The following is a 119,726-nucleotide window of genomic DNA, read 5'->3' as shown; positions in this document are numbered from 1 at the left end:
TTCGTCAGTGCATTCAGAAAGTATTCAGACATTTTAGCAAATGTAGTAAAAATAAAACATTTAAATATCACATTTACATAAGTACTCAGACCCTTTACTCAGTACTGTGTTGAAGCACCTTTTCATCAATGATCTCTCTGTTCTCTGCTCCATTCATCTTTTCCTCAATCCTGACTAGTCTCCCAGTCCCTGCCGCTGAAAAATAACCCCACAGCATGATGCTGCCACCACCATGTTTCACTGTAAGGATGGTGCGAGGTTTCCTCAAGATGTGATGCTTGGCATTCAGGCCAAAGAGTTCAATCTTGGTTTCATCAGACCAGATAATCTTGTTTCTCATGGTCCAAGTCCTTTAGGTGCCTTTTGGCACCTGGGCTGTCATGTGCCTTTTACTGAGGAGTGGCTACCGTCTGGCTACTCTACCATAAATGTCTGATTGGTGGAGTGCTGCAGAGATGGTTGTCCTTCTGGAAAGTTTCTCCCATCTCCACAGAGGAACTCTGGAGCTCTGTCAGAGTGACCATCTGGTCAGAGTGGTCAGAGTGACCAGAGTGACCATCTCCCTGACCAAGGCCCTTCTCCCTCGAATGCTCAGTTTGGCCGGGCGCCCAGCTCGAGGACAAGTCTTGTTGGTTCCAAACTTCTTCCATTTAACAATGATGGAGGCCACTGTGTTCTTGGTGACCTTCAATGCTGCAGAAATGTTTTGTACCATTCCCCAGATCTGTGTCTCGACACAATCCTGTCTCGGAGTTCTACAGACAATTCCTTTGACCTCATGGCTTGGTTTTTGCTCTAACATGCACTGTCAACTATGGGACCTTATATAGACAGGTGTGTGCCCTTCCAAATCATGTCCAATCAATTGAATTTACCACAGGTGGACTCCAATCAAGTTGTAGAAACATATCAAGGATGATCAATGGAAACAGGATGCACCTATTTAATCGATTTCACAATAAGGCTGCAACAACAAAATGTGGAAAAAAGTCAAGGGGTCTGAATACTTTCCGAATTCACTGTATCTACTCTTCTGTTACCTTACCTGCTATTGTCTGCAGGAGCACGGTCCTGAAGCTGTTTCTCTCACCTTACACTGGCTAACTCACCCTCCTGTGGTGTCAGATGTCAGAGCTATCAGACTATCCACATGACCTCACTGCAGTATATTAAGAATAACTACACTACCATTCAAAAGTTTGGGGTCACTTAGAAATGTCCTTGTTTTTGAAAGAAAAGCAAGTTTTTTGTCCATTAAAATAACATAAAATTGATCAGAAATACAGTGTAGACATTGTTAATGTTGTGAATGACTACTGTAGCTGGAAACTGCAGATTTTTTATGGAATATCTACATAGGCATACAGAGGCCTATTATCAGCAACCATCACTCCTGTGTTCCAATGGCACGTTGTGTTAGCTAATCCAAGTTTATAATTTTAAAAGGCTAATTGATCATTAGAAAACCCTTTTGCAATAATGTTAGCACAGCTGAAAACTGTTGTTCTGATTATAGAAGCAATAAAACTGGCCTTCTTTAGACTAGTTGAGTGTCTGGAGCATCCACATTTGTGAGTTCGATTACAGGCTCAAAATGGCCAGAAACATAGGACTTTCTTCTGAAACTCGTCAGTCTATTCTAGTTCTGAGAAATGAAGGCTATTCCATGTGAGAAATTGCCAAGAAATTGAAGCTCTCGTACAACGCTGTGTACTACTCCCTTCACAGAACAGTGCAAACTGGCCCTAACCAGAATAGAAAGAGGAGTGGGAGGCCGGTGCACAACTGAGCAAGAGGACAAATACATTAGAGTGTCTAGTTTGAGAAACAGACGCCTCACAAGTCCTCAACTGGCAGCTTCATTAAATAGTACCCGCAAAACACCAGTCTCAACGTCAACAGTGAAGAGGCGACTCCGGGATGCTCGCATGGAATGGCCTTCACGTTTGTAAGGGAATGTTGATCAGATACATTTTTCCAAGTATAAATGTAAAGCATATTCTGCACGTCACATTTACGACAGCAGAACTCTGTCTGATGCCATTATAACATGGAAATACACCACCTCTAAACAGACAATGCATGGTCATTTATGGTATTGTTCAAGAGTGCCAATGAACTAATAATAGGACCCCTCAAGGCCAATGGAGTTGGGTTTGCAGCAACAGGCCTTTTAGTGTTAGGCTAACAAATAACTGCTCAGAGGAGGGATATGGACAGCTGGGAATGAGTTGGCTAAAAGTGTCATTGAGTAGCCAGGAATGGAATGTTCACCCCCTCAACAGAGCTCAGTGAAGGATCTTTGTTGGTGCAAAGGTTGAATGTTTAAATGTAGAATAACTTGAATAACATAGGGTCACAGGAGTTAACGAGTTCATTAAAAAAAGAGCAGACAGCTTCAGAGATCAAACTGTAGCTAGTAAACCTAACACCTGTTTTATGAACAAGATGCCCCCTATCATTCATATGTTCCTGAACATACATGACTTGCTGCACTGTGACATGCCACAGCCACAAATACAAACAGAATAGCAAAGAATGGCCTAATCATTGTTGAAACAAACATACAGCTCATTACTTACTACATAGCTAGCTGGATCTGGTTTCTTAGGTTTCAGGATGGATCATGTGGCAGCAAAGTTGAACCTGTAGGTCAAAAATATAGTTATTGCTTTATGATAATAATTTAATATATGATCACAAGCAGGTTCTCTAGAGGCGGTCCCTGAGCACAATTTCTTCCAGTAACTAGCTAGCTATCAAATATATAACCCAGACACTGCAGTCTCACTAGCTGATGAAACTCAACTGCACGATTGAAGATGGAGTTGAGTGGCGACTCGTGTGGGCGAACATCACATAAAATGAAGTTTTTATAAAACACTGTGGATTTCAGTACCAAAATAATAGCCCAAATTTACACATGATATGGTCCTTTTAAAAAAAAAATTTACTTCACCCAGTTGGACTAGCTAGCTAGTCTCAATAAATAGCTACTACAGCAGTTCTATTATGTTTTAAGTAAAACAAATAGGTATTAGGTAAACAATAGATAAGTAAAGAAATACTTGTTCCGCCCAAAGAAAACTACAACGCAAACTTGCTCAAGTAGCTAACTAACTGACTCAGAGATCTCAGTTTTTATTTTTCCTGGTTTTAGATTATTATTATTTTTCACTCTCAATATGACAATTGTTCATAGAGAAACAATGAAATTGTATGTTCTGAGTCCATGTTCATGCTTAAATCACATCAGAAGACCATTTTTTTAAGTTCTGGACATAAACGTACACATTTTGATTTTTGAGTCTAATTCCCCCTTAATTGTGCGTCTGTTGTCTATCAACAATGACAAGACACCTGGGTCTGACAACTTGGATGAAAAATAACTGAGGATGATAGCGGACGATATTGCTACTAATATTTGCAATCTCTTCAATCTAAGTTTACGGAAAAGTGTGTGCCCTCAGGCCTGGAAGGAAGCAAAAGTAATTTGGCTACCCAAGAATAGTAAAGCACCCTTTATTGGCTCAAATAGCCAACCAATCAGCCTGTTACCAAGCCTTAGTAAACTTTTGGAAAAAATGGTGTTTGACCAGATACATTGCTAATTTACAGTAAATAAATTTACAACAGACTTTCAGCACGCTTATAGGGAAGGGTATTCAACATGCACAGCACTTACACAAATGACTGATGATTGGCTGAGATAAATTGATAATAAAACGTGGGAGCTGTTTTGTAGACTTCAGTGCGGCTTTTGACATTATTGATCATAGTCAGCTGCTGGACAAAACATATATGTTATTACTACACACCCCCTGCTATATTGTGGATAAAGAGTTACCTGTCTAACAGAACACAGAGGGTGTTCTGTAATGGTAGCCTCTCCAACATAATCCAGGTAGAATCAGGCATTCCCCAGGGAAGCTGTCTAGGCCCCTTACTTTTTTCAATCTTTACTAATGACCTTAGTAAAGCCTGTGTGTAAAGCCCATGTGTCTATGTATGCATATGACTCAACAATACACATCAGCTACTAGAGTGAGTGAAATTACAGCAACCCTTAACAAAGAGCTGCAGTCAGTTTTAGAATGGGTGGCAATAAATAAATTTGTCCTAAATAATGACCATGAGAAACAAGATTATCTGGTCTGATGAAACCAAGATTGAACTCTTTGGCCTGAATGCCAAGCATCACATCTTGAGGAAACCTCGCACCATCCTTTGGGACAAATCATTCACTAAACCCTAAACCTCAACTAAATCTTGTAATAAATAATGTGGGAATTGAGCAAGTTGAGTAGACTAAACTGCTTGGAGTAACCCGGGATTGTAAACTGTTATGGTCCAAACAAATTGATGCAACAGTAGCTAAGATGGGAAGAGGTCTGTCCATAAAGAAGCACTGCTCTGCCTTCTTAACAACAATATCAAGAAGGCAGGTCCTACAGGCCCTAGTTTTGTCGCACCTGGACTACAGCCCAGTCGTGTGGTCAGGTGCCACAAAGAGGGACTTGGGAAAATTACAACTGGCCCAGAACAGGGCAGCATGGCTGGCCTTTAAATATACATGTAGAACTAACATAAATAATATGCATGTCATTCTCTCATGGCTCAAAGTGGAGGAGAGATTGACTTCCTCACTACTTGTTTTTGTAGGAAGTATTGACATGTTGAATCCCCTGAGCTGTCTGTTTAAACTACTAGTAAACAGCTCAGACACCCATGCATACCCCACAAGACAGGGAGGTGCACAGTAATGCTTAGAGCCATGGCTACAAGTAACTCACGCAAGCAGTCAAATCAGATTTAAAAAATGGATAAAAATACACCTCATGGAACAGCGAGGATTGTACAGTCGTGGCCAAAGGTTTTGAGAATGACACAAATATGAATTTTCACAAAGTCTGCTGCCTCAGTTTGTGTGATGGCAATTTGCATATACTCCAGAATGTTATGAAGAGTGATCAGATGAATTGCAATTAATTGAAAAGTCCCTCTTTGCCATGCAAATGAACTGGAAAAACATTTCTACTGCATTTCAGCCCTGCCACAAAAGGACCAGCTGACATCATGTCAGTGATTCTCTCGTTAACACAGGTGTGAGTGTTGACGAGGACACGGCTGGAGATCACTCTGTCATGCTGATTGAGTTTGAATAACAGACTGGAAGCTTCAAAAGGAGGGTGGTGCTTGGAATCATTGTTCTTCCTCTGTCAACCATGGTTACCTGCAAGGAAACACGTGCCGTCATAATTGCTTTGTACAAAAAGGGCTTCACAGGCAAGGATATTGCTGCCAGTAAGATTGCACCTAAATCAACCATTTATCGGATCATCAAGAACTTCAAGGAGAGCGGTTCAATTGTTGTGAAGAAGGCTTCAGGGCACCCAAGAAAGTCCAGCAAGCGCCAGGACCGTCTCCTAAAGTTGATTCAGCTGCGGGATCGGGGCACCACCAGTACAGAGCTTGCTCAGGAATGGCAGCAGGCAGGTGTGAGTGCATCTGCAGGCAGGTGTGAGTGCATCTGCACGCACAGTAAGGCGAAGACTTTTGGAGGATGGCCTGGTGTCAAGAAGAGCAGCAAAGAAGCCACTTCTCTCCAGGAAAAACATCAGGGACAGACTGATATTCTGCAAAAGGTACAGGGATTGGACTGCTGAGGACTGGGGTAAAGTCATTTTCTCTGATGAATCCACTTTCCGATTGTTTGGGGCATCCGGAAAAAAGCTTGTCCGGAGAAGACAAGGTGAGCGCTACCATCAGTCCTGTGTCATGCCAACAGTAAAGCATCCAGAGACCATTCATGTGTGGGGTTGCTTCTCAGCCAAGGGAGTGGCTCACTCACAATTTTGCCTAAGAACACAGCCATGAATAAAGAATGGTACCAACACATCCTCCGAGAGCAACTTCTCCCAACCATCCAGGAACAGTTTGGTGACAAACAATGCCTTTTCCAGCATGATGGAGCACCTTGCCATAAGGCAAAAGTGATAACTAAGTGGCTCGGGGAACAAAACATCGATATTTTGGATCCATGGCCAGGAAACTCCCCAGACCTTAATCCCATTGAGAACTTGTGGTCAATCCTCAAGAGGCGGGTGGACAAACAAAAACCTACAAATTCTGACAAACTCCAAGCATTGATTATGCAAGAATGGGCTGCCATCAGTCAGGATGTGGCCCAGAAGTTAATTGACAGCATACCAGGGCGGATTGCAGAGGTCTTGAAAAAGAAGGATCAACACTGCAAATATTGACTCTTTGCATCAACTTCATGTAATTGTCAACAAAAGCCTTTAACACTTATGAAATGCTTGTAATTATACTTCAGTATTCCATAGTAACATCTGACAAAAATATCTAAAGACACTGAAGCAGCAAACTTTGTGGAAATTAATATTTGTGTCATTCTCAAAACTTTTGGCCACGACTGTACACACATGTACACCTGGATAGTGTGCTGTAGTAGAGTAGTGGCCGGAGGGCCTCACACTTAATGTATAGTGATATATGTTTTTAAAATGTATTTTAATATTTACACATTTTATTATAATGTACTGTATATTACTGCTTTCATTTTTGCTGGACCCCAGGAAGAGCAGCTGCTGCCTTGGCAGCACCTAATGGGGATCCATAATAAATACAAATACAATGTGCTGGTTTAGTGATAGTTCTGTACTGCTGCTAGATATACTAGATATTTATTATATACTTCTGCCAGGAAAGCCTACTTTGCAGTTAACATTTCATTGTGAAGGTTTTAGGGAAAGTATTTCTGCCAACCCACAAGATGGTTATCACATCAACTGGCTACACACGGAGTGATAGACAAACACACGCACCACACTGACAGACAGGGGCAATATTGCTGGAAATTATTTGGCAGATATTGTCTTAAGTTTGCTTTTTAAGCCAATAGTGGCTAACCAGGGGTGGGATAATGTCAACGCTGCATTGATTCGATAGTAGCTGGGTGCTTTCAGTGTCTAATACTTGTGAGATTTGTTTATCACAAGTTTGTGGTGGAACACATGAAAATTCCATGTACTTTCAGAATTCCTTGGCGAGCTACTCATAGGTGGGCTGCGAGCTACTGGTAGATCCCGATCGACCAGTTGGTGACCCCTGGTCTGAATGTAGGCCATTGCTTTGCTTCCTAGCTGCAGCTAGTACTTACTTGGGAGAAAGGACAGAACATCAGACAGCAACGGCTCGCTGCACACACTAGTAACTACACTGATTTTTGGTGGAATTCTGTGGTGCATGGCTGATTTGATAGCCTGCTTGTTAATGTCCCAAACTTGGCTATGGCCTAAACTCACCAAAGGTGAGCATGCGAAGAGTGTGTGTGATTCATTTTAGAATGCGTTGTCTTGAATTATAAAATATATTCTTCCCACACCATTTTTGGATTTTTCATTGGTATTTGCTTTTGTCACCCTGAAATCTTGTAGCAAATCAACTTTTAGGGTTTTTACATTTCAAAATAAATTGAGAGTTAAAAAATGGTGTAGGCCTACGTTACACAGTTGAAGTCGGAAGTTTACATACACTTAGGTTGGAATCATTAAAACTCGTTTTTCAACCACTCCACAAATTTCTTGTTAACAAACTATAGTTTTGGCAAGTCGGTAAGGACATCTACTTTGTGCATGACACAAGTCATTTTTCCAACAATTGTTTACAGACAGATTATTTCACTTATAATTCACTGTATCACAATTTAGTGGGTCAGAAGTTTACATACACTAAGTTGACTGTTCCTTTAAACTGCTTGGGAAATTCCAGAAAATGATGTCATGGCTTTAGAAGCTTCTGATAGGCTAATGAATATAATTTGAGTCAGTTGGAGGTGTACCTGTGGATGTATTTCAAGGCCTACCTTCAAACTCGGTGCCTCTTTGCTTGACATCATGGGGAAATCAAAAGAAATCAGCCAAGACCTCAGAAGAAATTGTAGAAATTGTAGAAAAAAAAGTCTGGTTCATCCTTGGGAGCAATTTCCAAATGCCTGAAGGTACCACGTTCATCTGTACAAACAATAGTACGCAAGTATAAACACCATGAACCCAGGCAGCCGTCATACCACTCAGGAAGGAGACGCGTTCTGTCTCCTAGAGATGAACGTACTTTGGTGCGAAAAGTGCTAATCAATCCCAGAACAACAGCAAAGGACCTTGTGAAGATGCTGGAGGAAACAGGTACAAAAGTATCTATATCCACAGTCAAACGAGTCCTATATCGACATAACCTGAAAGGCCGCTCAGCAAGGAAGAAGCCATTGCTCCAAAACCGCCATAAAAAGCCAGACTACGGTTTGCAACAAAGATTGTACTTTTTGGAGAAATGCCCTCTGGTCTGATGAAACAAAAATAGAACTGTTTAGCCATAATGACCATCGTTATTTTTGGAGGAAAAAGGGGGATGCTTGCAAGCCGAAGAACACCATCCCAACCGTGAAGCACTTGGTGGCAGCATAATGTTGTGGGGGTGCTTTGTGCAGGAGGGACTGGTGCACGTCATAAAATAGATGGCATCATGGGAAGGAAAATTATGTGGATATATTGAAGCAACTGGCCATCACAAAGCCCTGACCTCAATCCTATAGAACATTTGTGGGCAGAACTGAAAATGCGTGTGTGAGCAAGAAGGCCTACAAACCTGACTCAGTTACACCAGCTCTGTCAGGAGGAATGGGCCAGAATTCACCCAACTTATTGTGGGAAGGTTGTGGAAGGCTACCCAAAATGTTTGACCCAAGTTAAATAATTTAAAGGCACTGCTACCAAATACTAATTTAGTGTATGTAGACTTCTGACCCACTGGGAATGTGATGAAAGAAATAAAAGCTGAAATAAATAATTCTCTCTACTATTATTCTGACATTTCACATTCTTAAAATAAAGTGGTGATCCTAACTGACCTAAGACAGGGAATTATAACTAGGATTAAATGTTGGGAATTGTGAAAAACTGAGTTGAAATGTATTTGGCTAAGGTGTATGTAAACTTCCAACTTCAACTGTAAGTATTTTCACAAAGTAAACAACTGTAGTATATGCCCTTTCAAAGGTTTTAATGAGCAATTATTCAAAGCTGGATTACATACCTGCTGGTGCCTGCCTAGGCTGCTGGACCATAGAGACAGTGGAGGCATTCAGAGATACTGGCCAATGGGTGACAAACTATTGGTGGGAAGCATCTTGAGCATTCTCAAATTGATCCTGTGTGAGACAAACAGAGCCACCAGATCAAAAGCATCAACGTAATGTGAAATGAAACAACATTTAGACTTTCCACTCTTCAATTCTTCTGCAAGCTATGTTTTCTCTCTGTCAGGTTCAGAGGATCATCAGTGGTGAGAGAGACCATCTGTAGCCTACTGCAGTCTGATAGGAAGACGACCACCGAAGAGACCATCTGTAGCCTACTGGAGTCTGATAGGAAGACGACCACCGAAGAGACCATCTGTAGCCTACTGCAGTCTGATAGGAAGACGACCACTGAAGAGACCATCCAGCAGAGCCACCAATGACTGATCCAATGTTAGTCAGGAGGAGATAGAGGAAGGTGGGCAGTCCTTCTCTAAAAAGTGACCGTTATGCCACGTTGCCACCACATAAGAACAAACACCCCTAACAATAGTCCTCTGAAACCCAAGCCGTGTCAGTTTGCACACTCAAGTAGGACAGGTACCACACATCCCTGATGGCTTGGGTGGGGGACTTTCAAGGACATGACAGTAAAGAGTGGGACAAGGAGGGACAGACAGCAGGTGTTTATTTAGTCTAGAGACGGGAAATGTGTGAACTCTAATAATATAGTTTGAAAAGACAGAGGGTGGTTAAGTTACAGTCGATGTTGTAGGGAGACATGATTTTTCATTGGGTCACCTGTTACTATTGGTTGACACTTGACAATGAACCTTATTGTGAATCTAAAGCTGTCCTGCTCAATCAGTGAAAGGCAGCCAGGAAGAATTTCACAGGTTTATCTTTATCCTCAGGACTATAACTATTCCATGTCAACAAGACCTGGCAATACAGGGTATTAGGCTATACAGCTCTCTAGTGGCTGGCACAATAGGTTATAATGGAGAGGCTGACTTTGAGTCTCCTTCGTCTGGCTGCCTGCCAAGATGCATTGTCCCTCTACATAAGTGTCGTTATCTTCTCTCTCTATACAGTATTAAATGCAAAGTTGTCTAGCCACTACCATTTAATTGTGCACCGTGCTGATACTTCATGTGCACTATACTCTGTGTTTTTGCCATTGAAAAAGGTACCCCCTCCACAACGTTAAAACTATTTTCACGACCCTCCCATTGTACTGTGAAATAAAATTGCACACCCTCCCTCCTCATACAATTAACTCAAAATAATGTTTACGACCACAAATATCAATAGATGTAGTGACCCTGTGTTTATAAACGTGGATATCGACTTAAACACGTCAGCATGCTTTTGTAGCACGGTCGATGCCACGCAGGGCTATGGGCCAGAAGGTTGAGGTTTCGCCGACCACCATGGACAAGCTCACTTTCCCTGCCTGTTTCACTAGGCCTACACTACGATCAGAACCGGCTGCAGACAATGATCAGCTACTGTAGGTTGAAATGAGATTTTCAACATTTAGATTTTAAAATCATATAAAATATACGCAAAACATACCGACTTTGGGCACATCAATATCATGGTTTGCATTTTCAACACCACAATAAATAGACCATGTCAATCTCCACAAACAGAAAATACATCCCTCTTTACCTTGTAGGCCTACGCAGTATCGAAGGTTTGGCTTGACGATCTCCGAATGTCATTAAATGGTCATTTTGGTGTTTTGTAACAGATGTCTCTTTCCATTCATCAAATGGCCTCTGCACAGTTTGGATTGATTGATTTGTCAAACAGCAGCCAAGCATCGATCATCATGTAGGAGTATGAATGCCCTGACTTCTGCAGAGGCCATATCACCGTAAATGCTGCACGGCCAATGCAGACATCGGATTGACCATGCAGCGCCTTTTAGGTTCTAGGTGCGGGAGGAATAGCCGCTTGGATTGGAGAGGAGGTGACGCGCCTGGCCATATTATTGTAGGACGACTTGGGAGAATGGTGATCCCCAACAGACAGCGCATCCCAGTAAAATATTAAATAAAATAGAAGTACAAATAAGGTATTTAATTTTTTTAAATCTTTGTCATTATGGGGTATTGTGTGTTGATTAATGAAGAAACCAATTAATTTAATAAATTTTAGAATAAGGCTGTAACGTAACAAAATGTGGAAAAAGGGAAGGGGTCTGAATACTTTCCGAATGCACAGGTATGCATAGGTAAACCTGCAAAAGAGCAAATGCAAACTAGGAGAAAAACGCACAACACTCCCATGTGCCTAATAAAAAACACACACCCCTCCCCAAAGTAAAAAATTAAGTTAGACAACCCTCCCCTATTTTGGTCCCCCCCCTCCAGTGAATGTCGAACTGTCCTTAAGATAGTTATTTATGGAACAAAATGACAAAGTATGCACAAAATAGTAGAAGTAGAAGAATTGGAAACATAAAGTCATAAATGTTTTGCTTGTCTTTTATTTCATGATTAATATTCACATCACTAGTTAACAATGAATCACAATGAACATCTCTTTCATACCAAATTACATTACTCAAATCGAAAGGGAAACAATTAACTCCTCCTATCTATGACAGATGTTTACAATCCATTGTCTTCTGCATGCTCTTATGGTGTGCACTATGGAGAATAATACACACTGTAGGTGTGCTCTAAGAAGGCTCTAGATGGGCTCCTTGATGCTTTACAGAAGCACACTACATAACACATGCCAAAAGACAGTTACTGTTAGTCTTACAAGGGGAGGATGTCTGGACAACATTCAAGGGCTGTGTGTGTCAGGTGCCGCATGTGGGAGCTTGACCTTCAACCTATCCTCACAATGCCTGGTTCATGATTACAGTTGAGCACTCGGTCAGCTCACCAGTGACACAAAACATTTGGAAGAATATGCATTAAAATGGATGATTCTTTGTTTCTGGTAGATTTTCTACATATAGTAAGTCTAAGTGTAAGAGGCAGATAAAAGTGGTAATTTATTCAAGCAAATATCAGTTTATCCACTATAGAGTTGGAGTGGATAAAAGGACACCTAGACCATCCATTGAGAAGTTAACCATCGCTGAATGCTTAAGCTATTCACAGTCTGCTGCGGTCCCCATACTGGACTCGACACACACTTCCTACTGTCAGTCAAATTTATATTGAGTATAAGTGTCTTATTGTGATTTTTACAACAAAACAAAAAGTTCATACATTATATATTCATATCTTGCATCTTTAATATATTAAATTGTAAAAACATTCTTGTACTTCAGCCCTTTCTGAAAAAAGGCAGACTCCAGAAAGAAAACACTCTCCGGAAATGGGTTCATGAACGTCAAAGACATTTCTCAACATCCATAAAGACCCTAACATCAATACCTTGTTCTCCTGTGGTGATGAAAACGTGTGGATGTCTATATACAAACGAATGTGTGAAGACTGATGGAAGGGTGGTGGTGCAAGCAGCACTTAAGCGTTGGAAAGGTGAGTGTTCATAAAGGTGGTGCCTAACAGGCACAAGGAGAACAGACAGAGTGAGTGACCACTGTACCCAAAACATGACACCAAAGTCCACTAAACGTGACCGGTGAGCAAGGTTACCACCAAGGAGACTAAAAGACAAATCTGTTCATCCAATCACGGCAACAGTTCACTCAAACATACTGTAGAGCTCAAACGTGAAATGGACATGCCACTGTGCATTCAACGTGCTTTCGTCTGCTTTCATCAGTGTAAGGCTTAGTCTTCAGGAAGAATTCATTTCATTACAATTTTTGAACTAACCATGGGAATGTTGGGGGAAAGAATACCTTAAAAATATCATAAGGTGCTTTTGCTTTTCTTTCTCGATAATTTGATCACTTGCTCTTTGATTATCTCTGCCATTGACATTCACTATTATTTCTTCCACTGCAGTGCACACACTCAAATAGATTCAGATTACACCCTACCGACAGTACAACAAATAAATCTAAGTAAAAGTGTTTTAGGGTGGGGGACACAAATATACTTTTGGGGGGGGAACTGTACACCTGTTACAGTTCAGCCTTGAGAATCTACAAGGCACAATTACACATTGAAAATCTGTGGCCATTATCCCTCTTGTTGGAGTAGTGTGATGGATATCTCCAAAAGGAACGGCAATTTTCATACTCTTAAGAGCCAAACTAGCAGTATTTTAAAGGCCACCCGGGTGCCCTTGATCTTGATCCGGCAACGTACCACAAATCCGACAGACTCCACAGATGTCTAAATGTCTAAATGTTGATCACAAAATGAGACCATCCCAAAGATCGTTCAACTACTATACACACACACACCGGATCCTAATTCATAGTCATGTAATGTTATACAATTCCATCCGCCAACCTCTTTACAAAACCAATAGCAAGTTAGACAGAGTAATTAGCTTATATATATATATTGCTATATATATTTGCTTGGTTAAGCAATTGTGCCCTATTGTTACACAATAATGTTACTATTCACAGTGGAACCAGTAGCATAAGCAGCCATTCAAATCAATTCATATTTAACAGTGGATTCGTTGAGAATAATTAAAATGTACATTGTTACATTGGAGTTCAATTACCATCTTTGTCCTTCAAAAACTTCTCTTGATATTGACTTCAAATTGTATTTGTATTTTTACGATAATATTGTTAAATCTATCTAAATCTTGCTTTCCTTCAACATGGCTCTCTAGTCGTCGTCCCTGTCCCAACGATTTGGCCAACACTACAGAGACTTGATCGTCACTGGAGTATCTCCACTCTCCTGGTGCAATCATAGGCCTTTCCTCACTTTGTATGCTGCCTCCTGCTTACTATTCTGTCCTGCCTCAGGCATCCAGTCTCTGTGCACAGTCCCTGAGAGGGTTTTTCTCGCTCTCTCTCTCTGACTGTACCGTACTGTAGTTTACATGTGCGAGTACGGGTGTGTAAGAGGAAGTTGTATCCTCAACAAAGACCACTCACTGTATTGCTTTCAGAGAGATGTAACAGTAAAAGGAAAAAGGGTATATTGATGATTAAACAACAGAACAACACATCAGCTCATTGTTACAATAATTTACTAAAACACAATACAGAGTTTTTTTTTTAAAGAGATGTTAAATATCCTACTGTTTGTAACAGCCTACTAGTTTCTTATTGTTTAGAGGGTTGTGTGGGGGGTCACAGGTTTACAGAAGGTTATCTAGACATACTGAATTGGTTAAGTGAGGGGGTGACATATTAGCCGCTGTTCATTGGGATGACATGACAGTCCCACATGCTCACAATAAGGGGTGTTTCACTAATCATCATAATGTACTGTATAAGTGAAATCTGGGGTCCCTACAGTACAGGGGAGGCTATGCTCATCCAGAGGGTTAGATATGGTAAGGAAGGTTTTACATCTAGGGTTAGGCCTGTCACATACATAGCAGTGGCTCATTGTGATAGTCTATGACGAAAAAGTCATACTAATATACAGTGCGACACTGTAGGTGTTTGTGATTTTGATCAAGACTGCACTACTGTACGTATAAGAACAGTGCTTATAGGCTGGAACAAAAGAAGCAGGCGCTGACATAACTACAACAGAACACTGAGGGTCTAGATTCTAGAAGGTTCACTCTGAGGTCATACTACTCCCCTTATATTACAGCCAGGGCAATCCAGAAGAGACAAAACCCCACTGTACAGAAATACCTTCCTCTATCTGTCAACTCTGGTCTCTATACTTTAAAACTGGCTCTTCTGAGACCAGAAGACTAAGACAGATATTCAACGAGGGTAGAGAGTAGTGATGCGATACTGTATTGTGAGGTAAAAGGAATAAGTTGGAATGTGCTAAAGAAATCCTTGTTCTGCTAGCATTCAGTATTTTTCCCCCTGCCCCATGGCTGGGTGACGAGGGGCTGGGTCGGAGCTGAAGGGTGTGGAGGAGGAAGCTGGCGGACCCCAGAGAAACACAGAGAGAGGTGCTGCGATGGGGGTGAGGGGGGGCTGCCAATCGGGGTGGGCCAAGAGATAAGGTCGGCGCCGTTGGTGGTGCGAGCCCGTGCGTTCTCGCGAAAGCTCAGCTTATAAGACTCAATCTGCAGGCAGATACAGACACAATGGAGAAAGATGGAGGGATAGGGGAGAAAATTAAGACGAGAAAGAGTGGAGGGAAGAGTAAACTGGTTAGACTTATGGCATAAAATAACGTACAAATGTTTTTGTACAGTATTTGTCATTTGTAGCAAGAAAGCTAAAAAGGAGCCTACTTCACAACAATCAGTTATCTCTCATCTGAGCACTCGGCAACGGAGGTAATCTCAAAGTTAAAGCTATGAGAGTGCATGACAGTGAAAGTGCTTGTTGGAGTAAGGGGCACCTACTTGTCTCAGGGATGCGTTTGTCCATGCCCATCGGGTCACTCCCAAAGGGATTAGGTTGAGGCAAGGCCTTATGTCCGTTCTCCTTAGCCATGCTTCCTGCACCTGTAGCTGGAGCTCCACCAGGGGGAGATGTTTTCCCTGCAGCTTTCTCCGGCATCCCCTCAGCCTGGAAACACACCAGCATCAGAATCAGACACACACTGATGTTAATTAACAATAATTTGTTAATTGAAAAAGTGTTTATGCATTTCTAGAAGTTCAATGATCTTTTCTTTATCTGTTGTTAATTTTATGAAGCAGTAGTGAGGCTGGGTAATCATTACCGGTAATGCCATCTAGTGGACAAACTCCCATAATGCATGATGACATTGCTTGTTTTAACAGGATGAAATTGCTCTCTGTATGTGAGCAATCAGCATGTTCAAATGAAACTTTTCCACCACAACCACAAAGATGCTGTGTTTCTGTGTTTTGCAATAAACAATTGTTTCATAACTTCAAGCTTTCTGAAATGTTTTTAAATAAAACTTCCATGACCAAATCCTGGTTAGATAAAAATGTTAATGACTATGTGACTACAACAGAATGGTGACCTTACCTTGATTTGTCCATCCCCTGCCTCAAGGCCAATATTGTCCATTGACCCCACCTTGGGCTTTCCATTACCATTGCCATTGGCCTTAGCCTCAATCTTCACGTCTCCACCCCCTGTAGCGGACACACCTTAGTTACAAGTAGGGTAAGAAGAGAATTAATTTGGTATAAGATGCTTCCCAATGGAACCCTATTCCCTATGTAGTGCACTACTTTTGACCAGTGCCCATCAGGCTCTGGTCAAACTAGTGCACTATGTAGGGAATAGGGTGCCATTTGGGATGTAGATATATTTTCCTAAATCATTAGGCGTCTTACCTGGCTTGTGCTTGATGTTATCCTTAGAGCCACACTTGGAGGTCACTTTGCTCAAGTCCACCTTCTTATGCTGAATCTGGACCTGAATGCACGCAAACAAACAACACAAATGGTGAAGTATGAATGGCAAACATGAAACAACACCCACTCTGAAATTCACACACAATGCCTTGAATCACTCTCGCCCACCAATGTAACACTGATTATGAAATTTGGACTGATAAAACGCTGAGGTACTGTAAATTGGAGAAGTAGGCAATTTGAAGTATCCATTTAAAAATATTGTTTGTCACTTAATAAGGAAAATGCTTGTTGAATGTAAAAGAGTGAGAGGCAGACAGAAAGCTAGTATCTCGTAGGCTAGTTAGTTGGGTGAGAAAGTTCACACAAACAGCACAGCACTCGGACCGAAACATTATTCACTGAGTATAAAAAGAATTAAGAACTTTCTATGACATAGACTGACCAGGTGAATCCAGGTGAAATCTATGATCCCTTATTGATGTCACTTGTTAAATCCAATTCTATCAGTGTATATGAAGGGGAGGAGACAGGTAAAAAAATATATATATATTCAGCCTTGAGACAATTGAGACATGGATTGTGTATGTGTGCCATTCAGAAGGTGAATGGGGAAGACAAAATATTTAACTGCCTTTGAACAGGGTATGGTAGTAGGTGCCAGGCGCACCAGTTTGTGTCAAGAACGGCAACACGCTGGGTTTTTCACGCTCAACAGTTTCCCGTGTTAATCAAGAATGGTCCACCCCCCAAAGGACATCCAGCCAACTTGACACAACGGTGGGAAGCATTGGAGTCAACATGGGCCAGCATCCCTGTGGAACGCTTTCAAAATCTTGTAGAGTCCATGTCCAACTCAATATTAGGAAGGTGTTCTTAATGTTTGGTATACTCAGTGTATCTAGGCTGGTCAATAGGGCTGACCATATAATTAGAATGACTAGAACGTTAGGACATTACTCTGTCCAATCGAGCATGTCAGTGGGATATGGGGATGGAGGCAGCAGCCACATGGGACCACCATGTGTTGTACTTACATTCCCTCCACCAGGGACATGCTTGATATTATCCTTGGAGCCACAGCGAGAGGTGATATGGCTGAAGTCCAGTTTTTTGTGGACTATCATAACCTACAAAACAGCACAGTAGCAGAGGGGAATGGGTCACTATGATGAGTGTAGAATTAGTGGAGGATGGTGGAGGAGCAACCAGGATATAAAAGTGAAAGCAATTTGAAGAGCATACAGTAGGGTGTTAACTCTTACTTGCTCCTTGTAAGTAAAGTCAAGTCACACAACAGTCAGAAATGCTGGCTGGTCAGACATCAGTATTTACATGCAAATGAGCTCAAATCCAATTCTAGATGTGACTGAGAACTATTGCAGTGTCACTCTCTCTCTCACACACACACACCCAAACAGATATACTAGCCAGCCAGCTTTTCTCTGATATCAATTATTGATTTCAAAACATTGTCACACAGCAAGGGAACATCTGTTCAGAAACCTTGAATGAAAAGCACTAGTCTGCTTTCTGCATTTATTTTTTGCTTTGTATTCTGAGACGCCTGGTGTTTAGATGATTTTGCGGCTCTGACGCAGGTAGCAGAACAGGCAGGCTGAGTCACCCTCTAAAACACACGGCCACAGCCAAGGTCTGTTAGTTCTCACTGCCTGTTCACACTCCCTCCAGTTCATATATCACTGAACTCAACTCACAGGTGTTGGACAACCAATGGCTACATTACTCTGCTATATCACTTGGCTTATGAGTGCTGGAGCTTATTTCTGTATTGCTTATCTTGCACATTTTTTAGGCCCAACAGTTTACCCACCTGCATTGAAAGAATAGTAAGCATAACTTTTTCACTGCGACCGGTGATCAGTTTACCAACCTATTTTTGTACCACTACATCACTGATTCAAATCCTTAATTGAATCATACAAGACTAACAGGACTGTATAAAGGTTAAGGCTAAACTACGAAGTAAACCCAAATGAACATTAACAGTGGTATTGGTTGCACTACGAACTCAAAAGCCATCCAGGGCCTCTCAAATACTCAAGCTCGGGGCTCTTCTAAATGTACCAGGTGCATGGGAGAACCAGCGAAGGACAACGGTCCCTGTGGTGTTCTGTTATTTCATGATGAGAACGTTTCTGTGCCAAACAAATGGGATGGGTAGTTCCATGGTTGTAGAGGTCAGGTGAATGATGGCAAGGTCCTGTCTGTCTCTTTTTCTGTCTGTCTGTCAGTTAAGCTGTGCATTTCAGGGGATACAGAGACTTGTCATACACTGTCCACAACCATTCCACATTTTATACAGGAAAGCAACAGGTTTTCATGAATAAGAAGAAAAGGTGAGAATGTGCATGAGTGAGTGTGTTAGAGTGTGACGTGTCTCTATTTATGTGTTTGTGTGTGTACAGGTAGGTTCAAATAGTCAGTGGACAAAAATATCCACTTATGTCATTTCCTTCAGTGTGATATCAGAGGAGAGAGAGTGGTTAGGCACACGGGTGAGAATGAAAGAGGGGTGTGTGATGATAGGGACTCACTTTGCCCGGGCCGTCTTTGGATTGGGAAGCCCCCGCCGAGGAGACCTGAGGGGAGACAACCACCCCTGGGTCAATACCAGGAGACAAGGCTGCCCTGGGCCCTGGGTCAGTACCACCAGTCAGGGCACAGGAGAGTGTGGTGGTGGGTGTATGGATGGAGGGAAGTGTTCTGCTTTCAGCTTCACCACCTGTCTGTGTCACTGACGAGTTTCAAACCCAGGTCTCCTGCATGCCAGAAGAGTGCTTAGGCTCGCTAAACCAAAGCCTAGACATTGGCTCAGGGAGCCAATTCAACTCTTCAGTTCTCAGGCAAGATTAGTGGAAGTGTGTGCAGGGTTGGTACTGAAACTAGTTTTTTTAGATAGTTTTTTTTAGATAGTCACAGTGCTTACATCACTGTGACAGGCAACCTTTTTGATGGATGGACACTGTCACAACCAATGCCATATGTAAAGACTGGACATGACGGCTATTTTCCAAGATGATCATCTGTATGAAAGGATTCCTCTTTTCAGAGTGATCTTTATGAATACAGGTGACAGCACCTTGTATCAGTCGGTCAAATGAGTGACGGCGGCTGTCAGTTGTAACGTAGAGAGACGAGAGAGAGAAAATAGAGAAAATAAAAGAGTTACAGAGAGGAAAAGGGGAGAGAACAGAAAGAGAACTACAGAAAGAAAAAGAAAAGTAGAATTAGACAGATAGTTTGCTTGACATATTTTCTCTAGGGTTAGTATGCATTGTGCCACTATTCAGTTGAGGAGGCCAATAAAGGTGGCAATGACTAATGAGATGGTATATGGTCTTGTTATATGGTAGCAGTGGAGAGGTGAGGAGGTTTTAATAATATGGAATTTGTATGATAATTTGCTTGTGAGAAAACCCCTGCTATGAATGGCATTAGTTGGCAGCATTGAAAGCACTTTAAATATGCTAATACAAAAATGTCTATGTCTCATGTCGGTCTTCTTAAATAGACCCATCTCCACAAGCTTCCATGTACAGTACATCTCTATCCCTGGTTACCGCACCTTGCCGCCGGTAGGCTGGTACTTCATGTTGTCTGTGGAGCCGATCTTGGAGCGCACATTCTTTAGGTCTGGCAGGGGTGCGTTGATAGGTCTGGGAGTCCTAGGTGCTCTGGGTACAGGTGGCTTCCTCTCCATAGCGGTCTGCTTGGGCACTGGGGGTTTGGTGATGCGTCGGCGAGGCTGCTCCCCGTTGGTGGCAGGAGTGCTCGGAGCAGTGGCGGAGGTGCGAGGCACCCTGGGCTTGACTGGGGCAGAGAGAGCGAAAGGACATGAGGAACCATAGAACAGTACCCTCTAATGGCTGGAGCTGAGCTGATCGCGCACAACACTAACAATGATTTACTAGGAAACAATGGGCTGGAAGCTAACAAGTCCACAGGGAAGTATGAGGAACCACACTACTACTACCTACATACAGTAGATACAGTGGTCTCTGGTAGTTGGTTTTACAAGGCTGGGTCACCAGCCCCTGATTTGATGACTAATGAACATCTCAGAGGAGGAAACGACAGGATTGAGGGTTCAGTCAGTGTTTTCATTAACTGGAGCTACTGTGGAGACACAGGCAGCCCAATTCTGATCTTTTTTTTCACCAATTGGTCTTTTGGATAATCAGGTCAGCTCTGAAAAAGTTCTGATGTGAAAAGATCTGATGTGATTGGTCAATTCAATTAGTGAAAAAAAAAAGATCAGTAAACGCAGCCTAAGTTTCTGTTTCCCTCTGCATCCCTGTCTGTCTCTTAGCCACACATATCCACTGTGTTTGTCTCTCTGTGTAGTCATAATGACACTGTCAGGAGAGATTAAAACAGGATATCTGTCCTAACAATTTCAAAGAATACATTAAACTCCAGGGTGTTTTAGTTGTATACTGAGATACTTAGATTGTGTAGGTTGGTTGTTGTTACTTGGTGTTGTCTTCAGCGTACTAGGCTTCTTCACATCACTTGGCTTGATATCAGTCTTGGGAACTGTAGGGTAGAGGACATAACCAAGCTCACCTTACATGATTTAGACTTGTGAACAATGTATTGATCTGGGGATGACCAATGAATTCTGACTTTGGGTTTTTGAATATCACCATCATCAAGAGTAAAGTACCTTAAAGAATGTAAGTTTGCACGGTACAGTTAGAGTTAGTGCTCACCAGTGTTGCGGCGCAGAGAGGGGGCACTAGCAGAGGGGCGTGGCCCAGCAGGTTTAGTAGTGGCGGTTGTAGAGGAACCGTTCTTATTTGCCGTGCCGTTGGCCTTTGGCACAGGGGGACCGTTTTCCGGAGTCTGAGTAAGCAAACAGGAAATCAGAGAACGGTTGGTGTGGAAGAGAGCGCTGGACTAAAAGGAAAGTGATTAGGAAATGAGGGGAGCAAAGATTGGAAACAGAAATGAGATATTGGAAATGTACAGTATGCTGGGGTTTTCAGGGAGGTGATAGACAAGATTCAGTTTGTAGGACTACCCTAAATGGTGAAGAGACTGGACAGATGTCATAGTGCAGGGAGTTGGTGGTCCACAAACTATGAGTGAGAGTCAGTAGGTGGGCACTGGACAGTTATACGGCAGAACCAAACAAACGGGAGGGGGACAAGGTGCCAACCACAAAAGGGGAGGCCAGTGAGAAGACACCAGAGGAAAGTGGGAGGGAACTCACCATGGACTTGGTGACTTTAGGGGTTTGACTGGCAGCGGGCGTTGGCTGCTTGGTGCAAGCAGTGGGAGTGGTTGCCTTGGTAACAGGACTTTTTTTATTGGCAGAGCTTGAGGTGGGGGAGGAACGTTTTGGGGGGCCAGCTGCGTCCCCAGTGGACAAAGAGGTGGGCCGTGTTTTGGCAGAGTTTGGTTTGGTTGACCCAACAGCAGGCTGTACAACAACGTCACACGATAAAGGAGAAAATAAACAAACCAAAAGCATAGAACAGAGGACAGGCAGGATAGTAAAGCAGCAGAAGCAGCATTCACTAACACCAAATCATAATCAAACCAAGAGCATCAGCAGAGCAAATTGGCAGTGACGAATTGCACATAAGCATGTGCATACAAACACACACAGACACACGCACACGCATACACACACTCACGCACACACACACACACACACACACACACACTAGAGATGGCAGTGACAGTTGCAGAAGCAGCTTGCTGAGATTAAATGAATGGCAACATTGTCCCAGCCTTTCCTTGACATACCTTGGCCTTACTGTCTGGGCTGGTGAGGTCCTGCTTGCTTCCGTTGGTTGTTGGGGACTTTGCAGTACCTTTCCCAGCCTTTTCGTTATTTTCAGCTTTGACCATCTTGTCAGTTTTCTCCCCATTTTCTTTCTTCTCCATCTTCTCATCTTTGTTTGTCTTCTCTGGCTTGTCCACTTTTTCATTTGTATAATTCTTCTCCGTCTTATGGAACTTCTCTTCATCTTTGAGAATCTTGTCAGATTTTGAGGTCTTGTCGGCATTGTCGACTTTCTTAAATTCATCTTCTTTCTCTTTCTTCTCCATCTTGTCGGACTTCTCCGTCTTCTCAAATATGTTCAAGTTATCTGTCTTCGGAAAGAAATCTGCCTTCTCTTGTTTGTCCTTATTCTCTGCTTTCACTGTAGAGCAACAAAAACAGATACATATTTAGCAAACCTGCAATACTGTATGTAATATAAAAATACCAGAATTACTCTACGGATCAAATACAGGTAGAGAAACATTTCATAGTGCCAGACGCGCTTTCAGCCATGAGAGCGATCATATCTTATAGTGTGTTATTAACCTAACCACAGATTCAGACTGGCTTTAGCTTGAAAATCGAGCTACAACAATGCATCCTAAGAATGCCACCTAAGAATACCACCACCGTATATGGTCAACAGGACTTTGTACATGTTGCGGCTGTTCAAATAGGCAACTAAATGTCAATCCTCTAAAATCCTCCTGATCGATCGGCACAAAATACAAGCGTTCCGAATACTGCTGTCATATTTTACTCATATGATGATAATCTATCAGTGATAATATTTTGTACTACACCCCAGAGCAACTCATTGGTGTGGAAATAAGAGTGAGTTAACTACAGTGACCAGTCATGGCATGGTGGTGTGTAGTCTAGGCAGGGCTACAGAAAGTCAGGGCCAAGCCCAGGGCCGAGCAGGGCAGACAGAACAGCACATTGTTGGCATCGGCTCCTTATGTAACCCATCCTCAGTGACCTCTACAGAGAGAGAGGGTATGTCTGTAATGGCACCCTATTCCCTATGTAATTCACTACTTTTGACTAAGGCCCATAGTTTTCCTCTCTCAGGCTGTATCCCAGGGTACCATTTGCGATACAACCCGAGCGAGAAAAACCAACTTGTTAAATGGATTAGGAAATGTGGGACAGATTAAGTTGGGTCAAAAGATGACCCATTGACGTAATGACTGAATCCGCTTTTCAAAGAAAATTCTGACCAATTAGTTGACTAGAGCATCAAAATTTAAAAATACAGCGAGTGCAAATGGATTGTAAGTTTACGGTAGATAGATACCAGTTCAATGCGTCAGACAAGATCATGGATTTGCCACAATGGTACAAAACCATGAGCCAATCGAAAAATGGATCAAATGATTGAGTACAGTATACAGGACTGGCCTTGTTGTGCCCATGGTTGGCTTTAGGAGCCCTGGTTCCAGTAACTGTCATACACTATAGACCAAGCGTAGGCAACTAGATTCAGCCGAGGGCCAATTTTCATCAGAGCAGAGGGTCTAGGGGCCAGAACATAGTTATAATCATTTGTACACAACAAATTGACTACAACTAAGCCCAAAAAAGATTGTAAAAAATAACTAATTTCATACCTTGGTTACATACGTCTCTTTTTTATTGGTGGGAATTATTTATATGTTTATTTATTTATTATTTATATATTATAATTATTTGTTTGAAACAGATTTCCTGAATTAAACTCATTCTTAGCAGAATTTCTGGTGATTTTACATTTAAATATACACCCCAGAGCAAATACACACCCCAGAGCAACTATATATATATACAGTACTAGTCAAAAGTTTGGACACACCTACTCATTCAAGGGTTTTTCTTTATTTTTACTATTTTCGACAAAATATGAAATAACACATATAGAATCATGTAGTAACCAAAAAAGTGTTTAAAAAATCTAATATATTTTATATTTTGAGATTCTTCAACGTAGCCATCCTTTGCCTTGATGACAGCTTTGCACACTCTTTGCATTCTTTCAGCCAGCTTCACCTGGAATGCTTTTCCAACCGTCTTGAAGGCGTTCCCACATATGCTGAGCACCTGTTGGTTGCTTTTCCTTAACTCTGCGGTCCAACTCATCCCAAACCATCTCAATTGTGTTGAGGACGGGTGATTGTGGAGGCCAGGTCATCTGATGCAGCACTCCATCACTCTCCTTCTTGGTCAAATAGCCCTTACACAGCCTGGAGGTGTGTTGGGTCATTGTCCGGTTGAAAAATAAATTATAGTCCTACTAAGCGCAAACCAGATGGGATGGTGTATCGCTGCAGAATGCTATCGTAGCCATGCTGGTTAAGTGTGCCTTGAATTCTAAATGAATCACTGACAGTGTCACCAGCAAAGCACCCCCACACCATCACACCTCCCTCTCCATGCTTCACGGTGGGAACCACGCATGTGGAAATCATCCGTTCACCTATTCTGCGTCTCACAAAGCCACGGTGGATGGAACCAAAAATCTCTAATTTGGACTCATCAGACCAAAGGACAGATTTCCACCGGCCTAATGTACATTGCTCGTGTTTCATGGCCCAAGCAAGTCTCTTCTTCTTACGGGTGTCCTTTAACAGTGGTTTCTTTGCAGCAATTCGACCATGAAGGCCTGATTCATGCAGTCTCCTCTAAACAGTTGATGTTAAGATGTGTCTTACTTGAACTCTGAAGAATTTATTTAGGCTGCAATTTCTGAGGCTGGTAACTCTAATGAACTTATCCTCTGCAGCAGGGGTAACTCTGGGTCTTCCATTCCTGTGGCGGTCCTCATGAGAGCCAGTTTCATCATTGCGCTTGATGTTTTTTTTCAACTGCACTTGAAGAAACTTTCAAAGTTCTTGACATTTTCTGAATTGACTGACATTCATGTAATTTCTCTTTGCATATTTGAGCTGTTCTTGCCATAATAAGGACTTGATCTTTTACCAAATAGGGCTATCTTCTGTATACCACCACTACCTTGTCACAACACAACTGATTGGCTCAAACACATTAAGAAGGAAAGAAATTCCACAAATGTACTTTTAACAATGCACACCTGTTAATTGAAATGCATTCCAGTTGACTACCTCATGAAGCTGGTTGAGAGAATGCCAAGAGTGTGCAAAGCTGTCATCAAGGCAAAGGGTGGCTACTTTGAAGAACCTCAAATATAAAAATATATTTTGATTTGTTTAATACTTTGGTTACTACATGATTCCTTATGTGTTATTTCATAGCTTTGATGTCTACACTATTATTCTACAATGTAGAAAATAGTAAAAATAAAGAAAAACCTTGGAATGAGTAGGTGTGACCAAACTTTTGACTGGTACTGTATATACACTACCGTTCAAAAGTTTGGGGTCACTTAGAAATTTCCTTGTGTTTGAAAGAAAAGCAAATGTTTTGTCCTTTAAAATAACATCAAATTGATCAGAAATACAGTGTAGACATTGTTAATGTTGTAAATGACTATTGTAGCTGGAAACGGCAGATTTTTTATGGAATATCTATATAGGCGTACAGAGGCTCATTATTAGCAACCATCACTCCTGTGTTCCAATGGCACATTGTGTTAGCTAATCCAAGTTAATCATTTTAAAAGGCTAATTGATCATTAGAAAACCCTTTTGCAATTATGTTAGCACAGCTGAAAACTGTCGTCCTAATTAAAGAAGCAATAAAACTGACCTTATTTAGACTAGTTGAGTATCTGGGGCATCAGCATTTGTAGGTTCGATTACAGGCTCAAAATGGCCATACACAAAGAACTTTCTTCTGAAACTCCTGTCTATTCTCATCAGTCTATTCTTGAAGGCTATTCCATGCGAGAAATTGCCAAGAAACTGAAGATCTCGTACAACGTTGTGTACTACTCCCTTCACAGAACAGCGCAAACTGTCTCTAACCAGAAAAGAAAGAGGAGTGGGAGGCCCTGGTGCACAACTGAGCAAGAGGACAAGTACATTAGAGTGTTTAATTTGAGAAACAGATGCCTCACAAGTCCTCAACTGGCAGCTTCCTTAAATAGTACCCGCAAAACACCCGTCTCAACGTCAACAGTGAAGAGGCAACTCCGGGATGCTGACCTCCGGGATGCTTTGTGCATGGGGGCACTGTCATGCTGAAACAGTAAAGGGCCTTTTTCCAAACTATTGCCACAAAATTGAAAGCACAGAATCGTTTAGAATGTGCACAGAATCGTCTAGAATGTCATTGTACGCTGTAGCATTAAGATTTCCCTTCACTGGAACTAAGTGGCCTAGCCCGAACCATGAAAAACCGGCCAAGACCATTATTCCTGTTCCACCAAACTTTACAGTTGGCACTATGCATTGGGGCTGGTAGCGTTCTCCTGGCATCCGCCAATCCCAGATTCATCCGTCGGACTGCCAGATGGTGAAGCGTGATTCTTCACTCCAGAGAACAAGCTTCCACTGCTCCAGAGTCCAATGGCGGTGAGCTTCGCACCTCTCCAGCCAACGCTTGGCATTGATCTTAGTCTTGACAAACCGTTCTTGTGCTGATGCTGCTTCCAGAAGCAGTTTGGAACTCTGTAGTGAGTGTTGCCGACGAGGACAGACTATTTTTACGCTGTACGACTTTCAGCACTCGGCAGTCCCGTTCTGTGAGCCAACTGACTTATTGGGAAGGTGGCATCCTATGATGGTGCCATGTTGAAAGTGACTGATCTCTTCAGTAAGGCCATTCTACTGACAATGTTTGTATATGGAGATTGCATGACTGTGTGCTCAATTTTATACACCTGTCAGCAATGGGTGTGGCTGAAATAGCCGAATCCACAAATTTTAAGAGGTGTCCACATACTTCTGCATATATATATACATATATTTTTTACTACAAACTTCAGGGGACCAAAAGAGATCACTGCCTGTTGCTGACCTGTGCTATAGACTAATATAGAGCTGTTCTGTATGCCTGGCCAGTGGTGTAAACATAGACTATAGACTAATATAGAGCTGTTCTATATGCCTGGCCAGTGGTGTAAACATACACTATAGACTAATATAGAGCTGTTCTGTGTGCGTGGCCAGTGGTGTAAACATACACTATAGACTCTAATATAGAGCTGTTTTATATGCCTGGCCAGTGGTGTAAACATAGACTATAGACTCTAATATAGAGCTGTTCTATATGCCTGGCCAGTGGTGTAAACATACACTATAGACTAATATAGAGCTGTTCTGTATGCCTGGCCAGTGGTGTAAACATACACTATAGACACTATAGACTCTAATATAGAGCTGTTCTATATGACTGGCCAGTGGTGTAAACATACACTATAGACTAATATAGAGCTGTTCTATATGCCTGGCCAGTGGTGTAAACATACACTATAGACTAATATAGAGCTGTTCTATATGCCTGGCCAGTGGTGTAAACATACACTATAGACACTATAGACTCTAATATAGAGCTGTTCTATATGCCTGGCCAGTGGTGTAAACATACACTATAGACTCTAATATAGAGCTGTTCTGTATGCCTGGCCAGTGGTGTAAACATACACTATAGACTAATATAGAGCTGTTCTATATGCCTGGCCAGTGGTGTAAACATACACTATAGACTCTAATATAGACTAATATAGAGCTGTTCTATATGCCTGGCCAGTGGTGTAAACATACACTATAGACTAATATAGACTAATATAGAGCTGTTCTATATGCCTGGCCAGTGGTGTAAACATACACTATAGACTAATATAGACTAATATATAGCTGTTCTATATGCCTGGCCAGTGGTGTAAACATAAACTATAGACTCTAATATAGAGCTGTTCTATATGCCTGGCCAGTGGTGTAAACATAGACTATAGACTAATATAGAGCTGTTCTATATGCCTGGCCAGTGGTGTAAACATACACTATAGACTCTAATATAGACTAATATAGAGCTGTTCTATATGCCTGGCCAGTGGTGTAAACATACACTATAGACTAATATAGACTAATATAGAGCTGTTCTATATGCCTGGCCAGTGGTGTAAACATACACTATAGACACTATAGACTAATATAGAGCTGTTCTATATGCCTGGCCAGTGGTGTAAACATACACTATAGACACTATAGACTAATATAGAGCTGTTATGTATGCCTGGCCAGTAGTGTAAACATACACTATAGACACTATAGACTAATATAGAGCTGTTATGTATGCCTGGCCAGTAGTGTAAACACATTGTCACATAGAGCATGACTAACACACAGGGACATGATGGTGCTCATGACATTTTACTGCAGGCGACCAGCATTACACACCAGACTCACGCACACATATACACGCATACACATGCATGCACACACCCACCCCCACACACATACAAACACATGCACACACACACACTACTGTATATGAAGTGATGATGCATATAGCTCATTTGCTAGAATTAGTAAATGTGTGCATATTATACAGGATGTCTTTGAAATGACCTTGCATTATATAAAAACACACAGCCACATAAGCAGAGGGATTATTTTCCCCATGACTTTCATCCATGAGGTAGAAATGACCCTTGTTACAGCAGGAGGATGCTGCCAGCTATTTCTGCTTGCTCCCTACTGTCGCTAGTTGAAGGATGCAGATGTATCATTGTCATGATGGTGTCTTTGTGAGATATTATAGCGATAGGCTAGCTGAAGGTGAAAGAGAGCTCTAATACTGTGTGTACAAAACATTAAGAACATCTTCCTAATATCGAGTTGCTTTTGCCCTCAGAACAGTCTCAAGTTGTCAGGTTATGGACTCTACAAGGTGTCGAAAGGTTTCCACAGGGATGCTGGCTCATGTTGACTTCAATGCTTCCCACAGTTGTGTCAAGTTGACTGGATATTCTTTGGGTGGTGGACCATTCTTGATACACATTGGAAACTGTTGAGCGTGAAAAACTCAGCAGTGTTGCAGTTTCGGACACAAACGGGTGCGCCTGGCACCTACTAACATACCCCGTTCAAAGGCACTTCAATATTTTGTCTTGCCCATTCACCCTCTGAATGGCACACATACACAATCCATGTCTCAATTGTCTCAAGGCTTAAAAATCTCCTCCCCTTCATCTACACTGGTTGAAGTGGATTTAACAAGTGACATCAATAAGAGATCACAGCTTTCACCTGGATTCACCTGGTCAGTCAGTCTATGTCATGGAAAGAGCATATGTTCCTAATGTTTTGTACACTCAGTATATAGTGCAAGCAAAATGGCCTCAGGCTCCAGACTGCCTGCTTGTCTAGTGTTATTGAATCTAAGTGTATATATGAAAAACACAGAGTAGTCATGCAATTTGAAAGCATTCCCAAGAGTCCCCAGTCCCCACATGGTGCCACCAGAAATGACTACTTTCTGTTTAAATGGATACCCAGAATCAATTTCAAATCCATCACACACCCTTCCTTTAGTGCTAGCCACTTGTTGGAGTGCCACTTGATGTGATGTATCACTGAACAACAGTCATCTGAAGAGATGGGAGTTTGAGATGGTAAATTAACCTCAGCATTTCAATAGACATTCATATTCAGAGGAACTTGACACACATACTATTAATTCTGTATAAAACCCCAGACCTCCTCAACGATGGTATTCTGGTGCCTGTGACATTTTGTCAGAGCAAAATGTTGATGGAGGGGAGACACAACAATGGATGTACACATTTCCTTTCAATTATTCTTTCTGAATTGTAAACCCTCCTGCTCCCTTAAAACCCTAAATTGTTTTAGAAGCACATCATCCTTGTACAAATATACCAAAAATCAGAACTTCTAGTTGTTGTTGTTTTTTTACATCCATTCTTCTTTTGGCTACTTCCATTATCTCTCTCAGCACTCCATCATAGTTAAAACAAACAGCCAGCCCAGACGAATACCACTGCCCACTGATCTATCTGGTCAGGCATCACAAATAAACTCCCAAATCTATGTACTTAAATCAGCGTACACCATTATATACAGTGAGGGAAAAAAGTATTTGATCCCCTGCTGATTTTGTACGTTTGCCCACTGACAAAGAAATGATCAGTCTATAATTTTAATGGTAGGTTTATTTGAACAGTGAGAGACAGAATAACAACAAAAATATCCAGAAAAACGCATGTCAAAAATGTTATAAATTGATTTGCATTTTAATGAGGGAAATAAGTATTTGACCCCCTCTCAATCAGAAAGATTTCTGGCTCCCAGGTGTCTTTCATACAGGTAACGTGCTGAGATTAGGAGCACACTCTTATCTCAGTTTCTTACCTGTATAAAAGACACCTGTCCACAGAAGCAATCAATCAATCAGATTCCAAACTCTCCACCATGGCCAAGACCAAAGAGCTCTCCAAGGATGTCAGGGACAAGATTGTAGATCTACACAAGGCTGGAATGGGCTACAAGACCATTGCCAAGCAGCTTGGTGAGAAGGTGACAACAGTTGGTGCGATTATTCGCAAATGGAAGAAACACAAAACAACTGTCAAACTCCCTTGGCCTAGGGCTCCATGCAAGATCTCACCTCGTGGAGTTGCAATGATCATGAGAATGGTGAGGAATCTGCCCAGAACTAAACAGGAGGATCTTGTCAATGATCTCAAGGCAGCTGGGACCATAGTCACCAAGAAAACAATTGGTAACACACTACGCCGTGAAGGACTGAAATCCTGCAGCGCCCGCAAGGTCCCCCTGCTCAAGAAAGCTCATATACATACCCGTCTGAAGTTTGCCAATGAACATCTGAATGATTCAGAGGACAACTGGGTGAACGTGTTGTGGTCAGACGAGACCAAAGTGGAGTTCTTTGGCATCAACTCAACTTGCCGTGTTTGGAGGAGGAGGAATGCTGCCTATGACCCCAAGAAACCATCCCCACCGTCAAACATGGAGGTGGAAACATTATGCTTTGGGGGTGTTTTTCTGCTAAGGGGACAGGACAACTTCACCGCATCAAAGGGACGATGGACGGGGCCATGTACCGTCAAATCTTGGGTGAAAACCTCCATCCCTCAGCCAGGGCATTGAAAATGGGTCGTGGATGGGTATTCCAGCATGACAATGACCCAAAACACACGGCCAAGGCAACAAAGGAGTGGCTCAAGAAAAAGCACATTAAGGTCCTGGAGTGGCCTAGCCAGTCTCCAGACCTTAATCCCATAGAAAATCTGTGGAGGGAGCTGAAGGTTCGAGTTGCCAAACGTCAGCCTCGAAATCTTAATGACTTGAAGAAGATCTGCAAAGAGGAGTGGGACAAAATCCCTCCTGAGATGTGTGCAAACCTGGTGGCCAACTACAAGAAACATCTGACCTCTGTGATTGCCAACAAGGGTTTTGCCACCAAGTACTAAGTCATGTTTTGCAGAGGGGTCAAATACTTATTTCCCTCATTAAAATGCAAATCAATTTATAAAATTTTTGACATGCGTTTTTCTGGATTTTTTTGTTGATATTCTGTCTCTCACTGTTCAAATAAACATACCATTAAAATTACAGACTGATCATTTCATTGTCAGTGGGCAAACGAACAAAATCAGCAGGGGATCAAATACTTTTTTCCCTCACTGTACATAACCAATGAGAGATAGAGGAACCAGGTCTAAGGTGTATATGAGCAACATGTTATAACAGAGCTAGTCCAAACACCAAGAGGAATAGGCCTCAAATCATATCAGTCACCTACCCTCAATGGAGCTTTTGGTATTGATGCTGTTGAAGGTTTTTCCAGTGAGGGGAACCGGCAGTAGAACACTCTCACTCTGGCTCTGTGACATCCCATTACCAGTACCTTTCCTGGGGGGAGGGGAGTTGGGGGCCCTGACAGGGCTCAGTGGGGACAGAGGAGAGAGTGTGGGCGACACAGTCTTTCTCTCCTCCCCCACTGTCAGAGAGCGTTGCACAGCCGAGTGTGGAGACTTGGACCCCATAATGTTACTTCCAGGCGAGGGCAGGTCCACTAGTCCGCCAGGCTGCACTGGGTACTGGGAGAAGTCAAAGCTACCCGGCACAGACAGGTGGGAGCAGTCAGAAATGGCGCGCCTCACGGCTTTGTGTTGCTGCTCGGTCCCTCCTCCTCGAGGTAAAGTAGGCTCCGTGTCCTCATCACTGTCTTCAGAGAAGTTAGAGTAGTTGTCGTTGACAACACCAATGACACAGTAGTTGTCTGCAGGTGCAGGTGCAGAAGTCTGAACAGCAGGCTTAAGGCCTGTGTGGGGTGGCCCAGAGAAGGAGGGATTCCATACACAGTTGTCCACCTTTTGTGTGTTGGGGAACGGTGAGGCGTCATGCTGCACAGCAGGTGACACCCGCAGGGCTGCAGCTCCATTGGCCCTGTGTTCTTGTCCCGGGGTAGGGAAGAGTTTCCCAGGGCAGGCTGGAAAGGGCGAAGAGGAGACGGAATTTGTGGGGCTCTCCCAAGCACTGCCCAGACCCAAAGGTGCCCCGAGTCCAACACCCATCCTCCCTGGCACCTTGAGGTCAGACGACTCCACCTTGAACCCTGATCCAGATGAAGGTCCATCAAAGAGGCTTGACAGCTTGTCCTCGTCGGTTAGTCTGGGTGCCCCTGGGCTGCCCCCGAAACATTGTGGTCCCATCTGGTCCTGCTGCCGGTCCCAGCCCTGAGGGGCCTGCTGAGGAGGCGCCATAGAGACAGAGGGCACCTTGCCCAGCTCAGTATACTCACAGCGCTGTCCACCTCCACCACTCTGCTGCTGCTGATTGGAGAGAGAAGACATCCTCACCTCTCTCTCTCTTCTCTCCGCTGCTTCTAGAATATTCTAGATTCTTCTAGACAGCAAAATAAAGGAATCTTCCTTTGGCTGTAAGGAAGGTTGTTAATGTACTCTATCTGTGGTATTTGGTGTTTCTGTGAAGTACAGCCTATTTGTGTGCTGGTGTAGTAATTGTGTGTTTCTCTCTGTGTCTGTGCTCTGAACTGATCAGATGAAGCTGTGAGGCTGAACTGAATGCTGCTCCCTCTCCTCTCTCTCTCTCTCTCTCTCTCCCTCTCTCCATTTCTCCCCCTCTCTGACATCACAGCCCTAACAGAGCTTTGGTCACATGACTCCATGGAACATATCCCCATTCGCTAGAGCAGATTCTCAACTCATGCCTTCGAGCAGTAAGCTAAGTCACAAACACACAAACACACACACACACACACACACACAAACACACAAACGAACATCACTGACACACACACAAACTAATACACACACCCTCCCTTGGTGTCCTATAAACCACAGCTCTGACTCCTCATTGACAGGCAGCTTGGCATTACATTAGAAACACAGAAAAGAGAGAGAAAGAGAGCAGCTTTGGGGGATACAGGGCCAGTTTCCACTGCCATTCTACTTGAATGAATTTGTCTTCTCTATAACAGCATCCATTAGTGCTACACATCTCTTCCTGGTTCTGGTGGTATAAATTTGCTTTCAATGCTGTTCTGTCATCTCCAATTCTTCACTTAGTTCCATGCCCACTACTGTACCCACTGCCCCTCTCCTCCACCCTGCCTTCCTGCCCCCGTTAGGGGCCCTGGGTGTGCATCACTGCCCCTCTCCTCCACCCTGCCTCCCTGCCCCCGTTAGGGGCCCTGTGTGTGCATCACTGCCCCTCTCCTCCACCCTGCCTCCCTGCACCCGTTAGGGGCCCTGGGTGTGCATCTCTGCCCCTCTCCTCCACCCTGCCTTCCTGCCCCCGTTAGGGGCCCTGGGTGTGCATCTCTGCCCCTCTCCTCCACCCTGCCTTCCTGCCCCCGTTAGGGGCCCTGGGTGTGCATCACTGCCCCTCTCCTCCACCCTGCCTCCCTGCCCCCGTTAGGGGCCCTGGGTGTGCATCACTGCCCCTCTCCTCCACCCTGCCTCCCTGCCCCCGTTAGGGGCCCTGGGTGCTCATCTCTGGCTCATGGCCCCGCCTGGAGCATTTGACTCTTTTGTTTATTGTGTTTGTTGTTTGTGGACTTGGTTGTGGACACTGTGTTCCTTCTGTCTGCTGTTGCCACATGCTGTGGGCTACTCTGTTAGGACGGTATTGAACGACTGGCCTCGAAAAGAGTGTGCCGACCTTCTTCACACCAACACCCTGTCCAAACGTTCACTCTAACATCCCTGGTTCAGTCCTGTACTAGACCCCTCCCTCTTCGCAATTGTCCTGGATGGCAGGCAAAAATAATTCAATCTCTGATGACATCCCTCCCTTCCACCCCCCTGCCACCATCCCACCTCCAGCTGCATGAGGAAAAACGAATTCCATATAAATGATTGAAGGTGACTTAATCCCCCCCAAAACAGTCCACCATTTACTGTAGGAGGGGATAGTCAAAGAGGGAATGCATTGTTCAAGGAGTACAGTACAGTGGGGTTGATATGGGGAAAATGCTGAACATATTGGAATCACACAGGACATTGTCAACTTCTGAGATCATGTGCCGCTAGCATAAGCGATATTATATTTCAATAATATCACATTTGAATTCACACTGCAAAATCATGATGGCAATTGTTTGAGTTGATCACATAAGATACTAATGCACTGATGCAACACTCCTCAGATAAGTATACAAATGCACTATACTGAAGCCTCACTGGTCAACATATTTCCCAAACAGCAGTGTTTTCTACAGCCCTACACACAATATTAGGGAAAAGTTGGACAACACACTGCAACACGTCTGTCTATGACAACAGTCAGCCTCATTCCCAAATCAGAGCCCTTGTCTCTGTTCATTACATCACTCTAATGGTCCTGTTTCTCATGAATAGACATTGTTATGCAAGACCCATGTCCAACATATTCCTCTGTCTGTTTATGTTTACATCTCTTACAGAAAGATGACTCTAGCTTTAACTACACGTATAATCCACATTATTATTTATTTTATTTTATTTAACCTTTATTTAACTAGGCAAGTCTGAAACTCTTAAGGATCCGCCCCTTTTTTCAATTTTCGTCTAAAATGACATACCCAAATCTAACTGCCTGTAGCTCAGGACCTGAAGCAAGGATATGCATATTCTTGATACCATTTGAAAGGAAACACTTTGAAGTTTGTGGAAATGTGAAATTAATGTTGGAGAATATAACACATTAGATCTGGTAAAAGATAATACGAAGACAAAAACTAGTTTTTTGTATTTCTTTTGTAACATCATCTTTGAAATGCAAGATAAAGGCCATAATGTATTATCCCAGCCAACGCTCAATTTAGATTTTGGTCACTAGACGACAGCAGTGTATGTGCAAAGTTTTAGACTGATCCAATGAACCATTACATTTATGTTCAAAATGTTGAATCAAGACTGCCCAAATGTGCCTAATTGGTTTATTAATAACTTTTCATGGTCATAACTGTGCACTCTCCTCAAACAATAGCATGGTATTATTTCACTGTAATAGCTACTATAAATTGGACAGTGCAGTTAGATTAGCAAGAATGTAAGCTTTCTGCCAATATCAGATGTGTCTATGTCCTGGGAAATATTCTTGTTACTTACAACATCATGCTAATCACATTAGCGCACATTATCTCAACTGTCCTGAGGGTGGGACACCGAATAAATTCTTATTTATAATGACGGCCTACCCCCGCCAAACCCTAAACCATTAAACACAATCTTATATAATCGTCATGAAAAATACAGAGATCTGTACAAACAAACATTGCACAAATCATTTCAGTTCAAGGCCAAGTATGATGGTAAATATCTAACTGCAGAGAACCAAACATTCTCTTTTTTGGAAATAGATCCCCTCTCCACTCCAATTATAATAGATCCCCTCTCCACTCCAATTATAATAGATCCCCTCTCCACTCCAATTATAATAGATCCCCTCTCCACTCCAATTATAATAGATCCCCTCTCCACTCCAATTATAATAGATCCCCCTCTCCACTCCAATTATAATAGATCCCCCTCTCCACTCCAATTATAATAGATCCCCTCTCCACTCCAATTATAATAGATCCCCCTCTACACTCCAATTATAATAGATCCCCTCTCCACTCCAATTATAATAGATCCCCTCTCCACTCCAATTATAATAGATCCCCCTCTTCACTCCAATTATAATAGATCCCCTCTCCACTCCAATTATAATAGATCCCCCTCTACACTCCAATTATAATAGATCCCCTCTCCACTCCAATTATAATAGATCCCCCTCTCCACTCCAATTATAATAGATCCCCTCTCCACTCCAATTATAATAGATCCCCTCTCCACTCCAATTATAATAGATCCCCCTCTTCACTCCAATTATAATAGATCCCCTCTCCACTCCAATTATAATAGATCCCCCTCTACACTCCAATTATAATAGATCCCCTCTCCACTCCAATTATAATAGATCCCCCTCTACACTCCAATTATAATAGATCCCCTCTCCACTCCAATTATAATAGATCCCCCTCTACACTCCAATTATAATAGCCCCCGATGCCACTATGAAGCCATTTTCCATATGTTCCAGTGTACCAGTTCCAGTGTAATATGTCTGTATCCAGTGTGAGTGATATGTCTGTATCCAGTGTGAGTGATATTGTTAGTGATATGTCTGTGTTCATTGTGAGTGATATTGTTAGTGATATGTCTGTGTTCAGTGTGAGTGATATTGTTAGTGATATGTCTGTGTCCAGTGTGAGTGATAGTGTTAGTGATATGTCTGTGTCCAGTGTGAGTGATAGTGTTAGTGATATGTCTGTGTCCAGTGTGAGTGATAATGTTAGTGATACGTCTGTGTCCAGTGTGAGTGATAATGTTAGTGATATGTCTGTGTCCAGTGAATACCAGTATAACAACCAATTCTAATGAGCACAATCACCTCATACCATAACAGCCTTTGAGCAGAGAGGAAGTATGTCAGAGAATTCTATTTCTGGAATCCAACCTCCAGACTGTCACACCCCATTTTTTTCATCTCAGCAGTCCTGAGTTGTTCCATCTCCACGGAAACCGCCTCCCATATCCATGGCAACAAGCACCCAGTCAAAGAGAGGCTGCTATGACGTGGAAGTAGAGAGAAAAGGCAAAGGACGGATGGAGAGATGGAGAGGAGAAGGACTCCAAATAAACACAATAATAAAGAAGGGAAGAGGAGAAGTAGAGGTAGGGACATATAGAGAGAGTACTCCAAATGATGGAGAGAAAGGACAAAGGAAAAGACGGCAGGAGACTCATCTCACTACACTCATTCCTTCCCACATCTTCCTTGGTAGCTTACAATCCATCTTGTGGAATGGCAACAAAATCGGGTTAGATGAAGTCAAATAAAGTGTCACATCGAATGAAGTATCAGAGTCATGAATTCACACATCTGATGGTCCAGCGGACTGATTCGGATACACTAATTAAACAAAATCCAATCATTCTGCCAAATTATGCCCCTAAACGGAAACAGGGTAAAAAAAATGGATAGGCTTGAGACATGGAAAAAGACCACACTGGCTGAGTGGAGTTTAGTATTGGCTTTGTAGACATCATTTGCCTGGCTGAGAAATCAGAACACATAACCGTGAGGAAATGCAGTGAGCTGTCTTTCAATGAACTCGTGTAATAATCAATGAGCGTCACCAGAAATGTTATTATTGGAAGCTGCTTTTTCGAATCAAAATGATCAGAATTGTGAATATATTTGCAGTATGATATGTTTTGATCATAGTTATCAACCTTCGTTATTAGCTATCATAGTATAATTGATCTAGTTTCAACAACAAGAATGTTGCCCATATGGGCGTAGTGACCTAGTCAAATGTCTGAACCTTTTTTAAGACCAAAAGCTCATACAAATGGTTAGCATTTGAGATGACTACTATTGTTTTTCAAGTGTCCTCGTTTTGATCCTGCTATCATTCAATATTTATGTTCAGCTTCAGGCCTATTGTACTGACAACATGAAATCTTATTCTCAATCCAAGATCCAAGCACTTGTTTCCACAAGAGGAAAGTGATTACATTGATATTCTCTGGTTTGAAGCTTAAAATCAATTAAACGTTTTATTCAGGTTATCATAATGACAACTTATCTAGTTTTCATTATACTGAAAAGTTTTTTCGTTTTCATATTAGTGTGCTATTTTAGATAGCGAGTGGCTAAAAGTAGGACTGTGGTTCCCAGTGAGGCTGCCTCAAGCAGAATCTTCACAGGTGTGTTCTCGCTTTATCATTCTGTAATATTCATGAGGTATCTTCAGCCAGCTAGACCACATTCACATTCACAGCTACAGATACAACTTTGATATAACCACCAGTCATTTATTGAACCACCAGATGATGGCCCCATTGGTCAATTAAAGGTGAATTATGCAGAAATCGCTCTCCCATTTCCGGGTTCCTAAAATGTCAGTTTTTGTGACAAAACAAGCAAGTATAGTGTGTGGAATCATTGTACCATCTAAACCGCTGTGAAATACATTTTCCATAACCAAAAACATTGTATTTTCAGTTGTTTGAAGCTGGAGTACAAAACTGAAAGTAAAAGACGCAAAAACTAAACTTAAGAGCGGGAAGCATAGAAATAGTGCACATAGAACAACTCTATCTCTTCTTAGACTAGCTTTCAATGAAAATGACAGATCTATATCTCACATTTCTATGTGAATTTGGTCAGGTCTCCCAAAAAGTTGCATATTGCAGCTTTAATAAATCATGAAAAATAGCAGGGATTTTCAATCTTATAAACAACACTAAAATAGCACCTGTCCTTTTACTTGGCTTCAACATATATGGTCCAGTGTGATGATATTCACTGTGAAACACAGAATTGCACTTAAAACCGACAGCATGATGATGACGTATTTACTGAAAGGTACCTACGACGTAAAAACAGAAAGACTGCACAGCACTGCCCGTCTCAATCAGTACCATAGTGGCGACTGTGGTAGCTATATGCTTTGCCAGGCTGGGCATGCTCTTTTGGATGGTCTCTTTGTTTAGCTGGTGGCAGGATGGTCTGTGCTCGGCTGACCAGAATAATGACTATGCAGCAGGGCCGAGCAGTACCAGTACACAGACCTTTGGTGGAGTGCTGTGACAACCCTGACTGCAGTACCGCGCCGCACAGCCACTGAGCGCCTGCCTTCCTCTGCCTACTGCACACACCCTGATCACCGGCTATAAAAAGACAGGTTGTGTGCTTTACGTAACTGCAAAAAAAGTCCCAGCCATCAATATTGCATTAGGGAGAGGAGGGTGGAGAGGGAGGGAGGGGGGTGGAGGGAGGAAGGGAGGGAGGAAGGGCTGGAGGGAGAAAGAGAGTTGGGAAGGGCGTAGGAGAGGGGGTAGGGAGAGAGAGGAGAGAGAAAGAGTAAGAGAAAGAGAGAGAGGAGAGAGAAGAGTCAGAGAGATAGGAGAGAGAAAGAGTAAGAGAAAGAGAGGAGAGAAAAGAGAGACAAAGGGAGAGAGGAGAGAGAAAGAAAGATGAGAGAGAGAGGAGAGAGAAAGATGAGAGAGGAGAGAGAAAGAGAGAGAAGAAAGACAAAGAGAGAGAGAGGGGAGAGAAAGAGGGAGAGAGATGAGAGAGAAAGAGAGAGAGGAAAGAGAAAGAGGGAGAGAGATGAGAGAGAAAGAGAGAGAGGAGAGAGAAAGAGGGAGAGTAAGAGAAAGAGAGGAAGAGAGGAGAGAGAAAGAGAGAGGAGACAAAGAGAGAGGAGAGAGAAAGAGAGAGAGGAGAGAGAAAGAGAGAGGAGAGAGAGAGAGATGAGAGAGAAAGAGAAAGAGAGGAGAGAGAAAGAAAGAGGAGAGAGAAAGAAAGAGGAGAGAGAAAGATAGAGAAGAGAGAGAAAGAGAGAGGAGAGAGAAAGATAGAGAAGAGAGAGAAAGAGAGAGAGGAGAAAGAAAGATAGAGAAGAGAGAGAAAGAGGGAGAGAGGAGAGAGAAAGGCAACAAAACAGAGAGGCTGCTAGGGGGAGAGAGCGAGGGGGGGAGAGAAAAACAAAGGCGGTGATTGAAGGAGGAGGATGTGGGGTGAGAATACAAAGAGGCCAGCAGAGGCCAGTCCCTCTGTCCCTCCACACACCAACCCGCCTACCTGGTCATCTGTAAATTACCCATTAACAGACTGCTGAATGGGATGAATGGGTTGAGTAAGGGAATGTGAGGGTTGCAGACAGACAAGCAGTATGCTACTGACTTCCACCATTTGTCAACCAAAAACACCTGTGTCATCCAGGAAGGAGGAACAGCGTTCCTACAACAACCTTACACACTGCCCGTCTGGCAATTTAGGAAAGTGACAACCTAGCAGTCCTTGGAATCTCCAACCAAGAAAACAAAATGAGAAGGACCAACACAGGACAGTCTCTGAACTACGGCAAACTTACTCTCAACCGAATGAGCAAACTTTCCTGACATGGAATATATCAAACCAAATGTGAGACAGGCAAAGTACAAGAAATGTTGAAAAGAACAAAAACCTGTGGCAGACATGTGTAGTAAATAGGAAAGAAATAAACACTGGGTTTCCCTTCATATTATTCCACTGATGAGAAACATTGAAATATTCTCAAAGGCAACAATGGGAATGTAACTCACCTATTTAGCATCATCATCAGAGCCATCATCAGGAGATACAGATACAGGGGGAGAGAAAAGACAAAACATAGCTTTCAGTGATTTCAGTTCACTTACATGATAACTTCCACATCAAGCAATTCACAATTTGAGTGAAAATCTGTTTTAATATCTCCAATCAAAAACTGCATGAAAGTAAAATGTGTATTTTTTTAAATGGTCAAATGACATATCTTAGAATTCTAGCTGGGAACATTTTGAGACATTCAAACTGGTTCTGAAAGTGAATTCACACACACAAGTAGAAAGAGAATGTGAAAGAAAAGCTGTTAGTGACTCCTCAGTCAGTTTAGGCTATTTGAGGAACAAAATCATCATTTAGTCAAGGGGAAAGCAGTCTCTTGAGAGAAAGAGAGAGATTCACACTGCAAACCAACATCCCTTTGATTAGTGAAGAAAGGTTCACTCAATGTCAAAGAGTTAGGGTATAGAATTACTCGTTGCAATTTAGGATAGCGGCAATCAGGGGGGAGAAAGCTAGCTATTTCTATCCCAAGGAGAACGGATTCACTCGAGAGTCACACAGAGAGTAATCTACAGAGATAGTAGAGTCATTAGTATATGATTACAGTGTTAGAAAGGAGAGAGATAGGAGGTAAAAACGAGCTGGTGACATGATCAGGTAGGTAGACAGACACATAGCAATGAATATGCTATTATAATCATCATCATCATCATCATCATCATCATCATCATCATCAACAGTACAGTACTACAGAGACAGGCCAGAGTATCAGTTAGGTAAGAGGGACCCAAGGCCCAGTCAGACACAGTCAGGTTAAAGAGCAGTGTAATTAGTTAGCATGTTATTACCAGTGCTAATAAACACATAATGGCCGAGCAACAGCAGGCCCAGTCCACAGAGAGAACCATGCACTATAAATGTCATCATTCACCCCCATACTGATAGATATGTCCCCTCTTCAGTGTCACCAACCTTCCAGCAGGGGGGGCTCTGGCAGCGGTGGCTCCTGGTGCTCTGTGAGTGGCAGTGTAGTGGGGATAAAGGGCGGGGCTGCAGGGTTGAGGCCTGAGCCCACTGCAGGGCGGGGACTGGGAGTGTCGTGACCAGGCTGGGAGGAGTGGCTAAACAGTGGAGGAGGAGTGGTCTGGAAAGAGGAGGAGGTGGTGGTGTTTGGAGGAGGGACCTGGGGTGTGGTGGTCTGGGACTGGGGCTGTGAAGCAGGAGTGCTGGCTTGGGGGGTCTGCAGGGCAGAGTCAAGGAAGAGGAAGGTCTTCGAGACCTGGGGGCTGAGAGCCGGGGAGCTCTGAGGGCCCAGCTGCTTCTGGTCAGAAGTAGACGACATGACCTCAGGACGACCATGATCAGAAGAGGCTTTGTCAGTGAAAGACAGAGCCGCCTCATCCTTCTTGGGAGGTAGGACATCTTTAGTGGCTAAGGGAGGGGGCATTTTAAAGTCATCAATACACATGGGTTCATAATGGAGGGCAGAGGCAGTGTTTTTAACAGGAGTCTCAGCCTCCCAGTCCATGTTTACCTTGGCAGGGGAAGGTTGCTCAAACATGTTTAGGTTACTAGTAAAAGTGTCTGTAAGGGCAGGGTCTGTGGTGAGGATGTGACTGGGTTTGGGGTTCTCAGTGAGGGGTGGGGCAGTGGGGGTGTGAGAGGGTTTGGTGTCCTCTATAAAACTGCTAAAGGGGTTAGTCTGGGGGCCGGCTACGGGGGAGGAGATGTTCTCCAGGGTTGAACTTAAGGGACCAGAGGCATTTACCATTGCAGACTCCAGGGCCACCGACGCTTGTGTGGAATGAGGTGTCGTTGGCTCCTGGGGTGTTGGCCCCCACTCCTCTGGGAGCTTCATCCTGCTCTTATTCTTCCTGCCCCTTACCCTACCCCCACCCCTCCCTCGGATCTCACACTCCCAGCTCTCCTCCTTGCTCGGGGAGGATGGGCTCAGAGGGCCGTCTGAGGCTCCGCTCTCTGTCTCGCCCTCCTCCTCCTTTGCATCCGGAGCCTCCTGCCTGTCCAAGAAGTCATACACCTCCTTCCTGGACCTCCTTTTCTTCTTCTTCCTCTTCTGCTGCTTGCTGCTACTGTTGACCCCTTCGCTCCCCATCTCGTCCCCAGAGCCGGTCTCCTGGCTGTGGGAGCCGTGGGGGCTGAGGGGGTCGGAGTAGGGGCTCTCCTCCACTGAGTTGCTGGAGGAGAGGGGGAGACCCTCTGAGGCTTGCAGCCTGGACTCACCACCTGCCCAGGAGTTTGGGTTTGTCCAAACTTCTTGATGAGCAGAGAGGAGGAAGGAATGTCACTACCCATAGTAAAGACCATAGTAAAGACCAATAACCAATTGCCAATCCTCTCCATTCATTGCTATGTGTAAAATCAGGGTATATCTTATCTGCTCTAAGAAATTCCGACCAAAATGTATGAAACTCAACCACTGAGTAAAAAATTATCTTTTTAAACTACAAATAAAAATGATTCTATCAATTGTGTGAAATAGAATTGTGCCTTGAGTTTTGAACTGATGTAAGTTAAGTCATACTGACACGACCTCCACTATAATTTATTTACGGCCTGGCCAGTAGGTTTATAGATGTGAATTTTAGGCTTATGGATTACATGTTAGTCTTAAGAAGGACAGTTTTTTTGTGTGCACTGCTCCGAGCTTGCAGCTGATTGGGTGTGATTCTTCCTGCCGGGGCGGGGCAGGGGGAGAATGGAGATTGTACTGAGACTGAGCAGTGTGATGTTTACTGTACACTCGACAGCACATCGCATGAGCGGATGAGCAAATTAATTCATGTACAAGGAACAGGCAGACTGCATAACAACAACAGAGGCAGGTCACATAGACAAACACAGACAAACAATGAATCAAGAGGAAGGGGTCATGTGACATGGGGTACCCAGTACAAACAAATACTGAGGAGGACAGTGTTAGAAGTAGACAATATTTACATAAAATCATAAATATATGAATAACTGAAAGATACGGTACACAAATAAACAACATACTGCACATGCCCTTTTTTATGTTGTAATAAAGACATAACAAGGACAAAACCTCTCTGCGTCCATGTGTCTTAGTTAATACTGACGGGTAGTACCATTCCAATACTTAACACGGCAGGGCAGAGAAATGAAAAATAATGAAAAGCTCCTCTCTCCTCTCTCACCCCAATCGTTAATGATAATGTATTTTTCTTCCAAATAGTGTATCGCTGCCCTCTTCTCTAATTGATTGATGTGCTATTTTCCTTAATGTCCTTCCTTCATTGATTATGTGTCTATGTTAAACAACATGTGCAGGAGATCCGATTATCATTATCATCTATGTTTCATGCAATATTGGTATTTAAAAAGTGAAGTGCATCTTAATCCAAAGCCTCAGTTTGGCCTCCTGACAGAAGGCACATTACTTCTAGTCTATGTGGCTGCCTCCCTCAGAAAGCAATGTCAAAGGTGGGTATGGAGCTCAAAATGAATATTTAAAGATACATATTTTATATATGTATCTTATTATATATATGAATCCATATTTTATATATGTATCCAAATATAACGGAGCACTTCAATGAGGACTTTGATGCGGGGGGGAGGGGGGGGTTGTCTAAGGATTTCTTTTTCTTTTTCTAATAAATAAGGTTAGGAATCCTCACATAATTATTATTGCTTCTCAAACAAATGTTATAAAGTTACAGTAAGATCTGAGAACAAACTAAAGAGTTGTGTGATTTGAACCTTATAATTCATGCCGGAGCAGCAGTGGATTTCTGCTCTGAAGGCCGCTACACGAAAATAACCCTTATGTAAGTAACAACTAATACCACTAGCTGGCTATTAACTACAAGTTCTGCATTAGTTTGTAAAAAAAACAGTGGTAATATATCTAACACGTTCCCTTTGGATGACTAAGGTGCTGGCACTTTGAGGAACCCTCTAAAGAAGTGACGGTTATAGTTTACCCTGTTCATGGTCACATTTGAGCTCATCATCAAAACCTATTGGATTTCCTGACATTTGATACTGTGTTTTACTGTAACTGGTGACTGGACCTCTGGACATCCCACCCAGGCCCCCAGTTGAACTGCTCTGTGTGAGACAACCTCTTACCTGTGGCCCAGGGCAGAGGGGTAGGGAGCCTGGAACTGCTTGGGTTTAAAGGGGGCCTGGAACTGCTTGGGTTTAAAGGGGGCCTGGAACTGCTTGGGTTTAAAGGGGACCTGGAACTGCTTGGGTTTAAAGTGGGCCTGGAACTGCTTGGGTTTAAAGGGGACCTGGAACTGCTTGGGTTTAAAGTGGGCCTGGAACTGCTTGGGTTTAAAGGGGGCCTGGGACTGCTTGGGTTTAAAGGGGGCCTGGAACTGCTTGGGTTTAAAGGGGGCCTGGGACTGCTTGGGTTTAAAGGGGGCCTGGGACTGCTTGGGTTTAAAGGGGGCCTGGGACTGCTTGGGTTTAAAGGGGGCCTGGGACTGCTTGGGTTTAAAGGGGGCCTGGGACTGCTTGGGTTTAAAGGGGGCCTGGGACTGCTTGGGTTTAAAGGGGGCCTGGGACTGCTTGGGTTTAAAGGGGGCCTGGGACTGCTTGGGTTTAAAGGTGGCCTGGGACTGCTTGGGTTTAAAGGGGGCCTGGGACTGCTTGGGGGGCTCAGAGGCACACAGAGGAGAGGCCTTCTGAGGGTTGCCCATAAAAGGCATGCCTGACTGGAATGGAGCCATGCCCCCCACACCTCTTGAACCCATGTTCATGTTCATGCTCATGTTCATGTTCATATTCATGTTCATGCTCATGTTCATGTTCATGCTCATGTTCATGTTCATATTCATGTTCATGTTCATATTCATTTTCATATTCATATCCATGTTCATGTTCATGTTCATATTCATGCTCATGTTCATGTTCATGTTCATGTTCATGTTCATATTCATGTTCATGTTCATGTTCATGTTCATGTTCATGCTCATGTTCATGCTCATCATCCCTGGCTGGGAGAAACCTGGGAGTGGAATTAAGACAAACAGGTTAATACTATTCTATTATGTGTTATAAATACTCTATAATACAGGTTCTCACTACTATATTGTGCTATAATACACAGTGATAAGCACTACGTGTAAGGCTGGCACAATTACCGTATAACCATGTAATCGACGGTTAGCATATGGGTGAAGACCGTCGTGAAAATAAAGACCGTCATAACCTAACATAACTTAGTCATCCAAAGGGAAAGTTTGAGATATATTGCCACTGGTTCCCTGAGGGGGAGGACCAACAGCTGACTGAAGACGGGACGGTCGGGCATTCGTGCGGTTGAGTCCGTTTCTTCCATAACATGGACTGTTAACGTGATGAAACTTTGTTGCGCCTTGCTGAAACAAGCAAACTTGAGTCTAGAAACATGCCTATTTTCCTTGAAAGTAGGCATACGTAATGTCACGATTCCAAAGCTATATGATATTACAAAAATGTGTAATGTTGTACTTCTTTTTCAAGGGATTCATGCTAATGTTGGGTTTTTGAGCTAGCACCCAATTGACTCCAATTCACTTCTTGAAGGAGTGCACCGCACGGCCCATTGATAGGCAACGTACACAATGGCCGTAAATACGATTCCAATTTCAATGTGCGTCAAAAAATAAATGTATTTTTCTTTCTATTTGAAAGGTTATTTCGGTGACCGCGGTCATTTGGCTCTGGCCAAATACCGTCATTCATAATTACATGACCGTCACAACCCTAACTACATGCTGGTGTTACATAAACACTTTACAGTATTATTAAGCAGTACCCATGAGAGAGTCTGGCATGTTGCTGTCCTTCATTCCTTTGTTCTGGTTCCCCTCACCAGGCATTCCCATCATACTAGACACTGGGCCTAGAGAGAGAGAGAGAGAGAGAGAGAGAGAGAGAGAGAGAGAGAGAGAGAGAGAGAGAGAGAGAGAGAGAGAGAGAGAGAGAGAGAGAGAGAGAGAGAGAGAGAGAGAGAGAGAGAGAGAGAGAGAGAGAGAGAGAGAGAGAGAGAGAGAGAGAGAGAGAGAGAGAGAGAGAGAGAGAGAGAGAGAGAGAGAGAGAGAGAGAGAGAGATCAGATGTCAGTTACCAATACCAGATTAGTACACCACAGACACAAATCACAGACTAAGCCCCCCAAAAGAGATAGCAATATCATTCACAATCACACAACTCATAGTTAGCTATGAAATATTAATGTCCAGATGGTCAGAGAAAACAGCAACAAGGAGACAACAACAACAGCCTTACTTAGACGCAGGCACACGTTTAACTAGGTGTTCTTCAATACTGTACTGCCCAATTTACATTCCTAAGAGTGCCCAGGCTGTGCCAGGGATACTTGGCAGGCAGCTCTCGGTAACCAGACAGCTTAATATGCCACAGAGGGATCTTTAGCATCTTAGGCTATTGATGATAGGGATCAAAAAAGACTATGACAGTAAAATAGAATCAAATATAGAAACCATGGAAACCTGTCCTTTCACAAAATGCCTTTTCACAGGGCATGCCTTATCACTTGAGCATACATAAGACACTAGAGGAATTCAAACCGGGGGAAAGAAGCTTCACCTGAAAGGTAGTCAGCATTGAAGGCAGACTGTTGCCCAGTTGGACAGGGACGCTTCTCTCCCATTGGTTCCTGCCGCTGCATCCCAGTCCCCATCTGTCCTCCTGGCATCATACTGGAGCCTGCAACGAAGAGGCAAAGAACAGAACATCAACATCAGGATTGAAAATCAAGTGTTAGAAATAGGACCAAGTGACTAAGTCATGTGACCAATGTTCCCTCAAAAAAAAATCAGTACTGAGCAAATTTCAAGTCTGCTGAGCGCTAACTTGAACATTGTGATAATTCTGTGCAACAAGCGAGCGTTTATTGTGAACACTGAGGCTGTGTCTGCTTTAAGTTACAGTTTCAGACAGTGGTCAATGGGCTACTGTGGCTATTTGATCATAATGTAGGCCTACCAGAGTGGCATAACGTCAAAAACAATGGAGAAAATGCATCCCACAACATTTTAACATGGAAATAGCTGTTCTTTCATTCTGCCTACAGTAGCAGCCAATGTGTTGTGTTCAATGTAGGCCTACATTCTATGAGACTTTTGAAAAAAACTTGCAGGGCTTGACATTAACCTGCTTATCCACTTGTCCTTCAGACAAGGAGGTGATTGAAAATGTTGTTGTGTTGTTTGATGCAAGAAACCACTTTATAAAATACATTCATTATTATTTCCATACCATTATTACAGAGAATCAGACAGTATGCTACCCTCTGCCTATTGGCTACTTAGCTTATTCAAGCCTGTCTCAAAATATAACACTGTCCCTTAAAGACAAAAAAAAAGCTCTTTTCCTGACTCACTTTCAAAAATGTCTAGAAATGTACACATTTTATTCTCTTTCAAGCAGCAATCACTCCACCATTGCTGACTACAAATGATTTATAACTGGGCTAATATCTCACTAACTAGCAAAGGATATGTGTCACGCTCTGACCATAGTAAGCTGTTTTTTCTCTGTGTTGGTTGAGGCGTGATAGTGACTTGGGTGGGTCATCTAGGTGTTTTGTATTTATATGGTGGACTGATATGGTTCCCAATCAGAGGCAGCTGTCTATCGTTGTCTCTGATTGGGGATCATATTTAGGTAGCCATTTCCCCATTGATATTCATGGGATCTTGTCTACATTTAGTTGCCTGAGTGCACAACAGTAGCTTCACGGTTCGTTTGGTTGTTTGTTGTTTTGTTCAGTGAGTTTCGGTTTATTAAAATTATGTGGAACTCTACGCACGCAGCGCCTTGGTCTACTCATTTCAACGATCGTGACAATATGAAAAATGTGAACACTTGGCTACATGCAGCTCTCGCTTTGATCTCAAAATAAGCGCACCTACTCACGACCACTCATGCTGTAAACACAGTCCAGTGCAAACTGAATGGCACAGATCCATATATAGCAATGGTCTATTTGCATATCAGCCTACTGCAGCTCTGATTGGTTATGCAGCACTGGTCTGTTTAGAGTACAGACTGAGTCGTGCTTGTCAATGCAATGGAATCCTACTCTGATGCGTTCTGCCTACAACAACATCTCTTGCATAGTTTGTTTCGGTATGTTGCATTGAAAGTGGCTAATATTGTGTTGATTTGATCACAATTCTCACAGTAAAGGGAGACCTTGATAGTGTTAACTAAAGGCAAAAACTCGAGAAAGTTAAGTGAAGTTCAATCTCGTGCTTTCTTCTGCACGGCAGTCCCGGGGGTACTGCACAACCATGCACGCTTGCAGCTTAGCTAACATTGCATGTGACCATGCTAAGCTAAAGTAACTAACTCTGTTACCCCTGCCTAATATTTAAAGTGACAAAATTGACCAAAGGTAATGTTGCTTTGGGGGCTTTAAGAACATTTTTTAATTGTATACTATAATTCTGAACTACTGAAAAATACGGTAACTTTGGTAAATTACCGGTAGATTTGCAACCGTACCACTGACAAAGCTTGCAAGCAAAATTGCACTCCTGGTTTCAATGTAGGCTACACTGTCTTTCATAAGTATTTGGAAACAGTTCTATATATTTTTGCTATACTAGGCTACTCTATAAATGTTTAACTCCACCTCCAACAACTGATAAGCACATTGAATACAGCCCACCTGGTCTAAAGTGTCAGTTGATGTCTGGCCTAGACTAATAGGCTACTCTAATGTGTCTCAGGGTGCTGTCCCTAAAAGCAGCCCTCTCTGGAACACAGCAGAGTGGTGACAGTGATGAGAGGGGACAGTACAGGACCGTGGGCCATTACTATGGTTACGCAACCGACCAACCAGACGAGAGCATCTGAGGTTCTGGCGGCAAACACTTTCCCGTCTGTGTCATAACTGATTGACATAAAAACCTCAGCTAAAGCTTAAATTCCAGCCTAGAGGAACTCACTGTACTATCTGGTGTTTATTCCTGTAGGGCTCTGCAGCTTTACCAGATCATTCGGCCCATACACATACACATTCAAACACACACAACCCCAGAGAAATCATTGCATGTCAATCTGACCTCTTCTGCTTGACAAGATGCAACTTAGGTGATATTACAAAAAGAAAGTCATAAAGTCATCCATCAGTGTGTAGAGTCAGATACTGTGTGATTTGTCCTGCAATGAGACATACAAAATACCAAACGGGGAGAAATACACACACACAGACCAATTTCTAGTGTTAAATACCAGCACAGCTTTCATGATAAAACAAAGATATCTGAAAGAGTCACGTGAGGGAAGGTGTAAGTCCCAGTATTTTGTGTTGCTCAGCAACAGCAGCCTCTGGGGACCATCAAGGTGTTGTCCTCTCCTATGTACGTTCCATGCAGCACGTCCGCCTCCCCTCAGAACCCTTAAGTGGAGTTATGCCAACACAGCCCAAAAACCACATCCCCACCGCCCCAGCAACACCCTAGCCGGGCTGGCACGGTGTCTGACCTGACATCAGTCCTGGCACGCAGAGCATGGCAAAGACTTCCCTGGCATAGGAGCCTAGCGTTTCCTATGCCCCAGAGGATGGCACGGAACCAATGGAACCAGGGCTAACAATATCACACTGGTTTGAGAATACACGCACAACATCTGATCAGACAACAGATACAGTAGACATCAGTCAGAGCTCTCACAGTCACAGTTAACTATAAATAGTTTCGCTTTGAAAGTGTTGTAGGCTACACTGTATTATTTAGGTCTCTTGTCTGGTGCAGTATTGTATGATACCTCAGAAAGTAAATACGGTCCAGGCTATTCTCGGTTAAATTGAAAGGGACACCTAAATTATGTGTTTGGGGAGTTTGAACTCTCTGGTTTCAGAAGTGAACTACAAGGGATGCCCTGGGATCGCTGAGGGAGCTAAACACCATATGGATATTCAAGACAAGTAGCCTGACAGAGGGGAAATTAGGAGCCTAAACTGCAGGCAGGGAGATAAAATACAAATATCCTGTTGTGACACAAGGGTCCAGGAGCAATAATAACAATAAGAGAATAGAACTCTTAAAAGCAGATCCGCCGTGAGGTAGTTAGTGTCCAGACCAAAAGACTGCCAAGTCATGCCGGGTGCAATGGCTCCCTCTGTACTCTGCCGGAGGAGTCACAATGACCTTCCTCCCTCTCCCTCACTCCATCAGCACAGAAGCATGTCTGCTAGCCTGGCACTTACGTAAGGACAGCCTTACGTAAGGTGCAGAATGGAGGTTAAGCAGACATTTGATGATTTCTGTTTTTAAACAGTAACTAAATAAGGCTGTGGTTGTGAGAAATTAATTGTAAAATACGTTGTACGTGACTAGACATTCATGAGCATGTTAAATTCCTGCGGTTCACGAGGATGATGGAGGGAGTTGTGTTGTTTATGTAGGAGGGATGGAACGCCCTCCATGGATTGCTAATGGACCACTTATAAAGTATGGTGTATGTGTTCTGTGACTAATGAGTTTACACCCACACTGAATACACAAGTAATTAGCTTACACCAGCTGTTATGGTATAGTCCCAATGGGCTGTAGGTGAATGACACAGGCCTAATGCTGGACATAACACATAAGATCATGTTCCAGGGGCTATTTCTCATTTCTAAGACATTGTTCGAGGGCTATTTCTTAGAGGCCAGATAACTGATGAAGTCCATCATCTTCTATGGCCTCTATCGCCTGACAGGGAATCAGCCGAAGCCTCCTCTCCAGACGGTCCCTGTGGGGTTGATATGCACTCAGCTTGTCAAACCTCTCAGTGCTACGCCACCATTTGGCAGGCACACCCAGCTTCAGCCTCCTCCACCATGAGAGTCGTGTTTCAGCTGCATACATATCTGTTCACCGGTTATGGGAGAATTGGTGTAGCAAAAAGAGAAAACAGCATCATTTTCATGATAATGATTACTGCTGTACAGTGAGAGGAGCTGTTTTGAATTCCCTCCTGTATACATATGGCTTTCTCTCATTTTGTGTTGCTGTTTGTCATAAGCACATGTAGGCCTGATCTTTGATTCTTTACTACAAACAGATGAAGGGAAAAGCCAAATCAAAGTATCCAATTCTATATGACAACTCCATATGACAAACAACCAATGACTTTGAGATTGAAGGACGTTGGGGAAGGAGAGAAGGAGGGGAGGGGGAGGATTCTGGGAAAGCCTTTAATGATTGATGAACACAGCAATGACTTTGTGTAGGTCAAGGAGATGGGGCAAAAGTTCAGTGCAAGATAAATTTGATAGCACTGCATGACAACATCATGGGTTGAATCCCTTTACTCATGCTAAGATGATAGACTGATACAATAACTTAATTTAGTGTGTATTTTCCACTGACATTTTACATACAAATATACATTATCCTTCTTGTCTTTCAAGGTATTGTGGCTTCAGTTCAGGGAAGAACGCATGTTGAATTGTCACTACAAATCAGACATGCTAAGAATATTGACTAGATCCAACAGAAGCTAAATCAGAGAACATTTTTGAAAAAGTACAGTATTGTTTTAACTTACAGTATCAAAGAAGAGGATTAGTGTACAGTACGTGACTGATAAGCAGCAAATGCTCTCATATTTCCTTGGGAAACTCTTGATCTACACAGCGGCTGACCAGAGCTCTTGCTCTGAAAGCATCAATCATTATACAGTACAGAGGAGATGCTGAAATCAGCACACACACACAGATCTGCACTGCCAACACTGGTGTTGTGTCTTTTTGATGAGCCAGAGCTGTTTCCTCCTTCTGCTATTGTTGATGTTCCAGCATACTGCAGTCACATGCTAACCGCAGAGCCTCCATCATGCAGCACACTGCTGGAACTAGCTAACATGCTACATTGTACACTGTGTTCTGTATGCCCTCCTGAAATAAACCCCATACTGTAGCGTAGCCTAAGGATGTTGATTTATCTTAATTAGACGTAATTAAATTAAGCAGCTGTGTGGAAAAGCTGACGTCATCTGTGTCAATCAACTCAACTTTTAAAGAAATCAATGTGTTCAGTTCGGATTGACATAGAGGTCATAAAGCCTCAGAAGTCAAAGAATACCACCTTTAATCCACCCCTAATCCTAAACAATTGTTTTGACTGAATATGCATGTAAATATTACAGTTTGAGAGCAGGATAATTAACATGCAACAGATGTTGCCAAGACACCAGAGGAGAGGATGTTCATGGCCCGGGTGTTAATTGTCATTGCTGTGTCCTGACTTGTGCATGACTGAGTTTGTTATATTCCTCCAGTCAGGGCTATGCTAATGCTGCCCTAATGCTGTCTCCAGGCTGACACTTCTGGAAGTGACATGACACGAGGGGAGACAAAGAAAGAGAAGGAGTGTGGGAGAGATGGACAAAGACAGTGATAGTCATCTAGATGGAGAGAGGGCGAAAGAGAGAGAAGTAGAAAGGGAGAGGGGGAGATAGAGGTGAGAGAGTGATAGATGGAGAGAGAGGGAGAGAAAGGGAGTGCTTGGAGTCTGTCTGTCTGAGGTATAATGAGACTGTCTGTGGTTAGAGAGTTGGATCTGAAGGAACTGACTGGCAGGAAGGATATTATGTCTGGAGTGGAGGAGACTTATCGCTGTACATTTGAGCTTTATCATATTACATATCACATGTATTAGCTGGCTACGTACTTCTGCTGTTACTTTGAGGAGCAGCGTCCAATGGTAGAGTTAGGAAAAATAATCTTCATTCTCTGTACTTTTTGTTTTATAGTTTTTTCTCTCACTTTCTATGTTGTTATTCCTGTGCAAATTAGGAATTGCACTCCGGGGCTAAAATACCAATTGCCATCCAACATAGTCAAAAGAGGATGATTCAGCTGTGAAAATGTGCCCTTGCAACACAATAAACAATTACAATGGAGGGTTAACCACAGTGACGGGAATGGCCCAAAGGAGTGAATTTCCCCCAAATGCTCATGACAGAGTTCTCATGAACTGTGAAGTACTTTCTTGGTAGATGGAAACAAACGCAAAAGTTTTCCAGTAGCCAAAATATTTTTGGGGTGAAATTTCTCTCAGATAAAATCAGGGTGAAGTTGCCACCCAAGGTGAAGTTCAAGTTCAGAAAAAATCTGTTAACAATAACATCAGTGCACAAAACCACTGAATCACAGAGATCCCAAAGACTGCCTAAGAAATGGAGTGAGTTACAAATAATATTTTTTAAATACATAAATTGTCCCTCTTTGACTCCGCTGTTTGGTTCAGGTTGACACACAAACTGAAAAGGCAATTCCACCACTTTTCAACCTAATATTCATTGTCTCCAGCACAGAACCGGTGTCTAAATACTGTATATGTTAAAACGATACAGAGCTAAATAATCCTTCTCTGTGACATCACAGGGTAGGATTAAACATGCAAAAAACTATATTTTCAAAACGTGCAAAACTTTCTAGCTAAGGGGAGGGTGTTTTCTTGCTCCCCATGTCACCACGAATCTCATAGTGTTTGAAAATCACTGTTTTTAAAATGCTTTAACTTTATTTGACGACGTCATCGTGTAGACATTTTTACTTTTTTCTACAAATCATAGATATGCTCCATTTTCACCTATATAGACACTAGCATCGTACTGAAGATCATCAGAATGAGGTTCCAAAGTGGCGGAATTGCATTTCAACACAGTAGGATGGCAGCTACAAACCAAAACAAACAACACATCCACGCACACCGATGAGAGTGCGAATGCACACGTTCACACAGGCACCCACACATACACACACGCACGACGCACGCACACGCGCGGTGGCAGGAAGAGAGTACAGTAAATAACAGGCGCTGGAGAAGGTGGTTCTGTTCCTGAACATTGTCTGGCCTGGTTCCTCTGTCCCTTAGGTCTCCTCTCTCTCCATTATTTAACACATGTACTCACACACTACATGATACATATACTATACTGTACACACAATAGCATATGTACATGATATTGTATGCATATGAGCTAAGGATAATCTGCATAGATAAGAGGGGTTAAAGTGGAGGCAGAGGGGTTAAAGTGGAGGCAGGGAACTCACAGATTGTCTATCCTAAAGTTGTAAGCAGCTGGCATTCAGGTATACGTCACAATATATGCATTTACTGAGCAGAAGAATCAGCTAAATCCTCTCCCTGGATTGTCTCTCTGCTGCCCCAATACTCTATGGGTTTTCCCATTCCCACATAGCCTCCATCCATCCTGCACCCCAGTTTACCTTTACCATCCTTCCCGTCCAGCAGAGGGCGGTACTCAGTCCTTCCCACAGTCTCGCCTACTTTGTCATCAAAAGTCTCTTTCTCCAGGGAAGCCATGAAGTCCCTCCTCACCGGGTTGTCCGGGCCCGACTGGGGCGCCCCATCCGTGAGAGCGTCATGCAAGCTCAGGTCCATGGTCCTGGCGAGGGAAAAAGGAGGTTAGAGGTCAGAGAGTATCATCATCATCATTCACATCATCATCCTCATCAGTACAAGATTTCGCACTAACCCCATACTGCATTTCTCTATAGCCGTATACTGGTATGGAGGCCCACTAGTCAGAGCTCATAATGATGGCTGATCTTGGCTAATGGATATCACCATTTGTGCACCACACTAAATCCAGCTGCAGTCAAACCAGCCACACTAAATCCAGCTGCAGTCAAACCAGCCACACTAAATCCAGCTGCAGTCAAACCAGCCACACTAAATCCAGCTGCAGTCAAACCAGCCACACTAAATCCAGCTGCAGTCAAACCAGCCACACTATATCCAGATGCAGTCAAACCAGCCACACTAAATCCAGCTGCAGTCAAACCAGCCACACTAAATCCAGCTGCAGTCAAACCAGCCACACTAAATCCAGCTGCAGTCAAACCACTGTCTCGCTACCATGGGGTGATTCAGTCCAAAAGGTCATCTCTTAGTGTGTGTGTGGGGGGTGAAGCCGAGGGGATATAGCCTAGATGACAGAGACCATCCCCCAGCCCATAATAACAACAGGGTTTGACAAAAAACTTACCAAGGTTTATATTGCTAACCAAAACGCATGGGTCTGTGTGGTGTTGTTAGACACGGTGGCTCTGGGAAGAGACCAGCACAGGGCTACTCTCCAGGGGCCACCCTTCCAAATGTTATTTCGTTCGAAGCCTGGGCTCCCGAAGCTAGCATAGGGCTCATGCAAAATTGAACAAAGACAGAAAAATGAAAAATGGATGGAAATTATGTCACCGTCATTGCATTCAGTCTCCCCCTGCAGCCTCTGTCTCTCCCACATCCTCTCTCCCCCTAAAGACACAAGTGACACAAACAGTACACCGCTGCAGCTAGCTGTCTTCACACTACACTAGTATCCACCACTACCACCACCGCAAAACAGATAATCAACTAAGCCTATTCAGGCCAACAGTATATTACCCCCATAACATGCTGTGGTTTTTGTAGTTGCGCTGCGGATCTCAGAAGACAGCGACAGGCTATCATATGAAAGTTATCTCCAGTCGCTGTTGGATCTGATAGCCGGATCACTGGAACCCCGCCACTGTGTCCTAAAAGGCAGAGAAGCCATTCGGGAGTGCCGTCTGAAACACGTACAGTACCCAATGAATGGAGAGTACTCACTACATCAAAGTGTCTGCAAAGAAACCTGGAGGGTGTACGGTCTAAACTGTGGAAGTTAATAATTACCCTGGATTATCAATTCAAATGAAGGTGAAGGAGGGTAGTTATTGTTAATTTGTTGCAGAACAGCATGATCTTGTCTGCCTTTAGCGATCCAGCCCCGCTTGCTACAGTACAGTAGGGGATAGAAGCATCCAAGCTTTAGTAAGAGGGAGGACATTCTCCTCTCTTCACAGTGCACCATTTACTCCTCATAATGAGTGTATCTTTGTGAGACAGACAGCAAAACTAATACATATGTTGAGAGCTGCTCTACACAAAAGTTCTATCAGTGGCACTGACAGACGCACAGACGCACAGACACACACTCCCAACACACAACTTCATTATTTTTTTCCTCCCGTCCCTTCAACTCACCCACTCTCTCCTCCTCCACACACGAACAAGTGATGATTGTCCTAGTTCTACACACACAGACACACACACACACAGACACACACACACACACACACACACACACACACACACACACACACACACACACACACACACACACACACACACACACACACACACACACACACACACACACACACACACACTCTCACAAAAATATCTTCATGCTGTCATTGTGCACCAGCCTGCAGATTTGCGTACGTACAGTGTTTGTTGGCCATGATTGAAACTGTGCCCCATTGTTTTGGGAGCAGCCACACCAAGTACAGTTGGACTAGTCAGATTACTACATTGACACACTGTAGCAGCCCCTAGGAGAGAGAGAATACTGCGTGACACAGAAAACTCATCAAAATTCACACAGTCAAAAATAACGCATTCAGGCAGGACCACAGCAGGGTGTCAGCAGTGAGCGAGTAAAATAGCTAGCTCACAGCTCAGCTTTTATGCATCCATCCAAATGTTGAAAAGACGTTTGTGTGATTATGATGCAAGGGCATGCAAACATTAGATGAATAATCCTACAACAGCCCGTCTCAACTCCGTCTCCTCTACAATTCCTTTTATACACCTCTTCCATTAAAAGTTCTGCTTACCTTACCTGTCTTTCTTCTCCACAATCCTTCATGTTCTCTGATCCCAATTCTAAGGTCATCATTTTTCAGAACCTCTTTCTTTCCCTTCTTTCTTAAAGGTACGTTTTTTTCATTCAAAGCCTAAGTTCTCTCTACCTCTAACCTCTTTTTGACTGTAACTCCATTCACCCACCCCCTGGTGTTCAGACAGCTGTTCAGACGGCTGCATCCCCCAGTCTGACCGCTACATCTGCTCTACATCTCCCCAGTTTTGAGTGCAACATCGGACATTTCCCATTTAAAACGAAGGAGCATAACTCTGCTTTATGCTCACATTGAGTGTAAAAGCCTGAGAAACCAGCTGGTACTGCTGCATGGGGATTAGTGCAAGCTAGAGTCAACCCTAGTCCCCACGTCCACATGCAGCCAGGGCCTGTTATATTAGACTCAATCCTTCCCTCCGTCTGTCACGCAATCATCCCCAAAAACCACAGCAGGCCTACTGTAACACACAGCATAGCCTAACACAGTACAGAGTAACACACAGAGTGGGCCTGGGCCAGCAGCTTGGCAGGGAATCCCTGGCTTTATCCTGCCATCCAAAGCAACAGCCTTGTTCAGGGGGGTGGTGTTTCTGTTTACACAAAATGCTCTCAGTAAGCCTCATTCGACACTCATATTCCCATACGTTAATTCCCCAATTTTACTGTAAAAGGCATAGTAATCCAATAGTTATGGTCACCAAGCAAAATACTGTACTGTGTACTCACCCACTTTATTGGCAGATATGTATCTAACCTCTGACTGCCAACACCAGATGACTGACTAACATAGCAACACCTACCTAAAGACCATTGATCTGTTGTACTAGGGTTGATGACAGGTTTTGTCCAACCGATTTGAACTGAGGAACTTATTAGTAGTAGGAGTCACCTGATTACAGTACTATTGGCCATTCAGCTCTAGATCTGTATATGTTAAAGTGCAGGGAGTGCTGCAATAGCTGAGCATTATGTGTCATCGACTCAGTGGACCATAACAGTGATATTATCAGTGCCACAGCACAGTTTGAAAGATAAGCACAGGTGAACTAGTCACTAACTCAAAAGGTCAAAGGGCCTTTTCTACTATTATACATTTTGTTTTAGCTTGTGGGTTATTTCATTTGGAAAACAGGTGTAAACTCGCAGTTCAAGCACAATATTCAACATATCTCATTCTTTATACAGTCTCATTCATCAATAAACCTCAAAATAATATAATTTCATAGAATATAATTCAACATGTGACAATTATTATAATAACTTTTTTACTTAACCTTTATTTAACTAGGCAAGTCAGTTAAGAACAAATTATTATTTACAATGACGGCCTACATCGGCCAAACCCTGAACCGGACGACACTGGGCCAATTGTGAGCAGCCCTATGGGTGATACAGCCTGCATTCAAACTAGGTACTGTAGTGACGCCTCTTGCTCTGAGATGCAGTGCCTTAGACCGCTGCACCACTCGGGAGCCCAGTGCTAGAGGCGTCACTACAGACACCCTAGTTCAAATCCAGGCTGTATCACAACCGGCCGTGATTGGGAGTCCCATAGGGCTGCGCACAATTGGCCCAGCGTCGTCTGGGTTTGGCCAGGGTAGGCTGTCATTATAAATAAGAATTTGTTCTTAACTGACTTGTCTAGTTAAATAAAGGTTTAATTAAATGTAAAAAAATAAATAAAAAATAGCACTGAGATGCAGTGCCTTAGACCGCTGTGCCACTCAGGAGCCCAATGCTGAGACAATCTATTTATTTGATCGTATATCAGATTATCAGTCGGCAACATTTGAGCTATTTCTAAAGATAGGCTGTGGCGTGCATGAAGTAATTATCATTTTATTCAGCAGGATCAGATCTATTCCATGAAGTAATTATCATTTTATTCAGCAGGATCAGATCTATTCCATGAAGTAATTATCATTTTATTCAGCAGGATCAGATCTATTCCATGAAGTAATTATCATTTTATTCAGCAGGATCAGATCTATTCCATGAAGTAATTATCATTTTATTCAGCAGGATCAGATCTATTTCATGAAGTAATTATAATTTTATTCAGCAGGATCAGATCTATTCCATGAAGTAATTATCATTTTATTCAGCAGGATCAGATCTATTTCATGAAGTAATTATCATTTTATTCAGCAGGATCAGATCTATTCCATTAAGTAATTATCATTTTATTCAGCAGGATCAGATCTATTCCATGAAGTAATTATCATTTTATTCAGCAGGATCAGATCTATTCCATGGTCTTGGTCTGTGTTAAAGAAATGTTTGATGCGAAGTTGGCACCACTCTGGATCTCAAATCAGAAATGACCGTTTCCTTTTAAAGTCTTTATCTTGATTTCATTCGTGTGATTTATGTAAAGCAGTTACTCTTTATAATGTGGTGTTATTACGTTAAGTGAGGGGGCTGGTTCCCCGACCCAACAGGAATTTACTGTAATGTCAGGGAATAAATAGTAGTGTGTTATGGTTACAGTGATCAATCTTTTCTTTAACACGAGGGTGTACTGGTCTCAGATGTCCCTTAATGTGTTAATGTGTTGCCAGGTCTCCTAGTGTTTGTCATGAGTCAGCGTTTTTATATCTCTCTCATGCATGATGGGCACCATCTCTGGTTACTGCTGACATAATGCTTTGTCGTCCTGTCTCATCCTCTCAGGGGAGACACACACAGTTCCTGAAAACAGTCAACCAGTCAGTCACTCAGTCATTCAGTCAGGCCTTAGTCAGAGCACAGTGGTGAGATCTGTATTTACCCCCAGTGTGGACACTCACCTAAATCAACTGACTTGAGGACTAGCTGTGATTGGTGTGTGTGTGTGTGTGTGTGTGTGTGTGTGTGTGTGTGTGTGTGTGTGTGTGTGTGTGTGTGCGTGTGCGTGTGCGTGTGCGTGTGTGTGTGTGTGTGTGTAAACTATAAAGGCTGCATGGAAATACAGGTTCTCTGTTCGAACACAGAAGACAGTGATACAAGTGGTATCACTTGTGGCTATTGACTCTTTGCTCTTAGTTGAACTTTCAGGGATTCTGGCATTTGTGTTGCTATGTAAACTGCCAGGAATCGTAAATTCCTGTTTAAGTATGTTGAGCTGAAGATGGGATGTGCACCTGACACAGTCCAGTCCATTACAATGGCTCCTGACCCTGGAGTTACTGACCTGCTGGTCCTCCACTCATTGTAATCAGTTCTACTCTCTCATTTAAACTCATATTTTTGCTCCTCTTGGAAACACACACACGTATCCTTCCTTAACAAAGTCTAGCTTTCAAATTACAAATGTACAATCTCTTAGAGAATCATGTTGGATTCATAACACTCAGCATGAACAAGAAGGTATCTCAGAATATATAGCAATGATATAACTCCTCTATTATTTACTGTGACACTAGCAATGAGTAACAAGTGTAGAAACCACCTAACTACACGGCTCCTTGACATTAGTCATCTAGGAAATATTTCTCCAAAGAATCCATTTTCAAACGGAGCCATAGTGGCATCTAATGGGGATGACATCATTCACTCTCCCTTTTTCTACTCCCTTGGATTCTCCTCAAAGGCCCTGGCTCCTTGCCCTCCTTGCCCTCCTCATACAGCACCTTCACATTGCCTCTATTGTTAAGTTCTCTGGTGATGGGAAGCCAAGGCCACTGTGAAAAAAAAGAGGAGGGCTGGTGTCCTCATAGATCACAGTCAGTGGACAGCATCTCATGGTGGAGATGATGAAGATGGTTTATGACAGGAAAGCTAGACATCACCACAGACCAGCAGACCTTGACCTGACACCAAGGCCACGTAGCGGACGAGGGACCACGCAGCGGACGAGGAACCCGCACACCAAGGCATACTGAGCTTCCCCCTTCAACAAACATATGTTGTCGCTTTGGATTTACCTCACTTTGCTCTCATAATGGGGGATAGTTTTTACGGAAAATAGCCTGTTTTCATTTCACACTTTGAATATCCTTTGGTGACTGAGGAGGAGCAATGGAATGATGGACTAGATGGAACAGGAATAGATATTAATATATAGAATTACTAATAAAATCCAGCAAACTGTTATGGCTTTCTTCACTTCAAACAGTCTGAATGACAACTTTAATATTTCACTGCTCTTCTGTGACTGACAGCATCATTAAATAATAATGATAATATACAGGTCTGTGTGTTTACACAGCCTTAGAGACTTCGTCTTTCATGCTCAAATATCTCTACTCTACAATGACAGTTTGGAATCTGGAACAGAATGGTCTCAAATGTCTGCATGGGTCCAGTGATCTAACAGCCTCTGCAGGAGTAGGAGAGTCCACGATGTCATTGTAAACACAGTTTAAACTGTTTAAACACAGCCTTAGAGATTTTGTCTTTCATGTTCAGGTATCTCTACTCTACAATGAGATCATGGAATCTCCTACTCCTGCAGAGGCTGTTAGATCACTGGACCCATGCAGACATTTGATACTGAAAGTTTGGTTCTATATTGTTATTTCGTACAAAGCAAAGCAACCTTCAATACATCACTGGAGTGCTTTTTGCTGTACCACACATCTCTACTCATAGTACCATGGCAATCTGTATGGTATGACTGTCCGGCAAGTCTTTGGGATCGGCCTCTGCTTTGCTTTGTGAACCTTTATGGACAGACACGCTGCTGTGCTGTGCTGTCCCAGTCCATCTAGCTCTGTCTCCCATAATCTGTTGAGGATTGCACTTTAATCCCATCATTCCAGAGGACTGAGATACATTTCATGGCATGCATTAGGCCATCTCTACTAATCCAAGCATGCCTGTCTACTTGTCTGTCTGTGCCATATACAGTCATTTGTCCTTATGTCTGTTGTCTGTCTGCCCGGTCCATTTATCTATAGTCTGTCTGTCTGTCTGTCTGTCTGTCTGTCTGTCTGTCTGTCTGTCTGTCTGTCTGTCTGTCTGTCTGTCTGTCTGTCTGTCAGTCTGTCTGTCTGTCTGTCTGTCTGTCTGTCTGTCTGTCTGACTGACTACATAATCGTTGTTGTGTGACAAGGAGCAATACACCTGAGAATACAAATCTAAACAAGGCAAAGAGCATGGTCTAAGACGACTGCAGGACGTTACAGAGGGCATCGTTCACATGCATACAGAACCATGATTGCACAACACACAATAGGCCTACCTACATGCATGGTACGGCTGCAGTCGAGAGAGAGGGGCACTACACAATACACATTGACGGAGAACAATGCGTCCTAATCCACAGCACAGATACAGCATGGAGAAGGGGCATTGTGTGGTATTCGTCGTTTCCCGCAGGGATGAGCCTTCTGGCAGTGCACTCTTTAAGCCTCTATCGTTGTTATCTTAACGAATTATAATGTCGAAGCTGCATAATATCACATTTATGTAACGACGATCAATGTCAGCTCTGTTGGCGTGGACCTATATGCGATGCGGTGGACACCTGTCTACAGTCAGCATCCTTTGGCCTTAACTCAACTGCGGCACCATAACAAAGAGAATGTTCTGCATTGGTCGTGGTGGGAGTGAATCAAACACGCCCACCGTGGACAGGTAAACATTCATTTGGTACATCATGTGATATTGTATCAACAATGAATAGGGCGCATTAGCGTCAGTCAGCCAGACTGGAACTGTGCATATTGTGCATATTGTATGCTTCTTGCTACGTAATAAACGTGTAACCATTCATCAATAATTACTAGATCTCTGGGGCATGGAACAATCTAGCAAAACACACAAATATTGCAACCCAGACAATCACCAGACCTGTAGTATTCCCGTCAATTGTCATTATTCATAATTTTACTCACCCTATGCTGTCTCTTTTTGATCAGTTCTCAATGGTTGTCGTGGATGTCGCTGGTTGAAGTCTGTTCCACCTTGTCATACAGTGCGCTTCACTCACTGACCGCAGGAAAAACAGCCCACCTCCTTCGCCCCGCTCAGCCTATCATAGTCGAGAAATGCTGCCGTGTTTTTCGTTTGATTCTCTATGTTTGACGCAGAGATCGTCAGCGGTGCACATGATTGCATCCACGCTCAGGATTCGGCGCCGCGCACCTGTCCTGCAGAGATTCCGCCCACATCTGTTGATGGACAGCTGTTGTGATTGTGCAGAATGAACAATCGTCTCCATCCCTCGACGCAAGTGACGAAATTTGACCAATCATCGTTAACAGTAGATAACAGTTATGTTTACACTGTATGGGCACGATACGTAACCTACTGAATGGCAATATGGAGGCAGCTCTCAATGGCAGTTGCGCATTTTGCCGCCAGTCTCACTGAAATATATGCAAGGATATCCTACATTCCGTAGTCTCTCTGTTCGTCATCACAATGGAAACATAGCCTGTCTCTCTCAGCCCGTTATTATGAAATCTAATTAGTGTCACAGGCTCATGTGTAACTTTAGCCTACTCTCCCCGATTAATGGTCGTTGCTTTATCGTTGGGCATGTTGCCCTGACCTCAGTGACACTAATAAAAACCTGTCTCTCTCTGTTAATGAGGTAAACAAAGTCAGACCAGCCAGGCTTTAAAACATTTAAGACCATGACCCAAGAAGAGACCCCCGATCCCATCCCACTGCTGCCATCCAAACAGATTCACTTGCTGTGCTGTAATGCAGTGCTTCCTATAAGATTAAGAGGTTACAGGTCTCATTTGATTTGGAATATAATCCCTGGCAGATAATCCCTGGCCATTGTTGGACCAGCCAAATCTAAAGTGCCTTTCATCTATAGTTATGCTGTTGCTGCTTATATATAGGCCTACACCTGTTCCCCTCTGACTTTGGTCTTGTCCATCCATCATGGACTATGCATGATATACAGTGCCTTCAGAAAGTATTCAGACCCCTTGACTTTTTCCACAGTTTGTTACGTCACAGCCTTATTGTAAAATGTATTAAATCAAAAATATTCCTCAGCAATCTACACACAGTACCATATAATGAAAAAGTGAAAACAGGTTGTTAGAAATTTTAGCAAATGTATAATATATATATTTTTAAATACCTTATATATGTAATATACCTATACATTATATCGCTATATGACTCGAAAGTGAGCTCAGGTGCATCCTGTTTCCATTGATCATCCTTGAGCTGTTTCTACAACTTGATTGTATTTGTCTTTATTTGTATTTATTAGGGACCCCCATTAGCTGCTGCTGGGGTCCAAACACACCAAAGCACCCACATTACATATACAACTAAATATAAAACAGTGAACTATGTTTGCACTGAATGAGCTAAAGATAAAACAGTACATCATATAACATCACTACACCACCACATATCCACAACACAAAATGTTCAATACCACCATACAACAATATCACAATGTGTGCGCATGCATGTGTCTGTACCTTTGTGTGTGTCTCTTCACAGTCCCCGTTGTTCCAGAAGGCATTTTTTTACCTGCTTTTTAAATCTGATTCTACTGCTTGCATCAGTTACCTGATTGAAGTCCACCTGCGGTAAATTCAATTGGTTAGACATGATGTGGAAAGGCACACACGTGTCTGTATAAGGTCCCACAGTTGACAGTGCATGTCAGAGCAAAAACCAAGCCATGAGGTCGAAGGAATTGTCTGTAGAGCTCAGAGACAGGATTGTGTCAAGGCACAGATCTGGGGAAGGGTACCAAAATATTTCTGCAGCATTGAAGGTTCCCAAGAACACAGTGGCCTCCATCATTCTTAAATAGAAGAACTCATTGTAGAGTGGAGACACTTGAGCATGAAAGACTCTCTGAATGCACTGTAATATTGCTATGTCTTTAAATCGCTTCATCAGAGGAGGCTGGTGAGTAGAGATATTGGAGAAAAGGATCACTGTAATGGCTGAACAGAATGAACGGAACGGTATCAAACACATCTACAGTGCATTCGGAAAGTATTCAGACTTCTTGACTTGTTACATTACAGCCTTATTCTAAAATTGATTAAATAGTTTTTTCCCCTCATCAATTTACACACAATACCTCATTATGACAAAGCAAAACCAGGTTTTTAGCATTTTTCACAAATGTATTCAAAATAAAAAACTTAAATATCACATTTACATAGGTGATTAGAACCATTACTCAGTACTTTGTTGAAGCACCTTTGGCAGCAATTACAGCCTCAAGTCTTCTTGGGTAGGATGCTACAATCTTGACACACCTGTATTTGGGGAGTTTCTCCCATTCTTTTCTGCAGATCCTCTCAAGCTTTGTCAGGTTGGATGGGGAGCGTCACTGCACAGCTATTTTCAGGTCTCTCCAGAGGTGTTAGATCGGGTCTAGGCTCTGGCTGGGCCACTCAAGGACATTCAGAGACTTGTCCCGAAGCCACTCCTGCGTTGTCTTGACTGTGTGCTTAGGGTCGTTGTTCTGTTGGAAGGTGAACCTTCGCCCCAGTCTGATGTCCTGAGCGCTCTGGAGCAGGTTTTCATCAAGGATCTCTCTGTACTTTGCTCCGTTCATCTTTCCCTCAACACTAACAAGTCTCCCAGTCCCTGCCGCTGAAAAACATCCCCACAGCATGATGCTGCCAGCACCCTGCTTCCCCGTAGGGATGGTGCCAGGTTTCCTCCAGACGTGACGCTTGACATTCAGGTCCAAGAGTTCAATCTTGGTTTCATCAGACCAGAGAATCTTGTTTCTCATGGTCTGAGAGTCCTTTAGATGCATTTTGGAAAACTCCAAGCTGGTTGTCATGTGCCTTTTACTGAGGAGTGGCTTCTGTCTGGCCACTCTACCATAAAGGCCTGATTGGTGGAGTGCTGCAGAGATGGTTGTCCTTCTGGAAGGTTCTTCCATCTCCACAGAGGAACTCTGGAGCTCTATCAGAGTGACCATCAGGTTCTTGGTCACCTCCCTGACCAAGGCCCTTCTCCCCCGATTGCTCAGTATTAAATATCTTTCCACTGAAAGTCATATTGTTCATGTTTAGTAAAACACATATGAATAAACATGTGATAAGACACGTCATGACGTTGGCCTGGGGGTAGGTTTATGACAGTCATAAATACCTCTCCCCCCCCCTTTCCTCTCCCTACTCTACTGATGTGACATTAGAAAGCCCCTTTGGTTAACATAGAGATTCTGGGAACATCAGAAGTTGGGGGGAAATTAACTATATTCTGGTAATCCGACCAAGTGAACATATGCGGTGGTACTTAAGGTATATTATGTCAGTTCGGTTGTCATCTGGCACATTCTCATCAATGATAGAATGACATAAACTCTACTGTGGAAAGTCTGCACATCAGAGGTATCGGATTCACATGGAATTGTTGTTTAATTCAAATGTTTGAATATGAAATTATTTGTGAAGAGATGAAATGTAATTTTAGCTTCCAAATGAGAGATTTGGGTTTTCATAAGTTTAGGGCCCTGCTCAACCAGTGGCCTGCCCCTGTGAAGAGACATGGGTTATAAACTTTTCAGACACACCCCTCTCCCTCCACTATATAAGCCATTGACAAAAATTTAACCTCCTGTTCCGAGGATGTGAGGACGACGGTCCTATGTCAGAATGGTTCAGATAATAACTACAGAACGAAGCCAACCTCAACATGAGCTTTGGTTGCGAATGGTATGAACTTTGAACTCTTATTCACTATAGAAGTGATACCTCCTAGACGTTGTTAGCAACAGCAGCTGCAAACGTAAATTAGGACAGACAGAGTATCCAGTCTACCACTCAGCAGCAGCAGCAGAGACATTCTTCAAAGGACAAAGGACCCTGTTGGGCAACACGGCCTTCCATCTACCACCAACCTACCGAAGCACAGCTCAGAGTAAATATTTATTGCATTTTCCTTTTCCAAATGGGCGGTAATTTAGAATGCATAAGATATTTTATTTACGATAGCACAGCGTCGCCCTTTTTCCTCAGTCTTCCCGCTCTTTCACTCAAACCCAGCCCTTTTCTTTTGTGTAACAAGCTGTCATATCTGTTCCGCCCGCTAGGGACGTTTTCCTTTATGACGTAATTTCTAATCAAGGTATGATTTATTCTGTGTATATGTAATTCTGTGTGATTTAGTTAGGTATTTAGTAAATAAATAATTAAACCCAATTTTGTATTGCTGATTCAACTTGTTAGCCAGGGTTCGTGAAGATAACCAAGAATTTACAACTTTCAGATGAGACTGAAATAAGGTGACGATTAATATTGACTGCTATTGATGTAAAATATTACTAGGTCTTTATGAGTTTATTCGGAAGATAATAGCTCTATAAATATTATTTAGTGGTGCCCCTCCTCTCTAGTTAATTACATTTACATGATTAGCTCAATCAGGTAATATTAATTACGGAGAAAGTATTTTATAGAATAGCATGTCATAACACTTCATCCGGCATAGCCAAAGACACGACAAAGGTATGACCCACACACAAAACAATGCATTTCTTGTTAATCTTTTTATTCAAGAGTAGCATTAAAATGTTCATTATCAAAGTTAAATCAAACTACACGGTAACTCTATTCAATTGAGTACTGTACCCTGGCCAAAACCTGCAACCAGCAATAACTGTATCTGATATTTACATTATATCCCTACATTACAAGCTACTTTCCTTGCAGTAATCTATTTCCCAGAACTGGACAGTAACACAACTATAACAATAGGATAAGTAAGGGTACTACTTAGACTGACAATGAATCAATAAACCATAACAATAGATTCTTTAAATATATACAAATGCATTTTCAATAAATCATTCAATCTTTCATAAAACAAGAGACAGAAAATTTTAGTTTAGGTTGTAACACATGCAGGTCCTGCCCTTAAATGTGTAAACAGTGGCATTTTAGCAGTGGCATTACACTTGTCTTTGCTTTTTACAGTAACTGAGTAGTCTGTCTTCTGGAGTCAGAGAGAGAAGGGAGGTGAATGGTCCCAGTTGGCCAGCCTGCATCATGGAATATTAATGTGTTCTGATAGATACTTCATTCAGTAGATTATATCATCATTCTGTAATCCTCTGCTGGCCTGGGATTGGAAATTGTGTCATCATTCAGCGCCCCCGCCATCTCATTTAACATCTAGGCTAACTCAAGGACAAAGGAGAGAAGAAACCATATCATTAACACCATGATAAGAGAACAGAAAAATTGTACAGTTTGCATATTGCGTGCTAATATAGTTCAGTAATTCAAGGACTTGACATGGATCCCAGAATTCATGGCTTTTAGCCATTGAGCCGGACAGCCGGTACAGCTTCATCAGTAGACCAGTGAAACTTAGCAACATCTCTCCCATCTCTCCCATCACAACTACACAAGACAAAACAGAAAGTAATGTTAGCCCGGCTAACACTCCAGTTGACCCCTACACGGAGACAACAAGGACATATAGAGACAGATATTGACTAACAACGACAAATATGTTTCCATATACAATACTGCAAATGGTAGTATACATTTGTGAAAAGATATGCTTTGAGGACCATAATGACCAAAAACTATTTTTATCCGAAGCCCAGGATATTGTATTTCAGGAGCAGAGAGGGAAGCAGTTTGGATATGTTTCTGTTTGACTACATACTCTTCTGACTCCATGTCCATAAACAGGGAGACTGTTAGTGTTACACATACAGTGCCATGGATGGCCCCTAACTCCCAGGGTCAGAGCTGTATCTGTGTGCAGTTGTCCAGGGGCTCTCCAGGTCCAGAGCTGTGTGTTTCCCAGGCAGGGAGAGTCGCCGCCGCCGGCCATATGAGGGCCCTGACTGGGCCAATCCTGTCCATGACCCCGGCACTGACTCTGAGAAGTTCCCATGTTTGACCAGGCTTAAGGGCACAGTATCTGGATGGCTGGACAAGCCCAGGGGTTGATGCTCTGGCTGGAAGCTAATGCGAAGAGGCTGAGTCTGGGGGAGTGTCTCCAGGACTGGGGTTGGCTCCATGCTGTGCAGAGACTCACAGGACTTGGAAGGGCTGTCGTCAAAGTCTGTGTCGACCAAGAACTGAGGTAAAGAACAAGAGTGAGAGGTGAGAAGAATCATAAGATGATCTACAGTACACAACTACAGAATACCCTCTCAGAGTGAACATGGAAACATAAAAGTGGGATAAATGGTTGATATACAGTAGGCTAGATAAGACAGACTGATCAATTGTTTGCTATGGATCCAGACTAGTGATGATAGTCCCAACCAGCTGATGACCTACATCCACAGTGGGTTAGACCAGACCACCTGGTGGGCTTAGCGGATTTCCACCCAACATCCTATTGTTAATGGTGTCTTTAACCCAATGTTTTTGCACAAAAACAAATGCTCTCAAACCAATGTGCTGCTATCACACTGATGACACAACCGCAACTGCACTTCGTGACCTTAATACCGACAAAGAATGTCAGTATGTCAGTAAATCAACTGCACTAAATTGATAACCAGGTTCAATCTAAAAACAATCACTTGGAAGATGTGTCTTTCATCAGCCAAAATGCTTTGAATGTCCCACATCAGTGTGCTCAGTTGCAAATTGTGGTATACAGTACCTGTGAGAAGGAGGCTAGGATCTCTGAGTCCAGTGGTGAGGCAGGCTGCACCAGCCTTTCTGCAGGCTTGGGGGTGAGGGTGGGGGTGACAGACGGTTCAGGGTAGGAGGACACTGTGCTGTAGGCCGGGGGCACTAGCACCATCTGTCTCTGGAGCAGCTGCATGATGGCCCCGATGTCTGTTGACATCCGTGACTCCAATCTGAGGGATCCCAGTAGAGTAGTCAGAATCTACAACCACAGCTACAACCACATTTAAACCTCAAGCCTTCCATCCTTACAGTACCCAATGTCACTATAGTAAAAGGTTATTGTAAAAAGTATTTGTGTCATCTTATTATCGCTCAGTTAAAGGGAGACAGTCTCCCAACAGCAAAGGTTTGGGATGTCATCGACTGCATCCCAAATGGCACCCTATACCCTGGGCCCTGGTCAAAAGTAGTGCACTAAATATGGAATTAGCAGACCTGTAGAGCTGTCTCTGCAGCAGGTCCAGCCTGTTCTCTAGCTCGCTCCGCTGCCGTCGGTTGTTGCTGCTCAGGGCAACGTTGCGAGTGGGAGGATGAAGGGGAGGGGAGGGCAGGCTGTGGCAGGGTACCTCCTGATAGTGCTGCTGCTCGCGGCTCTCCCCCCAGAAACTGAAGATGTTGGAGACACCTGAGATAGCCCCTGATAGAGAGTGGAAGTTAGACTGACAGCTAGTCCAGCTCATACAATATCTACATCAGATGCATACAGTATACTGTACTGACATGAATAGCAGCATGTGTGGCTATTATATTGGTGCATCAATGGGATCTAACACAAAGGCAAAAGTTTTGTATAAAAGTGGTGCTCATGAATGGATTGTCTACCTGAGAGAGCGTTGCAGGTGTTGCCAGTTTTCTGGTTCATCTCATCTTCTGAAGCACTGCTGATGTTGAGGATGGTGGTTTCACTATAGGGCGTCCGCATTAATGAAGTTGGATGTACAGGGCTGGTTAACACTGACTCCTCATCTCCGCTGGAGTGGGAAGAAGAATAAACGGAGTTCCTCAGCCCCTCAAACTCTGTGTTCTGCCCATCTCCCTCGTCTCTGGAGCTCTGGCCTCTGGCACTGCGGACAGGTCTCTGGGATAGATTGGTCTCCCCTGCATCTGTGAGGCAAGGCAGAGAACGCAGAAAGTTTGTCCCAAATGGTATCCTATTCCCCATTTAGTGCACTACTTCTGACTAGGGCCTATAGGGTAGTGCACAGGGAATAGCGTGCACCTTGGGATGCAACTAAACACTGAGTATACCAAATACTAGGAACAACTTCCTAATATTGAGTTTCACCCCCTTTTGCCCTCAGAACAGCCTCAATTCGTCGGGGCATGGACTCTACAAGGTGTCGAAAGCGTTCCACAAGGACGCTGGCCCATGTTGACTCCATTCTTGATACACACAAGAAACTGTTGAGGGTAAAAAACCCAGCAGCATTGCAATTCTTGACACAAACCGGTGCACCTGGCATCTACTACCATACCCTGTTCAAGGGCACTTAAATATTTTGTCTTGCCCATTCACCCTCTGAATGACACACATACACAATCTATGTCTAAATTGTCTCAAGGCTTAAAAATCCTTCTTTAACCTGTCTCCTCCCCTTCATCTATATTGATTGAAGTGGATTTAACAAGTGACATAAATAAGGGATCATAGATTTCACCTGGATTCACCTGGTCAGTCTATGTCATGGAAAGAGCAGGTGTTCTTATTGTTTGTATACTTAGTGTGGATAGAACAGACTTAGAACAGTCTAAATTGAAGCAAGTGTGATTAATGCAAATTGAATGGGTTTACTCAAATCAAACTGAATTACACATAATCTAATCTAGCTGCGTGCTAGTCAGGGTACTTGACTAACAGGGTACCACACCTCTGTCCAAGCTGAGAGACAGGTTTTGTCTGGGAATGCGATGGTTGACTCCACCATGGTCAGAGTCCTTACTGCTCATTGAGCCAGCAACCGTGGCAGTCTGAAAAACAGTGAGAAGAAATAGAGTGATTTCTTTAGTCAAAACATTTGAATTCCAACAATCAAATGTAAAGATAAGAGACAGCATATTCCTCTGAATCTCACTTTCTGGCAAGGAATTAGTGACAAAATTCTTTAACAAAAAGCCCACTCACATCCCGCAGGTTGAAGGTGATCTCCAGGTTCCCCCAGAAGTAGTCAGAGAACTCGGGATACATGTCCAGCACCTCCAGCATGTCCTCTCTGTGGATCTTATGGAGGTCACAGTAGGTCAGAGCCCTCACGTCGGCATTGGACTTCCCTGGACGGGCATACAAGTTAATGGGCTCTCCGAAGATGTCATTCTTACCTGCAGGAAAGAAAGGAGAGATTGTTTACTGGATGTATCTACATTAGATTATACCATATCTATTTAAAACATGATCAAAATGGATATATGATATGCTTCAGATATTGTGGATATTCAGAGACAATGTGTTATTAATTCATATGTAATTCACTTTTTCTGTATTCATTTGTAGTGATTTACAAGGTTTCCAAATAGATTTGATCGCTCATATTCTTGTGACTAACCCATAGTAACCACTAGATGAGGATGTTACGCTAAACATTGTGGAGGGCTATGAGGCATATCAAGGAGTGAAGGAGATGAGAGAGACTGGGTTGAAAGCCTCTGCAACAATATACAGGTTAAAAGCCAGAAGGTTAAAAGCCACTGCTTTAGGATAGGGCTGATATTACCAAGTCAAGTCAATTCAAATCAAGTCCATTTTTATTGTGCCATATGGAAATGCAGTTTAGATGATATCCTACCCAGGATGGCCACCACCACATCCCCTCTCAGGATCTCTATGGAGCCACGAGAGATGAAGTAAAGAGCTGAGATGATGTCACCGGCGTGAACCAGGGTGTCGCCTGGCGGGGCATGGGTGGTCTTAAACCTCATGGCCAGGGCCCGCAGGCAGCCCTTAGTGGAGCCCTTGAAGGCCTTACAGTTCTGCAGCAGGGTGCGGTTGAGGTGCAGGCAGATGTCAGCCTGCAAGCACTCTGGGAAGCCCTTCAGCACCTGGACAACATAGAGGAGTGGACATACATCAGTTGGTTTGTCTTTTGTGTCGACCACTGCGTGTTGCCTTTTTACAAGTACTACTTTGTGTCCATTTCGCCACACTTAAATGACCAGAACAAGTAGCTCTGTGTGTGTGTGTGTGTGTGTGTGTGTGTGTGTGTGTGTGTGTGTGTGTGTGTGTGTGTGTGTGTGTGTGTGTGTGTGTGTGTGTGTGTGTGTGTGTGTGTGTGTGTGTGTGTGTGTGTGTGTGTGTGTGTGTGTGTGTGTGTGTGTGTGTGTGTGTGTGTGTGTGTGTGTGTGTGTGTGTGTGTGTGTGTGTGTGTGTGTGTGTGTGTGTGTGTGTGTGTGTGTGTGTGTGTGTGTGTGTGTGTGTGTGTGTGTGTGTGTGTGTGTGTGTGTGTGTGTGTGTGTGTGTGTGTGTGTGTGTGTGTGTGTGTGTGTGTGTGTGTGTGTGTGTGTGTGTGTGTGTGTGTGTGTGTGTGTGTGTGTGTGTGTGTGTGTGTGTGTGTGTGTGTGTGTGTGTGTGTGTGTGTGTGTGTGTGTGTGTGTGTGTGTGTGTGTGTGTGTGTGTGTGTGTGTGTGTGTGTGTGTGTGTGTGTGTGTGTGTGTGTGTGTGTGTGTGTGTGTGTGTGTGTGTGTGTGTGTGTGTGTGTGTGTGTGTGTGTGTGTGTGTGTGTGTGTGTGTGTGTGTGTGTGTGTGTGTGTGTGTGTGTGTGTGTGTGTGTGTGTGTGTGTGTGTGTGTGTGTGTGTGTGTGTGTGTGTGTGTGTGTGTGTGTGTGTGTGTGTGTGTGTGTGTGTGTGTGTGTGTGTGTGTGTGTGTGTGTGTGTGTGTGTGTGTGTGTGTGTGTGTGTGTGTGTGTGTGTGTGTGACGCACAGCATTCATATCAATGCCATTAGTGTAGGACCAGGCATGTTGGAAGTACTCCTCCAGCCGCTGCCTCAGTGGGTTGGGGATCTGGTGGAACCGGATGAATTCTCGAACCCGCAGCATCTGGGTGTGGTAGCGAGCTGTGCCGGAGTAGAGCCGCTGGATGATGGCTGACACATTACCAAATATGCTAGCATACATCAGAGCTGTTGATAGACAGAGAGAACAGAGATAGAGGTCTTGGCATATTTCCAAAAAAGAAACATAACATTACAATCCTAGGAAAACATGATGATTTTGTGCATGTATGGGGCTGTAGTGGAGCAGGTTGAGAGCTTCAAGTTCCTTGGTGTCCACATCACCAACAACTAACATGGTCCAAGCACACCAAGACAGTCGTGAAGAGGGAACGACAAAACCTATTCCCCCTCAGGCGACTGAAAAGATTTGGCATGGGTCCTCAGATCCTCAAAACGTTCTACAGCTGCACCTTCGAGAGCATCCTGACTGGTTGCATCACTGCCTAGTATGGCAACTGCTCGGGCCTCCGACCGCAAAGACCTATAGAGGGTAATGCGTACGGCCCAGTACATCACTGGGGCAAAGCTTCCTGCCATCCAGGACCTCTATACCAGGCGGTGTCAGAGGAAGGCCCTAAAAATTGTCAAAGACTCCAGCCACCCTAGTCATAGACTGTTCTCTTTGCTACCGCATGACAAGCGGTACCGGAGCGCCAAGACTATGTCCAAGAGGCTTCTAAACAGCTTCTACCGCCAAGCCATAAGACTCCTGAACATCTAATCAAATGGCTACCCAGACTATTTGCATTGCCCCCGACCCCCTCATTTCACACTGCTGCTACTCTCTGTTATTATCTATGCATAGTCACTTTAATAACTCTACCTACATGTACATACTGTATTACCTCAACTAACTGGTGCTCCCACACATTGACTCTATACCGGTACTCCCTGTATATAGCTTCGCTATTGTTATTTTACTACTGCTCTTGAATTATTTGCTACTTTTATTTCTTATTCTTTTTTTTAAAAGTTTTTAATTTAAATTTATTTTTTTGACTGCATTGTTGGTTATGGCTTGTAAGTAAGCATTTCACTGTAAGATCTACTACACCTGATGTATTCGGCGCATGTGACAAATATCATTTGATTTGATTTGATCAAAATGTACAGCTTTTTATATTATTAGATACGATACAGTAAAATGAACATCCCTGGGGGAGAATTGCCTTGGGCAGTGGGCACGAGATGTGGCTATCCAATAGGTTGAACACATCCCACAAACATAATCCATAATTACACATTGTCCATTCATGTGTTGTCAAATTTCAAATCATGGGTTAATAGAGGCATAGCGTGTATATTAAGCAAGACTTATTTGTGTATTGAGGGTTAATAATTGTGACTTACAGCCGATGAGCATGACGCAGATGGAGAAGATCTTCTCAGAGTTGGTGTTGGGTGAGACGTTTCCAAAGCCCACGCTGGTCAGGCTACTGAAGGTAAAGTAGAGCGCTGTCACATACTTGTCCCTTATGGAGGGACCTGACCCTGGTATAGTCTGATTGTAGGGTTTTCCGAGCTGGTCACCCAGAGAGTCCAGCCAGCCAATCCGGGCTGCTCCTGCACGCTCCACATTACCAATGGCGTACCAGATACAGGCCAGCCAATGAGCTATGAGGGCAAAGGTACACATGAGGAGGAATAGGACGGCCGCTCCGTATTCAGAGTATCGGTCCAGCTTCCGAGCTACGCGCACCAATCGCAGCAGCCGAGCAGTCTTCAACAGACCAATCAGGGTTGTTGTCTAAAACGGTATAAGTCAGAAAGAGGTCAAACAAAGGTCATTCACACATGCAGAACACCTAGCCATAAAACCAAACTTGTTTTATTATTATCACTGTGTCAGCTTACTGATTATTATATTGGAGGTTAAGAAAGAATAAATAAATATTTGCACCGATTCTTATAACAGACGCTCAACAGCAGCATTTGGATAGGTACAATAAGACCATTCCACCCTGATCTCCTCACCTCTTCTCCTGAGCGGTATATGAGCAGGTCAAAGGGGATAGCCGCCACCATGTCTATAAGGAACCAGCCTTTGAAGTAGTGCACAGCGATCCGCTGTGACTGGCTGACCACCTCGTCATTGTTGTTAACGTACGTCGTCCTGAAGTTGATGATGATATCAACAATGAACATGATGTCCACGATGAGGTCCACCACGTTGAGCGGAGAGCAGGAGTAACCACAGGTCTGCATGGCCGCCCCCTCCTGGTCACTAAGGAGAAAGGCCGCAGAGTAGGGGGTGAAGATGGCAGTGTAGATGACCAGGAGCAGGATGACCCAGTCCCACACCGCCTTGAAGGGGCTGTAGTGCAGGATGGTCCATTTATGGATGCGAGGGGTCTGGAGCTTGTACTCTGGTAGGACATCTGCACCTAGTGAGAGGACCTTGGGAAGGAGAGAAAGGAAATGTGACTGACTTTGCTGATGAGACTGAAATCAAAAGATGGAAGGGTGTTGAATTTGATGACCACGAGGGAAACCTGTCCTCTAAAAACGATGTGGTCCAACAGATTGCAAATATGCTCTTTAATGTAGGCCAGTGTCATCATTTACATTTTGGAGGATTTTACCTTTTTTTCTAATTAAAAGCCACTTAAAATTCAAGTTGTACCAATGAATAGGATGGGAGCACACAAACAGTGGATTATTGAGCGTAGCCATTAGGCTTCAACACAACTACTTGATTTATTATAATGCTAAAAAAAAGCAAAGGAGCAAATGAAACAGTATTGCACTTTTCATGTAGCCAACTTTTGGCCAGCTAATAGCCTAACCACCAATCAAGCAACATTACGGGCTAAATGTTAAAATGTTGCTGTGACAATATAGGTCAAATGAAGATCCTACAACAGGATTTGAACGTTTAGAGACCATAATGTTGCTTGATCAGTGCTTAGGCTTTTAGCTGGCCAAAAGCAGGCTACATGAAAAGTGCAATACTGTTAATATAACTGTGTGTTAGAGTGGGCATTCAGTGAATTTATGTCAATCACGAAGCTCATCTGCTATTCCTGTGGTGCAGAAAAATTCTCAGCAACCAAAGAGTGATCAAATTAAGATCCTATATCTGTACATATTGAAATCAAGATGACAGTGTCAGCCCTGAGCTGGCCCTAGTCAGTGATTGCGGTCCAAACACTTAAAAGACTATCTCCTCAGCCCTCAAATTAAGTGGACACTTCTGATGACGTATCATGACGTCTGACGAGTATACACCTGCAGGGCAAGGGGCGAGGGAGGGAGGAAGGAATTATTTTTAAATGGACCACCCTTACTCCAGCCACCCAAGTCATAGACTGTTCTCTCTACTACCGCACGGCAAGCGGTACCGATGTACCAAGTCTGGAACCAACAGGACCCTGAAAAGCATCTACCCCCAAGCTATAAGACTGCTAAATAGTTAGTTAAATAGTTAACCAATAGCTACCTGGAATATCTGCATTGACCCTCTTTGCACTAATCTCTTTTGATTTATCACGTACTGTATGCTGCTGTTACTGTTTATTATCTATCCCGTTGCCTAGTGACTTTATCCCTACCTACAGTATATGTACATATCTACCTCAATTACCGTGCACATCGACTCAGTACTGGTACCCACCCGGTGTATATTGCCAAGTTAAGGTTACTCATTGTGTATTTATTCCTTGTGCTGTTATTATAATTATAATTATTTTTGTTTACTATTTCAACAACAAAATCTCTGCATTGTTGGGAAGGGCTCGTAAGTAAGCATTTCATTGTTAGTCTACACCTGTTGTTTACGAAGCATGTGACAAATAAAATTTGATTTGATTTAACAAGAGACTGGAGTCGAGGAGCAGGTGGCTCCAGCCTTCAGGCTTCTGCAAAGAAAATATGACAGATGAAGTTAAAGAACTGTACACACTTATGTGAGGGTATGTGACAACTTCTTATAAATATCATTCCTTCGTGCACGACACCTGAATGACACCATAACATCCCCATAATGTCCCCATAACATCTTTGCAAACTGTAGTTCCAAAGTGAAGACCAAATACGAATAGAAATAAATTACAAAGATATGAGCCTTCTGTGTAACATGCATCTTCAGCTAAAGCACCTTGAATCACATGACCGGCATTAGCCCTAAGCCCTGTGGTTATTGTTTCTTTGTATTTGTAACCGATGTGAAATGGCTAGCTAGTTAGCGGTGGTGCGCGCTAATAGCATTTCAATCGGTGACGTCACTTGCTCTGAGACCTTGAAGTAGTTGTTCCCCTTGCTCTGCAAGGGCCGCGGTTTTTGTGGAGCGATGGGTAACGATGCTTCGTGGGTGACTGTTGTTTATGTGTGCAGAGGGTCCCTGGTTCGAGCCCAGGTAGGGGCGAGGAGAGGGACGGAAGCTAAACTGTTACATATGATATCAAAGCCAGGTACAGAACATCTACACAACAAAACAGTGTACATAAGGCAAACTGAAACAGTGTGACAGTCAGAGTACTGAGGACTTCCAATCAAGCCCTAGCCGTTCTAACCAAACTCTCCCCAGCCTCTCAATCACTCACCAAAACCCAATCAAAACTCACTCTTGTCTGGCATTCTCTGGGGAACTGCTGGTCAGGCTCATGCCTCCACTGTAAATAACAGAATTGTAAATAAATAAAGGTGTATTATTCCCCAATTCCAGAAAAGCATAGTATACAGTGCATTCGGAAAGTACTTAGACCCCTTGACTTTTTCCACATTTTGTTACGTTACAGCCTTATTCTAAAATGGATTAAATCGTTTTTCCTCCCTTATTAATCCAGATGCAATACCCCATAATGACAAAGCAAAAACCTGTTTTCAGAATTTTGGGGCAAACGTAATAAAAAATATAAAAACGGAAATATAACATTTACATAAGTATTCAGACCCTTTACTCAGTACTTTGTTGAAGCACCTTTGGCAGCGATTATAGCCTCGAGTCTTCTTGGGTATGATGCTACAAGCTTGGCACACCTGTATTTGGGGAGTTTCTTCGCCAATTTCAAGTCTCATAGCAAAGGGTCTGAATACTTATGTAAAGGTATTTATGCTTGTTTTATTATATACATTTGCAAAAATAAAAACTTTTCGCTGTGTCATTATGTGGTATTGTGTGTAGATTGATGAGGGGAAAAAATTATTTCATCTATTTTAGAATAAGGCTGTAACGTAACAAAATGTGGAAAAAGAGAAGGGGTCTGAATACTTCCCAAATGCACTGTATGTGGACATCCTTTCAAATTAGTGGATTCGGTTATTTCAGTCAAACCCATTGCTGACAGGTGTATAAAATCGAGCACACAGCCATGAAATCTCCATAGACAAACATTGGTAGTAGAATGGCCTTACTAAAGAGCTCTGTGACTTTAAATGTGGCACCATCATAGGATGCCACCTTTCCAACAAGTCAATTTGTCAAATTTCTGCCCTGCTAAAGCTGTGCTGTTATTGTGAAGTGGAAATGTCTAGGAGCAACAAAGGCTCAGCAGCGAAGTGATAGGCCACACAAGCTCACAGAACGGGACCGCCGAGTGTTGAAGGTTACATGCGGAAGACACATTTCAGCATCACTACCGAGTTCCAAAATGCCTCTGGAAGCAACGTCAGCACAATAACTGTTTGTCGAGAACTTCACGAAATGGGTTTATATGGCCGAGCAGCCGCACACAAGCCTAAGGTCAACATGTGCAATGCCAAGCATCAGCTGGAGTGGTGTAAAGCTCGCCGCCATTGGACTCTGGAGCAGTGGAAACGTGTTCTCTGGAGTGATGAATCACTTCACCATCTGGCAGTCTGACGGACGAATCTGGGTTTGGCGGATGCCAGGAGAACACTACATGCCCCAATGCATAGTGCCAACTGTAAAGTTTGGTGGATGAGGAATAATGGTCTCGGGCTGTTTTTCATGGTTTGGGCTAGGCCCCTTAGTTCCAGTGAAGGGTAATCTTAACGCAACAGCATACAATGACATTCTAGACGATTATTTGCTTCCAACTTTGTGGCAACAGTTTGGGGAAGGCTCTTTCCTGTTTCAGCATGAAAATTACCGTGTGCACAAAGCGAGGTCCATACAGAAATGGTTTGTCAAGATCGGTGTGTAAGAACTTGACTGGACCGCACAAAGCCCAGACCTCAACCCCATTGAACACCTTTGGGATGAGTGGAGGCTAATATAGCAGCAAAGGGGGCGACCAACTCTATTCATGCCCATGATTTTGGAATGAGATGTTTGAAGAGCAGGTGTCCACATACTTTTGGTAATGTAGTGTATATATACAGTATACACACACTGAGTATACCAATGAAAAGGAGGCACAGGGAATTAAATGATTACAAATATATTATTTTCATGAAATAAACACACAGAGTGATTTACTGAATTAGGCATACAGTGATGATTTTAAAAATACAATTAAAAAGACTGCATGGGGGCTTTAACATCCACTGTAGCCCTACAGACTGCTTCACACAATGTACATACACATAAAGACTCTAAAAGCCAGAAACATGAAAACATGATTAACTTATGTTATATTTGAATATTGATCCTGCTCATTATGTACCAGTCAGAATGAGAAATGACAGCAGATCCGGAAAAGGCAGCAAATAGATAGCTAGCAAACAAAATTACATTTTGGGCTGAACACAGAACATACAATTTTCCTCACCCACAGTAATACACATAACAGCGGCACTAAATGTCTTGCTATCGACATCCCAGTTGATAAGTAAGACCATGTTTAATTTATGTTTCTATTCCTGTATCTATGCTATGATTACCATAAACAACTTCACACAACTAGCACTTCAAATAAAGAGCATGCGGGGTTCGCCATCTAAAAAGATAGCGAGTTTTTCCACATTGTTACATTACAGTCTTATTCTAAATTGGATTAAGTAAAAATGTTTTCCTCATCAATCTACACACAGAGTGAAAACAGGTTTTTAGCAATGTTTGCAAATTTATAAAAACAGAAATACCTTATTTACATAAATATGTCAGAGCGAAAACCAAGCCATGATGTTGAAGGAATTGTCCGTAGAGCTCAAATACAGAATGGTGTCGAGGCACAGATCTGGGGAAGGGTACCAAAACATTTCTGCAGCATTGAAGGTCGCCAAGAATACAGTGGCCTCCATCATTCTTAAATGGAAGAAGTTTGGAACCACCACAACTCTGCCTAGAGCTGGCAGCCCAGCCAAACTGAGCAATCGAGGGAGAAGGGCCTTGATCAGGGAGATGACAAAGAACCAGATGGTCACTCTGACAGAGCTCCAGCGTTTGTCTGTGGAGATGGGAGAACCTTCCAGAAGGACAACCATCTCTGCAACACTCCACCAATCAGGCCTTTATGGTAGAGTGGCCAGACGGAAGCCACTTCTCAGTAAAAGGCACATGACAGCCCGCTTGGAGTTGCCAAAAGGCACCTAAAGGACTCTCAGACCATTAGAAACAAGATTCTCTGGTCACTAACTACATGTACATACTACCTCAAATAACCGGTGCCCCCACACATTGACTCTGTATCGGTACCCCCCGTATATAGTCTCGCTGTTGTTATTTCACTGCTGCTCTCTAATTACTTACTTTTATCTCTTAATCTTATCTGTATTTTCTTTAACTGCATTGTTGGTTAGGGGATCATAAGTAAGCACTGTAAGGTCTACACCTGTTGTATTCGGCGCATGTGACTAATAACATTTGATTTGATGAAACCAAGATTGAACTCTTTGGCCTGAATGCCAAGCGTCACGTCTGGAGGAAACCAGGCACCGCTCAATACCATCCCTACTGTTATGTTCTGTTAATTACTGATGTCCCCTTTAAGAATGGGGCCCCCTTGCGCAGTGTTGTTCTATGTTATTCTGGTACTAACTCGTTTTAGTAAATGTGGAGCTCCAGTTCAATTTCTTGTATTCAGAGTCTTTCTTATTATATAAATAAGTAATAAGAGCTAAGACACTACAATGGCGACAAGGATGATTACTTGCAGTGTGCATCACGAATGCAGATGGAGCTCGATGTCATGCACTGACCTTAGAGAGCCTTTTTATTTCTCTATTTGGTTAGGTCAGGGTGTGATTAGGGTGGGCATTCTAGGTTTTCTGTTTCTATGTTGGTGTGTTTGATTCCCAATTGGAGGCAGCTGTCTATCGTTGGCTCTGATTGGGAATCAGAAATTAGTTGTTAGTTTCCGTTTGGGTTTTGTGGGATCTTGTCTTTGTTTGTTGCATGTTTTGCACTACGAAGCTTTACTTCGTTGTATTGTTTATTTTTTTTGGTGGAACATTAATAAAGAAAATGTATGCCTACCACGCTGCACCTTGGTCCGGTCATTCTACCAACGAGAGCCGTAACAGAAGATCCCACCACCAACGGACCAAGCAGCGTGCCCCGGAGTGGAGGACATCATGGACATGGGATGAGGTAATGGCAGGGCATGAGAGCCTGCCGTGGAAACAGGCGGAAGCAGCGAGGGAGGAACAGCGGCGATACCAGGAGTCACGGCAAGGACGGAAGCAAGAGAGGCAGCCTCAAAACATTTTTTTTGGGGGGGGGACACGGGTTGGCGAGCAGAGAGAGCGGAACGAACGGAACTAAGGGGTGAACGAGAACCATCTCCCTGTAAATACAATGAGGAGTTGGTCACGGTTCAAGTGTCACGTTTTCCGGTTCTGCGCACCGTGCCCTCAATGCGCATCCACAGCCCGGTGCGCTCTGTGCAAGCTCCCCGTAGTTGCCGTGCTAGAGTGGGTACTCAGCCAGGACGGATTGTGCCGGCTCAGCGCTCCGTTCCTGGTCTCCGGTGCGTCTCTTCGGCCCAAGATATCCTACGCCAGCTCTACGCACGGTATCCCCAGTTTGCCAGCACAACCCAGTGCGGCCTGTGCCAGCTCCCCGCACGTGCCGTGCTACAGGGGGTATTCAGCCAGGACGCGTGGTGCCAGCTCTACGCTACAGACCTCCAATGCGCCTCCACGGCCCAGTATATCCTGCGCCGGCTATACGCACTATGCCTCCAGTGCACCTTCTTAGCCCAGTGAGTCCTGTGCCAGCTCTCCACACTCACCGAGCTAAAGTGGGTATCCAGCCAGGACGCGTTGTGGCAGCTCCACGTACCAGACTTCCAGTACGTCTCCTCAGTCCGGTGAGACCTGTTCTGGCTCCACGTACGAAGCCTCCAGTGATGATCCATGGTCCGAAGCCTCCAGTGATGATCCATGGTCCGAAGCCTCCAGTGATGATCCATGGCCCGGAGCCTGTAGTGATGATCCATGGCACAAAGCCTCCAGTGATAATCCATGGCCCGGAGCCTCCAGTGATAATCCATGGCACGAAGCCTCCAGTGATGATCCATGGCCCGGAGCCTGTAGTGATAATCCATGGCACGAAGCCTCACGGATGATCCATGGCCCGGAGCCTGTAGTGATAATCCATGGCACGAAGCCTCACGAATGATCCATGGCCCGGAGCCTGTAGTGACGATCCATGGCACGGAGCCTGCAGCGACGATCCATGGCACGGAGCCTGCAGCGACGGTCCCCTGTCCAGAGCCTGCAGCAACGGTCCCCAGTCCGGAGCCTGCGGCGACGTTCCCCAGTCCGGAGCCTCCGGCGACGGTCCCCAATCCGGAGCCTCCGGCCCCTCTGAAGCCCTCCAATAAAACATTCACAGAGATTGTGGAGATATTGCAAAATCACCTATCACCTAAACCACTCCTCATCGCGGAACATTTTCGTTTCCACAAGAGAGATCAGAATGAGGGGGAGGGTGTTAGTACATATGTAGCAGAGTTGAAGAAACTGTCTGAACATTGCCAGTAGGAGAAAACCTAAATGACACATTAAGGGATAGATTTGTTTGTGGACTGAAACATGAACACATTCAAAAACGTTTGCTCACAGAATCAGACCTCACGTTTGCAAAGGCTGTTGAAATTGCTTTGGCTATGGAAGTCGCAACTACAGCTGACCTATCACAAACTTCCCTGCACAAGTTTTCACGCAGCCGACAGCGTCCCCGTGTTGCCGAAAAATGCAACAGGTGTGACAGAGATGGTCACAGAGCAGAGGACTGCCGTTTCAAAGACAAAATTTGTCACAAATGCAGTAGAACGAGGCACATTCAAAGAGCATGCAAAGCAAAATTCAGTCACAACAGGAAAACTGAGAAAATTAAAGGGTCTGTGAATTCACTAGCAGAGAACAGTGGCAGTGATTCAGATGAACGATTAATTGGTACAATGGAATTAAACACAGTGACTTCTCCCAGCAGTAGCATAATATGATGACACCAGAAATTGAAGGCAAACTCCTCAAAATGGAGCTGGACACAGGATCTGCAGTGTCTATAATTTCCACTACTGTCTACAATGAGCACTTCAAGAATATCAAGCTGAAGAACACAAATGTGTTGCTGAAGACCTACTCAGGAGAGAGATTGAGCCCAATGGGGGCGTTGCAGGTCAGAGTGAGTTATGGGGAGCAAACACAGCAGTTACAGCTGTATGTGGTGCCTGGAACTGGCCCACCATTATTTGGCAGGGAATGGCTTTCAAAAATAAGGCTGAACTGGTGTGACTTGAAAATGCTGCACACGTTCCAGTCCAAAGAGAAAGGCACAGACCAAACACTGGAACATTTGCGGAAGAAATACAACACAGTGTTCAGTGATCAGATGGGAACAGTAAAAGGCTTCACAGCCAAACTTGTACTAAGAGATGACGCAACCCCAACATTTTGCAAAGCCAGATCTGTTCCATACTCCCAGAGACCAAATGTGGAAGCGGAAATCGATCGCTTGCAGGATACAGGGATCCCGACGAAAGTGGACAGAAGCGAATGGGCCACACCCATAGTTCCTATTGTGAAGAAAGACGGGTCTGTTAGAATGTGTGGGGACTTCAAGGTAACTGTGAATTCAATGTTGCATGTGGACCAATACCCTCTGCAACGTCTGGATGACATCTTTGCTGCACTAGCTGGTGGGAAACACTTCAGTAAAATCGATCTGAAACAGGTTTACCTGCTGCTATCGGTTGAAGAGAGCTCCAAACAGTACCTGACAATAAACACACACAAAGGTCTATACAGGTATAACCGCCTGGTTTTTGGCATTGCATCAGCCCCAGCCATTTGGCAACAAACTATTGACCAGATTTTGCAAGAAATACCAGGAACCCAGTGTATCCTGGGTGACATGATCATAACAAGACGCACCGACAATGAGCACCTGGCTAACCTGGAAGTGGTCCTGAAAAGACTGAAAGAGAATGGTCTACAGGCAAACTTACAGAAGTGTGAGTTCTTCAAAGACAGGATTGTCTTCTGTGGACATGAAATCGACCGCAAGGGATTGCACAATACAAAGGACAACATCGATGCAGTGGTACAGGCACCACAACCACAAAATATCACAGAAGTGAGATCTTTTACGGGACTGATCAATTACTACAGAAGATTCCTCCCAAACCTTTCAGCAGTAATCAAGCCTCTAAATCAGCTACCGGAAAAGAATAGGACATGGCGGTGGACAGAACAGTGTGAAAATGCATTTCTTGAGGCAAAACGGCTCATCACATCTGAACAGGTCCTGATGCATTACAACCCTGAACTGCCAGTGAAGTTGGTTTGTGATGCGTCCCCTTAAGGCTTAGGGGACGTCCTTTCACACACACTGAAAGATGGGTCAGAGAGGCCAGTTGCATTTGCGTCACGAACATTGAATGATGCAGAGAAAAACTACTCATAAATCGACAAAGAAGCACTGGCACTAGTGTGGGGCGTCAAGAAATTCCACGCATACCTATATGGCAAGCGTTTCACACTGGTTACGGATCACCAGCTGTTGCTTTCCATTTTCAGTCCAAAGAAAGGCAATGACAGCAGCCAGGTTCCAGCGATAAGCCTTGTTCCTTGCCAGTCATATGTATGACATTGAGTTTAAGCCGTCGTCCCTCCACACAAATGCAGATGGATTATCCAGACTGCCGTGTGCAAGAGAAAGACAAAGGAGTGTGGATGCAGTGGACATTTTCCATACCGCTCAGCTCGAGGCACTACCGGTCACAAGCACAGTTATCAAACAGGAGACAAGGAAAGATGTGACCTTGTCAAAAGTGTACACCTACACCATGCCAGGATGGCCAGCTACAGGCAGAAAGGAGCTGACTCCGTATTTCCAGCAGAGAAACGAAATTCGAACGTACCAAGGATGTTTGATGTGGGGAATGAGAGTCATGATACCCCAGAAATGCCAACATCAGGTTTTGCAGCAACTACATGAAGGTCATGTTGGAATTGTCAAAACGAATCTGCTCGCAAGGAGCCACTTCTGGTGGCCAGGTCTGGATCAACAGATAGAAAACATGGCGAAGAACTGTAGCGGATGTTTGGAAACCCTTCACATGCCTACTCCTGTCCCAGTCCACCCATGGGAATGGCCCACAGAGCCATGGCAGAGAATTCATGTGGACTACGCTGGTCTCTTTGAAAAGCACATGTTTCTGGTTATAGTTGATGCCCATTCCAAATGGCCAGAGATGTTTTGCACTGACTCTACCTCAGCTCAGACGATAGAGTGTCTCAGAACAATGTTTGCACGCTGCAGCTGATAAGGGACAACGCGCAAGCTTTTGTAAGTGACGAGTTTACAAGATTCATGTCAGTAAATGGAATCAAACACTCAACCTCAGCTCCGTACCACCCTGCCACCAATGGGCTGGCAGAACGCTTTGTGCAAACCCTAAAGCAATGACTCTGTGCAGCAAAACGAGACGAAGGGACTTTGCAAACAAAACTGGCCAAGTTCCTGGCCTCCTACGGAAACACCCCACATGCCACGACAAATGAAAGCCGAGCCGCACTGATGTTCGGGAGGCCTCTCCGCACACAGCTGGACATCATGAAGCCAAACAGGCGTAATGAAGTGCTGAACAAACAAGCCAATATGCTCTCCGGTGGCAGGGAGCGCCATCTCCAAACAGGACAGGAAGTGATGGTGCGAGACTACAGAAGGGGAGGGAAATGGACAAGAGGGACCGTACATACACAAACTGGACCCAGAACTTACCAGGTTCAAGTGAGCCCAGACATAATGTGGCGGCGTCACATTAACCAAATGCATTCCACGGAAAACAGCACAACAATCGAGAGATAACAGGCACAGAGAGCTCCTGAGAGTGACACACAGGGAACTGTAGAGGACGGTGGGGCAGTAAAGAGACCCCAGGCTGAAAGAAGGGAACGTGTTGATGAAGGTGCTGCTATAGCAGAAGCTATAATGGAACAAGCACACACTGAGGATGTTCAGGAGCCTCCAGACAATCCTAGGCGCTACCGAGAACGAAGGCACTGTCCACCAGACAGACTGGACTTATAAACAAAGAAACAAAAACGAACTGTTCAAGTTCAAATCAAAAGATGCAAATAACTACAACAAGTTCTGGGAAATGTTTCAGTTGTGGTTTGGTAAAAGTAACTCTGATTGTATAAGAGAAGGAATGTTATGTTCTGTTAATTACTGATGTCCTCTTTAAGAATGGAGCACCCTTGGTCATGCGCAGTGTTGTTCTATGTTATTCTGGTACTAACTCGTTTTAGTAAATGTGAAGCTCCAGTTCAATTTCTTGTATTCAGAGTCTTTCTTATTATATAAATAAGTAATAAGAGCTAAGACACTACACCTACGGTGAAGCCTGATGATGGCAGCATCATGCTGTGGGGATGTTTTTCAGCGGCAGGAACTGGGAGACTAGTCAGGATCGAGGGAAAGATGAACGAAGCAAAGTAAAGAGAGATCCTTGATGAAAACCTGTTCCAGAGCACTCAGGACATCAGACTGGGGCGAAGGTTCACCTTCCAACAGGACAATGACCCTAAGCACACAGCCAAGACAATGAAGGAGTGGCTTCGGGACAAGTCTCTGAATGTCCTTGAGTGGCCCAGCCAGAGCCTGGACCCGATCGAACATCTCTGGAGAGACCTGAAAATAGCTGTGCAGCGATACTCCCCATCCAACCTGACTTGTCCGGAATCCAAGGTGGCTTAGCAGTTCAGACGTCTTTTTCTGTTCCGTATTGTTCGTGTCCTGTATATATATATATTTACACCTTTCTTCGCATATCTTTTATCTATTTTATTATCCAAGAACTCAACTACAAAAGCTTTCCTGCAAAAGCTTTCCTGCAACCCGCTTCACCAATTACAAAAAGTATTACTTACCTCAATCTGAAAATCCATCGTGGAAGCTAGCCAGGGGCTAATTCAGAAGCTAGCCTGAAAGCTTAACCAGAAGCTACTCCGATAGCTAGCCAGAAGCTAATCTGTAGCTGCCCCGAAATTAGCCGGTTTGCTGGCTAGCGTTGGTGTTTCAGCTGCCCACGTTTAGTGGTCATCAGCTATTCCTTTAGCTCGATAATCTACCGGCACTTTTGTGCAACGCGACTCGGACCGGAGCATTCCGGGACTCTTTTTTTTTCTCTCAGTTTCCCCGGATTCCAGCCGCAGGCTCTGGACACTTGTACCTTGATTTCGCAGCTAGCTAGCTGCAAACCGTGTGACTATTGGCTTACGTCGACCCCGGAGCAAACTCTAATCATTCTGGAGCTAGCCAGCTGAGGAGTTCCATCACCATCCGGACCCGTTTCTTTTGTTGCTGCTGCAGATACGGAACCCCACCGGGCCTTCACGACTGACTGCCGCGACTGACTGCCGACGTTATCTGCCCGAGGGATTTATCCAACTGGCACCTCCGTCCCGACGTTACCTGAACGCTCATCTGAGGCCCGCTAATCGTTAGCTGTCTTATCGGCTGCTATTTGAACAAGTATATTGGACAACTATTATTATTATTATTATTTATTTATTTTATTTTTTTCCTTGGGTCACTATATCTATTTTGCCAATTTGGATTGATCCCCTCTACCACACGGAACCCCACTACACGGAACCCCACTAACCTACCGACGGAAACGCACGAGGTATCTACAAACAGACCTCCATCCTATGCTGCTACCGATAGCCATATACCCGGCCAGCTGTCTGGATCGCCACGACCCCAACCAACCTCTACTCACTGGACCCTTATTGATCACTCGATTAGCATGCCTCTCCTTAATGTAAATATGCCTTGTCCATTGCTGTTCTGGTTAGTGTTTATTGGCTTATTTCACTGTAGAGACTCTAGCCCTGCTCTCTATACCATATCCAACCTCTCAGTTCCACCACCCACATATGCGATGACATCACCTGGTTTCAATGATGTTTCTAGAGACAATATCTCTCTCATCATCACTCAATACCTAGGTTTACCTCCACTGTATTCACATCCTACCATACCTTTGTCTGTACATTATTCCTTTAAACTATTTTATCGCCCCCAGAAACCTCCTTTTACTCTCTGCTCTAGTAGCTCTAGGCGACCAATTCTCATAGCTTTTAGCCGTACCCTTATCCTACTCATCCTCTGTTCCTCTGGTGATGTAGAGGTGAATCCAGGCCCTGCAGTACCTGGCTCCACTCCTATTCCCCAGGCGCTCTCTTTTGATGACTTCTGTAACCGTAATAGCCTTGGCTTCATGCATGTTAACATTAGAAGCCTCCTCCCTAAGTTTGTTTTGTTCACTGCTTTAGCACACTCTGCCAACCCGGATGTTTTAGCCGTGTCTGAATCCTGGCTTAGAAAGACCACCAAAAATTCAGACATTTTCATCCCCAATTACAAGATTTTCAGACAAGATAGAACGGCCAAAGGGGGCGGTGTTGCAATCTACTGCAAAGACTGCCTGCAGAGTTCTGTTATACTATCCAGGTCTGTTCCCAAACAATTTGAACTTCTACTTTTAAAAATCCACCTCTCTAAAAACAAGTCTCTCACCGTTGCCGCCTGCTATAGACCACCCTCTGCCCCCAGCTGTGCTCTGGACACTATATGTGAACTGATTGCCCCCCATCTATCTTCAGAGCTCGTGCTGCTAGGCGACCTAAATTTGAACATGCTCAACACCCCAGCCACCCTACAATCTAAGCTTGATGCCCTCAATCTCACACAAATTATAAATGAACCTACCAGGTACCACCCCAATTCCGTAAACACGGGTACCCTCATAGATATCATCCTAACAAACTTGCCCTCCAAATACACCTCTGCTGTTTTCAACCAAGATCTCAGCGATCACTGCCTCATTGCCTGCATCCGTAATGGGTCAGCGGTCAAACGACCTCCACTCATCACTGTCAAACGCTCCCTGAAACACTTCAGCGAGCAGGCCTTTCTAATCGACCTGGCCGGGGTATCCTGGAAGGATATTGATCTCATCCCGTCAGTAGAGGATGCCTGGTCATTTTTTAAAAATGCCTTCCTCACCATCTTGAATAAGCATGCCCCATTCAAGAAATTTAGAACCAGGAACAGATATAGCCCTTGGTTCTCTCCTGACCTGACTGCCCTTAACCAACAGAAAAACATCCTATGGCGTTCTGCATTAGCATCGAACAGCCCCCGTGATATGCAACTTTTCAGGGAAGCCAGAAACCAATATACACAGGCAGTTAGAACAGCCAAGGCTAGCTATTTCAAGCAGAAATTTGCTTCCTGCAACACAAATTCAAAAAAGTTCTGGGACACCGTAAAGTCCATGGAGAATAAGAACACCTCCTCCCAGCTTCCAACCGCTCTGAAGATAGGAAACACTGTCACCACCGACAAATCCACTATAATTGAGAATTTCAATAAGCATTTTTCTACGGCTGGCCATGCTTTCCACCTGGCTACCCCCACCCCGGACAACAGCACTGCCCTCCCCTCTGCTACTCGCCCAAGCCTTCCCCATTTCTCTTTCTCCCAAATACAGTCAGCTGATGTTCTAAATGAGCTGCAAAATCTGGACCCTTACAAATCAGCCGGGCTAGATAATCTGGACCCTTTCTTTCTAAAACTATCTGCTGAAATTGTTGCCACCCCTATTACTAGCCTCTTCAACCTCTCTTTCGTGTCGTCTGAGATCCCCAAAGATTGGAAAGCAGCTGCGGTTATCCCCCTCTTCAAAGGGGGGGACACCCTTGACCCTAACTGCTACAGACCTATATCTATCCTACCCTGCCTTTCTAAGGTCTTCGAAAGCCAAGTCAACAAACAGATTACCGACCATTTCGAATCCCACCACACCTTCTCCGCAATGCAATCTGGTTTCAGAGCTGGTCATGGGTGCACCTCAGCCACGCTCAAGGTCATAAACGATATCGTAACCGCCATCGATAGGAAACAATACTGTGCAGCCGTATTCATTGACCTGGCCAAGGCCTTTGACTCTGTCAATCACCACATCCTCATTGGCAGACTCGACAGCCTTGGTTTCTCTAATGATTGCCTCGCCTGGTTCACCAACTACTTCTCTGATCGAGTTCAGTGTGTCAAATCGGAGGGTCTGTTGTCCGGGCCTCTGGCAGTCTCTATGGGGGTGCCACAGGGTTCAATTCTTGGACCGACTCTCTTCTCTGTTTACATCAATGATGTCGCTCTTGCTGCTGGTGATTCTCTGATCCACTTCTACGCAGACGACACTATTCTGTATACTTCTGGCCCTTCTTTTGACACTGTGTTAACAACCCTCCAGGCGAGCTTCAATGCCATACAACTCTCCTTCCGTGGCCTCCAACTGCTCTTAAATACAAGTAAAACCAAATGCATGCTCTTCAACCGATCGCTGCCTGCTCCTGCCCGCCTGTCCAACATCACTACTTTGGACGGCTCTGACTTAGAATATGTGGACACCTACAAATACCTAGGTGTCTGGTTAGACTGTAAACTCTCCTTCCAGACTCACATCAAACATCTCCAATCCAAAGTCAAATCTAGAATTGGCTTCCTATTCCGCAACAAAGCATCCTTTACTCATGCTGCCAAACATACCCTTGTAAAACTGACCATCCTACCAATCCTCGACTTCGGTGATGTCATTTACAAAATAGCCTCCAAAACCCTACTCAATAAATTGGATGCAGTCTATCACAGTGCCATCCGTTTTGTCACCAAAGCCCCATATACTACCCACCACTGCGACCTGTACACTCTCGTTGGCTGGCCCTCGCTTCATACTCGTCGCCAAACCCACTGGTTCCAGGTCATCTACAAGACCCTGCTAGGTAAAGTCCCCCCTTATCTCAGCTCGCTGGTCACCATAGCAGCACCTACCTGTAGCACGCGCTCCAGCAGGTATATCTCTCTAGTCACCCCCAAAACCAATTCTTCCTTTGGACGCCTCTCCTTCCAGTTCTCTGCTGCCAATGACTGGAACGAACTACAAAAATCTCTGAAACTGGAAACACCTATCTCCCTCACTAGCTTTAAGCACCAGCTGTCAGAGCAGCTCATAGATTACTGCACCTGTATATAACCCATCTACAATTTAGCCCAAACAACTACCTCTTTACCTACTGTATTTATTTATTAATTTATTTTGCTCCTTTGCACCCCATTATTTCTGTCTCTACTTTGCACTTTCTTCCACTGCAAACCAACCATTCCATTGTTTTTTTAGTTTTTATTTTACTTGCTGTGTTGTACTCACTTCGCCTCCATGGCCTTTTATATTTTTATTTATTTATACATATATTTGTTTGCCTTCACCTCCCTTATCTCACCTCACTTGCTCACATTGTATATAGACTTATTTTTTTTTCACTGTATTATTGACTATATGTTTGTTTTACTCCATGTGTAACTATGTGTTGTTGTATGTGTCGAACTGCTTTGCTTTATCTTGGCCAGGTCGCAATTGTAAATGAGAACGTGTTCTCAATTTGCCTACCTGGTTAAATAAAAGTTAAATAAAAATAAAATAAAAATAAAATAAAAAACAGAGCTTGAGAGGATCTGCAGAGAAGAATGGGAAAAACTCCCCAAATACAGGTGTGCCAAGCTTGTAACGTCATCCCCAAGAAGACTCAAGGCTGTAATCGCTGCCAGAGGTGTTTCAACAAAGTACTGAGTAAAGGGTCTGAATACTTATGTAAATGTAATATTTCAGTGTTTTATTTTTTATAAATTTGCTAACATATCTAAAAACCTGTTTTTGCCTTGTCATTATGGGATATTCCATTTTAGAATAAGGCTGTAACATAATAAAATGCGTAAAAAGTCAAGGGGTCTGAATACTTTCTGAATGCACTGTATACCATGTGTACCCCATACATACTGTACGACTAATAAAACTTGAAACTTGAGTCTCCTCTTCTCATATGTTTGTTTGCTCACTTCACAACTGAGTGGATAGGTTTTCAGTATCTGATGGCCTGTCCTCAATGGCAAACTGAAAATGAAATTCTATAGTTCAGACTGCATCTTGCTATACCTCTCCAGTGCTCTTTCTAGATTTGGATGAATTATTTTTGCTCTGTTTATTTCGCTCCAAATTGAAATTAAGTGATTTGCGTATTTTGGGGGTTTGGGAGATTCAATCACCATCTCTACAGAAATGTGTCATTCTGACTGATGCTTCCGAGAATGGAACCACCAGCCAATAGGATCCCTGACACCTCCACTCTCTGTCCTGAATCCACCCTGAGTCCTTCAGCATCTCCTGACTCAAACCCTGACTCTCCCCTTGAAGTAAGTCAGAGTCCTTAGAAGCCGTCCAATAGCAAGAGGGATGGGGCCTTCATCAGCCTCCAACCTAATCAACACTCTAGATTAGTCCACCCAGCTGTAACAATGCATGACCTAATGTGCATCCAAAGTCTGTGTCCCAAATGGCAATCCTATTCCCTATATAGTACACTACTTTTGACCACAGCCTTATGGGCCCTGGGTGCACATTAGTGTCCTAAATGAGTAGGTTGACATTTGGGATGCACACTAATACAGATGACCACTGATACTCCACTTCAACATTCTATTTCAACAAAGACCTGACTTGGGTTCTCGTGAACTGTGCTACCCTTGTGAAAACACCTTCTCCCATTCTCCTTTACGATGTGCCATATCATTATGACCAAAGTGAGGTAGTAGTGGTCTGGTTATATTCAGCAGTATTGTGAACAATAACAGTAATACAACAAGTCATATTTAGCCACTCTGGCGTCGGCAGATTTTTGAGTGACAGATGTGGCAGACTGAGGTGTTATGCTATTCTGTTCTATAAAAGTTAAATATCTGCACTCTAAGTTTCTGATATGGACCAATGTTGGACACCAACTGAAACATCAGAGAAATACAGAGATAATAAAAGACTGCTCATTAACTAGGGGAGAGCCGGGACGAAAGCAACATGGGGTGAAAGTAACACGCCCATTTTCTCAGATAACACAGAAACTAGAATTACGTAATGAAGTCAGCAAGTTCCTAATGTGGAGAACAACCTCCCTGCGAAATAAACAGCACGTCAACCATGTTTTGCAGAGTTATCAACAAAAATCGACACAAACTTGATAGTACATTTGTTGAAAGTAACGACGATTACAAACCAGAAACATGGAAATAAGACAGATTTTGTACACTTCTCCCCAGCTGTTACTCCGCCCCGCCTGTACTAACAAAAGTAAAGTTGTGGTAGTTCTGTTCTCTGTCTATTTAAAGGGGAAGTTCGCCCTGTGGGAGTCTGAGCTTGTTTTCATTATGTCCAAGGTATTTCTAGGACAGTGAGATGTGTTTCACACATAATTAACCAGGAGGAAGGCAGGTTTGGGCTTCGGGCGGTGAATGATACACTCTATGATGGCTTCCGGTGTATTGATACGGGGGTGCAAGATCTAAAAATAAATCTGCTTTGTGGCATTTCGTGAAGATTGTATGTTATACTGATTGCACTATACATCTTTGTGCATGTAGATATGGTTGTACTTGTTCGATAGAACCATTGGATGTCTTTCAGCAATGTTCCGATCGGTAGATTCATTGCTAAATATACAAGTAGACACATTTTTTACGATCTCTGAGACTACAACTTGTGTTGGGCGCTTTTTTAAGAAGGAGGCGGACACTAATACAATCCTTTTGGCAAAACTGAAAGTACTGACCAGAAGCAATGGCTTCAAGTGATTCCTCTCATCAACACAAATTCGACGATGAAGAATGTTCTATTAGCTACATGGTGACATTTAACTATATATTTATAACTGGAAATAACTGAAGAGGATTCGAAACAAAGAGTTAGATTTAGCTAACGTTAGAAGCACACAGACAATGCAAGCACCAAGAGGGCAGATGAAAATTACGGTGCCTAGCTAAGTAAGTTATTTTTCCTGCAAGCCACCTAGCTAGCAAACTTTAGTTTATCTACTGAAACCCATATTGTGTATTTCTGGCTAACAAACTTTTACAGTGGGTGAAAATCAAATAATGGTTCTGTTTGCTAACCTAGCTAGGTGGCTAGCTAAGTTAGCTAAACAACTACCGGTTGCCATATCTATGACTAAAATAGAAAAGGTTTTACAATCAGAGATATTTTGTATCTCAATTGTAAAACCTCTTCTCGTTTTAGTCATAGATATGGCAAGCTACAAGGTTACAACCAGCCACCTAAAGCTAGGTTTACCAGCAAACGTTAGCATGACTGGAGTTGGCTGGCTAGTTAGCCTGGCGACTGCTAACTTATACGCCTCGCTTTACATTTGTAACCTGATAGCAAACATGTGTAGTGTCAGCAACGGTAAATCATTTTACTAGCTAGCTATGTAACATGATTGACATTGGTTATGATCATGACCATGGATGCATTTTAATTTCACAAAATTCTAGGCATAATCCAAGATAGGATTCCAAACAGATGTAAAGAACAATTATTTTATATCCAGCAAGCCAGCTAACTTATCTAGGTTTACTATCAAACATTTGAGGAGAAACAATAATACAAAAATGTACTGTTGCAAATCTCAAAAATTGAAGCTGGTTTTACAATAAACATTTGCCTAAGCATGCCTGATAGACATGGCTGTAGGTAGATACTGTCTGCCTACCTACCTAGGCTCATTTGTATGGTCTGGTCACTGTGCAAAGGTTGAGGGTTATGCCATATTTCTTTCTATTATTAGGCTAGATATTGTTGTAATGTAATATCTGTGCCTGTCCACATGTATGCATGTTCAACCCTAATGTTAATGTTATGCTGGCACAGTTCAATATTTTTTTGTCTTGGGACAATACCGTGTGGTGCATTCCTGGAGTTATTTCTAGATACAGAAACAGAATTACTTTGCCTGCATGTGTCATTGTAGCAGAACTGTATCCCGCGAACTGTATCCCTCTCGAGGGGTTAGACATTATGCTGGATTTCAAGCAGTTGACTCATGAGCCCCATGAAGTAATCCAACAAATGTGTATGTATTTTTGCCTCCATCTTGTCTATTTCAAGTCTTCTCCCATTGATCTAGACAGTTATGTTATCATGCCATGCAGCACTTTGTGGTGGACACCCACCTTTCTCGATCAATGAGAGAAGACTTGAAATAGACAAGACGTCGTCAGTTAACATTAACCAGTGTAAACTCCCTGTATTTTAGATTTTGACAAATATTCTTTGGATATCGGAATGTTTAGCATTTGTTTGATGCTAGAGCCCTGTACAGCTTATAAATATCTTCTGTGAATCCATAAAGGCAGACAAATTTCAACGATTGATAGAAAATATCCATATTTATTTTATAGTGGTTCTACATCAGGGCTCTCCAACTTCGTTCCTGGAGAGCTACCGTCCTGTAAGTTTTCATTTAGCTGGTTGATAAGCTGAACCAGGTTAGTTACAACTGGGGTTGGAGCGAAAACCTACAGGAGGATAGCTCTACAGGAACAGGGTTGGAGACCCTTGTGCAACATGGTCTTATGCTGAGCCACACTGGCTGCGTTTACACAGGCAGACCAATTCTGATCTTTATTGCACTAATTGGTCTTAATCACATCAGATCTTTTTCAGAACTGATCTGATTGGTCAAAAGACCAATTAGTGAAAAAAAGATCAGAATTGGGCTTTATCCGGCTTCAGTACACTGCCAATGGTGTTTGGCATGGTGGGCTGGGGAAGCTGAGACTCTTTGTGCTTATAGCGAATGGTCTTGTCCTGTCTGAACGGCCAGCTGGGTAAGGTTCTGCGGAAAGTGGTGTATGGCTTCTTAACCACCAACTGTTTGGTCCTCTTGCAGAAGATTTGCTGGTTTTGCACATCTCCTGGAAAGACAAGGTTGTGGTGTTAGCATTTTACATGTTTTGTGGAAGGAACATAGGGCAACATGCCTTTGTTGGTAAAGGTGTCAACTGAATGGGACCGGCTAGCGTATTGTTTAGGGACAATGGGTGCTGATTTTGAGAGGAAAGATCAGTCAACATAGTTAGGAGGGCAGTTTTTACACAGTATGAATTGTCGTGTATGGTAGATTGAGGAGAAATGGCATCTCTCAATTGTTGTCATACACAACAATACATTTACTGTCTAAGCACAACCCTGCACTACCAAAATCCCCTTCCTCATCTCAAAGTACTGTCTGTAAACCTCCCCCAGACCATTGACTGACAGATCATTCTTGTCAATAGTAGCCCTTTGCAGGGGATTTTTGTAGACATGTCTTTGTATTGTGTTTTGAGAGTCTACAGAGAGAGGAATGAGGTGATTGTGTCATTACTGTTGTAGTCTTGATTTTATACCTTTCAGTGTCCCTTGCTGGTTTCTGTCCCACAATCTTGTTGTGCTTCATAACCACAAGGTTTCCCCTCCCTCATGCTCGTGTACCCAAAACGCCGCCGCTTTGGGGTATTTTTCAGCAGGGCACTGTCACTGGAATGACTCCAGATAACCTGAGTTTTACAAAGAGAAGAGGGGTAGACTAAATTGATTACATGGTCTGGAAGGAAGGTACTCTGTGGCTACCTCTAACACCATAACACAAACACTACCTAATTCATGTTTATGCCATGCTTACTGTAAATATTAGCTGTCAGCTTGGTAGGACATCTTGGTACTATCTACAACAAAATACACAATTTAACCACCCCACTAATTGTATTGATCTCTATTAAACTGGCTAGCATAGCACACCTAACATGGACATTTCAATATTGTCAGCTAATGTTAGCTAACTAGCGTCATCAAATTGGCAGGAAGATTACTAGCCAGCTGAAACTGACTGAGAACCAACTAACTAATCATAGATGATTTATACAGGTTCGTCATTGCTACCAACACAAAAACAGAGTTTGTTAGCTATATCGACAATTCCCTTTTTAGTAACGGAGTGTTTTCCAGGCAAGGGTGTAATAGATGCCTACCAGATTGAGTTACTTTTATTTACTAACGTTAGCTAGCTTGTATTAGATAACTTCAGTCAAAGATATAATGAACAAACATGTTTACTCTGCTGCTGAAGGTAGCTACCAGTCTAGCAGTGACTACCATGGCATAAGTGAAATTGATTGACAGTGTGTATACCAAAAAAGATAGCTATATGATTTAGCTGATGGCTTTCAGAGTTCAATACAGGACTGTAACGTTAGCTAGCTAGCTAATGTTATAGTCCTGTGTTGAACTCAAAGCCATGAGCTAAATCATAAAATCCAGTTAGGTTACCTGTAATCGAGAATCTTCCGTTTTGTTGTGAAGGGGAAAAAATGTATGGTATCGCATCACTTCTCAGCTGTAGTCGAAATGGATTCCCCATCATATCAGTTCAGCCTGAGAATCCCTATGATAATCTCTGGTCATCGTAAGGGGCATCATTCTTGATATCTGCAAGCCACTGGCAGCATCGGGGTAAATCTCTGGTAGGTAGAATAGTGAAAGATAACACATTTTCACACTTGTTTGTAATTAGCACAGCCAGGCACAGAACACCTCACAGGCATGATGACAAAGGTTTGTGAAAAACAAACATTGTCAACAACAACAACAAAAATACTTGCCTTCGGGAGTTCTGAGATTGCTGTGTGTTGTTCGCCCAAAGTACACAACGCCATCATCAACGTTGCCATCTACCTTAGCGGACCGTATCTGCATTCGCTATGAATGTCGGACTTTGTGGTTCACTATGAGCAGAGGAATACACAGAAAGTCGAAAACTTCCCGATTCTACCAGTGAAATGAAAATGTGCTAGTTCTAGCTTGCGTTTGGATAATTGTTATGTTTATGACAAAAAAGTAATGCTAATATAGTAATAATTATATGCCATGGCAGAGCCAGGGTGAAATGTCACTTTAATTTCAACTCATTTACCCTATAAATGAAATTACAGTTGCTAATGGAAAATGACATATATATACAGTACCAGTCAAAAGTTTGGACACACCTACATTGTAGAATTATAGTGAAGACATCAAAACTATGAAATAACACATATGGAATCATGTAGTAACCAAAGAAGTGTTAAACAAATATACATATATATACTTTATATTTGAGATTCTTCAAAGTAGTCACCCGTCGCCTTGATGACAGCTTTGCACACTCTTAGCATTCTCTCAACCAGCTTCAGGAGGAAGTCACCTGGAATGCATTTCAATTAACAGGTGTGCCTTGTTAAAAGTTAATTTGTAGAATTTCTTTCCTTCTTAATGCGTTTGAGACAATCAGTTGTGCTGTAACAAGGTAGGGGTGGTATACAGAAGATAGCCCTTTGGTAAAAGATCAAGTCCATATTATGGCAGGAACAGCTCAAATAAGCAAAGAGAAATTACAGTCCATCCTTACTTTAAGACATGAAGTTCAGTCAATACGGAACATTTCAAGAACTTTGAAAGTTTCTTCAAGTGTAGTCGCAAAAATCATCAAGCGCTATGATGAAACTGGCTCTCATGAGGACCACCACAGGAAAGGAAGACAGAGAGTTAGTTACCTCTGCTGCAGAAGATCAGTTCATTAGAGTTAACTGCACCTCAGAGTGCAGCCCAAATAAATACTTCACAGAGTTCAAGTAACAGACACATTTCAACATCAGCTGTTCAGAGGAGACTGTGAATTAGGCCTTCATGGTCGAATTGCTGAAAAGAAACCACTATTAAAGGACACCAATAAGAAGAAGAGACTTGCTTGGGCCAAGAAATACAAGCAATGGACATTAGACAGGTGGAAATCTGTCCTTTGGTCTGATAAGTCCAAATTTGAGATTTTTGGTTCCAACCGCCGTGTCTTTGTGAGAGTGTAGGTGAACAGATGATCCCCGCATGTGTGGTTCCCACCATGAAGCATGGAGGGGGAGGTGTGATTGTGTGGGGGTGCTTTGCTGGTGACACTGTCAGTGATTTTATTTAGAATTCAAGGCACACTTAACCAGCATGGCTTGCCACAGCATTCTGCAGCGATACGCCATCCCATCTGGTTTGCGCTTAGTGGGACTATAATTTGTTTTTCAACAGGACAATAAACCAACACACCTCCATGCTGTGTAAGGGCTGTTTGACCAATAAGGAGAGTGATGGAGTGCTGCATCAGATGACCTGGCCTCCACAATCACCCGACATCAACCCAATTGAGATGATTTGGGATGAGTTGGACCGCAGAGTGAAGGAAAAGCAACCAACAAGTGCTCAGCATATGTGGGAACTCCAAGACTGTTGGAAAAGCATTCCAGGTGAAGCTGGTTGAGAGAATGCCAAGAGTGTGCAAAGCTGTCATCAAGGGAAAGGGTGGCTACTTTGAAGAACCTAAAATATATTTAGATTTGTTTAACATTGTTTTGGTTACTATAGTTTTGATGTCTTCCCTATTATTCTACAATGTAGAAAATAGTAAAAAAAATAAAGAAACTCTTGAATGAGTAGGTGTGTCCAAACGTTTGACTGGTACTGTATATAAAAAATATGGTGTCTCCAGCTCTATTGATCTCTGAGTAATTAGGAAAAAAACAAAGTTTTACTTTACTTTCATCCCGGTTCTCCCCTAAGACAATATAATTACAAAACTATATTATTCCCTGTGTCAAGGGATTGACATACCTTTGCAGTGTATCACCGACATACAGTAGACAATGAACAGGGTATTGTAAATGAGAGAACATTTCCAACATCCAAACCTCTATTTCTCTTAAATACACTCTTAAAATAAAAAGGTGATATCTAGAACCTAAAAGGGCTCTTCGGCTGTCTTCATAGGAGAACTCTTTGAAGAACACTTTGGTTACGAACCCTTTTGAGTTCCATGTAGAACCCTTTCCACAGAGGGTTCTACATTGAACCCAACATAGTTATACCTGGAACCAAAAAGGGTTCTCCTGTGGGTATAGCCGAATAACCCTTTTGGAAACCTTTTTTCTAAGATTGTAGGACATGTCCTTATGTGGTAGAAACTTCTAGTCACAGTAACAAGTGAGCACCTCTGCTTTGCACTGCACTGCACAGGGGAAGCCCACTTATCCAGCCTGCAATAAATCTTCCTGCACAAGGGCCCCTGGGACATGGGATTCCATTTGCCTGGCTGCCTGGGCATGAGGTGCGTTATGCTTTACTGACTGAGTATGGTGTTCAAGGGCACTGGTTTGCCAAGATGGATGTTGGTTCCTTGACCGGAGAAACTCCCCTACTGTGCACTCTGTGCTACATATACTTGGTTATGTAGCAGTCTTTGGGTATCCACGCTATAACTAATCTGTGTCTCCAAGTATGGAGATGACTATGATGAACCATTACTATAACTAGTCTCATAAGAACCATTTCTCTCTTTTTTTGGACAGTAGGTGGACATATTCACCTGTGTGAGCCATTGCTGGATTTATTTTCAATTCACCAAGCTTTACAGCGAAATGCTTGTCTTGTTTCTGTTAACACTATGGATGGATTAATGACTTGCCGAGGATAAAACTAAACACTGTCTCTCGCCGACTCATGACTCAATTCCAGCATGATGTAGTGCTAGGAGTGATCTGTTTACAACATCAGATTCCACCCCATGTCTAATGGCCGCTCCAGGGTGAAGTTTCTCTTAGATACAGATCTAGGATCAGCTTCCCCTCCCCCAATCCAAACCTTAACCATTTAGTGGAAAAAGGAAAAAATTACCCTAGAAAAGCATATAGGGGCAACTTCCCCCTAATCCTCTGATGGTCACACAGTTTCACGGGGCCCACCTCAAGGTCCAAGGCCACTACTTGTTTAATTGTTTTATTTTTTAATGGGGCAGAGAACAATATGTGACCAACCGGTTTGATTCGGACTTATGTAGCAGCATTTTAAATTGTGTTTTTTTACATTGGATAAAAGTAGAGACTCAGAGCTAGAAAAGGGTATATCATACACTACAGTTGAGGAACAATGGGAAAGTAATTCTGCTTTGGAAGTTGATAAACTTGGAACCTCACTTTTAAGAAAAAGGCCTTTGATTGTTTTGGTATACCAATTGGAGAGCTCTTCTTTGTCTACACCCATTCAGCATCCGAGCGTTCTGTCCTAACAACAGCAGTCAAGCACCCAAGCTAACTGGCTAACGTTGGCTAGCTTGCTAGCTACTTCCAGACACAAATGAGAGAATAGCTCACTCTGACCATTTTACTCGCCATAGCAAAGCTGTTTTTATGTAATCCAGGGTGTTGGTGACTGCAATTGTGCTGATGGCAACAATTGCTTTTTTTGCCAACGTTTACTGACATTGGCCATATTCAACGGGTGTTGAGCGTTTGTAAATTTGTCAGTTATTCTGCGCTCTGGCACACTCAGACGAGAGTGTTCTGAAATCGGAGTAGATAGCCAGAGCGAATTTACCAGCTACGTCTATCAACAGCTGTCGCAGTGACATCATGAGTCTTTTGTTAAGACATTTAGCTAGCTAGCTAAACAATGAACCTTAATCGCAACTCATGACGTTACTAGCCTGCATGAATCTGCAGGTAGCTAACCAACCATGTCCAATGTTAGCTAGCTAACATTAGCCTATAACTAGCATTGCAAATGGCTCTGAGATACGAATAATATTACGACACATATCATACACGTAACATTAGCTAGTGAGCCAGCCAGCTAAAGTTAGCAAGCTAGCTACTTTTTGACAAAATTAGAAAAGTGTAATATTGGAAAATGTAGCTAGCTAGACTATCTTACCTGTATACATGGATAGACGCTTCTCCCCCTCTGTCATGGATGCCATGGTTGCCCTTAATTTGAAGATGTAATCCGGAGACAGGTGTTTTCTCCATCTCCTTAGCTATCATACTCTAATTCCACTGATTTCAAAATTCGGTCCCCCAGAAAGTGGAGAGCAACACTTATGCAGTTCTACTACGCAATATATTTTTTAAAAGCTGCATTAGACAGGATTACCTACATATACTGACCAGCTCAAATAGACAGAAGCTTGCTACATGGCAGATCAATCCGAAACTCATCTCTCGGCATGTCCAGCCCACTCATTAGCTCAGCCAATCAAGGCTAGCAGGAAGGTCTTTTTCTGTGGCTAAACCAACTAGGCTCGTAATTTAACAATTTTATTCATATTTACAGATGGCATACAAGTTTGTTATTAAGGCACATGAAAGTTCACATGTTCCAGAAGGCATTTCTGACAAAAAATGCATTTTGATTGAAAGTAGTGACATGCGACATACGCCTAGTTTCCTGAAACGAGTCACATATGCAGTATTATAGCTAATCTCATGCTATTCTATACATTTTGCCATAAGGCTGAGAGATAATGTTGCTGTTTTAGAGTTCAGGGATTCTTGAAAAAGGGACAATCTCAACTTTTCCCCCACAAATATTTGTCTTATTACAAAATGTAAAATCAATATTTTGATAGGCCAAAGTATCAGCTACCACACCATGCAAAGGAACAACCTCCTATTTACAGTGCATTCGGAAAGTATTCAGACCCCTTGACTTTTCCACATTTTGTTACGTTACAGCCTTACTCTAAATGTATTAAATATTTGTTTTTCAATCTTTACACAATACTCCATAATGACAAACCACATTTTTAAATATTTTCACCCAGAGAGGGGAGAGAAGGGAGCTGGTGGGAGATTGACAGCTTACTCCCTGTTGTAAATCAAGGAGAGAACATCCCTTTCCAATGTTCACACAGGAATGTTCTTTGTCTACACAGACATTTTCCCGCCGAAACTCTTAACACATTCTAAAGTGAATACTGGAACAATATTTCTAACATAGAACTTGGGGAATGGTTAGAGGCGATCTAAAGAATAATAATGTCAATTTGGTTGTTATTTTGTGGTTGTTATAAAGGAAATATATATTTAGGTTGTGATAAAGGAAATATTGTAACTTGAAAAGTATATACAGCACATGTATGAAGTTTACATCCTCTGCGTTGTATTTGAAATATGAAAAATTATGAAAGTGTTTTTGTTAAGAGAGGGATGTGATCTTAGAAACTATATGAGGAAATTGTTTCTATAACTTTGTACAAGTAAGTGATCACAGCCCACTTGGGTGAGGCGAGAGAGCGTGTCAGCCTTATGAACCTTTTTGAAGAACTGTATAAAATGATGGGTTAAGAATTAACATATCAGACCAGAGAGGCGTGTAGCTGCAGCTCACGTCCCAAGTGTTTCATACTCTGAATATCAACACGAGGTAGAGGCGAGAAGCTCACCTGGACAATCACTGGTACGGCTGATTAGCTGTCATAAGTAATGCATCTAGAAAAGCAAATTTAAGTGAGACCATTCTACTACACTTCTCAAATCACCGAAGTACACTACTCTCATCACACCACTGAGAACCATCGACACGGTTGGCTAGCCTATCTTAAAATAATTATCTTCCAGAGCAAGTGGAAGTAGAGTGAGCTCTGTAGTTCTGTTCAGGACTACACGACGGGTCACAGGATGCCGGGCGACGGCAGAGGAGAGCAACAGTAGGAGACGGGTGGGGACCTCTTTTGGACAATCAGAGCCTTACAAACACGCTGCAAAAAGACCTAACTCCCTTTCCAGGCGGTCTGGTTCCGACAGAGATACGCGGCGAACCAAGACATTTATGCGCAAATACATTAATGATTTCATGCTCCAAACGGGCAGCGGTTCGTGTGCAAAGTATATGATTACTGTGAGAGTAGTTTCTAGATGTACCAAAGTATTATGTCTCTGTCCCTCTCTCTCTCTCGCCCTCTTCATGTCTTTTGTAACAAGCCGCCATAATGTTGTCAGTCCGCTAGGGACCTGTTTCTAATGTAAGTGTGTATGTTTATCCTGTGTTAGTTACCATTTAGTTAGCTAGTAAATAATTAAACCAATTTGTGTAATACTGAATCATAAGTAAGGCTCAGGTTTTTGCAGATGTCGAAGGTTACGACTGTTCAGAATTATGATATTATATGAGGCTATAATTAATGAGTCGACTGTTTATGGATGTAATAGGTAAAGACCTTTAGAGTTTAATTCGGGAGATGATAACTCTGTAAAGAACCGCTCTCACGGTGCCCCGAATTCCTAATGAGTTAATTGTTACATTAATTGTTAAAATGAACATAGTTAGTTGATTAGAAAAATAACAGTCATCAGATTAATGCAGGCACGGCGCCAGGATTTTTTCTCGCCCGGGGCCAAGGGGGGGCTTGACCAATACATGGGGGTGCTAAGAAATAGTTGATTTTCATGACTTCAGAGTTATAAGGAAGTTCTCATTTGTTCAATACAAGCAGATATGGCACACAGCACATTTGATATAAATGTAGTTTTTAATTGAATTTGGCCAAAGAACCTTCAACAAAATAGCTATAAGCCTAATACAAGTGACCACAAGGGAATGACAAAAACATATTTCACATGCAAAGGTGAAAGACTTCAGCACCGGACAGTGCCCATGCATGGAAGTCTTTCGGCAATAACACAATACATCCAAAATGCGGTGACAACAACAAGAAGTGCATTTATACCATATGCATAATCAGACAACTGTGTATTGGTAATAATGTTTTGGATGAAATGGCTATCACAACGTCAGAAATTACATTAATAATATCCAAAGTGCAGCCACAATGAGAAGTGCAATGCATTTAGCCTATGCCTGTTAACTGTGCACACACTTGTAAAACGAACTGGCTATCATCACAATCTTAGTGATTATATTTCTATTGCAAACAAAAATAACTTGTAGGCCGACAATATACATGCGTCCTGCTGTGCATTGGTTATAATGTTACGGATTAAATGTCTATCACAATGTCAGAAATGAAAGGAATGATATCCACAGTGCAGCCACAACGAGAAGTGCATTTACCCTATGCCTGTCCACTGTGCACACATGGTGTAAAACGAGCAGGCTATCATCACAATCTTAGCGATTATATTTCTATTGCAAAAACAGTTGTAGGCCGACTGGCTGACACTATGCATGCGTCTTCTTGTTCCATCCAGATCCAGATCAGCGCGATTGAATCATGTTCCCACCACCGGACAGGCGCTCTGTCAATAAATTAAAGGCCTTTCATTTACTCACCAAGTGTTGTTTTATAGAAGGACGATGCGTCTGTTGTGGTTCAGTGCAAATGAGTCTAATCTTCTGGACATCCAGGGCCTTGGTTCTTTCTGTGTGTATGGACAGGCAGGAAAGGTTGCTGAGTCGATTGTTTGCCCAGTATTTCATTCTGTATATCATGATGCGTGTACTTCGCATCTCTATTATTATCTGAGATTTTCTGTGCAACTGTTTTGTCGAATTTGCCTATGACCTGTAAAAGTTCAAGGAAGTTTCCCTGGTTGACAGCCATGTCGTTTTCTATGTCTCCTCTCTGTGAAAGTCCCTGGTATGCAGTGTAACACAATGTCTCCACAACTGCTCTCATATACTCTCTGTTCTCTAGGACTATTTTCGAATGTCCATCACTTAGAGCATTGCATATTGTTGAGCCAGACTCTTTCTGAATAGTCCACTCATTCCACGCTGTCATTGCATATTTATGCTCCACACTAGCATTGTGTGTCTTGAACGAACTTGTTGCCTTCTTCCAGTTCTGGTAGCCATCGTGGGTAAATGCCGCCTTCTCTCCACCATGGTTTCCTGGACGTTGAAAGGCAGAAATTACGGTTCTTTGAAATAGAATATTCCAGCCATTTGTAATCCTCATACCATCTACGATTGAAGTAGCGATCCTGCTGTCTGACTTTTGTGGCTGGATAACGCCGAAGAAGAGGGCGCCTTGGTTCTTCAACAGGTGACTGGCTTAAATCAGAGGGAGCGGTGGCTGTGCTAACAGTGCAGCTAATGGTGGCTGTGGAGCAGCTAGCAGCGGTGAACTGCTCTGGTGCTCCCTCACGTCGTGGCTCACGAGTTTCTCTCTCCGACTCATCTTTCTTATCTCCCTCTTCTTCATTGGCCCCCTCGGAGACAGGTTCTGGATTTTAAATTTCTACCCGCACTCTTCTCTTGATCAGAAAACGGTCCATTGCAACAGGGTGAGATGGGCGACTAGCTAGCTAAAAGTTCACTCACATAACGTAGCCTAACGTGTGCGAGCACACACACCCCCACCACACACACACACACACACACACACGTCATAGGGTACATGCACACGCAGCCAGGGATCTGATTGGGAACAGAATGGCTGGTTATTAACTTTAACATATTTCTTTATTCAAAAATTTAAAAAACACAAAAATGCTTGAGGGGGCTTAACTGGGGCTACGCAGATTTGTGACATGACTAAAGCCCCCCCTAGCCTCGGTGTAGCGCCGTGCATGGATTAATGAAAGTAAAGTCACAACACTAAATAAGGTCCCACAGTTGACAGTGCATGTCAGAGCAAAGTACAGAGAGATCCTTGATGAAAACCTCCTCCAGAGTGCTCAGGACATCAGACTGGGGCGAAGGTGCACCCTCCAACAGGACAACCACCCTAAGCACACAGCCAAGACAATTCAGGAGTTGCTTCGGGACATGTCTCTGAATGTCCTTGAGTGGTCCAGCTAGAGCCCGGACTTGAACCCGGTCAAAGATCTCTGAAGAGACCTGAAAACAGCTGTGCACGGACACTCCCCATCCAACCTGACAGAGCTTGAGACGATCTGCAGAGAAGAATGGGGGAAAGTCCCCAAATACAGGTATGCCAAGCTTGTAGGGTCATACCCAAGAAGACTCGAGGCTGTAATCGCTGCCAAGTCGCTGCTAAAAGGTCTGAATACTTATGTAAATCTGATATTTCAGTTCATGTTTTTTTATAAATGTGAAAACAATTCTAAACTTTTTTCTTTGTCATTATGGGGTATTTTATGTAGATTGAGGGGAAAAAACGAATTTAGTCAGTTTTCGAATAAGGCTGCAATGTAACAACATTTAGATAAAGTCAAGGGGTCTGAATACTTTCTGAGTGCACTGTATGTCAGACACCATAAAAGGCATTTCATTTTTACAATAATTGTCCAATAAGTGTTTAAAGGCCTTTATTGTTTATTTACAACATTAGATTATTCAAATATGTAATTCAAATCTCCAAACTTATTTTTGTTTTGTTTTATAGCACTATTAATGCTCCAAGGCTAATTTCGTTAGCATTTTGGCATGTTTTTATAGATTTAGAAAAATAAAATATTTATAGCGCAAACAGTATCCATTAGGTCTAGCACAGCAAATACTTCAATTGTTTAAGCATATGTTGCAGAACAGTGAATAATATTTTTTTCCTTCTGATTATTGACAAACAATATTGACTACATCAGTGACAGAGTTGACAACAGATACACAAAACACACATATTTTTCCTCTAAAAATAAAAGTTCAATACAAACATTTGGTAAAATATGGAAAATTATTCATTTTGCCAATCCCCAATAAAAACATAAACATTCTTTCAGATCTTTAAGTTGACGCTAGACAAAAATCTGAAAGAGATCATGTTTTACGGAGTTGACAAAAATATATATTTTTTCTTCATTCAAGTACACAGTAGCAAGTATACACAGTAGCAAGTTTGTTTTTCCTCAGCTGTTTTATGACTCTAAAACCTAAATACATTGAACATATTTGAACCAAAGTTAATATTCTTTCATCATCTATCAGGCAGATGGAGTTGACAGTTTATGGTTGTGACCATTATGAGTCCAATATTGTTTGTTTAAATCTATCAAAAGTAGAGAACTTTACAGACCATTAGTGGTCTTGCTACACTACATGTAATGAGGACATGAATAAGGGGTCCTTATGGTATAGCTGACCCTGCTCATTCCTGATGAATTCAGGATTTTAGACAAATCTGACGAAGTTGACCAAATCTCCAGTCACATCTTCTAGGAATCACAGTTTTGAGAGAAATGTGATTTAAAGTTACAGAGGGCTATTACAAAAAACTACATAAGATACTTTTTCAGTTAATATCCATTATTGCCCTTTAAAAAATAAAATAAATTACACTTTTTTTTAGAGTTTTAGTTGGGATCCTTTGCACTGGACAAGTTCATTTCCAGACATAATATTGAACGTATTTTGATAGTTCCCAAAATAAATATTTTCCCTTATAAAATTCACATTTTCCATGAGGCTGAGATACATTTTGTAGTTTTGAAGTTAATATTCTGTAATTCTAAACATTTAATTCATGGCTATTGATGTTTTCGTATGTTATATGGGGGGCCGATGTCCGGGGACACCAATCCCCCCCAAAATATATTTTTTTATAAAAATAAATATTTGGGGGGGGAGCAAGGTGTGTGCTACGCAAGTGACACTGGCTTCTCTGAGAGGAACTACATTACCATTATGCGAATCAATTTCTATTTGTCACATGGTTCGTAAACAACAGGTGTAGACCAGTGGAGGCTGGTGGGAGGAGCTATAAGAGGAAAGACTCATTGTAATGGCTGGAATGGAATGAATGGAACAGTGTCAATCATATGGGAACTACATGTTTGACTCCATTTTTTTTATACCATTCCAGCCATTACAATGAGCCCGTCCTCCTATAGCTCCTCTCACCAGCCTCCACTGGTGTAGACTAACACTGAAATGCTTACTCGTTTAGAACAAGCCCCTTAAGTTGATTGTCATTGTTTGTTGAGTGGCTTTTATCCTAAAATAACAGTGAGAATGGTAGTCACAACAGGATGTAACATAACACTAACTGAGGTTAGCGTAACAGACTGGGGTTAGAATAACAGACCATGTAGCTTACTATATTAATGTACTGATGACATTAGAATATAATATTACATAAAACAGGCATGCAAACAAGCAAATAATGTACGTATGCACCTGCTCAAACACATAAACATACACACCGACACACACACTGTAGTATAGCCCTGGGTAACTGTTTGTTGGCATTTGTACAGGTAAATACAGCTTATGACCAATAATCCTATCACAAGTAGAGATACTCATGGATCAAATAAACACAAAACGTTTTTTCTACCGGCCAAACCCTCCCCTAACCTGAACGACGCTGGGCCAAATGTGCACCACCCCATGGGTCTCCCGGTCACGGCCGGCTACGACAGAGCCTGGACTCAAATCCAGAATCTCTAGTGGCACAGCTAGTACTGCGATGCAGTGTCTTAGGGCCTCCCGAGTGGCACAGTGGTCTAACACAAAATGTTTTTAATTCCAGTAAAACACACCAAGGAACGCCACAACCTGTCTGGATTGAATCTAACCTCCACAGACTGAAGCACACTGAATAGGCTTTATACTGATGTACACTGTCTGGAACCATATTAATCTTCTTTGAATATGCCTTAAGTATGACATAAACTGTTCAAGCACCCTGTACAGTTGAGTAAGAGAGCAAATTACCAAAACAATTCTTACAAATAACATAATACGCTCTACAGTATACACTATTAAGGTAATACAAAGATAACGTAGGCTGATGCAAAAAGCAAAATAATAGTTGTGATACCCCTTCAACAGCAATTAATGTGCCTCTGTTTAACTGAACACTAATCCCTGACAGACCAAATGTTAAAATAGAAAAGCCCCTGAAAGTTAGGATGTATTTGAATGCCCTTGTTCTCTCCCAATAGTGCCCGTTGTCCCATGCAGTCTCACAGCCAGGTCAGAGTCCGACCACTCACCTCCTGAGCAACCATGCTGGAGATGCGGACAGCCCTCTTCACTCGTGTGTTCCGGCGCTCGTTGCTGGCCACTGGCACGCCATCCTGGGATATACTGCCCATTCCACTGAGGGACATGGTGGATCTGCCCTCCTCTGCCCGCTCTTTCCTCCACACAGCTGCTTGTTATCCTCCCAGACTCATCTCCCCAATCTCACAACCCCGTGCCCTCCCCTGGGAGAGCTCACACTCACAGGTTATGTGCTTCTCTGTGCTGTGAATCCACACAGGGCTGTTTAGGGTTCCGTCAAACTGAGTCCAAAGAGAGATAAACAAAGTGAATGGTCCATCTGTGTTATTCGTCCTGTCATCAACCCTTTTTTTCTCCTGCTAATGTTCCTTGTCTTAATGATCTGACGCGTCCCCAGGAGAAGAGGTGCTCCGGTGCGGTTCCACCTAATGAGAATTGTTGTCACTTCATGGTCTTCTCCCATTCTCTTTTCACTCTACCGCCTCCTATTCTCCCTTGTTCAGTATGAGTATCAATTATGTCATGTCCAGAGACAGAGAGCTCTCCCTCTTTCTTTCTTTCTCTCCCTCGCTCTCTCTTTCTCTCTCACTCTCGGAGTAGAGTCTTCGCTCTACTTTTTAGTTGCTTCGCTGTATCTGTGAGGTGCCACACGCCCTTCCCTCCATCTCTCTCCCCAGCCCCTTGTCTTTTTCTCTCTCTCTCTCTCCCTCTCTCTCTCTTTCCCCTCCTCTTTTTCTCGCCTCTGTAAAAGCGCTGTACCACTCAGGATCAGCTGTAATTGCAGCTGGCTCTGTCTCCTCCTCCCATCTCCTAATTTCCACCTCTTCGGTCCATCACCAGGCCAGCTGCAGGACTTGATTGATTTCCCCTTTCCCCAAATAAACACCAACAGACTTCCATAAACCTTCTCTCCCACGTCTCTTCTTCTTTCCCTCCCTCTCCCCCTTAGTCACACACAAGCTACATATTGCATTACATTTGTTAATGCGCTTAATAAAATAAATTAATGTAAACAGTGTTAGGGTTTTAAAATTGAAGATATTTTGCATCGCCTTGTGGTTGAACCCAAAACAGCAGAGGTGATACTTCTGCCTCTGATACCTAGTAGCTAGCCTTTCACTGCACTGGCCCATTAACCCTCCAGCTGCTAACATGTGGTTAACAGTCTCTAAGCTGATTTGCATAGGATGTTGTATGTTAAATAATATAATATATTTTTGCCTCAGAGATGCCAGAGACTGTAGAACCAATATTATTTGCAACATCTTGGCTAACTTAGGCATGACCTTGGGCACACATAGTTACTCTACCAATCTAATCTTTTATTGATGCTGACAAAACCAAACCTCTCCTTTACATACCACGAAAGGCGTCCGCATGCTTCCCAGCCGAAACAGTTTGGTAGAGTTTGTGCATATGTTATGATGACATTTTGTGAAGTTTTTGTGAGTTTTGGACTTCGGTGAGGGTTTTTTCGGCTGTCCAGGCAAGCTAAAAACAAAATCTGGAGGCAAGCCGAAGTTCGGAGCCGAAGTCTACACCCCGTCGGTGATTGGTCAACCGTAGAGATTCTTCAATCAAGTCTTTGTTGTCATTCAATGAGAGATGACTTGTTCTCCTTCACATTTTTTTATTGAAAAATACTGCACCAAACATCTTGGATGTAATATTGTGCGACGAAGATCTCTTTGGCAAAAATGTCTAAATTAATGACAGATTTCTTTAGTTATCGTAGATTAATTCAGAGTATTTTGAGGAAGTGTATACTGGCTACTGTGTCTCAAAATGGACAAACAGTAATATTGTCACTTTTTCTGGCGAAGGTCTTTTAAGGGAGTACGCAGCACATTCGTTCGGCGAGGCCGAGTTCGGCGAGGCGCCAGCCGAACTGAAGCATGCTGACGCCTTAAGTCTTCCTCCTTGGGCTGAGAGACTGGGATAGGGAGAGATTGAATATTTCCGTAAACACTCCAGACAGCTGGTATTCCATGAATAGGAATATATATATAATCAACAAATAGATAATCAATCAACATAACTTTGCAACATCTTTTCCCTCCAATTCACATAGATTTTCTGACTCACTTGTGTTAAACAGCAGCTTGCCAAAGTATTGAGAAGGCAATCAGTCTATGGGGCATTTATTTAAGCTTAATCTCAGCTGGAAAGTATTGTGCTGGGATTAAACAATCAATCCAGTTGATAAAGTGAAAGAAGATTCAGTGGGTGTATAAAGCGAGCCCATGCTTCATTACATCCCCATACCATGTGTGACCTTCCATAAACCAGGAGCTCACCTTGCATCAGCGTCACCACCCGTCAATCCAGCCTCTACTGTCTTCCAGATAGTGTGACTGGGGGCTTTGTTATTTATGACCTTGCCCAGGGGAGTGAAACCCTCTTTATTTTTCAAGTATTGTGGTGGCAGCATCATGTTACCGGCAGGGACTGGGGAGTTTGTCATGATCAAAATCAATATGAAATTACCAAACCCCAATAAAAGTTAGAGGAAACCCTGCCTCAGTCTTCTGAATACCTAACCGTGGGATAGTTTTATTTTTCAGCTGTGCAATTACACAAATGTTAATGCCAAAGACACACCAGAATGGTTTTCCAATAGGTGTTGAGTGTTCCTGAATAGTCCAGTCTCAATCCTAAATGAAAATCAGAGACAAGGTTTGAATTTAGCTTTCCATCAGTGACTCCCAACCAAATTCGCTGAGCTCGAGCAATTTTGACAAAAACAATGGGTATATGTTGCCCTAAGAGTTGGCCAAGTTGGTAGAATCTTATTCAAAATGATACCCAGCTGTAATGGCTGCCTATGGTGCTTCCACCAAATTTTTACTCTGGGGTGTGAATACATACACAATCAATTAATTCATTTGGTAAATGTTCTATAACTTTTCTTTCGCTCTGATAATGTGGATTAGGTTGTGTACATCGGTAAGAAAAAAATTGAATTTAATAAATGTTGAAATAAAATTTGAAGGCAGCAAAATGTGAAGACTGTGCGAGGGGTGGGTAGACTTTCACTAGACACTGCCACAAGAGGCAGCTGAGCTGGACGGCTCATAATAATGGCTGGAATGGCGTAAATGGAACGCTAAATGGAACGGCTACCTATTTGGTAGGTCAGGGTGTGACTAGTGTAACAATATAACTTTAGTACGTCCCCTCGCCCCGACCCGGGCGCGAACCAGGGACCCTCTGCACACATCAACAACAGTCACCCACTGAGCGTCGTTACCCATCGCTCCACAAAAGCCGCTGCCCTTGCTGAGCAAGGGGCAACACTACATCTAGGTTTCAGAGCAAGTGACGTAACTGATTGAAACGCTACTAGCGCGTACCCGCTAACTAGCTAGCCATTTCACATCCGTTACACTAGGGTGGGAAATCTATGTTTATATTTCTTTGTTCCCAATCAGAGGCAGCTGTCTATCGTTGTCTCTGATTGGGGATCATACTTAGGCAGCCCTTTTTCCCACCTTCTGTTGTGGGATCTTGTCTTTTTGTGTTGCATTCCTAGCTTTACGGTCGTTTAGTTGTTTATTGTTTTTGGTGGAACATTTAAAATTAAAAGAAAATGTACGCCTACCACGCTGCACCTTGGTCTTCATTTAACGACGGACGTAACAGGTATGAAACACATGGAAAGGTTTGGACTGAGCCTCCCATTCAAAGGCAAAGCTTTTGAGAGAATGGTTTAAACTACTATGCCAGTATTTCAACAGTGGTGTAAGCTCTAAATTTACTCGTCTTAAAAAAATTACCCAACTTTTACTCATAAGTATTGGACATTTGAACTAATGGTCAACTATTGTGCTGAGTTACCAAAAATTAGTAGTACTGTCAGGAAATTGAAATGAAACAGAATATACAACAAAATGCTCATGATTAAACCGACTATTGTCTATGTATCACAATAAAAGCCCACAAAAGACACACACATCACATAGCTGAAATGTTTGTCAGATCAGAACTTTACTTTCACAGAGACAAAGAATACTGTGAGATAAGATAAGCTGTATCCTACATGCTAAATGTGTTACAGTAAAATATCAGATGTTCAGCAGGGAGTCTGCAGGACACAATACTCTGAATTCTGCTTCTGCTTGCTAAAACTAACTATTACCTGAGTGACTCACTCGAGTAGATACATAATCTAACAGGATCAAATTGACCTGGGTTTAGAAATAAAATGTGTGTGGGGAGATATTTTCCATAAAGAAAGCCGTTAGATATGTGGGCTGTCTGGGTGGGTGTTTTCCCTCTAGCAGGGTTTGTTTGTAAAGCCTATGGGTCGTCGCATGGATGATATAACGGTCTACACATTCTGATTTTGGGTATGTGGGTGGTGAGTATAGGGCTTATACTGATGTGGCATTTGATGCTTGATAGAGCTTGTAAAAACAAAGGAGTTTCCCATAAGTATGTGAGAGTCTGCATGTTTGACACAGTCCATAAAAATAACCAAAGTTATTGCAATGGAAAGAATGACAAATTTCCCTCCAATTTTTTTTACAACAGCAATAGGCATCCAGCTGCTATGCAATGGCTCAGTGCACAAATAACAGTTCACTTGCATCTCAGCAGGGTATATTCCTCTCCTTGATGGCAATTCTCCTCTAGGATATGCTTTATCAGGGACACCCTGGAGTTACAACCATCTACAATCTCATCTCAGGTTCTAGGGTTTTTCTGCTTCAGCTATATCTGCAGAGTTAACAATGTCACTGAAACACACACTCAGTCCCTCCAACTCAGTGGGCATACTGTGTGAAGGTGACCCATTGTTCTATAACTTCACAGGCACAAGGAGCTTTCCCAGAAGGGCCATTATCTATCTCTCATCTGGTGCTCAGGCTTGTAGCTAAGGGAACAACAGTCCACATGACAGAGTGAGTGGTGGTGGTGGCCAAATAGTTACTTTTATGATGACTTCTGAATCTATGTTGCCGTTGTGATTCTCTGCAAGGATTTCCTCAATCAGATAGACTTTACATAAATTCCTGTGTGTATATATAAATACATACAATATTTATAAGCCATGCATGTATGATGTTATAGTAAGTACATGTTACAGCTTCTCTATTATTCAGAGAAAGCCAAGGCTCTAGGGACAGACCAAGCTAAGGCTAGGCAGCATCACAGAGGATGTCATAACGGTGGCAGCTGTTTCCAATAGGCATGTGAGGTATTCTATTCAGTGGTTTTCTGGCTGTTTAAAGGTAATCTCAATAAAAGTGTTTTATTTTTATCTGGCTTATGCGGAAGTGGCATAATGACATGCTACTTTATATTAAAGGTCTTTATGTACATCATGTATATTACCTTTTTGGCCTTAGTCCAGGACAGTGAAGCATTGAGCTTCCATTTGTAGCTTTTAATTAAACCCCAGAATAGCGGAGGCAATCACTTCAGATGAATTTTCCATAACAACAACATCATTATTGTATGTGACTCAATCTTCCTGTCAACACTGTACACATGTCAGGGACATAACATACGATGGTATAGGATACTGTACATAACATTCAATATGGGATTTTATCAGAACACACCTACAGTACTGAGGTGGCATTAAAAGAGAATTCATGTAATGTAAATAAACTGAGGTGTTGTTGTTTGGTACAGTACTACCTATGCTATGTTGATAGTATAACGTCATTCAATGACCCGTCCCAGGAAAATGATGTTATCAAAATGCTCCAAAGGAGAATTAACTACATGTCATATATACAGTATGTGTACCCTCCATCCACTACCTGCATTCATACACATCTGACCATTTGCTCTAAGTAAAATATTCCATCTTTGGGGGGCACTGGAAGAGAAGGCAAGGTTGTCTGTTACTATACATTACATAGTACCCCAAAACACCTCTCACACACAAACAAGCCAATCAGCAACAGTCACAAGGCTTTTTGATATTAATTTGATTATTGCATTGAGTTTTCATCAAGCAAAGCTAATATTGGCATCGTTATGGTGTCTCTTAACCAGTAAATCTATCCCCATCCACAGTAACACACCAGAAAATTGCTGTGCGCTGTACAGGTTGTAAATAAATACTATGCAAGCATACACCAGCTGTCTCTAGACCTATTTAAGCTTTGTAGTAGTAAACACAGATTGATTTGTCTGCTCCGGCCCTTCCTGCAGTACAGTATTACTTATCTGTATGACACTGGACTGTCTCACTGACTTGTAACTCCAGCCAGGCTGTTCTGTTCTGCCTCACTGGGATAATAAGCCCCACTCTGAATATATATGGGAGAGGAGTGCTTGGTTAGCAAATTATGCTAACAATTCATTGAGTACGGTCTGCATAGGTAAGCTAGATCTATCTCACTGTCAATGTATTGGAAGCACTGTTATAGTAAGTGAAACTCTGAGGCAATAAGGAGGGATTCCTTGTGTTTTTGAGTCTATGCAACAGTGTCACCGGCATTGTTTGACTGCCTATAATAGATGTACTATATTTTGAGACTAGGTGTATTCTACTCCAGTCATTCTACTCGTGTCTTTTATCTAGTACAGTAAAACATATGATTTTTGAGCGTGAGGTAAATGTGAACTACTGTCCTGCTAAAGCCCTGCTCAACATCTCTGAAAACCTGGAGGTTTCCATTTTAGTTTACTAAGTCCTTTTATAAGTTTCTTCAACCATAGAGGAGCTCTGTTCTGCCAACTTCAGTAAGTCTTAAGTACAATCAGTGAACACCAGACAGATAGGTGACTCACAGTAACTCTGAATGGGGCGCTGTGCACGCCTGCAAGTCACATTATGTTGGTTTGCAAAGTGTAATTCCTATTGGAATCCAGCCAGAGTTAGGATATTCAGCAGTTGGAATTTTTAATCACCCACAGCCTGCATTCAGAATGACTGTTAGGGAAGTTGATAAGAAGACTAGCTAAACCATTCAAACTGGAACAACCATTTTTGTAGCAGGTGCAATAAAGCTAACTGACTGGATTAGTTTAGAAAAATGTATGTTATGTATCTTTGTGTAGCATAAGATTATTCAATCAATGTACATGCAAAAATACAGATATTAAAAACAATCCTAAAAAATCAACCTGCTGGTTGGCCGTGGTTTTGATGGGACTGTTTTACTCTCCACAGTGTAAAACAATAACTCTGATTATTAACACCAACACTAGGGGTTCTTATACACCACTGAGTGTTAATTGCACTCTTACAGAGTGAATTAAACTGGTAATCTAGTGGTTAGAGCATTGGGCCAGTAACTGAAAGGTTGCTGGATCAAATCCCCGAGCTGACAGGGTAAAAATCTGTTGTTCTGCCCCTGAGCAAGGCAGTTAACCCACTGTTCACCGGGTGCCGAAGACGTGGATGTCAATTAAGGCAGCCACTCGCACCTCTCTGATTCAAAGGGGGTTGGGTTAAATGTGGAAGACACATTTCAGTTGAAGGCATTCAGTTGTACAACTGACTAGGTATCTCCCTTTCCTGAATCAACACTAGAAATGTTACACTGAAAAATCAACACTGGCCTATTTGCGGTGTGATGTGGCCTGTAAAGTACTCACTTAGTGAAAGCCACAGGCCTTTAAAATTAAAGAATTGAATAACCATGTCACAAACAAATACAGTCATGGGTGTTTAACTCTACGATTCACTCAAAGAAAAGGCACTCTGGGAAATATGCAAATTAGGCTTTACACCATACAGTGTTAAAACAACACCCCAAAATGATTTACTGTAACACTACAGGTGTTAATTTCTTCCACTGAGAAACTGTAACGGCATTAGCACTAAGCAAAGTGAGTCCAGCTTATCTAAATCAAGTGTTATGTTTTACACTTTAGGTGTTGGGTATTACTCTACTGTAGAGCTATGCAAACACCACAATCAAGTTCATTTGAACACGTTAAGAGTTGAATGGAGAACACTGCAAAATAGTTCAATCTTTAACACTTTCAAAAGTGTTAATGTACACCCTTATTTTGCTGTGTAAAGACCTACAGAAGAATCTAATACAATATATTTCTGTGCGTTATGCTTTCTACATACACTGTATCCCCAGCCCCACGGAAAACTACAGAGTAAATAATACAACGAACAACATCAGTCATTGTGAGTATTGCAGGTTCCATGTTTGTGCTTTCTTCATTGCTGTAAAGTGGGACAACTTGAGTCAGGCGAGGGGGAGGTGTAAGTAAGAAGCACGAGAGGCTGTCCATTGGGATCCTCTGTTTAACATCTCTTATCTCCAAAGTTACTACAGAATGACAAAACAACCTTGTGCAGTGTTTATCCTTCATAAGAATGATTAAAGTACCTACTGCCACGTGAGTACAGAATGAAGTGCCTGTTCCAGCACTCCAGTGAGTCAAACACAGTGCCATGTGTCGGCCATTTTGAAAAGGGACAATAACTTCCTACATGGGTTGTCATGAGAAACCCAAGCTTCTATACAGGAGCCATGTCCCTCCATCTGTTTGATAGCAGAATGAATGAGCTTCCATCAGCAGAGTAGAGGAAGGCTATAAGGCTTCGAGAGGGTATGCGACCACATACAGTAATGTCCGATTGCACTGGTGGGTCTTTTGAGTATACATCAGCCGCTCTGCTATACAGTAGAGATAGGGGGTTAGGGGGCAGGTGTCAGAGCAGCCAGAGGCGAAACATGACAACAGGCATTTATTTATAAAATCTGCCTGTACAGTACGCCTCTCCTGACCTACTAACAGGACCTGTCGTCAATCCCTGTTCGTCCCAATGCTCATGCATTATCTTTATTGTCCTCACATACAACAAGGTTCAAAGTTTATTT

The 119,726-nt window shown here is 42.9% G+C and overlaps 2 protein-coding genes and 2 long non-coding RNA genes across 12 annotated transcripts; 1 reads left to right on the top strand and 3 right to left on the bottom strand.

The window, feature by feature from the left end:
• Positions 1-11,578: 11,578 nt before the first annotated feature.
• On the bottom strand, positions 11,579-63,495 carry map4l (microtubule associated protein 4 like). Of its 9 annotated transcripts, none has more exons than XM_071377204.1 (16): positions 63,267-63,491; positions 54,992-55,170; positions 47,344-47,463; positions 46,551-46,637; positions 41,735-43,036; positions 22,202-22,602; positions 21,663-21,872; positions 21,160-21,292; positions 20,921-20,983; positions 20,013-20,257; positions 18,982-19,026; positions 17,461-17,553; positions 16,403-16,484; positions 16,089-16,213; positions 15,491-15,656; positions 11,579-15,205 (listed from the first exon to the last, which is right to left on the bottom strand). In XM_071377204.1, exons 2-16 carry the CDS (start codon positions 55,164-55,166, stop codon positions 15,201-15,203), a joined length of 3,252 nt encoding a protein of 1,083 aa, XP_071233305.1. In that variant the 5' UTR covers positions 55,167-55,170; positions 63,267-63,491; the 3' UTR covers positions 11,579-15,200. The 9 variants fall into 9 exon arrangements, with proteins under 9 accessions (XP_071233305.1, XP_071233306.1, XP_071233307.1 ...); XM_071377205.1 differs by having other exon boundaries at positions 41,735-43,033; XM_071377206.1 differs by having other exon boundaries at positions 16,089-16,198; positions 63,267-63,490.
• Positions 63,496-67,883: 4,388 nt separating this feature from the next.
• LOC139560434 (voltage-gated inwardly rectifying potassium channel KCNH2-like) lies at positions 67,884-111,599 on the bottom strand. The gene is made up of 11 exons (XM_071377213.1): positions 110,910-111,599; positions 75,950-76,372; positions 75,326-75,722; positions 73,902-74,101; positions 72,770-73,022; positions 72,112-72,305; positions 71,858-71,957; positions 70,812-71,093; positions 70,425-70,626; positions 69,958-70,159; positions 67,884-69,421 (listed from the first exon to the last, which is right to left on the bottom strand). The coding sequence occupies exons 1-11, from the start codon at positions 111,024-111,026 to the stop codon at positions 69,068-69,070; spliced, it is 2,724 nt and encodes a 907-aa protein (XP_071233314.1). The 5' UTR covers positions 111,027-111,599; the 3' UTR covers positions 67,884-69,067.
• Positions 94,565-111,822, top strand: LOC139560438 (uncharacterized). Its single transcript, XR_011671939.1, has 2 exons — positions 94,565-95,204; positions 110,859-111,822. It is a non-coding gene; the product is annotated as an uncharacterized lncRNA (long non-coding RNA).
• On the bottom strand, positions 96,590-99,004 carry LOC139560437 (uncharacterized). The gene is made up of 4 exons (XR_011671938.1): positions 98,862-99,004; positions 98,530-98,720; positions 97,611-97,760; positions 96,590-97,136 (listed from the first exon to the last, which is right to left on the bottom strand). It is a non-coding gene; the product is annotated as an uncharacterized lncRNA (long non-coding RNA).
• Positions 111,823-119,726: the final 7,904 nt, after the last annotated feature.

The sequence above is a fragment of the Salvelinus alpinus genome, chromosome 30 (genome assembly GCF_045679555.1).
Source record: "Salvelinus alpinus chromosome 30, SLU_Salpinus.1, whole genome shotgun sequence".
In the NCBI taxonomy this organism is placed as follows: Eukaryota; Metazoa; Chordata; class Actinopteri; order Salmoniformes; family Salmonidae; genus Salvelinus; species Salvelinus alpinus.
The sequence above is the reverse complement of the archived record's forward strand: the minus strand, read 5'-3'. Positions and strand labels throughout refer to the sequence as shown.

Excerpts from the sequence above, each read along its gene's own strand:
- LOC139560434 (XM_071377213.1), bottom strand. The coding sequence starts at position 111,026 with ATGTCCCTCAGTGGAATGGGCAGTATATCCCAGGATGGCGTGCCAGTG. Across the intron at positions 71,094-71,857 it reads GTCTCTCAGCTTGGACAGAG|ATGCAGGGGAGACCAATCTA; the intron begins GTGTGGTACCCT and ends CTTGCCTCACAG. Across the intron at positions 69,422-69,957 it reads TCCTAGCCTCCTTCTCACAG|TTCTTGGTCGACACAGACTT; the intron begins GTACTGTATACC and ends TCTTTACCTCAG.
- map4l (XM_071377204.1), bottom strand. The coding sequence starts at position 55,166 with ATGGACCTGAGCTTGCATGACGCTCTCACGGATGGGGCGCCCCAGTCG. Across the intron at positions 19,027-20,012 it reads ACCAGCCTACCGGCGGCAAG|GTCTCCTCGGCGGGGGCTTC; the intron begins GTGCGGTAACCA and ends GTCTCCCCTCAG. Across the intron at positions 17,554-18,981 it reads CCAAAGACGGCCCGGGCAAA|GTTATGATAGTCCACAAAAA; the intron begins GTGAGTCCCTAT and ends GCTGTTTTGTAG.